This window comes from Panthera leo, chromosome B4 (assembly GCF_018350215.1).
Source record: "Panthera leo isolate Ple1 chromosome B4, P.leo_Ple1_pat1.1, whole genome shotgun sequence".
NCBI lineage: Eukaryota > Metazoa > Chordata > Mammalia > Carnivora > Felidae > Panthera > Panthera leo.
The window spans coordinates 26,761,353-26,905,531 of NC_056685.1; the positions used below are offsets into that span (position 1 = coordinate 26,761,353).

Genomic DNA, 144,179 nt, shown 5'->3' on the forward strand with positions numbered 1-144,179 from the left:
GGTTCCAGGCAAAGGGGAGGTGACAGAAAGAAAGGCCAAATTTCATTGAGGTGTACCTTTCTACAAGCTGGTTCTCAGTGGACTCAGTCCTTCCAATCAAAAGCTGGGGATCAGCTGCCAGATGAGGTCCCTCATCGTTGGGGCGTGTAGCTGGTGGGTGATGGCACCATCACTGGAAGGCAAGGGGGGGCGCTGTCCCAGTGGTTACAACTCCAGCGACTGCTATGCAGCTTGTACTACTGCCTACGAGGAACAGACTCACCAAGACGGGAATAGACGTCCCGTTTCTTCCTGAGATTGTTGCATGGTTCAACAGCACTGCTGACCAGGAATATTCTGGCCACAGTAGGAGCAAGTGTCTCAAGACCTTTGGAGAGCTAATCAGATCAGGGAAAAGTACTCTCGTCAAGGCCAAACGCTCTCAAATAGCTGGTCCAACCTCTTGGCTTTTGCGGTTTAAAAGTCCCTCAAGTGACAGACGCCACTGCTGTCACTCTGGTGTCAATGACATAACGGTCCCTCCCACTCCAAGTGTGAGAGTTTGAGAACAAAGTCCTAATATCTAATCTCAAAACAATTTCACCAAAACAAGTGACTCAAAACAAGTTCAAACCACAAACAACTTTGTCCATAAAGAGCTTTCAAAACATGGAGTTGAAATCATAACACGTCTGTACACAGCAAATTGCTTTCATGTTAAGTTACACCGTGGAGATTTGCTCTCGATAAAAGATGGATTGGCTTCAGTCTGTCAGATAGTAGGCATGCACTAGGGAGGAACACGGGAGCTGACAGAAGTCAGTGTCACTGATTTCAAGTCCTACCATGGTGCTTAGCGCCATGATGGATATCTGGTGATGACTTAGCTCCAGAGGTATCGATGTAGTCACTGGCTGACCCCCGATGGGAACGATCTGTTCAAGGATGGGCAAATCCCCATGAGGTCCAGCAAATTCCTGGTAGGCAGTCTTCATCATCATGTTTCAGGTCATTTTACAGACCTCGAGGCAAGTACAAGGTGGGGGGGGGGGGGGCGGGGTTGGTGATAATCAGAAGACATGGCTTTAGCTTTTGCCATGTGATGACGAGCAAGTGTAGCTATATACTAACCTATCCAACAGGGGGCTGAGGCAAGGTGATCTCCAGGACCCGAACTGGAGAGGCCCCCATCTGTCTTCCATGAAGCATTCCAATGACCCCGCACAATCAGAAAGCTTTGCTGCCTGAAACAGGAATTCTTGGGGGCGGGGGGGGGGGGGGAGGGGAGGGAAGGACAGAAGCTTTCAGGATATGATCATTCTGTCCCCGCTACATCCAAGCCCGAAAGCCCCACTGCTTGCCTTCTCAGGAAGCAAATGGTGGATTTCCTCAGAACCAACTCAGGGCCTCCTTCTCTCAAGCTGACTCTGGTGGCCCATCCCAGGCTGCAACTCTTTGCTTCCTAGGTCAACATCTCTTTGGGTGCTTAGCGCACAGGTCTCAGCCCTGAACCTGCCCTGCTAGCCCTCATGACCACTTTTTCGGCCACCACTGCCTATGGCCATCTTTTGGCAAACATTCCCAGATCTTTCCATGAGAGCTCCAATTTACTTAGAGAGCCTGTTTTCCCTCCGAGTGGAATTTGTTAACTGGAACTCAATTCATACGGACTGTTTTAGTTTTTCATGCAAATCATCCAAAATTACACACCTTGCCCCAGGGATGGGTCCAGGTTTTGTTGGACGTGATCTAGGTAGTATAAAAGCAGGCGCAGGGCCATGGGGCGGCATGCAAGTGACGGGCCCCGAGGCTGAAGCTTCATTAGCTTGGTGGTGAGTCCACTTTTGCCCTTATTTGGAGAACTGAATTCCAGTGAGAGCATCGTGCTTTCTCTGCAGCAAGATGATCTATCTCTTGTGATGGTCTATCACTTGTGAGCAGCACAGTATGAGGAAGAAAATACACACTGGGGACAGAAAGGCCTGGGTTCTGGCTCTTAACTCGCTCTGGGATCTTAAGCATAAAGTTGTCTAACCTCACAGTGTTTCGGGTCCCCCAAAATGGAGGTAACGGTGCATCTTTCATCCACGAGCTTGTGAGGGTTACGGAGATGGCTTTAGTAAAAACCTAACACACATAACACACGTAAAAGTATGTCACGCGGGTCACTCGGTGAATGACAAATCAGACTCCTGACACTTGTCGTTAGAATTTGTGTCCTCGACTGAAATCTACCTCACACGGTAAGGTTAGTTAATAACTAACACAAGGCAAGTTAGTTATTTACCCGACAAACGACAGACATAGAACATGCAAGCATATATTCAAAGGTAGTATAAATGTATAAAAACAAGATGCAAAATAGAACCAGGCTTGGCCTGCACCGGGGGCTAACAAGTGTTTTTCTGCACCACTGTGCCGAAGGCATGCGGTGTAACCCAGGTGACAACAATGGCTTAACGCAGCAGTGATAGACGAGGAGCATACGAACTGTTTGCAAAACGCTCAGGTGTTCTTTGCTTCCTCGTGATACATGTTCTCCTCCCACCTCTATCCCAACCCCCATAACCCACCTCCAGTCCCAGCTGAGAATCGCACTCTCCACAAGAATTAAGGCAAAATACTGAGTTTATTCAGTTGATTTGACCAATCACGCTGGATAAAAGTGCCGGTTTCATTTGCCTGGTGTAAAAACGTACTTTAGGTAGGAATACTGACGTAATTACAATGTTAAAAATATGTGTATGTGTAAGAAAGATTCATGAAGGCATTTGATATAAAACATACACAGTATGCTATTTTAATATACAAATGCTTACGAGGAAGTGTTCAGGAGAGTTACAAAAGTAGCATCATTAAGAATTTAGAAAAGTTCATTTTCCTTAAAGGTCACGTTCTCATCCTTTGGGATGTACAGAAATTATGTGGTTTAACACAGTTTTATCCACATTCAAAACACCATGTTTTAAATGTTTTAAGCATAGCATATACAGTACAAAATGTTTCCATAGGAACATAACAGAACCTGTCACTAGTGGCTTCTGTCAGATGGCTCCTGAACAAGGAGCCATTTTTGAGACACCAGTTCAGCTTATTGCTAGAAGATTCAAGTTGTTCTATTCACCCAAAATATGACGACTTTAATTTATACTAGAATCTACCCACAAAGGCTCGAGGAGTTATAATATACACCCATATATACAAGCCAACTATTCTGAGTTAAATGAAGTTCCCGTACTTAAATCAGAACCAAGAATGGTAATTTCAGGCTAACACATTATCCTTGTGGTTGGTATTTTGTAAATGGTGAGCAAAGTGCACAGTGAATGGAATCAGTCACTAGAAACGATCCTGCCATGAACCCTCAGCTCCCTTTGAGTCATACCATCTGAGAAATGAGAACTTTTAGACCTGGCAGCTACCAGGGCGGCTTCACACATCAAACCCATGGGAGCCATGTGGAGTCACATTCATGAGTCATGGGAGCCCACAGGGCCAAGCTAACAAATGGCACAGTTCGTTATCCAGAGCCCCAGTGTAGACTCAGCAGGACCAGCTTCCAGGAGACCAACGCTGAGTCTTGATTATTTAGAGAAAATGATAACATCAGTCAGCCATATTCTAGTGTTGGCGGACCCCGTACAAAGTTGAAATAGCCAGCCAGGGCCCCAAGGTCTATGTAGAGGGAACGCTGTCTCTTTAGCATCTCTGATTCCTCAGTGCTTCCTGTGCATGAAGAATCTGAAAAGGAAAACATTGAAAAAAATAAAATAAATGATCAGGTGACATGTTCAATAATAAATACCTGTTCCTTCCGGCTGGGGAGGGGGGGAGTGCAGGGCTGGGGGGGGGGGGGGGTACGAGGAAACTTTGGTCTTAGTGAAATAAGTGTTTGAGCTATGGTTTTATTAAAAAATGACAGACTTAGAGTTGAACATTATGGGCTAGTTTCTGTAATATGACACAGACAAAAGGGTTCGAAAAAAAGTCACCGATGACAAGAAATTAGATAGAAATTCTGGCGTATTTTCCAATGCCCCAGATGGTTCTCTTTAAATACAGTAAAGTCAGACAAGAAGACAATGAAATGCAAATAAACATTCCAGGCTTGATATCTGGGTTTGGACCTAAATGGATTAAGAATGCCACAGATTTTAATAATAAAAATAGAAACACTCTCCGTGCATGTTCAGTGTTCCTGGAATGCATACTGACTTTCCTAAGTGGGAAAGATTCATAGCTGGCAAAGAGGTTTTAGGCAGAGGAAGACAAAAATGCAAGTTGACTTCAGACTCAGTATTTTATCTTGATGTTTCCAACCAAGGACTGATGTGGCTTTACTGTAACCGAATTAAATAAAAGTCTGTTCAGAACCAACAGCAAAACTGCCCTGCTCGATCCGTTTTTAAAGGCACATGATACTCCCTATTGCAAAAAAAGCAAGTCAGAGGCAGTTCTCAAGGACTGCGGCTACCTGCATTTGCACTGAACCATGCCCTGATTTGCTGGTCGATTAGCCAATTTTTGTTTTTTTAAATGCTTTTGCTAAACTTCTTGCTTAAATTTCTCAAACAACTCTATGGCACTCGAGAAGTCACTCCAGTTTTTTGTTTCTGAGTGCTTTCGTGCACTCCATCAGAAGTCTGATGCAGACAGAAAAAGAAGGGAAGCAGGGGGGCATCGGGCACAGGAGGGTGTCCCTACCAGCAATGTTCTCTGGAAGTTCCAACTCCTTCCTGCTCAGCAGCCTCTTCCGCTCAAGGAGGGCGGAGTCCAGACTCTGACAGCGCGGCTGGTCCTCTCTGGGGGGGTTCAGGGCGTCGTGTTTTAACAGGTCTGCTGCCCTCGGGCGGTGATTGGGGTTCCTCTCCAAGGCGGCCTCTATCAACTCTCTCATGCTGGGACTGCAATCATCTGCAATATCTTCCAGCGGAGGCGCCTGCTTGTGGATCTAGCAACAAACAAGCTCTCTTAAGCACCAGTAGTACGAAAATACACCCTCAACAGGAAAAGCGTTCCAGTTACCAGGACCTGGAAAGTCGTTTTGCCTCCCACCGCACGCCCCGCACCATTACGGTCCTGTCTTAACCACGTTTGCCCGGCATGTCTTAAGAGCCCCCAAATTAAACGAATTCTGTGGGTTAACGATGTTCAAGGGTCACCGTGCCATAACGGGGACGTATCTGCTCTCTCTCGATGGTAAAATGGAAGTTGCAGGGTTCGCTATGTGCCAGGCTGCCTTGGGGATCTATAATCTAACATGTCTTTTCTGAAAGTGGACAAAGAACAGACACAGCTTCTTTGGCTCGGAGATGTATGCTACTCGGACGGTGCTAAGTGGCATTGTAGGATGACACGTATAACAGAATAGCATGCAACTGACGCCCAGTGCAGATTTTATTAAATTCCCAGCAATGCATTCTCTGCAGGAATGGGATTCTGCTCCACACGGGAAGAACTTTCCAGTTCCGTCTCATGGGTCACCAGTTCACAACTTCCCCTAGGGTGGGCTACAGGAGGGACGGCGGCTCTCCCGAGCGGGCAAAACTCCCCTGCGCCCCCAGCCCTGGTTGACCCTCTACTTACTATGTACAGGTAGGAGGGATAGGCAGAGCGAGGGTAGCGCTTCACCCAGGGCGGGGTGCCTGTCTGCATGTGGATGAGTGTGGCCCCCAGGCTGTAGATGTCTGCTTTGGTTGAATGACCTCTGCATAGGATCACCTCTGGGCTCATATAAATCTAAAAAAGAAGCAGAAAACATCAGTCTGACTCCCTCCATTTGTCTGGGGGTCCATTTCCCTTAGCCAGTTCTGGAAGCTAGCTCCCCCAGCTTTACCGTATTTATTGCACGCTTCAGTCCTTCAAAAGACTGTGTCACTGCTGTGTTCCCTGACGCTAGGGAGAGTGACACAGACACCCTCGGGGAGCCAGCAAATTTGGCCCGAGATGTCTCTGCAGCATAATGAAAAGCACCGCTTTTGAACATACTGAACACGCGGCAGCCAAGGACCCACCTGGGACACCCACTCGCCAAGGTTCTGGAAGGCACCCACCTTGGTTTAATTGTTCTATTAAAACACCAATTCCTTGCATATTTAAATGGATACTACAGATCCACTTTTTCACTTCATGTTTGTCATTAAACTGCCGACCCTCTAATGATCTGCAGTAATAAAAGGTAGCAGAAATACCTAGGGTATTAACACCCATCACACGGGAGAGAGAAACTTAAAATAGCATGTAATGTTGTAAAAGTGGTCCTGTCATTGATATGAACTACTTTTTCTTCTTCTTTTTTTAATGTTTATTTATTTTTAAGAGAGAGAGAGAGAGAGAGAGAGCACAAGCAGGAGAGGGGCAGAGAAAGAGAGAGAGAGAGAGAGAGAGAGAGATTGACACACAGAATCCGAAACAGGTTCCAGGCTCTGAGCTGTCAGCACAGAGCCCGACGCGGGGCTCAAACCCACGAACTGTGAGATCATGACCTAAGTCAAAGTTGGACATTTAACCGACTGAGCCACCCAGGTGCCCCTACGTGAACTACTTCTTATTTCTACCTACGAGGTAGCCGGTGACTAAATATTAAAGGTGTGACATTTTATCACTCTGTAAGTTCTATTTGGTTTCATGCTGGAAAAGTGGGGCTAGTTTCAGAAACAGTTTCTCTAAGAAGCTTTGCTTCTCAACTTAAAAAAGAAAGAAAGAGAGCAAACACTCGTAGCCAATGATCCATATTTATGGCTGGTACAGACATAAATATAGAGTAAATATCCATATTTAGCATTAAGAAATTTTCATGCTGTCCATCATTTGAATATGGAGAAAGGGGTAAGTGTTCCTGGAATATACTTCAGAGTTAATAAGTAAAACAACTGGCTTACAAAAACTGGGGAAATTTCCCAGTTTCCCCATCCTAACCATCCTGAACAGTATCCTACAACACACTTCCTGGCCTCCCTTGCTCATTCTGTCTGTCTCACCAAACAGGCTACACTGAGCTCCCTGTTCTCAAGCATTTCCTAAAGTAAAGGCACCACCTTTGCATCCCAACAGACTTTCTTACTAAATATCATCACAAAGCGAAACGACAGATGCAGCGGGAAGGCTTAGCTGTCAATGGAGGATGATCGTCTCCTCCCTGCTGGCTTGCTCTCCTAGGCAAAGATCAGGCCACCTATGGCCCCTTGGCGTGGGCAACGTCAGCTCTGGAGGCTGTCAGTGGTGGATTTGGGGATGCAGCGTCCCACCCACCTGGCGACCTGACCGCTGCCCGCGCCGGGCAGGTCCCCCAGAGTTCCGTGGCTCAGAGCTCCTGCTTCCTCAAGCTCTAGGAGAGTGAGAGCGGCAGGGCATGGCGTTCGAGAACTCTTCAGGCTGGCCGACGGCAAGCATGAAACAGGCCCAGTGGGAACCACGGAAGGCTCTCGGAGACCTGCACCCCCTCAGGCCTGGGGCACTAGAGCAAGGGAACCTGTCGGTTGGGGGTCAAGGCTTCACCTCTCAACACGTGTATCAGAAACAGAAAGAGACTGTGCAAAGTGTGTGTGTGTGTGTGCGTGCGCGTGATGATTAATGTGTTAACCTCTATCAAGTAAGACCAAACACAGACTCAGAAGGAAATAAGAACTTTTAAAAAAGAACCATGCTATAAAAGTTGTTCCAATTAGCTATTTGCATTCATTATTTATTCTTTCTCTCTGCCATGTAATTAAAAAACAATAGATTGAACATATGCCAGATTAGCCCTGTTCCGAATCTGAATGCTGGGAGAGAGATCAAAGACAGGTGACCAGTGTTTGCACTCGTGAGTTACACAGCAGGGATCAGAAATCACCTCTGGCTATGCAGTAGCCAAGTAATCCAAGTTCCTTTTTTTTTTTGTTTTTTTTTTTAAATTTTTAATGTTTATTTTTGAGAGACAGAGCATGAGTGGGGGAGGGGCAGAGAGAGAGGGAGACACAGAATCCAAAGCACAGGCCCCAGGCTCTGAGCTGTCAGCACAGAGCCCAATGTGGGGCTCGAACCCACAAACCATGAGATCATCACCTGAGTTGAAGTCAGATGTTTAATCAACTGAGGCACCCAGGCACCCCGCCCCCCCACCCCCAAGTGATCAAGTTCTAATGGAAAGTAACTCTGCTCAGTTGACTTTGGCAAATGACATCTTATTGACTCTTTAAAGATGAAGAGTCTTGCTAAAAGCTTTTAATGGTGACTTTACCACCTTACTCATCAAATTTTGACTTGTGAGTACCATACACAGATAGTAAATGCAGATAGGCTGATTTGAAGAAAGTTGATAACTCTGGACATTAAAGTCAGTTGAGCACTCTGTAAAAAGCAATTTACATTTGCTGAAAATAACTCAATCCAAATACTATTTAAGAGCAAACGCTATGCCATTATCTCACATCCAAGCACACACACTCTGTCTGCTAGAGAATCCCAGAGAAGACATATCTTCCTCCAGCCATTGCAAAATGTTCAATTTGATCACACTGCCGGGAAGAGAAAGGTATTTTCTATCTATAATACCATAAATAGTTTGTTTCTCAAACCGACTCCAGGAAAAAGGGTAGAATGTCACGTATCTGAACTTCTGACTAATGCCAAAATATGCTGAAACATTTCCCAAAAAAAACATGTCGTAAGCATTAAGTCTTAATTAAATTTTGTGCTCTGGTGAAGTGTTCTTAAGATCTGGGGACTAAAATATTCTTTTAAAGAAGTTTACAGTTTTCTCTTCTAAATATTACTCTGCTCACAGACAACTTATCAAGGATCGTTTCTCAAGTATTTTCCGGAATAACTTCAGTACTATCAGCAATTTCTGCTGCTGCCCAGGAGAAGTCTTTGCTTTGAGAGAGTTACGAAAAAGCTCCCACAATCTTGGTTTAAGATGAAGTCTGCCTGCTTGTTTTTATACCGCGGTTGGGTTCAGTGCGCTGCGCCTACCAGCTGGACTAACGGTTGTCATCTGATTGAACACCAAGACTGACCCGGTGATCTTAAGGTAAAGGTGCAGCCAAGGGCCCTCTCCCCATTTGCTGGGGACATTTTCAGCAGGGAGAGAACCTGGGGCTGGGAGGCTCTACTAGTTAAGCACCCTACCGTGGTGGACACGAACCAGAGAGGAGGCTTCCATACCCATTTACCTTACCATTTGCATCCAACCCCACGCCCATCATAGTCTACTATGAACTAAACTGTTGCTTTTTGAAGAATTCGGGTAACTTTAAAACAGGTCCCTTCACCAAAGAGTGGGGGCTGCTGAAATACCACCAAAGGCATGGTCCCTGCTGGCCTTGTCCAGTGGTCCATCCCTGATACCTACAACAGCCTGACACATAGCTATGCTCAACAGACGCTTGTTATACGAATCAACTGTTCAGCCTAATCATGCGTACGTTAAATTAAATACGTTAGCTGAAAGCTCATGCATGCATCTCATTTACATCCAGAAATGGCTGTGGTTTGGTTTTGCTTTTGCTTGACCACTGACTTAATTATAGCTAGTTTGGATCTTCGAATACAATTTATTTGCGCTATAATAAATTTGAGATTCATTACAGGTTCTCTAGAATGAAAGGTAAGCCTAAAATGTGGTTGGTCCTCAATATATACTATTAGTAACTACGTCAGTTATGGCTATACTTGAACCAAGACGGTAATACAAGTTACACTGAGACTGTATATATATATATATTAGTTATCGTAAAAAGTGACGATATTTAGGCTCCGAAAAAAATTGGTTTAAGTACCGGATCTGTCACTTGCTGAGTAACTTTGGGCCCTTTATTTTAACCCCTCCAAGCATATTCCCTTATTGTAAAATGGGAATCCTAATAGTGTTTGCCTACGAGAACAATATTTACCAATAACGAGGTAATTTGTTATAAGGATTAAATAATATAATTCATTTAAAATGCTAAAATTAGTACTTGGCACAGAGCAAGTGCTCACTAAATATGCTCCAGTGATAATCCTATTTGATGCAATGGTTTTTCACTCCCTTTTCCGTCCTTTCTGCAAGAACGCTAGAACATTTTTTATTTTTACTCTTAAAAAGACATCGACCATCCCTGGGGGAATAGAATTACCTCTGTTCCACGGAGGTCCTTAGGAAAATAGATATCTTCAGTCATTTGAACACTTAGGCCAAAATCCACCAAAACGGCTTTTGTGGACATGAAAACAATGTTGCTAGCTATAAGAAGAAGACAATTTTTTAGTATCAAATTGTCTATATACCCATAAATAAAATAAAAACATCATCCAAAACAGTGAGTCCCAAATCAGAATAGACTAAAATGCGCTCCCCTACCAGGATGATCATATTATACTCAAAAGAGCAGGATAAATCTGGGTGAGAATTTAAGTGAAAATCGCTTCAGATATGCCAAGAACGCAGTCGATGTGGGTGTAAATGGTTGCACACACTAATAATGCTCAAGATACAATGGCCAAGTCATGGAAACGATTTAAGGGTACATGATGGATGAGTGGATAAAGAAAATATGATATGTGTGTATATGCAATATAATAGAACGTTACTCGGCCATAAAAAAGAATGAAATCCTGCCTTTCACAACAACATGGAAGAACCTTGAAGATCCAAGTGCAATGACTGAAATAAGTCAGACAGAGAAAGATGAAAGCTGTATGAATCCCACTAGTATGTGCAATCTCAAAACAACTAAACTCATAGAAATAGACAACAGATCGTGATGGCCAGGGGCTGGGGGTTCGGGGAAATGGGTGAAGGTGGTCAAAGTGCACAAAACTGCAGTGGTAAAATGAACCAGTTTGGGGGGTAAAATATACACCGTGGGTGACTATAGTTAATAATACTGTATTATATATTTAAATGTTGCTGAGTCGATCAAAAAAATTTTTTTTAGTTTTATTTTTTGAGAGAGAGAGAGCGTGCGCAAGTAGGGGAGGGGCAGAGAGAAAGGGAGACACAGAATCTGAAACAGATTCCAGGCTCAGAACTGTCAGCACAGAGCCCGATGCAGGCCTCAAACCCACAAATGCGAGATCATGACCTGAGTCAAAGCGGGATGCTTAACCAGCTGAGCCACCCAGGCACCCCAAGTCAATTTTAAAAGTTCTCACCACACGCACACACACAAATTATAACTCTGTGAGGTGATGGATGTATTAACTAATCTCATTGTGTTAATCATTTTGCAATATACACATACATCAAATCATTACATCACATACCTTAAACTTACACAATGTTATATGTTAATTAGATCTCAATAAAGCTGGAAAAATATAATGCTTACGAGCTTGGCTTTCAAATTCTAAGATATAAGCATATGATTATCATGCCACTTTCCTAAAATGAAGAAGTAAAATACCCATTTTTTGTTAAAGTAATAGTTTCACTAGTGCAATTTAGCATTAAATATTAAGGATTTACAGTGGGTCTCTGTGTTATATTTCCCACCATCTCTTACCCCTAGAAAGCAGTCAGCGAAGGCCTGTTTAATGAATTATTGGCAAAACGGTGTTCAAAATTAAAAAGCCATTTGTTTCCCAAAAACGACTGGACTCTGTGTGTGTTTAAAGTAAATTACTATTTTTGAAAGCCTTATTAACAAGGGCATAGCCAGGACTCAACAGATGTGTGGCTCTAATCTTCCACAACTGGATAATCCTCCTTCCTTATGACTTTGAAAGCTTTAGTGACCCTATTGGGTTCTAAAACGTTTCAGGAGTGCAGGGGAGGACAGTGAAAAGTGCTCCAGGGCAGCTGTCCTCCCCTCCACTGAGGATCTTTGGATTAAAGACAGGAGGAGTCCATTTGCCTCCTATCTAAGAGGCTAAAAGGTTCACATGCAAAGGTTACTCACGTTTAATATCATGATGAATCACTTTCTTTGAGTGCAGAAAATCAAGTCCCTTGAGAACATGCTTTGTCACCCAAATAATTTCAAATTCTCTCATTGGTCCACAGCTCTCCAGTTTCTCTAGGACAGACCCTCCCTCGCCTGCTTCCATGAAGAGGTGCACGGTTTCACCCCATAGGACTGCGCCATATAACTCGGCGATGTTCTCATGCCGGAAGCAAGCCTGGATTTCCACATCGGATGGCTTAAATTGATCTACTGGGATCTAGGACACAGAAACTCCAATAAGATGCTAACCAACCCAGGACAGTGAAAGAATATCTATAATAGAGGTCAACCCACAAACCAGAAGGCAAATAAATGCCCCCAAGGATCCCTCAAGGATCTGCATGAAATTATACTGCCAAGTTCAAATAATGTTGACTTCAAACATGCATTTACATTATGTCCGCTTTAGGTGATGGCCGGGGCCTGGGGGCTTGGGGAAATAGGTGAAGGTGGTCAAAGCGTACAAACTTGTACAATTCACAAGAAGAAAATAACAACATATAAAGTATTATTTTCATTTAAAATGTAGCAATCCAACCAAAGAATTATCCATGATTGAATCGAAAGGGTGATAATTTCCCATCCATTTTACATACGCTTTCTACGGCACCTAGATTTTTAGGCTCTAGCATCAATATTTCAACTTGTCACGAAATAATATGATGTCTTTGGATCCACAGCTCATGCTCTAGCACTGGCCATCTATTCTATGGAAAATAAAGTTACTAATAAAGAAAAAAGTAGATCTTTCAGTGCAGATGGAAATGGAATGTCTCCAAAATCTAGCGTTAGACAAAGAAAGCTAAATGCAAAAGTACATATTTTATGCTCCCACTTGTAAAAAACTTTTAAGCTATACATACACATGTCCACAGACATTTGGAAAGACACAGAACTCATTAACAGTAGCTGCCTCAACCAAAGGGGTCTCATTCTTCAATCTACATTCTTTTGAATCTGCTAGGGGTTGTTAATCACCCTGTATGTTCTTAAGACAAAAAAATAGAGTTTAAAAATTGAATGTTAGTACTCTGAGAACAACAAAGGTATTTTTTCATGCCTTTTCTGACAAAACTGTACAACAGGGCACTTTGGTTCTAAGCTCTTTCTAAAATGTCCCCAGATTCTTTTAAGACAACTGAGACACGTCTCCTCTAAATGCAACCTTCAAATGGCTTGTGATAACACCTCCGTTTTTTCTTTTGATAACAGATACTCTAGCAAATCTCTATGAAGGAATAAATGAGGCCAGTATATTGGTGAGCTTTTAATTACAATAACATAGACTAAGGCCATAGTCAACAAATCAAAAGTGACTTCAATTTACTGCACTTCTAAAAACCTTTTAAAGTAAACCAGACATACAAAAAAGCACAAAACTGGTTAACTAGCAAATTCAACGAATTTTCAGCTGAACACACCCATGTAACCACCACCTGGATCAAGAAGCAAAACTCTACCAGCACCCCAGGAACCCCTTCCTGACCTCCGCCAGTCACTGCCTCCCAAGGGCACCCACTATCCTGACTTCCAGCAGCATGGATCTATTTAGCCTATTTTGGGCCTTTATAGAAGTGGAATCTCACAGAGCAGATTGCTGTCTGGCTGTTTTGGCTTAACATGTGTTTATGAGTTTCGTCTACGTTACTACAGGTGTAAATCATGTGTTCTCTTCACTGTACAGCATCCCATTGTATAAAGAGACCATGCTGCAACATCTAGAAACTTCCCAGTTTGGGACTATTACAAATAGTGCTCTGATGAAAATTCTAGTACACAGCTTTTGGTGACCACGTGTACATGCCTATGGGGTGTGTACCTATAGGAGCAGAATTGCTGGGTCATGGGGTGTGTATACATGCCCAGCTTAGGCAGGTACATGTCCAAAGCAGGGGTACCTCAGCAATGACCGTTTAATAACAAGTGATGGCACCTTTACAAGAATTGACCTATTTAAGTTCATCCCTTTATTATTTTTTATTTTCTTTTAAGTTACTATTTATTTTTGAGAGAGAGAGAAAGAGAGAGAAGGAGGGAGGGAGGGGGAGGGAGAGAGAGAGAGAGAGACAGGGCATTAATGGGAGGTACAGAATGAGAGGGAGACACAGAATCTGAAGCAGGCTCCAGGCTCTGAGCTGTCAGCACAGAGCCCAATGCAGGGCTCGAACTGAGGAACTATGAGATCACGACCTGAGCCCAAGTCAGACACTTAACTGACTGAGCCACCCAGGGGCCCCTAAATTCAGCCCTTTAATCTACAGTCTTGAGAAGCCTGGCAGCTTGCCCAGCTTCTGCTTCCCTACCTGGCCCCTTCCCCAGTGGGTGGGATTAAAGGAGCAGCACACAGATTTGCTCCTGCAGGATAGCTCCCCTCCACTCCACCCTACCACAAGAGGGATGATGATATCCAAGCCGGGTACAGAAGCCAGCGGCATTTTCTTTTTTATCAAGGCAAACTAGAGTAAAACCAACTATGCACTTAAGCAGAGTTAGGGGCTGAACAGCCACAGGCAGCAAGCAAATCCAAAAGGGAAAAAAAAAAAAAAGAGACAGCAAAAGGAAAAGAGGATGAAAAAGAAAGAGAAAGACGAAGAGAAAAAGAGAAAAGGTGACTTTGGACAGGGCACCCGTACATTAAATCCAGTCAAATGGTAACAACTTCTGAGTAATGCAAACGAGTAAGAGCCACAATGCCGAACATAGGAACATACGAATAGTAAGTACTATTTTTATCTCCATTTTACAGGATGTCTGGTTATGAAGTACATACCAATTTACAGGCCATTCTTTTCTTAGTCTTTATATCTTGTGCTAAGTATACTTTTCCAAACGCCCCCCGAGGTATGAAATCAGAGCCAATATTCCTGTAGGTCAGCTTCCAAGGGATGAGGAGAACATCAGAGTCTATTTGATAGCGTCCATTTTGCGGAGTGATTACCTACAACAACAACAAAAAAAGGTGGGAGGGTGAGACCTTCAGCAAACTCCTTTTCTAAGACACACCCTTCAGACTGGTTACTTTAGATTGCATTCCTCCACGCAGTGTTTGAAATTAATGTCACTGTTGTGTAATCCTAACAGTGTACAGAGACTATATTTAGAGCTGCAGCAAGACAGAGAAAGCATGTAACAGAAACACATCCCTGGTCAGACCTGATCGTATTTCCACCTACTGGTGAGTAATTCATTGTCAAACAAAACTTTAAAAATTATTTATCGAAGGGAGCATGACTACAGCGACCGAAAGGCTGAAAATAAAGATTGCATAAATATAAGCTGTGACTGCAAGTTGACTTGCTTCCAATTAAAATGTGCTAACCTGTTAGTCCGCATAGCTATTACTCACACATGACGCATACAGAGAGAGCGTGGAAATCAACTGGTGATCGTGGAGGATTCTGGAAAATAATGTGGTATGCCAGAGCTATGAGTTGACAGTGCTGCGTAAATAAAGTAAGGGCAGAATTATCCCTCATCTACTCGCCCACTGAATAATTTACTGAGCGCAGATTATGTGCTGGCTACTGTGTTCGGTGGTGAGGAGGCAGCTATGAGACCCTTAACCTCCAAGAGCTCCCGAGCAGGCAAACACACTGGGAGGTTTCAAAACCAATCGATTCAAATATTAAAAGAGATGAATCCCGGGGCACCTGGGTGGCTCAGCTGGTTAATGGTCCAACTCTTGATTTCAGCTCTGGTCGTGATCTCAGTTCGTGGGTTCGAGCCCCGGGTCAGGCTCTAAGCTGACAGTGCAGAGCTTGCTTGGGATTTTCTCTCTCTCTCTGCCCCTCCCTAACTTGCGCTCTCCCTCTTTCTCAAAATAAATAAATAAACTTAAAAAAATAAATAAAAGAATTGCATCCTGGTAGCAGTGTGGACTGCAAGGGTATGTGCTTTTGTCAAAACTCAACAAACTGGACAATTAAGGTCTCTGTATTTTGCTGCACATCAAGAATATCTCAATTGTAAGAGAGCAAAAAATTACAAGGGGAAATAATTATAAGTATAATGAAAACAAAGTAATAAGATAGTCCACGGGAATTATGACCTGGAGCACATGCCTAAAACAGGTTTCAAATATTCTTTCAAGGGATAAACGGTCTCAAAAATACAAATTTTTCCTCACTGCAATTAGCAGTATTAGGACTTCAGTTTAAGAATTCAGGAACTATGAAACTGTCGTGACATTAAGTTATTTCAAGTGCAGAAGAGGCCAAAGGGGAACGTGGACCACATGGGAAAAGAATGAACACCTGATTCATGTGCAGATGCGTGGGCCTGTCGTAAGGTCACTGCTGCGGGAATAGTTCTAATAATCCCAGGGTTATTCATTCCGTCTCCATTACCGCCTATCTTAGCTGCACCCCCCCCTCCCCCCAACAGATGCGTGTGCTATTAGTCAGGCAGCGAAGCAGAGGACAGCTCCAATACTAAGAAGTGTGAAGTCACTAAATTTAAAATGAAATATTTCCTGAGCACTCCCCGGAGCCAGCTCCTGCACGGAGTCCCAGCAGGAAATCGAATACGAATACTTACGACAGCCCATAGACTTGCCTCGTTTGAAATATGACCTCCTTTCGAGAAGTGTCTCACCTCCAGTGACTGGAGGCCTCTTTTTACAGCACGCTAAGAACGTGATAAATTTAGTCCCTTTCCACATTTAGACAGAACCATACCCACAGCACTCCACTGTACATGCTTATTGCTTCTTTCTTGTTATTAAATATTTACATATCCCACGTCACCTAGACTCCAGTTATCCACTTCAGGGTATCATTCACCTTCGTAGAAGTTTTACTTCTGTCCAACTTTGTTATAACCCAACCTGATCCAAGGGATAAAGGAGAATAACAGCAGCCGTATGTTGGGTGATTAATTAAAAAAAATTTTTTTTAAGTTTATTTTTGAGAGAGAGAGAGAGAGAGAGAGAGAGAGAGAGACAGACAGACACGGAATCCAAAGCAGGCTCCAGGCGCCGAGCTGTCAGCACAGAGCCTGACAGGGGGCTCGAACTCACGGACCGTGAGATCATGACCCGAGCTGAAGTTGGACGCCCAACCGACTGAGCCACCCAGGTGCCCCTGTTGGGTGCTAATTATAAACCAGGCACTGTGCTGCGGCCTTATCAAAGGCTCACAACGATCCTGTGAGGTAAGTACGATTTTTATCCCCATTTTACAGATAAGGAAACCTGTTTCAAGAGGTTAAGTAACTCACTAGGCAATGGCAGAGTCAGCATTCGAACTCAGGTCTGTCTGACCCCAAAGCCACAGCTCTTGCGTGCCTCTGATCTTCTAGAAGACTGGAATTAAAGCTAAGCCATGATCAAAAGCCAGTTATTAAAAGTCTGCACTCACAAGTCACTGAGCACTTAGCCTTCGCCTCTTTAGAGGGAATACCGCCAAGTTCCTCCGGCCCTATTTTGCAATCTTGCATGTTCTGGGGACCCTCCTCCGAGGGCCGGTTCTCCTTTGATGATAAACCCCGAAACACACAGTGTGATACGCAAGCACCAACTAGTCTGTAGTTCTGCAAAGTCCCTGGTTCTTCCCCTGGCCCTAGACCTTCCCTTATTTGGGTTTGCAATGTTTTTTTTTTTCCTTCTTCTTCTTTTAGGGTCCCTGCAAGATAATCTTCTGGAAGTCCACACTGCTCATCTCTTGCCAGTTCTTCAGCTTACCAAAGCCACCATTAAGCGCAGACATATAAGCACGCTTTGGATCTCCTTCTCCAGATCAGTGACGCTCAACAATACTGGACCCAGCAGCAGGACTTGAGAAAAACTCTTAGGTATTTTAAGAAGAATAAACTCCGTAGGGAGCCTGTGTTTATGGCTGCTACAACACGAATACAACTTAGAAGAGGCATATTATGGGGAACACAGGCAAAGCTGGCTCTTTTCCACTCTGCTGATCACACAACAAAGGGACTGCCACATTCAGGTTCTGGGCTGTAAGACAGGCACTGACCCAGGCTGGAGTTCAGAAGGTGCTGCCCAGGTGACAACGACAGTTAATGATCCAGTGAGAGACAAGTAGCACAATGAGAAGTGTTTGGGACGGAGGAGAGAAGATGTGGGGAACATTAAAGTTTCAAAATACTGGAAAGACTGGGGCGCCTGGGTGATTCAGTCGGTTAAGCAACCGACTTTGGCTCAGGTCGTGATCTCACAGTTCGTGAGTTCGAGCCCCATGTCAGGCTCTGCGCCACGGAGCCTGGAGCCTGCTTCGGATTCTGTGTCTTCCTCTCCCTCTCTGCCCCTCCCCGGCTCATGTTCCGTCTCTCTCTCTCTCTCTCAAAAATAAATAAACGTTAAAAAAATAAATAAATAAAATATAGGAAAGACTGTCCTAAGGAAGGAGAGTAATAGCTGTGGACAACAACGGCCATGACAACAGCTGGCATCCTTTCAACACTCACAATACATAAACAGCTCACGTGCCTTCGTTGTTTGTCCCACACGACACCCCCCCAGAGTAAGTGTTACGATGCTGCCCATTTTACAGATGAATCAACTGAGCCATCGAGGGGTGTAATGACTAGCCCCAAATCACAGAGCTAAAGCCAGAGCTGAAATACACACCCAGGCACTTTCATTCATGGGCCTGCACCCTCACACTACCCAACATATACACTTTTTTATGGCTGAAAAGTAGGACTAGGGCTAAGGGGACTCAGAGACGGATTTTAGTTCTCTAGAAGGCAGGAAGGACTTTCCTACAATCGGAATGGGCTAAGTATGAAACTTAATGCCCCAGTATGCGATCAACTCTTCGTCACGGGACATTTTCAGGCACAGACCAGAATGTTCCAACAATTATTGGATAGACCGGGGTGATTCCAGCATCAGACAAAGGGCTTGACTCAAGTATCTTTAAGGGTTTTTTCAGGCCTGAGAAGCCAAGAGCGAGCCCTCTGGGGCCCTGCAGCGCCCATACAATCACCAATGAGTCTGGTGGTGGCAACCCATTTTCGGTTATTCATCCCCCACTCCGGTTACGAATTGTCTGGAGTGTAAACAACTCACAGCACTGTCATACAAAGCAATGCCCAGGTTAGTCTACAAAAGCTTCTTCTCCAGGTCCTGCTGGACGTGGGTGGAATCTTTATGAATATTATTTTTAGAAAAACAGCACGCACTTGCATACGCGTGCAGGCCAATTAGATGCCTAGGCTGGGGGATATTTTTGCAATTCCTGGTCCTCCGCCCAGTCAATAAAGTCCACGGGCTTTATTGTTGTTGGTTGCCAGAAACACACGACGTCTCCATGCCTCTGGGCTTTCGTATGTGCTATTCCCTACACCTGGAACACTCTCCTCCTCTCTCCATCCCCTTTTATCTGGAGGACTCCAACTCGAGAGCTCAGGCACCAATTCCTTGTAGAAGCCTGTCTGGCATTGTCTCTTCCCCCTCCCCACCCTCACGGCTATGCAAAGTCAAGGCGTCCCGTCTGAGCAGCCCCACTGCAATCAAGGTGTAGTTGTACTGGGAAGTAGCACGCTGCATTCATTGTAATTGCCTGTTTACTTTTCTCCCACATTCACCAGACAGTAAGCTACCCGAGAGCACAGATTCTTCCATACTGGATCTATAGCACCTGGAAAAGTACCTGATACGCTGTAGATATTTGACCTACGTCTAGCGAATGAATGGATGAATCCTGGAAAGGAAAGCATTCGGTCCATGTGTAGATGCACTTCATAGATCAATTTGACTTCGGAATCTATCTGGCTGTTAGATAATTAGCTATCGTTTTTTAAAGCAAAGAGACAGCAGCAAATGAAGCCCCGAGTGGAAAAGCTTTGATAAGGGTATTAGGAGGAGGGCCACAGGAAGACAAAGGTCTTACCCAGGGGATGGTTCCCAGGGGAGCACCACATGCGGATGAATGGGAGTCAAAAGCCGGCTGTCCCTCCTTCCTCATCTTGCCTCCGACTGCCAAAGACCAAGCACTGCAAATCACGATTCCTAAGCCATTATTTATAAAGCACGGGCCTGGCATAGGTTACTAGCAGTCATGGGAGGTATCCGATTCTGAAGCTTAGTGACAGAAAAGTCAACCACAGCCCCGAGAGCCACCGACCACTGGGCTGATTTGCCCAGGGAGGCCTGGTCTACATTCCTGTGGATTTTAAGGTTCTTCTGTTATTCTACTCCAGTTTTAAATCTCCTTGCTTTATGTTCTTGATCATTTTTAAATTGAAAAGCTTTCTAAAGTCTTAAAGGTCCCTGCTTTTATCATCTGTCCTATTCTTAAATTTTCTCCTGAATAAGCATCCGTTCATTTATAGAGCACGGGCCCCATGGCAGGGACTGGCAACATACTACTCTCAGCCTTTGCTGATAAAATTGCTACTTCCTTTTAATGTCTTTGTTTCTCCCCTTTTCTGCATTGGCTCCCCCCCCCCCCCCACTCAAACCCTTCCAGAAGCTGTTTCTTTGTATTCTTTATAATTTTCCTGAATTCCTTTCTGTACACCCCCAATGAACTTCTATGGCCCATCTCTCATCAATCTGATGGACCAGAGGAAATGTTCCTAAGTCTCTGCATATTTATAAGCAAAAGAATTTTGTGTATTCTGCATGTGTTCCTTTAAAATACCCATCTTAACATATGCGTAGATTAAAAAAACATACGATTATTTCTCATTATAGGTACTTTTTAACCAGAGCTCTCCACCTATATTTTAGTTAAGAAAACACGTAGGGCTCCTAGCTGAGGATTACCTCCATGTAGAAGAAGAGCTAATATTATCAAGGTAAAGTACTTCGTCAACTGTTACATACAACTTGGAACCAAAACAAGTCACGCAAGGATGCAAAACGTAACCTTGCTCCAAACTGAGCTAGAGCTGAACACGACTGGTTTCTAACAAAACAGTATACTACAAAGCTGACCTAAATTACTGTGTTGTTTTTTAATTGAATGTAGTACACGAAACAAAAAAAAAAAAAAAGAAAGAAAGCAAAACCCAACAACGAAATAATTAAGTACTTTGTCCAGACTCTAATCATTCAACACTGACCTTCCCCCGACATTATCCATTTTGCCACACAGATGCACCAAAGGAAAAGGAGTTACTTTCATTAATATACACATTTTGCACATTATTACCTCCTCCTTTGCCAATTGTCCTTTTTAAAAAACTCAGTGACTTTTACCCAGCACCTATATTCACCTCTGACCCACTAAGACTGCCAGAATCCCAGACCCACCCAAACACATCATCTGATCAACTTCTGTGACAAAGTACTGTCACAACATTTTGGATTATTTGCATACCTGGTATGACTAAGGAGGTATTTCATTTGTCATTCATACTTTGCCAATTAAAGAGAGTGAATCTGTGGATAGCTATTTATGGCCTGTAAACTACATTTCTGCAAGAACTCAAGTTAGCCAGTATTAACATCGGGACATTCCCAAGATGTGACAAGAGACGAGCAAAAAATTCAGCTTTCAAAAATATTAATTAAAGTCTGCATCCCCCTCTCAGATGAAGGATTCTCATTAAGGCTTTTTCTTCTGCCTAACTAACGAATGAACTTGCTAATGAATTGTTAGGTTAAAATATGTTCTTTTTTTTTTTTTAATTTTTTTTTTTTTTTAACATTTATTTATTTTTGAGACAGAGAGAGACAGAGCATGAACAGGGGAGGGGCAGAGAGAGAGGGAGACACAGAATCTGAAACAGGCTCCAGGCTCTGAGCAGTCAGCACAGAGCCCGACGCGGGGCTCGAACTCACGGACCGTGAGATCATGACCTGAGCCGAAGTCGGCCGCTTAACCGACCGAGCCACCCAGGCACCCCTAAAATATGTTCTTCTTAATGGCCTGTTTGTACAACGGACAGATGGAAAAGGTTCTTTAAGTGGAACTCCTCATGAAGACCTTTCCTGCATCTTTAACACAGAGGTGATTCTCACGGACACCACATTTTTAAAAGTCATACCTGGCAGCCAGTCTAACCCTGGTTCAAATGCCCCTCTGCATTAAGTGAAACTGCCGTAGCAAAGCTGAACCCACAGCACTCAACGATCGGGAAAAAACATACCATATTTAATAAAATTCCAGATTCCTGTGGTCGGTGTCCGTAAAAACGCTTTGCCGTGTTGGATATATGGTTTGCAAAGGCAAGCAAATCCTCCACGGTGCCATATCTGACGGAGGACAACCAAGGCACCTCCTGGCCACTGAGCAGCAGAGATTCTGAACGCTCCTCATTTTGATTACTGTCTTGACACATGGTCATCAGACTGGGCTCATAAACCGCTGGCTCTTCACTCGTGTAAAGATTTTCCATAATGTCTATGACATCTGACACGTTCAAGTGTTTAATTAATAAATCGATCTCTTCTTTATCGTCACTTCCAGTGCTCATGTACTCCATCACTGTTACGCTTTTTAGAGAGTCTGCAAAAGAAAACACGAACGCTTAGTGACGGTGTTTGTATTTGCGTTTAAGATCAATGGGAAACGGACATAAAAGGATCCGGAACAGGCTTCCATGCGCCTGTTGGTGAAAGGAGGGCTCTGTGTCAACAGTGTAAATTCAAGTTGACAGTGAAGAAAGGGACCTTAGATAACCTTTAGTCCAGCTGTTCGCTTTACAGAGGGGAAACCTGAGATCCAGAGAGCTTACTCCTTACTTACTCACTCACTCACTGAACTGGTGGCATCAGCTACAGCCACTGGAAACAAACCTTCAGGAAATACCAAGGCCCTTGGCCCTTGACAGCTTCCAACCCTACCGTTCCCCCAAGAGACCAACCCTCCCCGCACAGATCTCTGTGGCTTCCCAGCCTTGGGTGACTTTAAAGGAAAAGAACAATTTTATCAAATTCAGGAGCTCACTTGGCAAATACAATTCAGGCCTTGGAGCCAAAAACATGTAAAACGGATTCTAATGTGAGTAAGCTGATGGTGACAGGTCAAGTTTCAGGAATAATTCTGATGCAAATGAGTTAAACAGCTCCTGTAGACTGGGGACCACAAGCTTCAAATCCTACCAGCCAGGAGTGTGAGAGAGGGGAAGATTTCTTTTAGCCTGTGAAATCAGCCGTCCCCTCTTGAGACCAGAATTCCTTAACGGCACAAAGCGTGTATCTCAATGGCCCAAGAAAGTTAATCTAATACTTAGATTGATCACCCTCTAGAAGTTGTGGTGTTATGGAGAGGCCTGCAAAGCCTAATCAGTCCTAAGCAAGACACGGGTAAGGCCAGCTAACTACATACCTGCTAATATTGTATTTCAGTTCTTATATGCAAATCGAGGGCTACACCTCGGGATCCATAAATGAGAAAAAGAAGGTAAAGCAAGGGTAAAAAAAAAAAAAAAGAGGCTGTTCCTCAGGATTTTAGAACAACTCCGTTCTAGCCAGAGGATTAAAGATAAAAGGATTTACTTAAGACATCTAAGAGAATTCAGAGGCATGAATGTCTCCCTGAACTATTGTGCTCCTGAAGGCACAGCCTCTCTGAAAGATGTTTCTGGCTTTTTTCTTTTTTAATATTTTTTTAGGTTTATTTATTTTGAGAAAGAGAGAGAGAGAGCAAGGAAGAGAGCACAAGTAGGGGAGGTGCAGCCAGAGAAGGAGTAAGAGAGCATCCCAAGCAGGCTCCTGACTGTCAGCGCAGAGCCAGATGCTGGGCTCGAACCCATGAACTATGAGATCACGAGACCATGACCTGGGCCCAAATCAAGAGTCAGACACAACTGACTGAGCCACCCAGGCGCCCCCATGTTTCTGGTTCTTAAAAGCACAACCGTTTAACACCTTCAACACTCCATGCTAAAGCCACGGGCCTCCACCTAACTGGAGCTCAAGTACAAAGCTCCAGGAAATGTTCTACCTCGGGGACCCACCTGCAACACAGGAACCCACCGTGGGCCTCGGAGTGAATTTCATTTGAGAAAAGAACCAGGCAATCCGGTGTCGCTAGTCACTTACTCCATGACCATTTTCTGCTGCGCAAGTTGTGTCGGCAGAGAGCAATCCCACACCCTGCAGTCTGATGCTCCACTTGGCTCAGACTGCTGGGGATGGGCTCCCAGCGCCTCCTTCACTGCCTCCCAACCTTGGGCAAGCACCTGAACCACTCTGCACCTCTACTTCCCCTATCTGCAAAATGGAAGCATAATAGCACCTACCTCATAGGGCGGTTGTGAGGTTTAAAGAAGTTCAGGTGTGCAAGGTATCTGCTGCACGGTTAATAAGCTCTGTCATCTGTGGTTGCTGGTCCCTGCATAAAAGAAGTACTGAGTCAGACTCCTGGCTTTGCAGATACGCTTGGGCCTTTCTTATCTGTAAATGGGATGTGGCTACCAATCCCCGGGGCTTCTTCACTTTTTTTTTTTTTTTTTTTTTTTTTATTTTTATTTTTGGGACAGAGAGAGACAGAGCATGAACGGGGGAGGGGCAGAGAGAGAGGGAGACACAGAATCGGAAACAGGCTCCAGGCTCCGAGCCATCAGCCCAGAGCCTGACGCGGGGCTCGAACTCACAGACCGCGAGATCGTGAGATCGTGACCTGGCTGAAGTCGGACGCTTAACCGACTGCGCCACCCAGGCGCCCCTCACTTTTTTTTTTTTTTAATGCTTATTTATTTTTGAGAGAGAGAGAGCTTGAGACGGAGAGACAAAGTGCGAGTGGGGGAGGTGAAGAGAAGAGAGGGAGACACAGAATGAGAAGCAGGCTCCAGGCTCTGAGCTGTCAGCACAGAGCCCGACGCGGGGCTGGAACCCACGGATCGCGAGATCATGACCCGAGCGGTCACAGTCGGGCGCTCAACCGACTGAGCCACCCAGGCGCCCCCACGGTTAGGTTCTAAAGGCTGTATCTAGAATAAGAGACAAAGTTAAAAAAAAAAAAAAAAAAAGGTAGAAACCTCTGAAATGCTTTGATAGCTGTTACCACCAGTTATATCTAGAGAGCTCCTCTCAGAGACCTCCCTGTGTCTTTGAGAGAGACTGTGATGCAGGCTCTTGGAGTCTTGAGTTACGAAAGGAATTTCTTAGGTTAATGGAGGAACATTCGCCTTTAATTTCGTTGGGCCATTCAGTTGCAGTTTCAGCCCATAGAATTTACTGAGAAAAGGAAGTTAAAGCAAAACCAGCCTGACTGAGGACCCCCGCTGGCTTGAAAAGTTCCAAGGCTCCTGGACTTAGCAAATGGCTGACTGGAGAGAAAATAAAGTTCCTAGTAGCAACGTGACTCAGGAAAGAAAGAGAAAAAAAAGTCCACGCAGTTTACAAGTCAGATGATCCAGAGAGGAAAGACAGGTTTTGATTTTTACACTGTGCAGAAAGTCTCAAGCATTCATACCCGAAGCCTAAGAGGTTTGAGTGCACACACTCCTAAGTTTCCTGATGAGGGAGGGGGGAAGGAAGAGAGGAGGAGCAGAGGAGAGGGAGAGGGGGAAGGAGAGAAGGGAGGGCAGGGGAGGCGGAGGAGTGCAGGACACTGAAGCCAGGCCTAATTCCTTAGCAACACAGCCTCCTGCCAGGCAAATCAGTGCACCCCAGCAACCCCAGGACCCGGCAGCCTGCTAAAGGCCCCTGCTAAAGCCTCAGCACTTTCAGGCCTTAATTAAGCAGACAACACGCTTAATGATTTCGGAGTTCTACAGATGACTACCCATGTAGAAAAAGCGTGGCTTGTGAAGCTATTCTATTTCACCAATAAAGACTCTCCCCCACAGAGGTTACTATAAAAATCCTCATGACGCCCCCACCTGTCAACGGAGTGGACAAATACAACAATCTTAGATATGGAGAAATGGGCAGATACAGCCCAAATTATTTGCTTTGAATTATTTCAGAAATCAGCAAGAGGAAATCCTATGCTAAGCATTAACGTTACCCTCTTGGCTGCTTCTATTTATGTAAACAAAAGTTGAGAAATCCCTAGCAAGTGTGAATGAAAAATGGCCAAGGTTATCAGCATATGCCTCTGCCTAACAAAGGATAATTACACCTTGTGTTACCTCCCACTCGAAAGATTTTTCTGCCAGTTTTCGGTACACTGCCCCTCGGGGCCCACCTTATTATATCTATCTTCTCCAAAAGCCCCAGAATTACACATTCTAGCTGTAGACGAGCACAGCCAATCTGCTTCCAAACCTCTAGATACCTCAACTATCCAGTTTGCCTTATAAGAAAGAAAAAGTCCTAAAGGGCCATCTGCCGGAAGTAAGGCATACAAACCTCAATCCATCAGAGTTGGGATCAGATTATACTCCACTTGGCAAATACGTGAGACTCAGGCTACAGACGCCTAATGCAACTGTAGTAGTGTTTCTTTCCCTGTTTTTATTAGGAGCACTTCTTAATTCTGTGCCAAAATCTCTTCCCGAAAGTGAAATAGACGTTCTCTTAAAGACACCTCCTGGCCTTCCTTGTCAACTTTTGGGACAATTCCTATGCACGCCGTTCTTTCTAAGCGTCGTTTTCCGCCCAGACACAGAAGAATTTCGGAGCTCTGATATCGCATGACCAGCGGGAAACATCCGTGAAATAACTTTTTCCTTAACACTCTCTCTTAGACCAAAAGCCCAGCATTCACGTTCTGCTACAACGACCCTTTAATCGCAGAAGAGCGTCCGGGTTACATAAGCACGAAATTAAGTTTCAGCTATTCAAAAAGTTCTCTGCTCCGCCAACCGCCAACCCCGTCTCCCCTCCTCCTATTCTCCAAAGCCCGGGAAGCCTACCAGGACTTGTAAATGATAAAAGCCCCCACGATTTGGGCGGGCGGCTGCCGGGTCTCCAGCCTCCGAAGCGCACTCGCCGGGGTCGGCGGGGAGAGTGCGGCCGGCCGGGCGGCGTACGCAGCGGGAGGCGCGGTGACAGCGGGTCTCTGCGTCCCAGCGCACTGCTCGGACCTACCCTGCTCGCGCGCTAGGGATCCGGGAAGGAGGAGGAAGGGGGAGGAGTCGGAGTCTGCACCCCGTGAGACCCTTGCGCAAGGTGCTTTCCAGCTGTGCCGGCTGCAGCCGGGACGCGCGAACCGCGGAAGCGCAGCAGCGCGGGCGGCGGCCACGCCCCCACCTCCCAGAGCCCCGCAGTTTGCCCCCCAGTCGGAGGTGGGGGGGGGGGCGCGCCACCAGGAGGGCTGCGACCACAAAGACCCCCCCCCCCCGGAAGCCCCCGAATGCAGGGTTACCTGGCGGACGGAGAGCTGCAGCCGCGGCCCCACGACGGCTCGGTGCGCCGCTGGTGGCCGGCCCCCCGGAGTCGGGCGCGCAGGGGCAGCCAGATCCGGCGGCAGCAGACGCCGGAGCCAGGGCGATCGGCCCCAGAGCGTGGCGCGTCGTCCGGAGCCGAGCGTACCAGTGAGCGCGGGGCCGCCAGCTCAGGCCGCACGTCCTGGCCGCCCTCGTCGGCCCCTGACTCACGGCGTCTGAGCCGGCGGAGGGGCGGTGCAGCGGACGCCAGCCGCCGCCTCCCCGCCTTTTCCATTTCCCCTTTCACTCCGTAAACAGAAAGAGACTGCCGCGTTGCGGGGAAGCCGGAGCCCCCGCTCTGGGAAATTCCGTCCCCCCCCCCTCCCCTCGCCCCGTTTGTCCTCGGGGCGCCCGGGCGGAGCGGAAGGCGGGACTAGGGAGGAGCGGAGCGCCGCGAGGGGAGGGGCGCTGGCGGATTACTGGAGTTGGGACTCGCCACGCCACCTGGGGAGCGCTACCCTCACCCCCCCCCACCCCCGCAATCCCGGACTGTAGCCGCGGCTCCCGATGGTGGCCTGCGACACCTAGGGATTTTCCCTCGGGCTGGGGACCCGACCACCTGGTGGCGTAAGATGCCCCGCGGCCGTGTCACTGCACCCCTTCCTAGTCCCGGAAAGAAGATCGTATTTCCTAGCGTGCTCCAGCCGTCCGCGCTACCCCGGAATCCCAGGCCGCGGCGGGGTGGGCGAGCGGCCCCACCCCTTCCCTGCGCCCATTCCCACGTTCCGGGAGGACTGAGCCGAGGTGGGCTTCTGGATTTCTTTCTCTCAGAACCGGGTCCGTGCACCCCATTGCGGGTAGCGCGGCATTCCCGGCCAGGTTTCGGTTCACGTCCACTTACAATGAGTGCCGTGATCCGTAGTAGTTCGCACGCAAGGCCTCCCGTTTAAAGGTTTGGGAGAGGTTGGCGACAGGTGGGCGAGAACGTGGCGAAGGAGCACCCGGAGAGGGGCAGTGTACCCCGCCAGCAAAACCTGGTCTTGTTCTCGGCAGTCTTGGAACTGGGCATTTGGTGGCACCGTCCCATTAAGAAATATACCTGTACTCCTCTCCACCTCCTAACCCCGGCTGCAAGTCTGGGGTTTTCTGCACAGCTTGGAAAGATCAAAGTTTGTTTGTAGCATTCTTCCTTCTCGAGGGGAAAGCGTTTCCTCCAGGGGAAGCGGGAAGCGAGTTCCAGGGAAAATAGCGCCTCTGTCCACGAAATCCACTTTGCCGGCCTTTCACAGTACCTGAGTTGCAACTCACCACCTTCTCGTCCCTCAATACTTCCCTAGTATCAAGCACCTACTATCAGCTAGATATTCTGCAAGACATACCAGAGAAAGAGAGAGAATGTAAGGTAGGAATTCTCTAGGTCTTACAGACCTGGACGTTGGGGGTCCCGGGCGTAGCCCAGATTCAAACGCCCCACGACTTTGAGTCCACGCCCTGTCCTCTCCAGGCCCCACACTCATTCTACCCCCGCGGTTTCAAAACTGCATCGGACCCGCTCTAGAGTTTTCCATGTTTCTTCTGTGGAAAGTGAGTTGCTGTTCCGATCCAAAGAAGTCGTGTGAAAATTGCTGATGGACCTAGGCCTGCTTAGGTGGGAAGCACGGCCCTCTTTGTAGGGCCTTGACTCCTATAATCTCTTTGTGCTTCCGGTCAGGCAGGGACGAGGCTGATAAAGTGATTGACAAGTAGCTGAGCCCATCAGTAAAAATAAGCCCAGCTAGCAAATAAAACGGGCAGGACTGATTGACTCGTCACTAACCTCCCCCCCCCCCCCCCCCATTATTTTAGCTACTGCAGTGCTGTGACATGAATGATGCGGGATGTATGCGAACCTCTGGAACTGTCCAGGTGGTCCCGGGCAGTGAAGGGGTCCCCGGCGCAGGAAGGAGAAGCCCTTCTGGACGACCGGGCTTTTCTGCTCTTGGAGGGAGGGACCGACTTCGCTGCTGTGACTCTGGGGAGACAACGTGTGCAGAAACCGAAGTAGAAACTGCTCTCTAGCTTTTTCTCTGGGAACGGTTGACGCGATTGTTATCTCCAGTGGGAACGTGAAAGATGTCTCTCCCTCATCTGTTGTCTTTGAGCAGCAAGGGATGATCTTTATAAGCATTTTAAAAATAGAAACATGGAACCACTCCCGCCTCCACCCTTTGAATGAGCTCATTAAAACCACACCTCATCTTCTGGGAACTAAGTATTAGCCTTGTACTTCCTACAAAGAAGACTCCCAAATACAGCTGCATTTTAAGGAGCCCGTGAAATGGCTGCTCCAGAAGGTTCTGATTGGCTGTTAATGACTTCTAGGATGGTACATTTCCTCTGGTGGGGTGAATTGAGAGGAAGTATTCTATTAAAAATAAGAATTTTTTTTTTTTTTTTTTTTTTTTTTTTTTAAGTAGAGCAAAGATTGGATCTGGTGTCCTGGAAGAGACTGAAGAAAGAGAACAATGGAATGGAAAGAAAAAGTTCGCAGACTCTTTGCATTTTACTTGGTCAGGACTTGGTTACACGGTCTTGCAAAAGCAATCCTGCTTTTTTAGGAGCTTGCTAGCCAAGTGAGGTTTAAACTTGACAAGGAGAAACCACCTGACACAACGTGTGCACAACCCATAGGAGAGTTACCCACGAAACCATCATGAAGTTCATTACAAAACAGGTCTCTTGAAGCTGTTCGGCAGCCAACAAAATGCACTTTAAAATTGAGTTGCAACCTGTTACAGTTTACTTGACGCTTTCTCCGCTTACAGGTCGGGACAATAATGGGTTTGTAATCTGCAGTTTGCAAATCAGAACTCATTTACTCATGGAAACAAAATGATTAACTATGGGTAGATCAGCAGTCAGAGCATTGACCTTAGGTAACTCCAATGGGGCTCTCTACTAATAAACAGAATCTAGGACACTGCTTTCCAATGTTTTGCATATTCATAAAGTATAATGATTAGAGAATACTGGAATTAACTGGAATAAGTTGGGGGATATCTATAGATCACTTGGTGAAAAATGTGTTTCATTTTCTTAAATTATAATAACAGTAAAATACAAAGTATTTGAAGATAATTTGTGAATTTGAATAAAGCTTTGAATAATTTTTTTTACATATTTTTAAATTATTGATTTATTTTTGAGAGAGAGACAGACAGAGTGTGAGTGGGGGAGGGGCAGAGACAGAGGAAGACACAGAATTTGAAGCAGGTTCCTGGCTCTGAGCTATCAGCAGAGCCTGACTTGGGGCTTGAACTTATGAACCTCGAGATCATGACCTGAGCCGAAGTCAGATGCCTAACCAACTGAGTCACCCAGATGCCCCTAAATAAGATATTTTTAAAGTTAAGAGGAACTTGAGACTGATTTCATGAGCATAACTTTTTAACTTTTTTCTATATTGTAACAATTACACATATTTACCACTTACGATGTTTGAATAATGATCTGTCCAAACTTCTGATAATAAACTTCGGATGAGACCCTATACAGGCAGACACGTGAGTAAATTTAGAATCGTTATACTCTTCAACAAATTTCTTTAAGTTTACTTATTTATTCTGAGAGAGAGAGAAAAAGAGTGCGAGTAGGGGAGGGGCAGAGAGAGGAGTGAGAGAGAATCCCAAGTAGGCTCGCTGTCAGTGCGTAGCCCGATGTGGGGCTCAAACCCGCCAACTGTGAGATCATGACCTGAACCGAAATCAAGAGTTGGACGCTTAACTGCTTAACCGACTGAGCCGCCCAGGCTCCCTGACCTTTAAAACAATTTTTAAAGTTGAAATGGTGTTTTAAAAATCCAGTAACTCTTTTCCCTTCATGGGCGTATGTAAGTTTCTTACGATAAGTGTGAGAGTTTCAAATTATAATTGGACTTTTTCGTGTTAAGTCTTTCAAAATGACAAAGCTTCAATCTGCAGAACAGCCATGCCCTGTCGAAGCAGTCAGCTTGGACAACACTAAAAAGACACATTAGCCTAAAGGATGAAGTATCCAGTAGAGGAGGAGATTCAGGGCTGACTCCCCCTGCTCAGGGACCTCCAGACCTCAGGCCCTGCCCCCACGGCCAACTGCTCTGGGGCCTTTGGCCAGGCTTCTCTGGTACCTGAAACAAACCGATTCCTCTGTCACAGCCTGGGTCACTGCAGCTGCTGGCTGTGGACCTGCTTGGCCTCACTCACCCTCTGAGGTGGATTAGGGATGCCCCTTAGACCTGTAGAGACTGCGTGGTGAGTCATTAAATTCTGCTCTGCCCCGGCAGCACCCATCCCAGATGAAACTCCATCCCTGGAGCTCTGGGCCGCTCGTGATTACCTTAAGAAGCAAGGGGTGAGCATCTATGATGCATTCAGGACACAACTGTGTGCAAGGCTGTGCCCTCAGCTCCTGCAGCCCTCTCCCCGGCTCCCTAGGACTCTTGGTGGGGGAGTGCAGCCAAGGATGAAAGGGACCGTGTCTCTGTCCTCCTCCTTCTTTTTGCCTTCTCACCTTTTGGAATACTGTACTCATCAACTTTGGTCAGCAGTATGCAAAGTGGGAACAGCAACTGAACAAGGAAAATGGGGCCTCACGTGGGGGGAAGGGGAGGAAAATCCCCCAGTAAGCCATGGGGAGGGAGGGGAAGTTCCGGAATACTCTGAGCTGTGGCCACTGTTTATCTATGAGGGCTGTGTGTAAAACTGGGCCTGTGTGTGAATCAGAGACCTTCTGTTCTCCTGTGCAGAAAGCTAAAACGTAGGTCTTTCAAAGTGCCTGAATTGTGTAATTCTGTGTGACATGTATTATGTTTTTATTAACTGCTTTGTGCTATGACTTCCTCAAATTTGAGGTCCTGGAACCATACTCTGAAAATAGAAACTACCCTATGCTTCTCCCTTCCACCTCCCAAATAGAAAGTCCTGGTACAGCATTTCTTAATCTTGGGCTTCCGAAATTGCCACATGATTCAGGATGCCCCCCAGGAGCTGTGCAAAGCTCTGTCCTTCAGGCTGGTGCAAATGCTTTCATTTTTCACATTTAAAAAAAATGTTTATTTTTGGATTTTTGGGAGAGAGAGAGAGAGAGAGAGAGAGAGAGAGAGAGACTGCAGGGGAGGGGCCGAGAGAGAGGGGCACAGAGAATCCCAACCAGGCTCACGCTGTCAGCTCGGAGCCCAATGCTGGGCTCAAAACCCCTAACCGGAGATCATGACCTGAGCGGAAGTCAGATGCTAAACCGACTGAGCCATCCAGGTGCCCCCATTTTTCAATTTTTTTAAGAGGAGGAGAAAAAGGCTCAGCAGTGCAGCTCCCCCAAACTGCCTGGAGGAATCCCAGGTGGATTTGTGGAGATTACCCACAGGTGCCGCCTGTCACTTGTTTTATTAACCTCAGCCCCCCACCACCCTCCCCTGCCCGGTACTGTGCAATCGCCTGCAAATGCTGCTGCAGAGAAAAGGCCGTCCCGGTGATGTGAGGGAAGTGTGGACAACATACTGTTTGCTGAGGGAAGGCATTGCTTCCAAAAGGTAAGTACAGGGAGGGCACTGAGTAATGGACAGCAATGTTGAATCAATATATTGCACATCTGATGCTAATGTAACATGTACATTAACTATACTGGAATTAAAAAAACCTTTTAAATATACTGGGATTAAAAAATAAAAAATAATAATCGCGAATGGAAATGCATAGTAGAAAAAACATGCTAGAATAGCATACTCCCTACCCAAACACTTTAACACTCCTCCTTGGAAATAGTATTCTTCACACACAGCATGTCAGGAAACAGGTCGTGTTATGTCAACAGCCTGTGAGAGTTATGGCATGCTTATCTTCATGTGATTTTTTAAAAATTATTAATTTTTTCAGAGAGAGAGAGAATCCCAAGCAGACTCTGTGCCGAGGGGCTCAAACTCACAAACCGTGAGATCGTGACCTGAGCCAAAATCAGGAGTCTCTGACACTTAACTGACTGAACCACCCAGGTGGCCCCCATGTGATTTTTTTAAAATCAAGTGACTTAAATGCATTTTGTGTTTTGCCCTTGTGGTTACATTACTGCACTAGAAATAATTGCCAACAGATTCCATTGTTTTAGTGTGTGTGCAGGGGGTAGGGGTATACTTCTCTCTCACTTTTTAATTTTTTTATCTTTATTTAAAAATTTTTTTCTAACGTTTATTTATTTTTGCGAGACATAGGGAGACAGAACGAGCAGCAGAGGAACAGAGAGAGAGGGAGACACAGAATCCGAAGCAGGCTCCAGGCTCTGAGCTATCAGCCCAGAGTCCGACACAGGGCTCGAACCCATGAACCGTGAGATCATGACCTGAGCCGAAGTCAGTTGCTTAACCGACTGAACCACCCAGGCGCCCCTATCTTTATTTTTAAGTAGGCTCCATGCGGGGCTTGAACTCAGGACCATGAGATCAAGACCTGGGCTGAGATCAAGAGTCAAATGCTCCACTGACTGAGCCACCCTTTTTCCCTTAGTTAAAGCCATAGATTACTATTCATCACTTTTTTTCTCTTTCTTAGTATCAAGATGCTTTGGTGGATGGATTTCATAATCCTGAAGTATCACTATATGCTTAGACCATATGAAAATAACGATAATAATAGCTATTGTGTTTCAAGCATTTACCATGACCTAGACACTCCCTTTAGCTAGATTACTTCACAGCAGTCCTGACGTGGGACTACTGTCTCCTTTTGCATGGGGGGGATTTACATGCATTTAAAGAGGTTAAGTATTGTGTCCAAGGAAACTGGATTCTGACCCATGCCTATCTGACCCCCAACCTAAATAATAACTTTCTGCATTAACCAGCACGTGGTTACCTCCCACAGCAAAAGCACTGAGGTGCCAGCGGGAAGAAAACAGGACGGACCATAGGCAAAATTGTGAAATGCCCCAGATTGCTTTCCTATCCTGGCCACTCCTCTCCTTTTCTCCAGCCTCTGGCCCCCTTCCTCAAGATGTGAATGGATTTCAGGCATACCTCAGCCAGGTGTGTGTGTGTGTGTGTGTGTCTGTGTGTTGTTTGTAAAATTTTTTAATATTTATTTTTGGGAGGGGGGAGAGGGACAGAGAGACACAGGGACACTGAATCTGAAGCAGGTTCCAGGCTCGGAGCTGTCAGCACAAAAGCTGGCACGGGGCTCAAACCCACGAACCATGAGATCATCACCTGATTCAAAATCCGAGGTTTAATGGACAGCGCCACCCAGGCCCCCCTAGGTGTTTATATTCTTAATCTTTTATCTCTAATTGTGACAGGAGAAGTTCTAAAGGAATTTTAGCTGTCTTCCAGGGGTAGAGATGTCAGGGATCGCTGAGCTCAGGAAGCCTCAAATATGGGACACCAGTTTTGCTTGTACTTAAAGTAACTCCTCTTGGGGTCTGCAGGAACCCAGAGAGACTTCCTGCCCCACTCACCCCCCTTCTGGGAGTGATGGTAGGCTTGTGGAGGTGTTGCTGGGTCCTAAAATGTTCTCAAGGCCGGCAAGCAGCTGGTTCCACTTACCCGACCATCTCTACCACAGATGTGCAGTCCCTAGGCCAGCACTGTCCCCCACACGCTGAGTAGAGCCCGTTTTTACCAGCTTACAGTGCCGCCAGTATTAAACTTTTCAGGATCTGCGAGAACTGGTTGCTGAACAGTCAGTATTGAAAATAAAATTACATGAAATCAAAAGTGAGTAAGATAGATATTAAAGACAAAGGTAAGAGATCCTAAAACCCTGAAAACTTACCCCTGATTATTTTGTTGCACTTCACTATTTTCCAGGCTCCCGAGGTTACCCATGCCTGTTCCGTGTGTGTGGTGGAAATACTACCGTATGACGGGCTTCAGCACAGTTGTTTGCAACTCTGCATTCGGTGGCCTCACATTGGTGGCTTAAAATAGGCTGAGGTGGGAGTATTCACACCACGGAAACCAGCAAATGCTACAAACCAGGGCAAGCTTTTGAGAAGACTGGTTATTAAATATTTAGTGGCACACCATTGCCTATAGATAAAATTTATGTTTTCGGGCACTTCGGATACATTTCAGGTAATTAATTGTGTGGGTTTTTTTATTTAAAAAAATTTTTTTTTCTTAATGTTTTTATTTGTTTTTGAGACAGAGAGAGACAGAGCATGAGCCGGGAAGGGGCAGAGAGAGAGGGAGACACAGAATCCGAAGCAGGCTCCAGGCTCTGAGCCATTAGCACAGAGCCCGATGCGGGCTTGAACTCATAGACTGTGAGATCATGACCTGAGCCAAAGTCGGACGCTCAACCAACTGAGCCACCCCAGCACCCCATTAATTGTGTTTTTAAAAATTTTTTTACTGTTTATTTATTTTCGAGAGAGACAGAGTGTGAGCAGGGGAGGGCAGAGAGAGAGGGAGACACAGAATCCGAAGCAGGCTCCAGGTTCTGAGCTGTCAGCACAGAGCCTGATGCGGGGCTCAAACTCACAAACCGTGAGATCATGACATGAGCTGAAGTCAGAGGCCTAACGGACTGAGCCACCAAGGCGCCCCAATTAATTGTGTTTTTGTGATCTACTTTTGCTTTTTGAATATTCGGTGATACATCTGAATATCTCATTTCCACCCAAGTAGCAAAATCTCCAATGATGAAGGCTGGCGGTTGGCCTCCACCTTATGCTGGTAGAGGGCTTCCTGTATAGTTCTATCCTATCCTAACAACAGAGCTGGGAAGGGGAAAAGACCACCAGTGGCCATCAGATGGTCCAGGCACAGTGGGCCTGGTCCCCAGCAGTGGGAGAAGGCACTTTCATTCATAATCTGAACCCTCACGCTGTCCCTGGCTGGGCTTGGGATCAGCAGTCCGCATTCGCCTGTACGAATTGCCTGAGGAATTCTCATTTAGTAGATGAAGGCTCAAGGACCTCAGTTTTGGAAAGCTCCAGGAGAATGTTACTGGGAAACACCGGGCTTTTGGGACAGAGCGCTTTTGGGGATTCAGACCTCTGCTTTGTCACTTTCTGTCCATGTGACCCTGTGCTGATCACTTCAAGTCATGGAGCCTTCGGTTTTTGTGTGTGTGTGTGGAAAGGAAAACAAAAGCTACTCTGTTTTCATTTTACTTTTTACAATTTCAAAAGCTGATAACAACCCACAGCTTTGACATTGGGAGAAAACTTAAAGCAATTATTATTGTGAATTTATACCACTTTACAATACTTTAGAAACAAACATAATAATAATTTCATCTACTTATCAGTTTTTAATCACTAAAGTACAGTAACCCTGAAAGCTGCTGTAGTTTGCCCTAAAACCTAGAGATTAGTGACCCAAGTTACTCAGATAATATACTGAGCCCAAATTCTTTTTTTTTTTTTTTTAATTTTTTTTTTAACGTTTATTTATTTTTGAGACAGAGAGAGACAGAGCATGCAGGGGAGGGGCAGAGAGAGAGGGAGACACAGAACCGGAAGCAGGATCCAGGCTCTGAGCCATCAGCCCAGAGCCTGACGCGGGGCTCGAACTCATGGACCGCGAGATCGTGACCTGAGCTGAAGTCGGACGCTTAACCGACTGAGCCACCCAGGCGCCCCCCTTTTTTTTTTTTTTAATTTTTAAAAGTTGGTTTATTTTTGAGAGAGGAAGAAAGAGAGAACGCGTGTACATGAGCAGGGGAGGGGCAGAGAGAGAGAGGGGAGGGAGAAAGAGAGAATCCCGGGCAGGCTCACAGCTGTTAGCGCAGAGTCTGACGTGGGGCTCGAACTCACAAAACCGGGAGATCACGACCTCAACTGAAATCAAAAGTCGGATGCATAGCCGACTGAGCCATCCTGGCACCCCCCAGAGTCCAAATTCTAACCCAGATGTGTTGCTTTCAGAATCAGGTAGGCATTAGATTATGATATTCTTGGAGTTAGCAGATGCTAAATCACTGATTCAAGAGATACTTATGGGGATTGATAGACTCTAGGAACACAACTCACGTTGTCTAGCTGCGGCTATTTATCGTCCACGGAACCGCTGGCCAGTCCGCCCTACTTCTGCTGCAGCCCTGCTCTGAGTCTACACCAGCTTGCCCCCACCTCCTTGCTTGCTCTCAAAACCTCTCACCACAAGGGGTCCTAGTCAAGTGAATTGCTGTCAGGTCAGCTCCCCTACTTCACCCGTCAGATCCAGGATTTCTAAGCAAAGTCTGTGGCACAGACCTCCAAGGGGGGCTGGAATAATGAGATGCATCTTCCTACCCCCAGTGACTCAAAGATGGGGAAGCTCCAAGTGTGCCACACAGTTCCCATGAAGACCCCCATCCCAATGCACAGGTTACAGCGATCCCGCTATGAGAATACCAGATTAGCGCATCAAAAGCTTGTAGTTTTTAAAGACTTAAATCTGATTGCAACACAATTCGTGTTGGGTAAAGACATTTTAGAAAATAGAGACAGTGAAATTTACATGGAACCCCCCCCACCCCTGCCCCATCCCAGATCGGAGATAATGACCATCAGCGTTTGAGTGAACACCATTCTGATTTTCTGTGTCATTCACAGAAATTAAGATTTTGTTGCCTTTATCTCTGGCAACTGCTTCTAAAATTAACTTTACAAGTGAGAAACAAGGAATAACCACCACGTTATTTCAAAGGCAATCTGCTCACTCATTCATTCATTTAACACATCCTTGAGTATGTATTAAATTCATTTCTAACTTCTGGGAAATAGCACTAGACAAACTCAGCGGCTTTCAGGGAGCTTATAGCTAGGGGAGCAAGAGACACATACAAGGGTATAGTTTGTGACCAGCATTTCCTGAAAGAAATGAACAAGGTGGAGGAAGTTAGGGGGTGGAGAGAGGCTTATGGACTAGGCTTTGCTTAGATCAGAGAGGACTTTTCTGAGAATGTGCACCTCACATAAAGATAATGATGTAGATTATGGCAAACTGGTACAGGTCAAAAGTTGCCATGTAGGAATAACTGTTTGTCACTTAAACCCATGCTTCAATTGTGTTATTAGTTGATGTGGCTAGATTCTCAAAGTAAGCAAAGATGTTAGAGGTGATTTAATCCAACACCTTCAATTTGTAAATGATGAAAATGAGGTCAAGGGAATCACTTAGCCAGAGTCGCGTTATTGGCAAATAACAGAACTGTGTTCAGAGGCTAGCTTTTTAGACCCACAAATCCCACGTGTTATTATTGTAACACGTAGCTCCTTTTATTTATTGATTGATTAAAAATTTTTTTTATTGTTTGTTTATTTTTGAGAGAGACAGAGCATGAGTGGGGAGGGGCAGAGAGCTAGGGAGACACAGAATCTGAAGCAGGCTCCAGGCTCTGAGCCCGACATGGGGCTTGAACCCACGAATTGTGAGATCATGACCTGAGCCCGAGTCAGATGCTCAACCGACTGAGCCACCCAGGTGCCCCTGGGGCTCCTTTTAGAGAACAATAATATAAAGAAATGTTGCTTTATCTAGTTCCCATAAATATACTGTAATCAAATATAATCAACTGCACAATCTTTTTTTCCTGATACTAGTCTGGGGTGAAAGAACATGATTTAGTGCTATGTAATGTCCAGATGTGTTTTTTTTTTTCTTTTTTTGCCTTTTATTTGCTGTGTGATTTGGAAAAGCTACTTCATCCTTCTGAGCTGTGGTTTTCTTATTCAGGAAACCAGAATGCTTAGTAAATATGGTTACTATTCCAACGTTTAAATGGAGAAAATAGTAAGAGAGGAAAATGGCATATAGGGTAAAAAAATTTAATATCCTCCACGGGGCGGGTGGGGGGGGGGATAGAATAGAACTTGGTGGTGGTTGGGATTTTCTTTCACCTGAATTGGGCTCTGGTTAGGAACAGAAACCCCGGGTCAGTGCGTGGAGAAACCTGGGGAACCGATTCAGTGGGTCTAAGTAATCTTGCTGTGGCTTTTCTTTTTAAGATACCAAACCTTCCGGTTTTCTTCAGTGCTGCTTTTATTATACTTTATTTCTTGCATCATTAGTTATGTGGTAATGGTTTCATTTTTACCATGTAAACTGGATTATCCCTCTGCAAATCTCCCGAGGGTTCTTGGGAAAATATCTAAAATTGATAAGGAACAGGACATTTTTAAGGAAAAACCCAACTAAGAAATCATTGAATGTTTTACATAGTGTGCAGAGGTTTTAGGAAGGTCTTGCCAGCCTCTTTAGAAAGGTCCATATAAAGGCCTAGTTTATGTCTCAGGGAACTGAATGGAGGGCTTATTTTTTAGAATACTGGGACAGATTGGAATAAGCCTAACTTTTAATGTCTCGGAGCCTGTAGCTACGAGGCTCAACAGGCAGGCTTCTCTTTTCCTAGCCCAGCTGGGTTGCCACAGACCAAGCAGAAGTGGCTTGATGAGGAGGTGGGGGGTGGGGGTGGAAATGCGGGCTCTGTCCCCAGGGGAAGGATCATACTGTTCCCAGACAATGGTCTTCATCCAGCTGGAGGCTGGTTTCCTCTGCCTTGCTGCCCGGTGCAGGCATTTCTGATCACAGGAAGACAGTCTCCCTGTAGCTTGGTGGCTGCAACATTTTCTCAGGGGTGGACAAAGGAGCCAGTGACAGATGGCTCTGAGAGTGAGCAACCCACAGAAGAAAGCAACGCGGCAAAGCAAACTCACTTCCCTCTTCCCTCTTCAAAGGATCTTTTCTTTGTTCTTTCTTCCTTTCCTTTTTCAAAGAAAATACAGTATTAAATGTGGCAAGAAGAGGGGCGCCTGGGTGGCTCAGTTGGGTAAGCGTCCGACTTCAGCTCAGTTCGTGAGTTCGAGCCCCGCGTCGGGCTCCGTGCTGACAGCTCAGAACCTGGAGCCTGCTTCACATTCTGTATCTCCCTCTCTCTCTGCCCCTCCTCAACTTGTGCTCTGTCACTCTCTCTCTCGAAAATAAATAAATACTAAAATTTTTTTAAAATGTGGCAACAAGAGGGGCGCCTGGGCGGCACAGTCGGTGTAGTCGGTCTCTTTGGTTCAGGTCATGATCTCATGCTTTGTGAGTTCAAGCCCCCACATGGGGCTCCGTGTCGACAGCGTAGAGTCTGCTTGAGATTCTCAGTCTCCTTCTCTCTGGCCCCACCCCTTCACTCTCTCTTTCTCTGTCTCTCAAAAATAAATACAAACTTAAAGAAAATGTGGCAAGAAGAGAAATGCGTATTTCTGCCCTGATGACTGTGTGTCTGAGTGCGTGGGCTGGTTAGGATTTAAGTTCATAGAACTCCGTATTAAAGTTGGCTTCACAATCAAAATTGACATACAGTATCTACGAATCTGTAGAACTCTTTGTAATCCGAGCAAAAAATTAGTATAAGCGAATTCAGCAGCTGTAACAGTTATTATTAGTATTGTTACTGTTGTTGTTGTTGTTGTTATTCTGCATATGGCAAGAAAGCATTAACCTGTTCTCCAGGGAGAAAAGCAACAGTAATCTAGCGATAACTCGACTATGTGAGGTGTTTTTCACGTGGTAAAACAACCTCTTCAGAAAAGCTAGACTTCCATGGGATCACATACACATGCAGTGATGGCCTTCAGCGGTGCCTCTCAAGTTTTAGCACACCTAACAGCTTCCAAAAAATGCAGATTCCTGAATCCCACCCCTAGACAGTCAGATTAATAAGCCTGCAGGTAACGCCCAGAACTCTTGTATTTTAATAAGCTTACCAGATACTTCTGAAGCGAGAATCAGGTCCCTGGACCAACTTTAGAAAGCCTATCCTCCCAAAAAGAGAAAAAACACTTAGTCTAGAATATGCAAACTCAAACTGCAGCCACATTAGGGTGACATCCCAAAAGCTGACGTTCACATTTTCAAAACATTTATTTATAAGCACTTGTACATGAGGCTAAATCCAATCGACCATTCATAGTCTCAAAATAGCAGCAATTGCTTAGGAAAAAAAAAAAAATCATACAGGAGGGGCACCTGGGTGGCTCGGTCAGTGAACATCTGACTCTTGGTTTTGGTTCAGGTCATGATCTCATGGCTCATGAGTTCGAGCCCCATCCTCAGGCAGCTAAGAGGCTGCTCGGGATTCTCTGTCTCCCTTTCTCTCTACCCCTCCCCTGCTAGAGCTCTCCTCTCTCTCTCTCTCTCTCAAAATAAATAAATAAAAATTTTTTAAGAGAAAAAAATCATACAGGAAAGAGAAAAGTTGTCAATGCTACTTATTTGCATAAAGCATTTCAGAGGGTAGTGAAGAAGATACAGAACTCTCTTTTTTAAATTTTTTTAATATTTATTTATTTTTGAGAGAGAAAGAATGAATGAATCAATGAATGAATGAGTGGGAGAAGGGCAGAGAGAGCGGGAGAAAGAAAATCCCAAGTAGGCTCTGTGCTCTCAACCCAGGGCTCAAACCCACGAGCCGTGAGATCATGACCTGAGCTGAAGTCGGTCGCTCAACCGACTGAGCCATTCAGGTGGCCCAGAACTCTTTCTTTGTAGCTCAGAGTTCTATGCAATTCATTGAATTAAAGACATTCTTATAGTCCGGATGGAAATGTTTCCTATGATTTCAGGCCTGTCCAAAAGTCCTCCATGTATTCTGAGGTGCCCAAATCACTTTGAGGATCTTAGGTAGTTTTTATTTTTTTAATATTGTTAAAATATTATACTTTTCCTTCAGAGAGAGGTAGAGAGAGACACACAGAGATCTATCAAGATGGGACTGTTGAACACTGATCACTGTTCTGTCTTTGCTTACAGTCTTTTGTTTTGTTTTTAAACATGGAGCAAATTATTTAATCTCGCTGTGCCTCAGTTTCCTTACCCATAGAACAAGAGGTAATAGCTTATTTTAGCAAGTCTAAGATAAACACTTTCCCCATATTTTAAAATCTCCGAAACCAAAGTGTGCTTACCCATATTTTAAAATCTCCGAAACCATCGACAGTGAAAAAGCATTGTGTCCCAGGTTAATTGGCAGCATTTTTCTCAGTGGTACCTAAAATAATGGAGTGTTTTATAATAATGGAATACCTATATCCTAGGGTCTTGTGGGGGTTACCTGAGTCAAGAAACGAGATACTTAGAGCTGTGACTGGCTGGTATTATTCACTTAATAAATTAATGTATTAGATTCTAAATGAATTAGTCACTCCTTGTTGAACCTCTAGATTGTCTCTAATAACCCTACATCATATACTGCGTTGAAAGCCTTGTGTGTAAACCTTGAAGTGTATCTCTAATCCAGAAGTAGAATTACTAGGTCACAAGCACAAACATATTGAAGGGATGGACTTATAATTGTGGTGACTAGAAAGTCAGTCAGACCTGAGAGTGACAACTTTGCGATCTTGGTCATTTTACCTCATCTTTCCACCTGTGTTTTTGCATCTATAAAGTAGGAATAATAATAACATTCACAGGCATATTGTGAGGTTTAAGTAAGACGATGCAGTTAGACACAATATAGCATAGGTCCATAGTGAGTTACAAATCGGTGTAAGCTATTTTTTTAAACATGTATTTATTTTTGAGAGAGAAAGAGAGACAGAGCGTGAGCGAGGGACTAGCAGAGAGAGGGGGAGACACAGAATCCGAAGCAGGCTCCAGGCTCTGAACTGTCAGCCCAGAGCTGGATGCGGGGCTCGAACTCATGGACTGTGAGATCATGACCTGAGCCGAAGTTGGACACTCAACCGACTGAGCCACCCAGGTGCCCCAGAATAAGCTATTTTCATTAGGACATTGGGACACAGGTATGACTGCATAACCTCATGCTAGCTTTGGATGATTCTGATCTCCAGTTTTCAACAGTGTCCCCATGTGGCCATAACTGGAACAGCAGCAGCAGAGAACGGGCGAGCGTAGTCAGAAATGGTCAGATTAGTCTGTTCTGGTGGTGCTGACAGAACATTTGGAAGGCAGAAGCCTGTGCAGAGGATTCGTGCATATCTGAGGTAGACAGACTCGGGAAACAATGAATGCTGCCAATCTGAATATGAGAGCCTGAGCGATTGCTCTAAATATTGAAAGACGATCTCATTTATATCTCATAGATATATGAGAACTGGTGAAAGATTACAACATCCTTTCTATGGATACACCATAGGAACAGTTTATTTCTCTGCATAATATAACCATGAGAAATCACTTAGACAATTTTATTTGGAGCCTATAAATTCTGGAAAATTCTAAGAAGACTGAATTTTAGTGAGTGGTCGGGATAAGCATGCTGATATCCAAGCTGCAATTCATGATAGGCCTCCTGGCTTGAACTTCTGGAAAAAATGGGATGCCTAGAGCTCAGAAAGACAACCAGAGGACTTCAACGTATCTTTTTTGGAGGACACAATTCAGTCCTTAATAGTAGATACACTTAGTAAACAAAAAAATTAAGGCCACTATCTGTAACAAATATTCAGTACTACCTGGAAGTTTGGTTCTTTCTTCCTGTATTTGAGAGAATCTATGCAGACAGTTATTGATAGACATAGAGAAACCCGAATGAACTGACCTCAGCTAACTAGAACCCCCAACTTTTGAACAAAGATTTATTTGCACTAGCCTTTTCTTTTTTTTTTAAGTTTATTTTACTTATTTTGGGAGAGAGAGAGCAAGCACAGGAGGGGCAAAGAGAGAAGGAGAGAGAGAATCCCAAGCAGGCTCCACACTGTCTGCACAGAGCCCGATGTGGGGCTCGAACTCATGAGTTCATGACCTGAGCCAAAATACAGAGTCGGTTGCTTAACCAACTGAGCCATACAGGTACCCCAGTATTAGCCTATTTAAAGAGAAGTCATTAGGGGCTCCTGGGTGGCTCATTCAGTTGAGCGTCTGGCTTCAGCTCAGGTCATGATCTCGCAGACTGTGAGTTCGAGCCCCATGTCGGGCTCTGTGCTGACAGCTCAGAGCCTGGGGCCTGCTTCGGATTCTGTGTCCCTCTCTCTCTCTGCCCCTCCCCCACTCATGCTCTGTCTCTCTTTGTCTCAGAAATAAATAAACATTAAAAAAAATTAAAGAGAAGTCATTAACAATAAAAGAATCAGGTATCATGGATATAACTTTTATTAAATATTAAGTAGATACAAAATAATATTTACAAATATGTGTATAGTAAGAAGAATTCTAATGTAGTGAACACACGTGGCCCTGCCACACAGTTTAAAAAATAAAACATTACCATATCTTTGAAATGTCCTATATGGAATTTTTTAATGGTAAAGTTAATATATTGAGACATGCTTACTGTAAAATATTGTATATAGTTAGAATTCTATGATGTAAAAATTTGAAGTCTTCTCATGACAAAAGTACTCTCTAGGCAAAGTAACTCATTCTTTGTAATAAAGGAAGAGAGTTTCATGGTATGTCTGTACCCTAGCAGATATAACCAACAACTGATACTGAAGTTATTTCCATTTTTCTGCTTTTACATTTAATGCTGCGGTGAACCTGATTGTATACATAATATTGCTCACTTGTGTAAGTCTATCTATAGGGTAAACTCCCAGAAATGGAAATGGTGGGTAAAAGTCATGAGTGTGTATTTTAAATTTACATAATTTGAGTTGGTTTTCTGATATATCACATTAAAGTGCTTCCACGTAAAAGAATTGTTGCAACAGTCTCTAGAAAATGATAACAAGTCAGCCCTTGAACCCAAATTTAATATGGTAGACTATAACCTAGTTGACTATACTACATACAAAGATGACTTCAGTTCACAAAGGAGATCAGGGAAAGCCCCATGATGCAAGGCCACTCGTTGGAATTTTCTGGGGCAAGGACTTTACTATTTGGATCAACCGTGAGTCACTCGTTTAACAAACATACTGTCTACTTACATCGTTTCCACAGGGTACAGATTTCTAGGTCCAGTCCCTCCACTTGGGAACTAGATTCCATCCTCTCACAAGAACTACTAGAGGACGTAGCTCAGCAATTTTCTCTTCTGTCTACCATAGCGCCTATGTTCTAGCTCTGCTGGATTGCTTTGATCAGTGAACAAACATGCTATTTCTTCATAACCCACTTCTCTACTCACCTACTCACTCACCTTAGTAGTAAAATCCCTAAAACAGTTTTCTGTGTTATCAGTTTTGTCTCCTCTCATTTGCATTTGAACCCATTTCAATTGGGTTTTCATTATCCATCTTCCATTAAAACTGCTTTTATCAACAATATTAGTGGCCTCCATATTTTTTGCAAAATCTTTCTCTATTCTACTTATCACCACTGACATACTCTCTATTTTAATTATATTTGTTTATTGAATGTCTCTCCCTACTAAAAGATAAGCTTCATAAGAGCAAGGATTTTATCTGTTTTTGTTTTTGTTTTCATTTTATCTCCAGCATCTAGAACATTGCCCATAGTATTAAATCAATAATGTTTGTCCAATAAATATGTAAACATATTTAATTGAGCTTATGCTGTACTTGAAGAAAAACAGGTAATAAGTAAAACAAGCATATAAATATATATAGAATGTCAGGTGGCAAAATATGCTATCAAAAAAGAGCAGGTTAGGAGGATGGGGAATACCAAGCCATATTTGGGGGGGTAAAAGCATTGTTATTGTATAAGGTGATCAAAAAAATTCTTCCCTCATGAGGCAATATTTGAAGAGACATGAAGGAAGTAAAGCAGTAAGGCATATGGGAGAAAAACAACCAAGGAAGAGAATACAGCAAATGCTAATGTCCTGAGGTGCAAACTTTCTTGGAATTTTGAGAAATATCAAGGAGACTAGTATTAGAAAGAGCAGAGTAGATGGGGCAGAGAGTGACAGGAAATGTGCTCTAGAAGAAGTGGAAGGCTGGCTTATAACAGATCTTGTAAGTTTTTAGCTTTTACTCTGGAGTAGGAAGAAGTCCCTGGAGGGTTTTGAAAATATCTACACATTCAATGCAATCCCAGTCAAAATTGCACCAGCATTCTTCTTGAAGCTAGAACAAGCAATCCTAAAATTCATATCGAACCACAAAAGGCCCCGAATAGCCAAAGTAATTTTGAAGAAGAAGACCAAAGCAGGAGGCATCACAATCCCAGACTTTAGCCTCTACTACAAAGCTGTAATCATCAAGACAGCATGGTATTGGCACAAAAACAGACACATACACCAATGGAATAGAATAGAAACCCCAGAACTAGACCCATAAAAGTACGGCCAACTCATCTTTGACAAAGCAGGAAAGAACATCCAATGGGAAAAAGACAGTCTCTTTAACAAATGGTGCTGGGAGAACTGGACAGCAACATGCAGAAGGTTGAAACTAGACCACTTTCTACACCATTCACAAAAATAAACTCAAAGTGGATAAAGGGCCTGAATGTGAGACAGGAAACCATCAAAACCCTAGAGGAGAAAACAGGAAAAGACCTCTCTGACCTCAGCCGTAGCAATTTCTTACTTGACATATCCCCAAAGGCAAGGGAATTAAAAGCAAAAATGAACTATCGGGACCTCACGAAGGTAAAAAGCTTCTGCACAGCAAAGGAAACAATGAACAAAACTAAAAGGCAACCAACGGAATGGGAAAAGATATTTGCAAATGACATATCAGACAAAGGGCTAGTATCCAAAATCTATAAAGAGCTCACCAAACTCCACACCGGAAAAACAAATAATCCAGTGAAGAAATGGGCAGAAAACATGAATACACACTTCTCTAAAGAAGATCTCCGGATGGCCAACAGGCACATGAAAAGATGCTCAGCGTCGCTCCTCATCAGGGAAATACAAATCAAAACCACACTCAGATATCACCTCACGCCAGTCAGAGTGGCCAAAATGAACAAATCAGGAGACTATAGATGCTGGAGAGGATGTGGAGAAACGGGAACCCTCTTGCACTGTTGGTGGGAATGCAAACTGGTGCAGCCGCTCTGGAAAACAGTGTGGAGGTTCCTCAGAAAATTAAAAATAGACCTACCCTTTGACCCAGCAGTAGCACTGCTAGGAATTTACCCAAGGGACACTTGTACCCCAATGTTTATAGCAGCACTCTCAACAATAGCCAAATTATGGAAAGAGCCTAAATGTCCATCAACTGATGAATGGATAAAGAAATTGTGGTTTATACACAAAATGGAGTACTACGTGGCAATGAGAAAGAATGAAATATGGCCCTTTGTAGCAATGTGGATGGAACTGGAGAGTGTTATGTTAAGTGAAATAAGCCATACAGAGAAAGACAGATGCCATATGTTTTCACTCTTATGTGGATCCTGAGAAACTTAACAGGAACCCATGGGGGAGGGGAAGGAAAAAAAAAAAAAAGAGAGAGGTTAGAGTGGGAGAGAGCCAAAGCATAAGAGACTCTTAAAAACTGAGAACAAACTGAGGGCTGATGGGGGGTGGGAGGGAGGGGAGGGTGAGTGATGGGTATTGAAGAGGGCAACTCTTGGGATGAGCACTGGGTGTTGTATGGATACCAATTTGACAATAAATTTCATATATTTAAATAAATAGATAAATAAATAAAGTGGAAAAAAATGAAAAGAAGAATGGAATGATCACTACACTGTAGCCAATGGGATGAGAACAGACTGTATGGAGCATGAGAGAGAGGCAAACTGGTTAAGAGGTTAGAGCAAAACTACAGGTAAGCTGAATGCAGCAACATGTAAAAAGAATTACACACCATGACCAGTGGGATTATTAGAGAAATGCAAGATTGGTTTAAAGGCTGAATATTAATTAATGTTATATGCCACATTAAAAGAATGCACTTATCATCTCGATAGATGTAGGAAAAAAACAAAACAATCCAATGTCCTTTCATGATAAAAATGCTTAACAAACAGAAAGGGAAGAGAACTTCTTCAACCTGGTAAAGGGTATTTACAAAACACCCACAACTAACATCATAAACTATACAGGAAGACTGGATGCTTTTCCATTAAGAACAGGAACAATACAGGATGGTCATTCTCACCACTTCAATTCAACATTTCGCTGGAGGTTCTAGCCAGAGTGATTAAGTAAGAAAATTAAATAAAAGCTTCCAAACCATAAAGGAAGAAATAAAACTGTCTCTCTTTGCAGATTATCTTGTATATAGAAAAATCTAACACAGCTACAAACAAAACAAAACAAAAACAAAAAACAAAAATTATTAAAGCTGAAACTGAGTCATCAATGCTACTGGATACAATATAAACATACAAAAACCAATTGTGTTTCTACACCCTTGCAATGAACAATCTAAAGAAAAATAAGAAAATAATTCCATCTATAGTAGCATCACAAAGAATAAAATACTTAGAAATAAGTACATTTAATAAGTACAAGACTTATACACTGAACACTGGAAAACATTGTTGAAAGAAATTAAAGAAGACCTAAGCAAATGGAAGGCCCTCCCATGTTCACATTTTAGATCTAATGTTGTTAAAGATGACGATACTCCTGAAGTTGATCTACAGATTCAGCACAATTACTCTCAAAATCTCAGCTGCCTTTTTGGAAGCAACTGAGAAGCTGATAATAAAATTTATATGGAAATACAGGGGCTCATAACAGTTTCTAAAGTAATTTTGGAAAAAATGAACAAGGTTGGAAAACTCACTTCTCAATTTTAAAAAACTTTCTGCAAAGCAACATTGATCAAGACAGGGTGGTACTGATGTAAGGATAAACATATAGATCAATGAAATAGAATTGAGAATCCAGAAATAAGCACAGGTATCTGTGATCATCTGACTTCAACAAATATGCCAATGCCATTTAATGGGCAAAGTAGAGTCTTTTAAACAAATAGTACTGGGACAAATTGAATATCCACATCCAAAACCATGAAATCAGATGCCTAACTCATACTATATACAAAAATTTACTCAAAATTAATCAAAGACCTAAATGTATGAGCTAAAAATGTTAAAATCTTAGAAGCAAACATAGGGATAAATCTTCACAACCTTGGGGTAGGCAATGTTTCTTAGATATAACACTAAAACCCAAGCAACAAAAGAAAAAAATTAGATTTCATCAAAATCAACTTTTATGTTTCAAAGGACACTATCAAGTAAATGAAGTTAAACCCACAGAATAGGATCAAGTGTTTGCAAATCATACATCTGATAAAGACATATCCAGAGTATGTAAAGAACTCTTAAAACAGTAGTAAAATAATTCAGTTAAAAATGGGCAAAGGATCTCAATAAACATTTTTCCAAAGAAAATACACAAATGACCAATAATCCTATGAAGAGAGCTCAACATTCATCAAATGCAAATCAAAAGTGGGATACCACTCATACCCATTAGCAAGGCTATTAAAACACACACACAAAAAACCCCAGAAGGGCTACCTGGGTGGCTCAGTCAGCTAAGCATCTGACTTTGGCTCAGGTCATGATCTCATGGGTTCATGGGTTTGAGCCCCACATCAGGCTCTGTGCAGACAGCTCAGAGCCTGGAGCCTGCTTCAGATTCTGTGTCTCCCTTGCTCTCTGCCCCTCCCCTGCTCATGCTCTGTCTCTGTCTCTCAAAATGAATAAACGTTAAAAAAAAAAAAAGAAAATAACAAGTATTGGTAAGAATGCGCAGAAATTGGAAACTTCTTACACTACTAGTGGGAATGAAAATCATGCAGCTGCTTTGGAAAATAGCCTGACATTTCCTCGAAAGATTAAACACAGAATTACCATACAGCCCAGCACTTCTACTCATAGGTATATGGCCAAGAGAAGTGAAAACATATGTTCATATAAAAACTGATAATGGATGTTCATAGCAGCATTATTTATAATATCCAAAAGACAGAAACAATAGAAATGGGCAACCATATGTGGCATATCCATTGTTAAAAATAGGACAACAGGCCCCAGATAGAGTCACTTGTGTAAGCCTATTGTAACCAAAACAAAACCTAATTACAGTTTCAACTCTCCCAGAAATAGAATCTTAAGCCCATCAATCAGAAATCACCTGATTAGAACCAGTTTATTTGCCTGATAAACTGGGACATCCCCTAAAGGAAAGTAACTTTATGCAAACCAGTGTGTTTTTTGCTCACTATTACTTCCTTGTTCCTGCTCTCTTCTGCCTGTGAAAATCTTTCATTTATATTTTCAAGTCTTCCCTTCTGCCTATAAACGCCCTTTCTGTCTGCTAGATTGGATGTTGCCTGATTTGAATTTATTTTTGTTCAAACAATCTCTTAAAATTTTTAATATGCCCCAACTTATCTTCTAACACCATGTGATGGAATATTATTTGGCCATAGAAAGGAATGAAGTGGTGACAGATGCTACAGCATAGAAGAACCTTGAAAGTATTATGCCAAGTGAAGGAGGCCAGTCACAAAAAAACACATATTGCATGATTCTATTTCTATGAAATGTCTAGAAAAGGCAAAAGCATGGAGACAAAAAGTAGATAAGTGGTTATTTAGGGCTGGGGGGAATGTGGGGACTGGGGGAGTGATAGCTAATGGGCACAAGGTTTCTTTTGGAGCTGATGAAAGTGTTCTAAAAATGATTATGCCTATTGTTGCACAACTTTGTGGTATACTCACAACCACTGAATGGGACACCTAAAGTGGTGAATTGTGTAGAATATGAACTAAATCTCAGTAAACTTGTTATAAGAAAAAAGGAAAACTTTGCATTAGGTAATCTAGGTTTAACTCCCATCTCTGTCCCGGACTGGCTGTGTAACTTTACAAATGTTACTTAACTTGCATACGCCTCAGTCTCCCCGTAAATAAACGGCGATAATAATAGTTCCCATCTCACAGGGTTGTTGTAAGGGTTGAGAGCCAGTACGTGTAAAGGTCTGATAAAGAAAAAGTGTTATCACTTACTCTACTCTTAAGTATAGATTTCCAAATAAGTGCTCCTTCCCTGTGACCTTGAGGTCCGGTTCTATTTTCATGACTCTATTTGAAAGAGTAGGTGGTGGGCTCGTTCTACGGGGGGCTCTTCTTTTTAGAGAACCGTGGGAGAACAAAACCGAAACGAATCTGAAAGCAAAGGCATCTTCAGTCCGGCAACTTTCGCCTAGTTTGACCCTCTAGGCTTCCCGTTCCTTACTCCTCAGCACGCACGCGCAGGAGCCAGATGCCCTTTTCGTCTTCCTGCCTCTGTTACTTTGACAATGGCGGCTCGCGCTGTGGGGTTGTTGGCCAGTTTACCCCTATGTGCTCAGAGAAGTCAAGTGCTGCGTCCTATCCACAGGCTTCTCAGTTGCCCAAGAACTGTGGCCGCAGAAATTAAAAGAGAAGAGCAGTCGTCGGGGAGCGTGGAGACAGGTGATGGCGCCGTGTCCTTGGTTTGCTCTGTAGCCGCGACCCACCGCGGGCGAGGGAAGGGGAAAGAGACTGGGATCGCGGGCGAGCGCGTGGCCTGTGGACACGGCCGAGGAGCCTTTGGCAATAGGGTGAGGTTGTGTCCCATCCTCCTCTAATCTCACTAGGGGAACTTAGAGCCACCCGTTGCTCATGGTAGTAGTGGGGTGTGATGTTAATTCGGGGAGGCCTGCGCACAGTAATGAAGTTGTTTAAATCTTTGTGAAGTTCAGGCCACGAGCACAGTTTGCTTATATTTTATACTTTGATAAAATACAGTGATAACAGTGATGCCACATATCGGTCAGTTGCTTCATTCATAAATGTATCTGATTTACAAGCTGTTGGAGGACGGGTGTATTGAAGCATTAATGAGTAACAGTATTCCCCGCTTCCGAATGTAGCATTCTGCCTGTGAAAATTATTGCCTTTTGCTTTATTCTTTTGGCCGTTTTAGTAACCTGGTAACGGGTTTGCATTCACTGGCAGGCTGTCGACCCGGAGACGTTCTAAATTTATATGCTTCTTTGCGTATTATTGAAGCCCTGTTGTGACCCCCAAGAGCTGTATCTTCTTTACAATTTTTAAAACAATCTAGCAAAAAATGTTTCATTGTCTCCACTTAACAGGTGTAGAAAGAAGCTAAAAGAACCGAGCAACTTGTGTAAGGTTACATATCGAGTTAATTTAGATCTCGAGTGAATAGGCAAAATGTTTATTTCTACCATTTCTTGGAGCTGTAGTTTTAAGAGATAAAATTACTTCTGGTAGTAGTTTTATAGTAGACTGAACAAGTAAAATGTTCCCCCCTAAAATAAATGGTAGGATTTTTCTTCTCAGATTGTAAATAAAGGGTCTTGTTGACAGGGAGTGGAAGTGTTACTTAATATGACTTTTCATGGAAATACTGATTGGATTGTCTTTGGTATAAGCTGCTTCTGTTAAAAATTCTTAAGTAACTCTGAAAATTTGAGTAAGAATTCTGCCAAAGAAGCTGTTTTAATTTAGCATCTGAATAGTGGTTTAAATTTGGGAGTATTTTCATATGCTCTTTGAGAAAATAGAACTCTGTAAAGTTGGTATGGAAGGAGTTATTACTCGTTTATAGATGAGAAAACAGGCTAGTCCAAGTGGCTAGCTCAAACTTATCCATCTATTAAGTAGCAGTGATAAGGAAAAAACCTGATTCCAAGGCTGTACTCTTCATTTAGTACAGCTTTGTTGTTTTTGTTAGAAAATGTGTTTCATTTTGTATCATATAACCGGCTAAATGTACAGGGACTCTTGTGTGCAACAAAATCATCATTTGAATTTCTTTTCCATTTTTAAAAAGAGAAGGAAGTAACTGCACCTTCCTATTTGACATAGCTTTCATTTGAGTAGTGGAAAAGAACCCCGATTTTAAGAGTAAGAATATATAGTGTATATAGTGTATTATACTCTTTGGGATGCAGGTGACAGAAGCTAAGTCAAATTAGCTTAAGTAGAAAGGGGAGAATGTACCAACCCATGTAACCAAACTCCAGAAAGAGCCAACTTCTTTAAGGTCAACAGGGTGGATATGGTCAATGTGCGGTAGTGTTTTCTTCAGCTGTTTTTTGGTGGCCTCCTTATCTCAGATTCTTCTGCATGGAGGCATGACCCCCAGCAGCTTCAAGTTTACATGCGTATAGCCTTTTCCAAAGGGAAGAATAAGATAATCTTATACCTAAATTTGAAGAATTCTGAGAAGGAGCTTTTGATTGATCACACCCCCACCTCTTGGACCAAGAGGAGCTTTCCAAAATAGTCTGATAATGTTAGTCTCTCCGAGGGGATGAGGGTCAGTATCCTAGGTAGGATAACAATATTGACAGCCCCCTACAACCTCATAGAGTGGTTTCCTGCCAGCTGGGGTGTGCTATCACTTAAACAAGGGGGACAGAGGCTAGGCAATCAGATAACAGATAGCATTCTAGAAGATGCTATCCAGCTTATTAGATATTTGATTTTGTGCAAGGTTTTTTTTCTTTTTTACCGGTAATGATACCTGCTCCATCACAAAGCTTATTCTGAGATTTGAAATAGAGCGTATTTGTAGAGGCTTGGAAAACTGAAGTGCTGCACGAACAGAGGGTTTGCTGTTAAGAGTTGAAGACAGCATTCAGGTTCTCATTAGTTTTCCTTCAGGCTGCAAATCCCGCTTAATCTACAGTAATTCTCTGTCAGCTTCTAGACCTTTTACCACTCCTCGCCAGGTGGTCTCTGTTTCATCAGTATCCTTCATATCCATTATGGCCACAGTAGAACATATACTCCGTACGTGGCCCGACCAGTAAATAGTAAAGAAATGCTGTTATCCCTTGAATTTGGGTTTTTAAGAACATTTGTTTCCATGAAGTTTGGAATTTTATAGATGTATATGTATCTGTTCATTCCCTGTGCACATCCCAGAGGTGAAGACGTCGCTTTGACTCATTTTGAGCTTTCATCAAATCAAACTTTTGGACCTCTTTTATGTAACTGCTACTAGGTTAATTTTCTTCCCCATTATGTCATTGTGTCTTTATTTATTTATTTATTTTTTAATGTGTATTTATTTTGAGAGAGAGCGAGCAAGCGAGCAGGGGAGGGGCAGAGAGAGAGGGAAACAGAGAATCCTGAGCAGGCTCCGCACTGTCTGCACGGAGCCCGGTGTGGGGCTGGAACTCATGAACCTGTGAGATCATGGCCTGAGCCGAAGTCAGGAGCCAGGCACTTAACCGACTGAACCACCCAGGTGCCCCGATGTTGTTTTCGATTTTAAGTGCAGGACAGTATTTAGTCTTAGTTTTTTTTTATTAAGTTTATGCTTACCAGATTATGTCATCAAGACCACTGAAATTGAGTCTGTCATAAAATATTGGCACTTACTACTTTTCAGTCTCAACTTTGTGTTATTCGTAGGTTTGGTAAACCTTTTATGAGGGAATGCATTTAAACTTCCTGAACTTTTTGTTCCCCCTTCACAACTTTGTCCTCATCATTTTTACCTACTGTTGTTCAGGCCAGAGCTGTAAATACTTTAGATTGTACCTCTCCCAGCTTTTTAAGCAGATTTCTTCATCTTTTATCAGACTTCTCTATCAATCTTAAATTCAGTCTCTCAGTGATCAGCTGCAGGGATATACTTGCATAAAAATCAAAGACATCGTATGCAGATGATATTGCGGTATTGTTTGTAATAGTGACAGGAGGTAAACCATCTGAATATCAGTAGAGAATTGGCTAAACTGTGATAAATTAACAAGAATACTTACACAGTTACTTTTATTTTTTTTTTACACAGTTACTTTTAAAATGAGGTAGACATATACTGATACAGATATCCCCAGTGTATTAAATTTTTAAAGGCATATTATAAAACAATGTGAAATATGATTTTGGTAATTTTGTGTAAAAAATGTTTATCTGTGGAGAAATGCAAATATTTGTATATGCCTTAAAAATGTATGAAAACATAAGTACCAAACTTAATGGTTGAGTGTTATTAGGGGCAGAGAACTAGGGAAGGATTTATACTTAAACTTCATAAAATGTGATAATTTGACTTTATTTTTACAATAAGCATTTAGACAACAGTCTAGACTCCGTAAAAATCAGAGACAAGAATGTGTAAGTGGTAGTTACAAAGGGAAAAGTGGGTGAGGTGGTCTAGGCAGAGCCTATATCAAAAAAAAAAAAAAAAAAGAAGAAGAAGAAGAAGAAGGAAATAGGGACTAATTGGAAGGACTGTCAGTGGACTTGAGATCACAGTGAATAGTAATAGTCCCTGTCCTCAATATCTGGAAGACAGATATTCTTCCATATTGTTAAGTTATTACAACACCGTGAATTACGTTCTTTCACAGATGTTGAAGTAAGGTAATACGGAGGTGGAGGAGATACCTACCATGGAAAGTCAGAAGTCTTCGCAGACCTATGGGAGGATGAATGGGAGTGTTCGGGGCAGAAAATGAGAAGGTGGGCATTCCAGTCAGAGACAAGAAGATAGTCAAAGTTAACAGTGTGTGGGGTACCTTCAGTGAACACTGCAGAAGGAGGAAATGGTAGAAGGAAATGGTAGACATTGAAGAGGAGAGATGGGGCAAAATGCCAATAACTATCCCCATGCTGTTGGGTTTAGGCTTGATCTTGAATGCAGTAGGGAAGCTATTGAAAGGTTTGAAGCAGGGAAGTCAAAGAATGCGACTTTTTTTAAAAGATTGATTTATAAAGATCACTTTGGCACCAGAGAATGGCTTGAAAAGGAAAAGACCAGCGTGAATAAGACCATTTGAGGAATCCGGCTGTTGTGATACAGGCCTTGAAATAAGAGATTGATGTTAAAGAATTGGCATCCGGAATGGAGATGTGGACCCCTATTTAAGAGATGTATTTTCAGCATCTCGTACAGTGAAGGCAGGAATCAAACTCAGCATGTGTTTGATCAGTTAGAAACGTGGGGTATGTCAGGGCTAAGAGTTCTGTGGTGTGCCACTGGAGACTGCCTCCAGGCCTTTGCTAACGAACAGGGTTTAGGGTACAGCGAGCTCTTACTGCATTAACACACATTTCTCTGTCTTGTCCATGAGAATGTCTTGGAGTTTGCTGAGATCAAGGTACAGTGTGTTTGCAGTATTCCTTGATCTATCAGTTTTATAACCTTTTGAAAGGAGTCGAAAAGCATCTGCTGATTTCCATGTTATCAGTTATATTTTCTGTACTATTTAATCTCTTTGGAATTTTTTGTGGGTATTGTTACCAGACTTGGTGGTTTATAATCTCTAGAATCTACCATTCCAGATATTTAAAAGAAACACTTTTAGGCCACCCAACTAGAAGTTAAGTATCTTGGAGGAAAAAATATGTTGCTAAAATTCAGCATTTGGCCTTAATACACTCTTAGAACTCGAATGATTTTCTTTTTCCTTATGCTTGGTTGTTGATTCTTCGTTTGTGGTCAGTTGATTATTAATATCTAATTCTTGACTGTTACAGCTCTTGTCTTCATTTCCTGTGATGGTAAAGCCCCCAGCCCTAGTTTGGTTTTGAATGAAAAAAGAAATTACCCCCTATTTCTTTAGTAAAATTACCATGAATTCTTAAGGACAGCAGCTGAGTTTGAAATTGGTTGATGTACCTGTGATACACAGCACAAGATAGTTGGTAACGCACTGTTAATTGTTTGAGCTAGATCAAGACCCATGACAAAGAAAAACAACAGTAACTTACTTTAATCCATTAAAGTTATTTTTTAAGTTTATTTATTTATTTTGAGAGAGAGAGTGGGGGAGGGGCAGAGAAGAAGAGAGAGGGAATCCCAAGCAGGTTCCACAATGTCTATGCAGAGCCTGACACGGGGCTCGAACCCATGAACCCTGAGATCATGACCTGGGCCGAAATCAAGAGTCTGACTAAGCCACCCAGGTGCCCCAATACGTTAAAGTTCTAAACTTCATTCCCATTTACACTCAGGTTTATAATAATTTCTTTTAGGCTTTGGTATGTTATAACCTTGTACAGGTTTTATATGTGTGTATTTGGGGTAGTGTTAAACGGGTGATTTTACGTTCCTGATTTGGCTTTTAAAACTTTGTGGATATTTCTCTTTTCAGTGCTCTGCATTGAATATAGTAAATCAAAACTGGGAAAGTGGACAGTATTAGTGATAATTACAGGAGAATGGTAAATGAAAATCGAAAGTAGTATAGCTTCATTCTTTTACAGGTGAAGAAGAGAGAAGATGAGATTTGGATAAAGTGGTTTTAGTCAGCTATAAAATCTGTATATACCTTATCAAAATATGCTTTACATTTTATATTTGTGTGTTTGTGTTTTTGTGTTGGAAATATTTTGTCTCATTCATAGGCTCTGAAGGCAGGACTCCCAAAAAGACATTCTCTGAGGTGCAGAAAGAAAGACGAGAACAGGCACAGCGAACCGTTTTGATACATTGTCCAAATAAAATCAGTGTAAAAAAGTTTCTAAAATATTTATCCCAACATGGACCTATTAATAATCATTTCTTCTATGAGAGCTTTGTAAGTATTTGAAAAACAGTCTGACATTCATGCTTTTGAAAGTTAAACGTTCCATTCATTATTTGCAGTATGGTAAAGTTAGATTCTCTTTTGATATCTTACCATTCCTCTTTAAATTTCTTTAATGATCTTTTTATAGGAGAATAAAAATCCTTATGGCATTATTACTATGGGATTATAAGTAATTTATAACTGACTGATTCCATTATTTGAATCCTTTAAGTAGTCTCTTATCTTATTGATAAAGTCCAAGGGGAGGGGATTTTTGTTTTGCCTTTTAATTTTCTCTTTCATCATTGTTTTCAGCTTCTGTTGACTCTTACCAGTTTATAGTGTTCCTTTTCTTAATCTGCTTGTAATGATTAAAACCAGTGCTTGTGTTAGAAGTGTATCATTTGTAAATTTAAAAAATCAATATTTTTTTAGTATTACAATAATTGTTTGGAAATTTGAGCAAAAATGCTATTTAAAATATATCAGTCTGAGATGTGTTCTGTTTTTTCTTACGTTTTTGGCATAGGGTCTTTATGCTGTTGTAGAATTTTGTCAAAAGGAAAGTGTAACTTCACTGCAGAATGGAACTCGTACTCCAAGTATGGGCACAGAGGCTGCAATTCCATTCAGATCACGTGTCTTCAATTTAAAGACGAAGAATCCGTCAAACCCGACTTCAGAACAGTCACGTGTACAATGTAGTATTCATGCACCTCCTTCTAGCAAGAAGCTTCTTGAGTTACTTTGTTATGCAGAAAGTGTAAGTTTGTAGGTATACTTCTCCAATATCTAAAAATATGTGTGTGTGTGTTTGACATTATTTTCTTTATTATAGGTTCTTATAAAATATTCAGACTACAGAATATGTTGAGTGAAAAGTGAAAGCAGTCCTTCCCCACTCTCCTCCCCCACACTCTGCTTGTATGCCTGGCAAGTAACCACAGTCTTACAGAGTTTTCAGCCTTTGGACTATTCAGGTTTTCTTTCTTCAGTCAACATAATGGCATATAGTTGTACCCGGCATTTTTCTATAAATGTAAAAGTATCTTGGGGCACCTGGGTGGCTCGGTCAGTTGAGTTTCCAACTTCGGCTCAGGTCATGATCTCACAGTTCTTGAGTTCGAGCCCATATTGGGCTCACTGTGTCAGCTTGTTGGATCTTCTGTCCACATGCCCCCCCTGCCCCTGTCCCACTTGTGCTCTCTCAAAAATAAGAAGTATCTCAAAAAAAAAAAAAACAAACCCAAAAAAACCTCATTTCTGACTTAATCTATTTTTGCTGCCCTAACATTGTTTATATTAGTTTTGGCTTTATCAGTTCATGTTTTTGATCAAAGTGCTATTTTTTGTTTTGATTTTCTAATTTTAAAAATTTTATTTCTAACCTTACACATTTTCTTTACTCTCTGTTACTTGTTTTTCTTGATTTAAACACATAGTTCAGTTATTTTCAATATTTTTTCCGAATATGGGCATTTAAAGCTATGATTTTTATTTTAAATACTCCAGGGGCGCCTGGGTGGCTCTGTCGGTTAAGCATCCGACTTCAGCTCAGGTCACGATCTCACGGTCCGTGAGTTCGAGCCCCGTGTCGGGCTCTGGGCTGATGGCTCGGAGCCTGGAGCCTGCTTCCGATTTTGTGTCTCCCTCTCTCTCTGCCCCTCCCCCGTTCACGCTCTGTCTCTCTCTATCTCAAAAATAAAAAATAAAAACGTTAAAAAAAAAAAAATTAAAAAAAAATACTCCAGTGCACAGTTTCAAAAGGTGATGTTTTTACCACCAGTTTTCTGGTGAAGATACAGGATTACTATTCTGAGGAGTTGAGGGATCTTGGGCCTTGGTTACCTGAAGCATTGCTTATTTCTTGTGTTTCCTGCCTTTAACATTGGTTCTTCTTCCTTCCCAACTTTGTTTAAATTTTTTTTTTTTTTAACGTTTATTTATTTTTGAGACAGAGGGAGACAGAGCATGAACGGAGGAGGGGCAGAGAGAGAGGGAGACACAGAATCGGAAGCAGGCTTCAGGCTCTGAGCCATTAGCCCAGAGCCCGACCCGGGGCTCGAACTCCCGGATCATGAGATCGTGACCTGAGCTGAAGTCGGACGCTCAACCAACTGAGCCACCCAGGCGCCCCCCCAACTTTGTTTAAAATGTCTAGCTTTGTGGTTGTTTTGACCTCTTTCTGGAGCATTTTAACTACTTTCATTTTCCTGAAACAATACTTTATACATATTGCATAAGAAATGTAGTGGTTTTGATTTTTGCCGATGTCATCATTCCTCAGTCCTTTTTTTTTTTTGAAATTAATTTAACTATTTAACCCAATAAATCTAAAATATGCATTTCAGCATATAATCACTATACAGTTATTAATGAGATATTTTAGGTTTTTGTTTCAAAAAAATCATCAGATCTGGTGTGTATTTTGCACATACAGCACAACTCAGATCACACCAGCTACCTTGTCTCCATAATCCTCAAAGACATTGTGAGGGATATTTTCTCAGGGTGCGTAAGCTGTGGGCTTGAGTGTATTCTATTTAAATATTAAATACCCAGATTCCTTGAGTAGGTTAGAGACTTGGGCAGATGATCCCCACGTTATATGCAGACTGGTTGACTAACCATACTCCGGTTGACCATTAGCCGTAGAGACTTAGTAACCATTTGCCGAATAAATGGATCATGGTCTGGACTAGCAATTGACTCCTAAACTTGTTTCATCAGAATTACCTATACAACATACCAAAATTTTGCTTACTGGCCCCAACCACAGAGATGCTGACAATTTAGTTGTGGATTGAAGTGCCAACATTTGTATTTTTATTTTCATTTACTGATTTTTTTTATTTTTCTATGGTTTTATACTTTATTATTATCATCATCACTCCTCAGTCCTTTTTAAAGGATATTTTTAAAACATCTGCTTTTAGGGGAAGGAAAAAAGTACATGTTTTTCAGCTCGGTCTCCAAAGCCATCGAATCTCTAGAAGTAAAATGCCAACTATCTTATGTGACCTGTACATTTTCTATATGTTGCTGCTTTTGTTTTGGCCAGCTAGATAGATGATCAGCTGAACACTCTGCTGAAGGAATTGCAGTTAACAGAGGAGAACACTAAGCTCCGATACCTCACCTGTTCTCTTATTGAAGATATAGCGGCTGCGTATTTCCTGGACTGTACTGTCAGACCCTTTGGCTCTTCGGTGAACAGTTTTGGGAAATTGGGATGTGACTTGGACATGTTTTTGGATCTGGATGAAATTGGAAAATTCAGCACCAACAAGGTAATTGTATTGCTTTAGGTCACTAAAAGTAATCTTTGGACTTAATAAAATTATAACTTGATTTCTAAACTTTAATAAACATTGTGGGTAAAGAATATGGTCTATTTGATATTAACTCTTTGGAATTGTAAAGTCTTTCTTCGTATCAGTGTAACGTAGAATAATTTTTTGTGACTATTCTACACATAATAAAATGATTATTTTTTCCATGGGTTCTGAAGTTTTTCCATTAGGCCAAGGTTATTCATTGTCTTACTCAAATGATCTGTATCTTAACTAATTTTTTTTAATCTGTGTGATCTAGTTATTGAAATATTTTGAAATCTCATGATGTTTGTTTGGTTTTGTTAATTTCTCCTAGGAATTCTTTTGATTTTTGTTTTGTTCAAAGGCTGTGTTAGCAACGTGTAGGTATATAGGTGTATGATTATTATATCTTCTGACTGGGTTCATTTATCATTAAATTATGTCTTTTATCTCTATACATGCTTTTTCCTTAAATTCTTTTTTGGTAAGATGACCACTTGTTACTTCCTTCATGTATCTTCTGTATCTTCATTTTCAGCCTTTATACATGCTCTTGTATTTTGAATATCTCTGATGAATAGCAGATCACTGAATTTTGTGCTTTTACTCTGATCTTGAGTCTTTGAAGTCAATGTGTTTATTCATTATTACTGATAATTTTTGAGTTCATTTTTACTGTGTTATTTTTTATTTATGTTTTTCAGTGCTTTATCTTTGCTTTTCATTTCCTTTTCCTTCCTCCTATTGGAGTCCTGCTTTTTTTAAAAAAAATAAAGCTGAAGTACAGTTGACACAATGTTACATAAGTCTTAGGTGTACAGTACTTAAAAAGATCATATGTTATGCTGTCCTCACCACAAGTGTCTGTCCTGTCACATCTGTCACCATACAATGCTCTTGCAGTACCAGTGACTGTATTCTCTGTCCTCTACCTTTTATTCCTGTGGATTACTGCTTTATTCCTGCCTCATCCCACTTTCTCCTCTTCGAGTTTGGAAATTATATATTCCATTCAGTTCTTATTAACATGCATATGTAACAGGTAAAGTGAACCAGTGTCTCTGCCATTCTCCCACACAATATAAGGGATGCTTTCATTTAGTTACAACTTGGAAAAGGCTTCTGTGTGTTTATAAAATGTAGGTTTTTATAAACCTCTGTCTTCTCTTACGTATTTCAAACTAGGAATCTTCTCTACGTGGGTGTCCAGTTGACACTTGAACCTACCATTTTGAAAATAAAACTTTTTTCATTCTTTGTAGATACTCTTGGTGAGTTTTTATGAAAGTTCTTAGGTATGTTTCACATGTTAATTAGTGGCATTTTCGTTTTCCTGATATTTGCCATCTTCTTTGATTCTAAGTTATCTCTCGTATCTCCCCCTTTATGTACATCCTCAAAGCTATAGTGACACAGTTCCTTATAAACTCTCACTTAGATTAATGTCACAGTATGCTGTTTTCTACCTCTTATTTCTTGTATCGTGTCTTGGTTTTCCATCTTCGGGCCGTACTGGAGTTATCCTAAAAGACTGATTGGATCTTCTCACAGACATAGAATGGGTCTTCTCGTTAGCATAGTATTGAAATGATCTGTCTCTTAATTAATTTTAGTAACGATTTCTCATTAAATGTCTTTGTATACCCAGTGTTCCAATCACATCATTTAATTACCAAATTATAAGGCACTTTTAGAACATGAATACTGGCCAATCTGTCTCTTCAGTGGGGAGTGCTCTTTCCCACTATTCCCTGACTGCCGTTTCCTGGTAGTTTTCAAAGGCCAGTTCTTACTCTGCGTTCTTGACACCATCTTGATTTTTTTTCTTCTCAGAATTAATTACTCTTTTTTTTGTAGTATCTTGCTCATATTTCTGTTTGCAGATTCCTCCTATGTTATGTTTAGTTAGTGGCTGATATATTCCTCCCACTATATCATAAGCTAGGGCAGGGCAGCAACCATGTCTGTTCATTTTCTTATCCCACACAGTGCCTGGCATAACTCAATGTGTTCTGCTCAGTATATACTTACTGAATTAAAGTAATACAAAACACATAAAAATGAAATGGATCATTCTTAGTAAGACTAACATGTACTTGAAATTGTATTAAATTCCTGGCAGGGATACTTAAGTTGTGCTAGGTTATTTTTATTTTAAGTAAAAGACTTTGCTAAATAATCAAGGAGTGTAATAATATATTGTAATGGCTAAAGCCCAGGCTCTAGAGCCAAATTGCAGAAGAGTAATTCTTCTACTTACTGGCTGTGTGATCCTCAATAAGTTATTTTGGTCTTCTCTGTGCCTAGATTTTTCTAGCTGTGAGATTGGGTTGGTGCTATAGCACCTGGCTCGTGGAGTGCCGGAGGGCTTCATCGAGCTAATACATGTGAAGCACGTAGGACGGTGCTCAGCGTGTAATAAGTGTTCCAATGTTGATCACCATCAGCAGCCATATTACTGGTTATTTCATTATTATGCAAGTAGGAAACACACAGTTTTTTCCGTTGGAGGCAGAGGTGAGCGTTGGAAACTTTTAGTTGGGTCTTAGATCTCTGAAATACAGAGGTATTCCAGAAAGATGTTTTCAAAGACAGTGCTCCAATCTCACTAAGCAATCTGATGTTTTTTGGTATGTAGGTTTAACTAATGAGATGTATTATACATGTGTACCTTGAAATATGTGCGTGTTTAAGATTATAATAGCTTTGCTACTAGAAATATTAAGAATGAAATGTAATGAAAACCAAAAGCACTTTTAAATTCATCTACTTCATGAAAGAGTCTCTTGGACAGCTTTGTGCAATTGTGCACTCTCCTTCCTCTCCTCTTGGTTTGTGTCTCCTTTGGCACACCACCTTGCTTTATAATTCTGGGTGCTTATTTTATTCAGTCCGAGTTGAGGGAAGTTAGGAAGAGTGTGTTAGACTCTTGTATGTCTTTTAGCACTATGTAGAATATTTTGTGCATCACAGGCACTAGAAAGAGATGATTTGCTAATGAGTAAAGGAAAGTTATTTAGCAACTAAATTGTAAACTTTCATGTTTCTTAATGTGTGAACGATGCTCACAAGTGAAATGTGCTGCCTAAGGTATCACAAAGATCATTTTAGTACAAAATTTAAAAAAAAAATTTTTAATGTTTATTTATTTTTGAGAGAGAGACAGGGTGCGAGTAGGGGAGGGGAAGAGAGAGAGGGAGACACAGAATCCGAAGCACGCTCCAGGCTCTGCCCTGACACCCCCCAGAGCCCGAAGTGGGGCTCAAACTCGCAAACCACGAGATCGTAACCTGAGCCGAAGTCCGATGCTTAACCGACTGAGCCAGCCAGGCACCTCAGTACAAAATTTTAAGCTAAAATCTTGCTCTTTTTCTAATAGGGTTTTTCTTTTTCTGATAGGGTTTTATGTATTACAGGATTTAGGTAACAGAAGTAAAAATTGGTGGCCAAGTCCTATCCTGTTCTCTAAATTATTGCTGTGGGCAAGGTGCTGACTTTGTGTTTTATTTTTATGAGATATTGGCATAATACCAGAGTAATTAGGAAGAACATAAAATTTTTTTAAAAATTTATCTGAAACAAAGAGGTGGCAGAGGAATAGCAAAATTAGTAAGAAATGTTTATTGATTTGGCCGTCTGAGAAATTTATCTTATTTTTATTTGTTTGTTAGAGGAGAGTAATTTGGGGAGGGGGTCTTATTTCTGCTCATTATAGATGTGCTTTTCATCATCTGCATCTTCCATAATTGCAGTGTTTTATTCCATAATTGCAGTGTTTTATTTCTCTGTGGAGTGCATTTATCTAAGTAGAATTACCCCATGTGGTTATTGATCTCTTGCTTCTTATATCAGCCAGATTAGGCCAGGTTATGCTTTGGTGATAAACACCTCCCCAAACTCTGCACCTCGCTGTTTATCTCTTGCTAAGGCTGTGTGGCCAAAGCAGGTCAGCAGGGGCACTCTGCACGGGTCTCTCAAGCACCCAGGCTGAGCAGCTTTCACCGCTCGTGCCCGTGCTTCTAGCACCCAAGCAGTGGAAAGGCACAGTGGAGAATGGACCACTAGCTTTTAAAGCTCTGCCTGGAAGTGACTTGTGAAGCCTCTGTTCGTATTTCATTGGCGACAGCAAGTCGCCACAAAGTGACTGTGCTTCACTTTAGAGGGGCAGGAGTGGGACGCCCTCCTAAATGTCAGAAAGGCGATGCAGAGTATTTGGTGAATACCTTCTGTAACTTCACATTCTTGCCTATAGTTCACAGCTAGTTCTAGTTTCTAGACTGGAACTCAATTACTGCATTACTCAAATCTATTTTTCTCTGGTGTCATTTTCACTTGTTGCCTCAGCGATTTTATTTTTGTCTCATTTGTGGTGAAAATCTCATTATCTCTTTTCTTCTGAGTACTTCTAACCCTTCCTTGGCATCTGAGTCCAACATAGCTGATACTAGTCTGATACTAATCTCCCAATTCCCCTTTTTTTTCTATCCTGAGATTATTTCACCTCAAATCTGTCTCTTTCTTCTAGTACGGCTTTATCCTGATAGAAGATGTTTCTTTTTCTTTACTTTTCTGTTGAGTAGCTCTGTGCTCTATTTGTTGGTTATTCTTGTTTGGGTTCCTTCCCATATAAATTGGTATGTGTTTGAATTTTAAAATCGAATAGACCAGGGAACCAGAAGTTATTAAGATCTTTTAACAAAAGGACTAAGCTAGATTTTTGAAATTTTGATGCTCTTAAAGGAAATCCATTTTTTTCTTCAATATAAAAGTTTCCTAGTTTAAAAAAAAGCTTGTCTCGATGACAGAAATAAATAGAGAAAATACAACATGTTTATTTCTGGGGATTGTTTGTATACATGTCACACCTGTATATTTTTTAATGTCTTTTTTTCTGATTATAAAGTAATAGTTCCAGAAATGTATAATGTAAATATCTCTGATGGTCTCACCACTTACAGAGGTAACTACTATGAATAATGTAATGAATTTTGTTCTGAATTTTTTTCTTCTGCAGGTAGAAATCCTTCTTTTTTATAACAAAACCCTTTATCTTTGCAGATTATAACCTGATTTTTTTTTCCAGTTAATAGTGTCTTGGCAGTTCAGTCTACTGCATCTTTTTCAGTATTCCACTGAATGAATGTACTGTAATTTGCTTAACGAGTCCTTTATTTGTTAAGACAGTTAGGGTGCTGTCTTTTATTCCCCTCTTAATTGCCAACCGTATCAGTTAATATTCTTTGCTTATTCACAGATACCAGCTCAGACTAGCTTAAACCAAATTTTTAAAAAAGTAGAGGAAGTGTCATAGAACCCAAGGCAAGGAATGTGAATGAGTCTTAGGAAAGAATCAGAACTAGGAAGTGTAAATTATCAAGAGTACATGAGGTACTCAGTTTCTTTCCACATACTTGCTTTATTTTTCTTTCTTCCTTTCCCTTCCCCCTCTCTACGCCCCCATTGATTTTTTTTTTAAAACACTTATTCATTTTTGAGACAGAGTGTGAGCGGGAGACACAGAATCACGGAGAGAGAGGGAGACACAGAATCTGAAGCAGGCTCCAGGCTCTGAGCTGTCAGCGCAGAGCCCAACGTGGGTCTTGAACTCATGGACTGAGAGATCATGACCTGCGCCGAAGTCGGACACTTAACTGACTGAGCCACCCAGCCTCCCTTCTTCTTTTTTATTTTTATTTATTTTGAGAGATACAGAATGCAAGCAGGGGAGGGGCAGAGAGAGAGAGGGAGAGAGAGAATCCTGAGCAGGCTCCACACGGTCAGTGCAGAGTCCGACATGGGGCTCGATCTCCCGAACCGTGAGATGATGATCTGAGTGGAAGTCAAGAGTCAGATGCTTCACCAACTGAGCCACCCCGGTGCCCCTTGAATGTGTGTTTTTTGTGTTTTGTTTTGTTGAAAATGACTTAGAGCTTTCTTCTAGAGAGTTGATTTAAGAAATTCCTTCTTATTAAAAGCTCCCATTTACAAATGTTTTTATTGTTCAGACCTCAGGAAATTTTCTGATGGAATTTCAAGTGAAAAATGTACCTTCAGAAAGAATGGCAACTCAGAAGATCCTGTCTGTGATAGGAGAATGCCTTGACCACTTTGGCCCTGGTTGTGTGGGTGTACAAAAAATCTTAAATGCTCGGTGTCCTCTCGTGAGGTTCTCACACCAGGCCTCTGGATTTCAATGTGATTTGACTACTAACAATAGGTACTATATCTTTGTTTTGTCATCTTAAATGTGAATATCATAAGGTGTTAGCATAGTTTTTCTTGTACAGAAACAGTGGCTTTGGACTTTTACACCTGCTTTAATAATAACTTCAAAATTTTTTGAATACTTGGATTTAAAAATTGGAAATATTTTCTCTTAGATATATCTGTTGGCTTTTTGAGATTCATAAATAAAATGTTAGGACGCTGTGTTTGAAGTGTTAACATACCTAACGTCATCTGAGGAGAACTGTTTCATTGTTCTTACCTTACATAGCGTGATACCATGAAAACACCTGTAACAGATCTTCTGTATGTAGTCATCTAAGTATACTTAGAAAATAAAGTAGCACATTGGGTTTGACCCTGAACCTCTGGGTATAGACAACTCAGGGTCCTAAACCCAGATGGTGTTTGCTTCGGACGGAAAGTGGGTCGGAGCAGCTTCAGTCTGTATAAGTGTTTTCCTTAGCATATTTTCATTTTATTATCCTAGCAGCCTGTTTCCTTAAAAAAATGGGGTGCGAGTGACAAGTTCTTTCCTACTCTGACTCCTTATCGTTTTTGTTCTTAGCAGGGAAAACTTCTCAGTGCAGGAGTTGAAGTCAGAACTGTAGTGTTCTCACTGCATGCATTAGATTTCACTACATTATCTGTTAGATAATCTGTACTAACAATAGACTCAGAAAATCCATTCAAGAGCAGTTTTGCTTAAACTCCTATTCACTAACAAGTCAGTGCTAAGTACTTCTGAATTTCTCTCAAGTAGCCCAAGGGAGTAAAAATAAGTATACATACTGCATTTTCTATCATTATTATATTTTCTGTATAGCATGTGTGATAGAACAAAATGGCATCTGTGTCTGTAGCAGTGTTATTTTTATTGTCTTGTTGGGACAGGTTTTTAAAAATTTGTTCTAAAATCTTTCAGGTTTTTATATTCCTGCATTGTTTCTTTATTTCGAATACCTGGCACTATATGACATTTATTTGCAACTTAATTCAGATTCATTTACATAAAACATGTAATCACCTTGAATTTCTAATTTGCAATTTCTTCTGTTCTCTGTAAACTCAGGAAGGAAATGTTTTGATACTTCACAGTTGATACCGTTAATGGTTTTGTGCCCTCTGTCGGTTCTTTGGGACATTACAAGACATGTTTTGATCAGTAGGAGCTTAACTTTAAAATATTTCTGATTAATAATTTTTTGCATTGTAACTTATGACTAGGAAGCTTCTTGAAAATTGGCTCTAAAGGTCGGTTTCTTTAAAAGACATTTTATCTTCGTAGGTTTTGGTTTTTATCAATGTTAGATGTCTGTAATTTTGCCTGAATTTTAAGACATTTATACTCTTGATAAAATTAGTACAGTGTTTTCCTTGATTGCCAAGAACTAGATAACCAAAGTGTGAAAGGCAGGTGTAGAGCCTCTCACTTACTAATGTGTCTGTCTTTATCGATAGTTACTAAAGAGCACATCTTTAGCGTTTCTCTTAATTAAGTCATGTTTAGGAAATTTGATTTAAAAATTCTAAGTTTTACAACTACATCATGATTGTCAACATTTAAAGAATATTTTAGTGGTAATGAATATGTTTGATAATCAACCATTCACATTCAGTTTTATGTTGCAAATACATAATGCTTCTGATTATCTGATCATGGTGTTCTGAATACACTCAGAAATGGTAAGATATTTACATATGTCCCCAGGTATGTGTTTTATTCTAGTCTGGAGCGATAATTTGGTGGTTTGAAAATTCTTTTTTTTTTTTTTTTTTTTCTTTTGAAGGATTGCCTTGAAAAGTTCTGAACTCCTTTATATATATGGTGCTCTTGATTCACGAGTGAGAGCCTTGGTGTTCAGTATTCGATGTTGGGCTCGAGCACACTCATTAACGAGCAGTATTCCTGGTTCTTGGATTACAAATTTCTCTCTTACAATGATGGTCATCTTTTTTCTCCAGAGGAGATCACCCCCTATTCTTCCAACACTGGACTCCCTGAAAACCCTAGCAGGTAAGACTAGAAGCAATCTATTTTCTCTTTCTGATGTTTTAAATAATATAATTACCATGTGTTATCAAAGACATGTGTGTTTGTTTATTAGTCATATAATTTGTCTTCTGTATTTTTAAAACATTGTGAATCTAAAATTTAAGTGCTTTTTATTTTTTTAATGCCCACCAGGGGTCATGAGAGCAGAGGATTTGCAAAGCTGAGGTCTTTATAGAGTTCTGCCTTATTTGTGTCAGTTGGCAAGGTTGTTTACAATTATCATGAGACAGTTGGAGCTTCTCTCTTAGTTGACCAAGCCTGGAATGACCTTGGGAAAAAAAAAAAAAAAACCTATGCCAGATACAGCTTCTGAGTGGATCATAGTTCCAGGATGGCTTTCCAAATCTGAACTTCCAGATTTATTTATTTATTTATTTATATATTAAATATATATATGTATATAATTATATTTATATTTTATATATATAATATACATAATATATATATATTTTTGAGAGAGAGAGAGAGAGAGACAGAGCATGAGCAGGGGAGGGGCAGAGAGAGAGGGAGACACAGAATCTGAAGCAGGCTCCAGGCTCTGAGCCATCGGCACAGAGCCCGACGCAGGGCTGGAACTCACAAACTGTGAAAACATGACCCGAGCCGAAGTTGGATGCCTAAGTGACTGAGCCACCCAGGTGCCCCCAGATTTATTTTTAAAGAAGCTAAAAACTGTTCCATGATGTTTTAAAGATCCTAAATGTGGTTTTTAGTTAAAAGTTTACAAGCAGTCTTAGGTGGATTATTTTAAAATTATTATGTTATTTATGTCACAAATTATTTGACATTTTGGTAGACTGCCAGAAGAGATATTAAAGTATTAGAGTTCTAAATTCTAAATGGAAGGTGGGCGCCTGGGTGGCTCAGTCGGTTAAGTGTCCTACTTCAGCTCAGGTCATGATCTTGCTGTTTGTGAGTTTGAGCCCCACGTCGGGCTCTGTGCTGACAGCTTGGAGCCTGGAGCTTACTTCTGATACTGTGTCTCCCCCTCTCTCTGCCTCTCCCATGCTCATGCTCTGTCTCTCTGTCTCTCAATAATAAATTAACGTTAAAAAAAATTAAAAATTCTAAAAGGAAGGTAAACAAGGGATACACTGAAAATGTATGGATGCTCTATCTTCTGCCCGTCCTGTGTATTGCTGCAGGATAATACTTCTAAAGTATATCCCTGAATCTTCCGTGTTTAAAATAACCTTAAAAGAGATTTTATTCCCTATGGAATAAACCTGTTTACTCAGCTTCGTATTTGAGATCTCCACTTATGGAGCCGTCCCTAATTTCCCAGCCCCTTCTCTCATTCCTCCTCTTCATGTGCTCCCACATTCCACTCGCTATGGGGATGACTCCTTGTATTCTGTCTTAGCACTTTGGTTCATGCTGTTTGTTTTTCTGCCTGGATTGTGACTTCTCTAAATTCTCTCATCTATGCCACTTTCTCTTATCCAAATTAGAAGTAATTCCTTCCTGTGAATGCTGTTAAGTACTGCATGGCTTAAAGTTGAGCTTTAAAAAAGCTCGGTATGATGGGTTAATGGAAACTGGGAAGTTTTCAGAAGGTAGGGTAATAGTCACATATTTCACTGTTGAGGTTGAAATAAATGGGCAGCATCCATGGCTGTGCTCATCTCATTGTTTGGTGTCATTCATTCACTAAATATTTATTGGTGACTTATACTACATCAGGTGTTATTTTTTGGTGCAGTGACGATATGGACGTTGTTCTAAGGTAACTCAGTCTGGTAGACTTAAGACATACGTACATACACGCATTAAATATTAAATGTGGGGAGATCCTCACCAGTAAGCAACCTGTAAATAGTGCTTCCTCTTTAACCTTTGCTGTGTGCATTGATGCTTAAAACTGTCCTCATAGAGACCATTTTGGGAAAAAAAATGGAACTTTTGGAGTTCAGCAGCTAAGGAAAGAGTAGGATCTGTAGAAAGTAGGAAGAACTAAGGCAAGTTTATGCTGGGAGCAAACTATCCCTCACATCTTGATGGCTCTAGTCCAGTCTTACTCGTACTGCTACTCTTCCCAGAGTTGGGCCCTTGACATTCCCTTCCTGGGAACATTTTACTGCCTTTTCTCCTCAGCCCCATTTGTTTCCCACCAATGTAGTTGTAACTAGCAGAGTGATATTCACAAATTCATCTCTGATTGTATTCTCTCTTGAACTCCTTCAGTAACTTTCTAGTAACTTTTTAAAAACTTTCTGCTAATTATTTTAGAAAAAGAATATGATCTATGGACACATTTACAGTATGTTGAGTTTTTATTTCAAATCTATTTTTTAAAACAATTTAAATTTATTCACATCTAATGGCATCAAAACAGACAAAACTGATTTTGGAATTGTTTAATTTTCTGTTTTAAAATACCACATTGGTGGTTTAAAATTTTTCTGTGTTAGCTTTTAAACACTAAGTTTGAATTTGTTGTTGCAGTTACTACTCTGAAATTGCCAATAAATGAAATGAATTGTCAATAAATGAAAAAGCAAATTTGACAGAATTATTGCTACTTTTTTATCTTTGGTTTTGAAGTTCTAACGATACCTTGAATTTGCTATCAAAGAATTTTTCATAAGTGGATGTATATTAAGGATGTGGTGAAGAGTATTTTAAGAAGAAGTTATCAAAGTTTCTTCTTCTGTTCATTTAAGTATTTTTCAAATTCCATGTTTTTTTACCCTTCCTGATTTTAACCAGTGGTTCCACATTGATATGTATTCACCAGTCTCTGGCCAAGAATGAAAACAGTGTTAGACCATGAAATAATCAAAATCGCCTTGGGTATTCTATGATTGATTGGCTGAGTGAGTTAAGTCTTGTGTACAGTCATTTTGTTTCTTCTGAGTCGTGCCTCTCACTTGATATCCAGATAGAGGCTCTCAATTCGTATTTCTTAAAAAAGAAAAAATACGTTTGCTTGCCTGTTTATTAATTAAAGGCGCATAAATTTGTGGAACACCTATGAGCACTTCTAGGACTTGATAAACCACTGTTTGGAGCTTAGAATAAGTCCAAACGTTGTAGAGTTGTATTTAGGGGTCTCTTTGATCGTCCTTTTCCTCCTCTCGTCTCACATTCACTTCTTTGTGCAAATCGGGAGCGGCAGCACTCTAAACTCCTTGCTGATCCTCAGATGTTTGGGTCTTTTTTACATCTCTGTCTTTGCCTGAAATCGCTACCTCCTCAGTTTATGTGGAGAACCTCCTCAAGATTAGGCCAGCGAAAAAAGAAGACAAACTGAGTCCCAGATCTCTCGTGTTAGGTCATCCCTGTCTGGCTCCCTCCCGCCTTCCTCGCAGGAGGTGGTGCTCGGGTGGCCTCCAAGTCCTTGGTGTACACCTGCTCGTTGACAGCTGTAACGTAGCCGATTTATCTACCCAAGGTGGCCAGGCCTTTCTAGGGCACGCAGTCTCTGATTCATTTCTGCATCTTCTGTTCCTGGCATAGGATTGGGTCCATAGTGGAAGTTCAGTAAATAGATTTCAGATGCTGGGTGAACATTATAAAATTGAAAACTTTTTGTACTGAGCATGATGGCAACTTTCATGTTTTGGTTATTCTTGAATTTCTGTTTCTCTGTGTTTTTGTATAATCTCCACTTCTCCTCATCCCCCCCATGTCTCTTATCGTGCGTTCTCTCCTTTTTTGGTTTTACTGTCTTTATTTCTGTGCTTAGTGCTTCGTGTGGCATTTTCCTTTTATAAACAGTTGTTTGATTACAGTTTTTTGTTTAGGACTTCTTTCCTGTGATGAATTAAAGGTTTGAGGAAGAAATGACTGGGTACGGTATTGTTGGCAGTGTTGATGCAGAAACCCCCGAATGGAAGAAAGTTTTCATCGGTAGCTCTGTGACTGACTGCGTAACAATTTCTTGAGTGCTAACTCTGTGCCAGGCATTTAGCTAAAAAATCTTACACACCATCTCATTCAGTCCTCCCAACAAGTCTTATGAGGCAGAATTATATTTTCATTTTATAGTTGAAGAGACTGAGGCTTTGAGAGGTTTTCTAAATTTCTTAAGGTAACTGAAATATAATACTTACAGAAGTATGTACGCGCACACACACACACACACACCAGTTTTGACCAACTGAATACACCCAAGTGAACATCACTCAGACTGAATAAATACTGCAGAAGTACTGTTGTGTTCCCTCCAAGTCCCTACACATCCCCACACCCCTTCCCAACAGCATGGACTTGCTTTTACCTGTTTATGTCTCTTAGCTAAAGGGCATCATGTCGTGTGTATTGCTTTGTGTCTGGTTTCTTCCCGCTCAGCATTGTGTTGAGGAGATTCGTTCCTACTGTTGGTATATTTGTGGACCATTCATGCTCATTGCTGTACAGTATTCTTTTACGTGAAGATAACAAAAGATATTTTTAATTCTATTTTTGATGGGTATTTGAATAATTTGTAGTTTGGGACTATTACAAGTAATTGCTCATATCATTCTAGCACATATCTTTTGGTGAGCATAGGTACTCCTGTCTTTCAAGTATAAACTAGGAATAGAATTTCTGAGTCTTAGGATTTGGGTATATTCAGCTTTAATAGACACTGCCAAACAGTTCTCCAGAGTGTAAACTCCCACAGCCGTTATGTACAGGTTCGAATTGCTCTCTGCCTTTGCCAACACGTGATACTATCTTGTTTTATGGTAGCTATTCCAAATGCACGTGTAGTGGCATCATGGTGTGTTTTGATTTTCTTTTCCCTAATGACATTGACCCCCTTTTCATACACATATATGTATCTGTCAGCTATTTGGGTATCTCTTGTGATGTTTCTTTCAGTCTTTTGCCTGTTTTTCTCTTGCACTTTCTCTCTTTTTATTTATTTAAAAACATTTTTTTAAGTGTTTATTTGAGAGAGAGAGAGCGAGAGAGCGAGAGAGAGAGCACGAGTAGGGGGAGGGGCAGAGAAAGAGGAGAGAGAGAATCCCAAGCAGGTTCCATGCCGTCAGCACAGAGCCCGATTCAGGGCTCATCAGTCCCAGGAACCCTGAGATTACGATCTGAGCTGAAATCAAGAGTAGGATGCTTAGCTGACGTAGCCACCCAGGCACCCCTATCTGTCCTTTTTATTTATTTAAAACATTTTTTTTAAATATTTATTTATTTTTGAGAGACAGAGACAGAGCGTGAGTGGGGGAGGGGTAGAGAGAGAGGGAGACACAGAATCCGAAGCAGGCTCCAGGCTCTGAGCTGTCAGCACAGAGCCCAACACGGGGCGCTTGGACTCAACGAACTGCAAGATTATGACCTGAGCCACCCAGGCGTCCCACCTATCTGTCCTTTTTAAGGGATTCATTTGCAGGAATCCTTTATATGTTCTGCATACGAGTCCTTTGTCACATGTTATGGATACATGTGTATGTCTTTATGTGTCAAATAAATACATAACCGTGGTTCTCTTTTCACTGTCTTAATGATTGATGTTTGGTGAAAAGAACTATGATTTTTTTTTTTTTAATGTTTATTTATTTTTGAGAGAGCGAGAGAGCATGAGCAGAGAAGGGGCAAAGAGAGAAGGAGACACAGAATCTGAAGCAGGCTCCAGGCTCAAAGCTGTCAGCACAGAGTCCGACACAGGGCTCGAACTCACAAACTGTGAGATCATGACCTGATCCGAAGTCGGATGCCCAGCCGACTGAACCACCCAGGAGTCCCAAAAGGACTATGATTTTTAAAGTTCAGTTTTATCAAAGTTACAGATACACATAGTTAAATAGTTAAAGAGTAAAAGATTCTACAAATTTCATAACAATAACTTCCACTCTGAGCCTCTGCCTTCGAGTCATTTTGCCCTTTGTGGGCACCACTTTTAACTCTTAGATGATCTGTTTGCTGTTTTAAACCATATTCTCAAAATAAAATGCTTTAATTTCTTTATTTAGTTGGGGAGTATAATTGACCTATACAACATTATATTGGTTTTAGGTATACAGTGTGATGATTCAATATTTGTATATATTGCAAAACGATGACCATGTTTCTTGAGTTTTAGTTTTAAGCATCATACATGACTTCCCTTTATGAAAAAAGAGGAATTGTCTTCTTTCCCCCTGTAGCCCTCACCATACACACGTCTCTTTCACCCCTCATATTCTGAATATGGCTGTAGCATAATTTTACTATGCACTTTTTTTTTAATGCTTATTTATTTTTTTTGAGAGAAAGAATGTGAGTAAGGGACAGGCAGAGAGAGAGAGAGAAAGAGAATCCCAAGCAGGCTCCATGCTGTCAGCACAGAGCCCAAAGCAGGGCTTAATCTCACACTGCAAGGTCATGACCTGAACTGAAATCAAGAGTTGGATGCTTAACTAACTGAACCACCCAGGCCCCCCTGCTTTGCATTCTATATATTATGACTATTAAATGCTATTCCTGTTTAATCCATGGAGTAAACTAAAATTAATTTCCTTTCCTACCCAACTTTTTCTGTTGTTTGGGGTTTATAGTTTGTTTGCTTAGTTTTTTATGTGCTTAACATTACTTGAATCTCCAACTTGCTACCGGTTGTCTAAATCTTTTCTCAGAATAGTCAGAATCATCAATTATTCTGTGAATTAAGTCTTTCTTATGTAGCCTCTTTTGTTTCTAAGTAGCTTTTTTCATTTTATTTCATTTTTTAAGTTTCGTGTCCTCTTAGAGGCCTTCTTCAGGTGTCTGATAATCTTTGATTTTCTGCTCATGTTTGAGTTGGAAACTAAAAAGTTAATTTGATTCTCTGAGCTTAGGTGGGGCTTGTTGACTCTGAGCTTCATTGTAGGGTAGTGTAGCTGGACTATTGCATTGGTGGGCACTTTTTATGTCACTTTCCCCAGGTCATTCCTCTTGAGCTATTCAGATTCCCCAGAAATGACTTAAAAAAAATTTTTTTTTTTGCTTTGTTTTTGTTTTGGTCTGGAACAGAAGACCCAGTTACTAGCATGCTGTAACTTTGATATTTACTGTGCTTTTCTTCTTGCTTTTAGAACAATTTTCCCAACCACAGCCATGTCTTGTAGCTCCGTGTGTAGATACCCTCTCTTTTACCCTCTCCAAGTACTCCAAAGTACTCTAAAGGTTTTCTGTCAGGGAAGAAGAGATCTGGGGGAGTCTAACTGCTTCTTTAACCAGGAAGCTTTCAGTCATGGTGCTTCCAGTTAGACCTGGTGTTTCTATTTCCTGAGTTGTTGGGAGAGAGCTCTGCCTTGTAGATCTGGGTTTTTCTTTGCTTTTTTTTTTTTTTTTTTAAGTTTATTTATTTTCAGACAGAGAGAGTGGGGAAGGGACAGAGAGAGAGAGAGAGAGAGAGAGAGAAAATCCTAAGCAGGCTGTGCACTGTCAGCACAGAGCCTGACAGGAGGCTTGATCCCACAAACCATGAGATCATGACCTGAACTGAAATCAGGAGTCAGACGCTTAACGGACTGAGCCACCCAAGCGTCCCTTTTTTTGGCTTTCTTTACTAGTAGTTTAGGATTTAGTCTTTTCAGAGTTCCTAAGTCTTTGCTACTTGTCCATCTGTTCTTCCACTGAAAATATTTTGGTTATTTCTTCTGTCCTCGGTCTTTAAGATTTTATGTCATTTTACTGTCAGTTCATAGGTGTTTTGGGAGGGGGTGAAGATAGATGCTTGTGTTCGTTTCATCACGTTCACCCCATAGCATGTGCTCATAACTGGCATATAGGCTCCCTCCGAGGGAGGCTGAGTGTCACTGGAGCATATGGCATGGTGGGAGGAGCAGGTAGAACTTCACCTGTCTGTTGATTAGCATAAGTGATTAATAGGGAACAGTCTATATTATAGATGTACGTATGTGAAGAATAGTGTCTAAGTATGAGTTGCATTCTGGAGTTGAGTGAGCTACAAGACAATCAGTAAAGCTACTTTGAAACACGGATATAACCATAACACTTACACTCTTCTCAAGGTTACATCCAGGTACTTGAGAGGCAGTTGCTTGGATGTGCATTCTCAAAAAGGGTTCTGGGTGGGTGGGTTAGAAGGAAGCAAACTGCCAGTGTGTCTAATGTCTAAGTGTATAGGACTCCCTGCCCCGTATTCAGCAGCCTGCGTTAATTAGTACAGCAGGGATCACCTTTTTGCTTATCCCATTTAATTACTACTGACCTCTGGAAGGTTTGGACCTGTTAATAGTTATAATAGAAGCTGAATATAGTTATGCGATTTTTAGGTATTCAAGTTTTGCTCCAGCTCCTCGTAAAAAACCAGGACATCATAAAAGATTTGTTATCAAAGAAAAAAAATAGTAAGCCTTCATATGAACTTTATGCCTGTTATGTCCCTAATATTCGTGCCTCTCAACTTCAGGTTACTTATTAGAAATGCATGTAGCTGGCACAATGTAGATTTTGCTCATTTGACCAGAAAGATTAACATAAACAATCACACAGCCCGTAGACAGGATTATCTGTACTGCAGCCCCTGGATAAGTGCCAGTAGTGATCTCTGTGACTAATTATGAGTTACTATAGTGTGGATATTAGTACCCTGAAAAAATGTGGGTAAGTTTATCGATCTGGCTGTGGCTGCGAGAACATTATTCAGTGAATTTCATTCGTCATGTGTACTCTGCTGAAAGGGTAATTGACGTACCAATCGGTGAGGCTCTAAGGTTTCCCAAGGAAGCCAGAAAATCAAATTTAGTAAATGCATAACCTTACTTTTTCATAGTTTTTAAGTTCACTTAAGGTGAAGTTGAAGGAATGTGTCATCAAGCTCCTAATATGAGTTAAGTTGCTTATTACATGGCTATTTTCCTTACAACTGAGAGAGTTTGTATTTACTTATTAATTTTTGCCAGTGTTTCATATAATACTTTTAAGAAGAAAGTGCCACAGGTTTAAACTAATAGTGATAGGGCTTCCTGTGTCAGAATAGGTTGAGAATAATTTTTTCCTTTTTTTTAATGTTTATTTTTGAGAGCCAGAGTGCATAAGTGGGGGAAGGGCTGAGAGAAGGAGACAGAGGCTCTGAAGCGGGCTCTGCACTGACAACAGAGAGCGCGATGTGGGGCTCGAACTTGCAACCCGTGAGGTCATGATCTAAGTTGAAGTCGGATGCTTAACTGAATGAGCCACCCAGGCACCCTGAGAATCATTTTTCTAAGGCAGCACTATCCAATAGAACTTTCTATGATGATAGAAGTGTTCTGTATCCATGTTGTACATAGGGTAGGTGCTGGTCACTTGTGGCTCTTAGGCCTTTGGAATATGGTTAGTGTGGTCCAGGGACTGAATATTTTATTTTAATAGCCACCCGTGGCTGGTGACTGTTATATTGGACTGCGTAGATGTTGTCTGGGTGTTACAGTAAACAATGGGGGACAGACAAAGGAGGGGAGAGCCTTGGCCGCCAGGCTGCTAGGTTCAAATGCCTTAGGGATTTTGAAAAAACAAAGATGGTCCTATCTTAAATCAGAAGATACTTTTTTTTCCTTCAAGTTTTAATGCTTTCTGTTAAAAAACCCTTTTAGTGAAGAGCAGTGGTCACAGAGACAGCTTAGCCCTAGAAATATTTTGACATGGAGCTCATTTTTCTATGGTAGGAATGCTTTAATTGGACATACATTCCTGAGAAACTAAAAGAACATCGACATATGTGACTGGCACTCTTGTCACAAGAAATATAACCTATTGATAGTGTAAAAGAATAAAACATGTGTCTGGGTCCCATAAAAAACCTAAGTGTAACTGTGTACAAGTTCTTCAGGGTACTATAAATTATTAAAATTAACATGTTAGGATCTAGAATAATTTTTGAGAAATTACATTCATAACCCAGGTCTACCCAAAAAATGCCAACACCACACACACACAAAAAGACAAAAATTTGAAGGACCCTTATTTATCTCTTTCTAATTTCTATATTTAATCCCCCTGCTGGGGATCATAGGCATTCATTGATCATTCACATTACTGGTTATGTGCCTGCTGTATGCTAGACACTTGTTGTAGCTGGACTAGGTGTGGGGAGGGGGAATAATGAATAGAACCATGACATTTGTCATCCCAGAGTGGGGTAGGGGAGTGGAAAGTGTGCCTGCAGTCACAGTGCAGTCAGACAAGTGCTCATGGGGCACAGGACAAGGACGGCCCACTTGGAATTAGGAAATGCTTTCAGACGAGGCGGCTGTTAATTAGATTTTTGAAGAGTGGGCATTTGCCTGCTGATTGTACAGTGGAATGTAGATTAGAATGGCTGAGGGATTTCATGGTGGCTGTATATTTATCATGAGGGAAGGGATTACTTCTGAAGGTACAAATACTATTAGAAAAGGTGAATGCTAACGTCCAGTATGCCATTTACTATGTGGTGGTTCTGGTTGCTAGATCACTGCATTTTAGAACTTGCCAGAGGTTGTTCAAAACTCTCAGAGCGTTCAGTTTGTGTCACCGATGAATTGTTGAAAATAATATGCATGAAAGGGTGGTAAGGACGGAAATGGAGAGGAGATTAAATATTATTGATAAAAAAATGGAGCCAAGATTAGAGTTGGTGAAAGATGGGAACTATCTGCATTTTCATGTATAACTGAGAAGCTGTTTCCTGAAAAGATAGATTAAGAGTCATTGGGTTGTTGATAGACAGTTCTAGTGTGATAAAAAAAAAAAAAAAAATGTAATGCTAATTTTGTTGTACTATAATTAGTCTCAAATCTTTTTTTAATGGAGTTTTAAGACCTATTAACTGTAAACATACATAGCATTGACTAATGATAGGACACATTGATCTGTAACTTTGATTTAGTTAATTCTGAATTTCTCTTCTGAAGTAGGCCAATATGTTTGAAATAGAGTGTGAAATATTTTCCATTTCTGTTTATTTAAGATGCAGAAGATAAATGTGTAATAGAAGGCCACAACTGTACCTTTGTTCGTGACTTGAATAAAATTAAACCTTCGGGAAACACAGAAACACTAGGTAGGTGTTTTCTTTCTCTGTTTGCGGTTTTTTTGAATTGAAATAGACCTTCCTCTTATTCTCCTTGTTTTATTTTCTTGCAGAATTACTACTGAAAGAATTTTTTGAATATTTTGGAAATTTCGCTTTCAATAAAAATTCCATAAATATCCGACAGGTAAATAATATTTTAATATTTGGTGATTCAGTATCTGGTCTTCTGCTGTACTAATACTGAATTAATTTAGTTTACAAAGTACTCTAATGTGTTACTGTATTTCAACTCTGCAGTAATAGATACTAATAAGGAAATTGAAGCCTGTAGGAGCTGCCTAACTTGAATAAGATCAGTCACCTAATTATTTGGAAGAGCAAAAGCCAGCTCTTTCAGCATCTAATACTACATCCTTCAAAATACAGAATATATTCTAAAAATGTTTCTGGAAAACATAATTTTATATACAGTTCTTTTTTTTTTTTTTTTTTTTTTTCTGAGAGAGAGAGAGCAAGCACAAGCAGGGGAGGGGCAGAGAGCAGGAGAGACAGAATCTCGAGGAGGCTCCACACAATCAACGCAGAGCCCGAGGTGGGGCTCGAACTCCAGAACTGTGCGCGGTCATAACCTGAACCAAGATCGAGAGTCTGACTGAGCCACCCAGCACCCCTATAGTTTTGTGTTTTTTTTTTTTTAATTTTTATTTGAGAGAGAGAGAACGAGAGAGAGAACGAGAACAAGTGGGGGAGGGGCAGAGCAAGAAGGAGAGAGAACCTTAAGCAGGCTCCAGACTCAGCTCAGAATCCGATATGCAGCTTGATCCCAGGATCCTGGGATCATGACCTGAGCAGAAATTGAGAGTCAGACCCTCAACCAACCGAGCCACCCAGGTGTCCTTATACAGTTCTTTCTAAACTGCTTTTGTGTTCGTGGAAGAAGTAGGATAACACAGCCATGGAGGTTTTAGTGATTCTGTCAGTTTGAGCCCTAAATTTATTTAGGGAAATGAATTTATGATTTTGGTTCATCTGAGTAGCTGGAATGATAGACATTTTTCTAAAACAAGAAAATCTAGAGCAGAACCCTAGGCAAAATTTGTTCATGGTGCGGGATACTTGAGGTAGCTCTCTGGGTTTGTGTTTAGCATTTGGGTACTTAATTATAACCATTGTAAGACTGGCTACATAAAACACATCCTCAGGTATTTTTTTCTGTTGTTTCTTTAGCTCGCCTTTGTTCATTCTCGCCTAACTCTTATCCTGCTCATGGAGATTTTGTTTAACAGCAACAAAAAAAGTGTGAGGAAGGGCAGGGGAGGGGACACAGAGCTCTGAAATGCAAGCTAATATGGAGTTAGATTCCATATGAGAAAAAGGTCGCTGATCATACGAAGTTCTTTATCCTTTTTGCACTTTACCCCCAGGGCTCAAAGATGATGGATAGGCCGGACCACTGCTGGCTAGGGCATGAGAGAAGTTAGGGAATCACTAGGTGCTGCTCACATTGGGGAATCTTGGCCATTTGCTTTGGAATAGTTGAGTAATACACGTGATAGCCTTTGAAAGAGGAAAAGATTGTAGAGACTACTGCATCTGCTGGTCGTGTGATCACAGCTGTAGCATTTCTTTTACTTCTGTGAGATGTTGTCGTACCTGTTAGAGCCTCACAGAATAGAAGTTGGATCTTTAGGAATATAATAAGAAACTTCCAGTGTTTTAAAATGAATAATGAATAATCCTTTGTTCCTTCTCTTCCTTCCTTTCTGATTTTATACTTGGGAAACATCAATTACCGTATTTAATTTAAGGATTCTAATTTTGTGTGCTTCTATTATGTTTTTAGCAAGTCTTAAAAGTAAGTGTCTTCATCTTATTTTCTGCTATTTTTCTTTGTCATTTTTTTTTACCCTTCCTAGCTTTATCCTGTTAGGTAAAAATTATGTTATTTTAAGAATACTTCTATTGGTTGACTTAGTTGAGGTGCCTCTCATCTGAGCATCATCATCCACAGCTCATAAACCTAATTTATTTTTCTCTAAAGAATAATCACAGAACTACAGTGGTAAAAAAAAAATCAGAAGTACATGTTCACATGACATGCACACATACCTGGTTCCCTTAGGAAAGAAATCCTTTACTCTGTAAAGTTCGTGCTGGGATTTTACATGTTTTTTAACATTTTATTAAACCAAATGGTTGTTCTGTCTGAGCTTTTCGTGTATTTATGCATTTCTCTTCCTTATAACAATCTATAGGGAAGGGAACAAAACAAACCTGAATCTTCTCCATTACACATTCAGAATCCTTTTGAAACTTCTCTCAACATCAGCAAAAATGTAAGTCAAAGCCAGCTACAAAAATTTGTTGAACTGGCCAGAGAAAGTGCCTGGATTTTAAATCAGGAAGATAAAGATCGGCCTTCCTCATCGAGGAGTCAGCCCTGGGGGCTGGCGGCCCTGCTGTTGCCGTCTGTCGTGAACAGCGCGTCTCTCGCCAAGAGGGTAAGGAAGAAGCCCGCAAGTGAAAGAATTAAAAGCCTGCTGGAATCCATAAAAAGTAGCGGTCCAGAAAATGCCACCAGCACCAACGGGAAAAGAACAGTTAGTACTCAGGCATGATGGCTCCTCCTCCAAGAACTGGTTTTCCCTGGTAACATGCTCCTTGGACCACCTGGAACCACTTTCCCTTGATCTTCTCATGGGGCCCCTTTCCGGTCTGAAGTTCTGGGATGGTTTCAGTCTGATAAGCCTCCTTTCCACCGGCACTTTGAGCTGTCAGCCACGAGGAACAGGTGGAAGGAGATCGGAATGTTCTTTAAATAAACTATACAAAGAAAGCGGTAAAAATCCGGTTTCAGATCAAACCATTGTTGATCTCTACATCCGTCTCTGGGTGGAAATCATTTAAAAGGACTTCTAGATATGTATGTATGTAGTCAGTGGATACAATAAAACTTCCGAATTTGCTAGTACTCTTTAGTATGTATTTTTTATTTTTTATTCGTCAAGCAAAGTACTGTATTCTTATTCACATATACATTAAAACAGGTCGGTAGTGATTTCCAAAAATGGTCATGTTTTTAAGATATGAATGCGGACACTTCATTCACTGTATTCGAGCTATTCCAAGCCAGATCTGTAAAAATATTGGTACATTGTATTTTAAAATATTAGTCACTTTTGTTTTCAAAAATAAAACCCTGTTTCTACTATATATTTCCAATATTCTTTTAGTTTTGAAACCTCCTTTCTTCCTGTTTGAAATAGAGACATATTGAAATAGAACTTCCATGACATTTCCTGTGGAATAATTTTCAGTTTTAGAAGCAAATAGTGCGGTGCTAGAAAACAGGGGACTGGAGCCAGCCTGGCTTCCTGGTAGACTGCTCAGCCTGTCCGGGGCCCCGTTGTTTCATCTGTCACGGGGGGGGATGACAGTAGTGCCTACTTCACACATTGTTTTGAGTGAAGTACGTAGGAAAGTGCTAGGTCAAGAGCCTGGCACATCATACCTGTCACTTTTCTTTAGCTATTACTTTTTCGTGTTTGCGGTGTGTAATTCTTGCTATTCAGAAATCAGATTTACAGTTTGTGGTGCTTTTCAAAATGGTTGCCCATCTAAATTTTAGGTCAGAAACTCTAACCTGTTTGGGGAACTCACTAATAGAATTGTTACGGAGCAAGTAAGTTCTGCACCTTCATGGCTCTGCTGTTTTGATTTCACATCTGAAACCAACAAACAGGTGTCAGTGTTCTTGTATACATATGCAGTGTTCTTGTATACAGTTCTTTTAAAAGCTAGTTTTCATTTGTTCTTCAGTTAGGTTTACTCTGTTGGGCAAGAAATCTGTACTAAGAATTAAAAAGAGGTTTAAAAAGCATATTTGGTTTAGAGTTTCCAAATGAAGTGATTTTCTGTTCACAGATATTTGGACATTTTCTTTGTAAGGTTGGGCATTGGACATTTTTTTTTTAAAGTCTAAAATGATCATTGAGGCACATAAAATACATGTTAACATTTTTCTTTTTTTTTTTTTTTTGTAATCTATAGAACAACTCTGACACTGTAAGTTTGTATTACTTTTCAGGAGCAGATTTAATTATGTGGGAAATTTTAATCTACAAAGATCTTCTAATACAAAGTTTTAATTATAGTTACCTGAATATACTACAAACAAATTTAATGTTTTCTCATAACTTCTCTGTATCGCCTCCCAAATTTTTAAAAAATAGTTTTATTAGATTGTAGAGATAATCTTCAGTTGCTTACCATTGCCATTGCTTAATTAAAACTGATTGCAGCAATAAGGTAAGGAAAAAGTTTTGTTCAGTATGTGAAAGACTTGATATGAGCCCACCTAGACCAGATTAATTTCAGTTCTACATTTTTCTGGATTTTATGGCCCACTGGTATCCATCTGTAATCTTAGAGGCACAAAGCCTCTAAGTGATCATAGAAGAGAAGAGAAAATACAGTTGAAGTCAGTAGGACTTCCTTCCTGCTGTCAGTTACTCCTTGCCTCTCTCTTCTTTGGCTCAAGGACTGTTGTCAGGTGAGAACAGAATTAGATGGTTTCAAGCTATGTCGTGTTCCTGGCAATTCCTCAGCCTTTAAAATACAGCTCTATTCAATTCCTTGCAGCCTGTTGGTGCCACAGTAGGGAAAGGCTACATTTGCATGTGTAGTTTAATCCAACACGGTGAACATCTGCAGCAAAGCCAGCAGAAGGAGCAGTCAAGCGGTCACAGCTTGTCCAGGTAGCAACTTTCCACTCTCCAAAGTTTGGCATTCAGTTGGTGAGTAGCTGTCATTGCGTCTCCGTCCAGTCCCTTCAGGAAACGGGGGAGGAGTGGAACATTCAAAATGCCATAGAAACGAATAAATCGTTTTTGCCTGAGGCGATCAGAAAAGGCTTTATTGATGAATAGTGTAGGTAGACCTTGAAAGAAAGATAGGTAGACTGAGAGAGGGACATAGAGCTTATTGTCCTGAAGAAAGATGACAGCTAAATAAGAGTCAGAAAGTGGGAAGTGTATTGGAGAACCGGTTTGGACCGGCTGGGTTACAGTTTTTACCATGATACTCAGAAGAGTTAAGGTTGCGTGAGATTGTGAAGGACTGTGAAAGGCAAAGTTATGGAAGTTCGGTGTATTTTCAGTGGTAAGCTGTTGAAGGTTTCTGTGTAAGAGAATAATAGAAAGGCAGTGCATTTCGACAATCTGGTGATAAGTGGTTTTGGATCACCACTCCTTTTTGCAAATTTGAGTTTCCGTGGGTCTCATCCTTAAGTTAGATAAAATTTGGCTGTTAAATTTTCCACAAAGGTCCAGAAGCTGACTCCCCTATACCTCAGAGGAGTTTTTCTTCTTAATAGTCAATAAGGAAGTAAGGTTTAAGTAGTTTAAAGTTATCATCAGGAAATAATCAGGTCATGACACCCAATTTCACGTAAAGCCCTATTAATGAGAAATACTTTACAATACATACTTGGAATGACAGCATGACCAAAAATCACTTTTCAGCTTGGGGTGATGTTGGAAAATTTATTTTAGATACTTGAAAAGCTTATTTTGGTTTCATGCAGAATTCAATTATGTGTGGATACGTATTCCAAAGAATATAAACATTACAATGTTCTTCTGGAATTCCCATGGAGCAACTCCCAGAAAATGTCTATTTTAGATAGACTCTTGAATCTGTAATATGTATAATACAGGATATATAAAGTCACCACAAATTATTTAAAAATATACTGTTCATATTTTAAATATGATTCTTACATTATCTGTAGCATGTGGATCCCACCCGCCTTTAAGAACTCTGTGGAGTCAAAGCTAGATTAAAGGTGTTATTCACTTTTTCTGTCTACTCTTAGATATACGCATTTAAACTTTTTCCCCCCTGTGGTAGAGTTTCTTACTAAGCTGTTAGAATGTAGTGCTGAAACATCTTAAAAGAGAGTATCGGAAAGATTCAACTTGAACAGTGAATATTCTATGAAGACAATAGAGTATGGTAAAATACCTAATTTAGAATAGGTATAAATATAAGTTACAGATGGTTATTTTTTCTGGTTTATTTTACATTATGGCACATTGAAAACTTCAATGGATGCTGTCAAATAAAATGGCTCAAATTAACAGAAAGATTACAGATCAGGTCTGTATTATGTTCTGTGTTACCAAAATTCTTTCATTTGTTAAATTGTGAGGTACAATGAACGTCTTATGTTTTTGAAGCTTTTCCTGTTACAAAGTTACTGGTACTCGGCTTAGATTAGTGCAGCCTAATGATTAGGGTTTTAAATAATCCTTGCTGAGGTTACACATGGACTTGGAGCGTGGTGTAAAGTAGCATATTGACATATTCTCTTCCCCAAAACTAACAGTAAAAAAGGTGCGTTATGAAGCTGGCTGATGTCGTGAGATAGAATTTGAAACTCAAAGCCTGTTTTATTTATTTGTTTTGTTCCATCTAAAATGTGTATTTGTGATTCTGTAAATACACCTATGAATATAAAACTAGAACAAGCTTCTCCTTGTTATTCTTCATTATTAACAATTAATTTTGGTGATGTAGAGGGGCTGTTTGTTAATGATTTACGTGGTAAAGTCCCTTCATGCTCCCGTCTTTCCCATTTTCTAATAGTCCCAACAGTAAATGTCTTTGGAGTTTCCCTGCTTGATTTCTTGGTGTTAGTGGTTATAAAATTCACTTGTCAGTATTGACTGGTTTCCTTCAACTTTATGTAATTGAGTTTTTTAAAAAGAGAACGAAAGCACTTTTTGCATATTTTTATATTTGATTGATCAACCTTTTTTTTTTTCTTTTTTTAAGAAGTAACTACACTTAGAATAATGGTGAGCAGTGGCACTTAGTTTTATCTTTCGTGGACTAGTAAGATGGATTCAAATAAACAGTTTTCAGATAACATGGATTTCCATAGCTTTGTCCTCACTTCTGGGCATATGACCCTCAAATCATTTCTCTTTTAACACTTTGTCCCACCCTCTAGAACCTCATCTTTATTGTGCACTGGACTTTGTGCCCTAACTATCATTCTTCACCTCCAAGTCAGCCTGCGTTGTTAAAGTATATTCTTCCTTAAAATTGGCTTACCTCATAATTTGCCCATTTCTGTTGTTGGTGTCATTATTTTGTCTGCCACTGAAGCTCAAACTTTGGGACCCTTGTAGACTCGTTCTTTTCCCCCTTCCCCTTTGTTTGACTGATCTTTTTCTGTTTCCATTGCCATTAGTTTAGTTCATGTCTGTATTTCTTCTCTCCTAATTTAATGCGATAATCTATTAGCTTGTTTTTTAACCTAATGAATTCCTTCTTCTGTGTACCCACTGAAACCATTAATTTTCAAATGATTAGGATTTAAAACCATACATGTTATGGTAAATTAATATTAAATTATATGTGTGTGTTTATTTTGACTCTACAGATATTTTGGAATAGTACAGAGGTGGTTTTTTGTTTGTTTGTTTTTTAGTTATTTATTTTGAGAGAGAGAGAGAGCAGCATCACTTAATGACCTAAAAGTGTACCAGTTTTAGAAAACAGAAAACTTTCAGCCATATTTTCTTTTCTCTATTTTTTTATCCTTTTTCCCCCTCTTCATTTGTTTTTTTATTTGTTTTCTGGTTCTAGAATTTCTTCTTGGTACTTAAAAAATTGTTTTTGTTAACTTTTGGACAAAATTCTCAAGTTTGTCTGATTTTCTTGTATTAAACAGTTGCTTTAAAGTCTGTGTGTGAAAACTGGATTATCTGCTCCCCTGTGGGCCTGTTTTTCATGATGTTGATCTCTCTCCTAGTACATGGAGTTGTTATTTTGTGTGTTGACACGGTATGTGAAAGAGAGCAGAGATTATCTCTGGGAGGATGATGTTAATCTTCCTTCAGAACTGATTTAGTGTTGCTTTCAGAAGGCAGGTAGGGGTACTTCGGATCCTGAATCCCCTTAATCAAGAAAGGGCTTGAGATTTTGAAGTCGGATTCAGTTCCTGATTCTAGTTACTCTTTACTCTCAGAGTGTGTCTCCGTCCAAAGCCACAAACCTTTAGGAGAGTCCTTTCTCCTTGGAAAACCCTGAACTTCAGTTTTTGTCCCCTTTCCTGTGAGATTTTTGAAAGCTCTGCTGAGCTCTGAGTTACCTCATCAGCAGCTGTCCCTGTGGGAACGGCAGCCCCAAATGCTAGGCTTCCCTTGTGAAAGTTTACTTCTCCACTGACCTGTGATTTTTCATTGCCATGTTGACATTTGGATGCTTTCAAGTAACTGCTGTTGGTTTTGCCCACCTTTTCTAGTGTTCAGAGAGTTGGTGTTTATTACCTAGTCTGCCATTACTGGAACCCATTGAGTTCTTTGTGATTCCAGCTTCTCATTCCCATATAGTGTGTGTGTGTGTGTGTGTGTGTGTGTGTGTGTGTGTCTATTTTTAACCTTATACAAATGATGTATACTATTCATTTCATTTGCTTCCTTATAAGGAGCTTTCAGATGCAGTCTCTCACCAACATCTGTTGAGTGGGTCTTTAGGTAACTGAATACCTGGCTGGAATGAATGCCTAATTCACTACTGAGGAAACAGGGCCCTGCCAATGTTGTTTCGTGTTCTGTCTCAAAAATCAGAAATTGCTTTTATTTCTAGACTGTGATTTCCTCATAGAGGGTTTTGTGCATGCCAGTTCAAAGTTTAAATTTATGCCATGTGTGAATGCGTGCAAAATGCCCAAATAAGAGTGGGGAAAATATCTTCTTTTTCCAACCATATTGAGACACCTCAAACAACTATGAAATACAATTTTTCTTCCAGTTTTCCAAAATATTTCTCTGGGTTGAGACCAAGAATGAAGTATTTTTGGCCAAAATGCTTCTTAAAATTTTTATGATTTTATAAGAAATTTTCTTTTGAACTTTAAGCATATGTTATTATCATGATCTCTTATTCATGAACACAAAAACTTCAGTGCATTTTTACATCAGTGAAATAATTTAGGTTTTCTGTATTATGAGTCAGTTATTTCTCTGATGTTTGGCCATTTCATATTTGTAGTATTTCAGCTATGTTATCAGCCTGGATTTGTTTAGGTGACAGAGAAATAGTTAAAAATAACTGTCATTGGGACGCCTGGGTGGCTCAGTCGGTTGAGCATCCAACTTTGGCTCAGGTCATGATCTCTCACTTCAAGGGTTTGAGCCCTGTGTCCGGGTCTGTGCTGACAGCTCCGAGCCTGGAGCCTGCTTCGGATTCCGTGTCTCCCTCTCTCTCTCTGTCTCTCTCTCTCTCTCAAAAATAAATAAAACATTAAAAGAAATTTTTTAAAATTTGAGTTCGTTTTCAACTTTGTTATAATTTGCTCCATATATTCTAACATTGCTATATTGCCAGAAACTTTCAGGTCTTTAAATATATAATAAAACTGTTTTGAAAAGTGAAATTATTTGATGTTTTTACCTTGATTGCTCTGAACAAAGACAGTACTTCAGACTTCTCCTTGATGCTTCAGGATGAAAGTTGTGTTTAGCAATATTTGAATTTAAATGTGGTTTCAAATGTTTCTTAATTCTAAAGTCCTTTGTAGTTTTTATTTTCTAAGCAATATTAGCTGTATTTGATCTTCTAGATGAAGAAAGATTTGACTATGATTAAATATGTACAGTGCCATCCTGGAATAAATTCTGTTCACAGATTAATAAAATATGTCCAGCATGATTTAGGAGAAAATATTTTAGGCCATTAAACTTAGTTACATAAGCTGCCGTCTGTTTTAAATTCTATGCAACTAAAATCTGTTTTGCTTTGTAAAAAAAGTCCATTACACTGGGAAATGTAGAGTATTTGTTTTCCAAAACCATTAAAAGCATTCTCATTCACTCGTTTAGGAAAATTAGGAAATACTAGTTTAGCCTTTCAACTCAATGACAGTTACGATCATTGTCCAGTTTTCTTATCTGTACTTAAGCCTAAAGAACACACTGATAATTGATTTGGCTACATGCTTTTTTTAGTACCTCTGTGGTTCAAATGCTATTCTTTTCTCTGATATGGGGTAACTATAAAGTAAAGGAATCTTTACTTACAAGTAAAGGCACGGTACCTGGCATATATTGGGTAATCAGTTAATTAATTTCTCCCCCAAGTGCCACCACACACACATCTTAGCCCATGATTTTAAATGTATTAAGATACACAAATAGTATCAAGAAAAATATGAGCTCAGCTTCCATTTAAATCTTTAAACCTCTTTCTCTAAAAGCTTCAAATTAGACAAGGTAGGCAGAATTCTGTTACAGTTCCAGGATTCCCACCCCTGGAGTACACACCCCGTGTAACCTCCTGCCCTTGAGTGTAATCGGACCAATAGTCACTCTCTTGATGGGGTTCCATTAAATGGCAAAGGTGATGGTTGAACCATTCCTGTGATTGTAGTATGTGATCTGAGTTTCCTCGGCCTACCGGAGATATAGACACCTGCTGGCTTTGAAGGAGTAGGCTGCTGTGTTCTGGGGGACCACGTGGCTGGCACCTAAGAGTGACTTCATAGAGCTGAAAGCTATCGCTGCCAACAGCCAGCAAGAAATCAGGACCTCCGTTCAGCTGAAAAGAATAAGCTTTTAAGAGGATCCGAAGGCTCAGGTAAGATTGCATCCTGGCCAAGGCCTTAATTTTATTGAACCTTCTGAGACCCTGAGCAGAAGACCCGTTAAATCTGCCTCCGACCCCCTAGCCACAGAAACCGTGAAAATAAATATATGGTTTTAAACCATTCAATTGGTGCTTGTTTGTTATGCAGTAACAGAAGATGAATATATTTGGGAAAACCTCTTTCTTTGTGCAAGTTTAGGCACTATCTTAATACTGTAAGTATCTAAGTTCAGGACTGGCTGTGAAAGGGTGAAGGTTACCAGATGTGGCAGGCTGAGTAATGGCCCCAACTGTGTCTGCATTCTAGCCTCCAGAGACTGATAATGTTCCTTTACGTGCCAAAGGGACTTTGCAGATGCGGTTAAAGGTCTTGAGATGGGAAGATTACCCTGGATTATCTGGGTAGGCCCATTATAATCACAAGGGTGCTTGCTTGAGGGAGACAGAAGGGTCAGATGGAGGGAAGAAGATGCGTTGATGGAATCAGAGCTATTGAAGATAATACTCTGCTGGCTTTGAAGATGGAGGAAGGGGCCATGAGCCATGGGCTGTGAGTAGCCTCTAGAAGCTGGAAAGGACAAGGAAACGGATTGTCTTTCAGAGCCTCCACAAGGAATGCAGCACTGCTGACACCCCGATGTTAGGATTTCTGACCTCCAGAATGGCACTGTTTTAAGCCAGTAAGTTTGCAGTAATCTGAGCAGCAATAGAAAAATATTACACAAGATATGTGAGAAGCACTTAACAGGGAGAAACCAAAACAGTGATTACAGAACACACTATCCAGGAGAAGGAAGAAATACCTTAAAGATAGAAACTCTCCCTAATATGCTTGGAGAAGCAAGTGAATGAAAGAACAGAATGATACATATACATACAAACACTCAAAAAAATCTTAAAAATTGACATATAATAGAAATTTAAAACTCAATATAAGGGTTGGTAGATAAAGGTAAGGAAATTGCTCAGAAAGATAAAAATAGGATAGATATAATAGAAAGATATAATAGGAGGTAGAAAGCAAGAAAGAAAGAAAGAAAAAATTAAAGGAACAAAGCAGTAGGTTTGAAATGTGAACATTAGGACTTCCATTGAGAGAAAAGAAAAGAAAAGAGGGAAAAAGTCATTACGAAAATTTGCCAGAGTTGAAGGATATGAGTTTTCAGGTTGAAGTGAGTGACCAGAACAGGGGATAAATAAACTCATACTAAAGCACATTATAAACTTTGCTGGAAACGATTAGAAAATCCCACAGCCCCCCAGAGACATGGAGGGAGTGAATAAAAAGAAAGATCATGTACAAAAAACAACGTCAACATACAAAGGAATATTAATAACTTTGATCTTTTTAACAGCAACAAGGAAAACAAGGTAATGGCCAGTGCCTTCCAAGTTCTGATGGAAAAGGAATTCTGACCTGAAATTCTATGCCTAGCCAAACTGTCATAGGAATACTCCTCAGGTAATTTTACAGAAATTCCCCCTTTTTAAAAAAAAATGTTTATTATTTTTGAGAGACAGAGACAGCATGAGCAGGGGAGGGGCAGAGAGAGAGGGAGACATAGAACATGAAGCAGGCTCCAGGCTCTAAGCTGTCAGCACAGAGCCCAATGTGGGGGTCGAACTCACGGGCCGTCAGATCATGACTTGAACCGAAGTCGGACACTTAACCGACTGAGCCACCCAGGCGCGCCCCCAGAAATGCCCTTTTTTGGGGGTGGGGAGAGGGGAAGAGGGAGAGAGAATCTTATGCAGGCCCCATGCCTCAATACAGAGCCCAACTTGGGGCTCGGTCTCACAACCTTGAGATCATGACCTGAAGCAAACTCAAGACTGAAGACTCAAGATGCTTAACTGATGGAGCCACTCAGGTGCCCCAGAAATGCCCTTTCTCACAGTATCACTGAAGGGTGTCTTCTGTAACATGAGGGGGCAAACCAAAAAAGAGGAACACAGGACTCAAGAAAAGAACAAAAACAGAAAATCGAAGAGCATACCCAGAATGATGGTTAGGAGGAGATCTGAGAAATGCCCCAAGCACAATCCTTAGGGCCCTTTTCTGTCAACAAGTACTCAAGGTGAAATTTTCCAGTCTTTAAAAAAAAAAACCCTAAACACCAAGTTCAATTTCCATATAAAGTCACTGCACATACCTAGGTGTAAAACTTGATAAGTTTTGACTTAGTTGTGCACTCATCACCGAAATCAACATACTGGATATATTTGTCATCTCTGAAAGTTCCATGTTGCATCCTTGTAATCCCTTCCTCCTGTGTCTCCACCCCCCCGCCCCCCCCCCCCCCAGCACCTTTGTTCCGTTTCCAACCTGGGCTCCCCGGCAACTACTTACTGCTTTCTATCACTGTTGATACTTGCAAATAGAAATTATATAAATGGGACAATACAGTTTGTCTTCTTTTAATCTGCATAATTATTTTGAGATTCAGCCATATTATTACATTTATTACCAGTTCAGTTTTTTTTAAATTACTGAATAGTATTTTATGAACTATTTGGGCCATTTCTAGCTTTTGGCTGTTATAAATAAAGTTGCTATGAACATTCCATGTATTAATCTTTATTAGAGCATATGCTTTCTTTTCTCTTGGACAAATACCTAAGAGTAGAATTGCTGGGTCATATGGTCAATGTCTGTTTGGCTTTTTAAGAAACTGACAAATTATTTTCCAAAGCAGTTGTATATTACTTTCTCATATGTGTATTGTTTCCACTTCCTCCTCATCCTCACCAACATTGAATATAGTCAGGCTTTCTAATTTTAGCCATTCTAATGGTGTGTTGGTCACCTGGTATAGGTAGGATGGAACCTCCCCACCCCCGTTAAAATTTGGCTTGGATTTCAAGACTGATGCCACACACAGACACACCAAGGTGGCATGAAAAGGTTTATCATATAATAAGACCTTCTGAGGAGACCAAGGCAGGCTTCCCAAACTGCTCTGAAATTGGCTTGAGAGAGCAAGGAAAGGAGGGTGGCTTGGGGTTTTAGTGGAGATTAAGGCGTGGGATTGGGTTGAAGGTTCCTTTGCATGGGCTGTGGTTGTGTGGTTTAAACTTCCTGCTGGCATTAAAGCTAGGAGCACCCGTGTGTGTGTGTGTGTGTGTGTGTGTGTGTGTGTGTGTGTGTGTGTGTATTTTTAAGTCCACTTTCCCAGTTGGGGGGCAGAAAGGGAAGAGGAAAAGATGGACTTGAAAGCTGTTAGCAATCAAACATCAAAACTGGAGTCAGGTATTTTATTACAAATGATCAGATCCTATTTTTATGTTAGTTTGTATTTTCTTATTAACTAATTTTAACATCTTTCCATGAGTTTACATGCCATACTTATATCTAAAAAAAAATTTAGTGAGGAATTTGAATGTACAATCCGGTTTTATGCTTGAAGTTGCACCCATAATTCCTGGTGAAGTCCCTTTAGTATAACCTTTTCATTTTCTTCTTTTCTTTTTAAACAGTTTTTTTCTTTACAACTCAGCTTCATTGAGATATAATTGATAAACAGAAGTCATATATATAATTAAGGTGTACAATTTGATGTTTTGATATGCATATACATTGTGAAATAATTACCAAAATCAAGGTAATCAACATATCACCTCACTAAATTACCCTTCCTCCCTCCCTCCCTCTCTCCCTCTCTCCCTCTCTCCCTCTCTTCCTTCCTTCCTTCCTTCCTTCCTTCCTTCCTTCCTTCCTTCTTTTTCTGTGGTGAGGACATTTAAGATCTACTCTTCCAGCAAATTTCAAGTATATAGCTCAGTATTAATTATAGTCACATCAATATACACTGTATCTTCATAATTTATTGATCCTGTATAACTGAAATTTTGTACCCTTTGAACATCTCCCCATTTTCCACTCCATCCAGCTCTTGAGAACTACCATTCTATTCTCTGCTTCTATGAGGTGGAATATTTTAGATTTCATATATACATGAGATCGTGCAGTATTTGTCTTTCTCTCTGGCTTATTTCACTTAGTGAAGTGTCCTCCACATTAATCTATGCTATCACAAATGGCAGGATTTCCTTTTATTAAGGTTGAATAATATCACTTTGTGTGTGTGTGTGTGTGTGTGTGTGTGTGTGTGTATGTGTATGTGTTGTACTTTATCCATTCATCTGTCGATGGACATTTAGGTTGTTTCTGTATCTAGGCTATTGTGAATAGTGCTGCAGTGAATGTGAGAGCACAGTTATCTCTCTGAGATACTGATTTCATTTCCTTTAGATATATACCCAGAAGTGGGATTGCTGGATCATATGGTAGTTTTACTTAATTTTTGAGGAGCCTCCATACTGTTTTACATAATGGCTGTACCAGTTTATATTCCCATCAGTGTACAAGGGATCCCCTTTCTCCACATCATCTCCAACACTGATTATGTTTTGTTTTTGCTAAAAGCCATTCTAACAGGTGTGAGATGATATTTCATTGTGGTTTTGAGCTGCATTTGTCTGATGGTTAGTGATGAGCATCTTTTCATATACGTGTTGACTCTGTATGTCTTCTTTTGAGAAGTGCCTATTCAGGTCCTTTGCCCATTTTTAATTTTGCTATTGAATTTTATGAGTTCCCATAAACTTTGGATATTAACTCTGTATTGGATATGGTTTGCAAATTTTGTCTTCCATTCCATAGGCTGCTGTTCCATTTCACTGATTGTTTCCTTTTCTGTGCAGACATATTTAGTTTGATGTAATCCCACTTGTCTCTTTTTGCTCTTGTTGCCTGTGGAACATTTCCAAAAAACCATTGCCCAGATCAATGTCAAGAAGATTTTTCCCTGTTTTTTCTAGTTTCATGGTTTCAGGACTTACATTTAAATCTTTAATCCACTTTGAGTTGATTTTTGTGTATGGTGTGATATAAGGATCCACTTTCATCCTTCTGGATGTGGATATCCAGTTTTCCCAGCGCTGTTTATTAAAGAAGCTATCCTTTCCACATTGTATGTTCTTGGCACACGTATTTTTATTGTTTACTTATTTATTTTGAGAGAGAGAGAGCGTGAATAGGGAAGGGATGGGGGGGAGCGGAGAGAATCCCAAGCAGGCTCTGTGCATTCTGTGCAGATCCTGACATGGGGCTCAATCCCACAAACTTTGAGGTCATGACCTGAGCTGAAATCAAGAGTCAGACACTTAACGAACTGAGCTCCCCAACTGTCCCTTCTTAGCACATTTATTTATTGAAGATCAGTTGACCATATGTGTGTATTTATTTCTAGGCTCTGTATTCTGTTACATTGGTCTGTTTTTTTGTTTTCATGACAGTGCAATACTGTTTTGATTACCATAGCTTCATAATGTAACTGTGCCCCCCTCTTTGTGTTGTCGTTGTTGTTGTTATTGTTTTGTTTTCCTCAAAGATTGCATTGGCTATACAGGGTCTTTTGTGGTTTAATATGAATTGGATTTTTTTTTTTTCTATTTCTGGAAAGAATGGAACTGGCATTTCGATAGGAATTGCATTGATTCTTTAGAGCACATTGGGTACTATGGACATTTTAATAATATTAATTTTTTCAATCCATGAATATAGGATGTCTTTCCATTTATCTGTGTCTTCTTTAATTTCCTTCATTAATGTTTTATAATTTTCAGTGTACAAGTCTTCATCTCTTTGTTAAGTTTACTTGTAAGTATTTTATTTTTTTTTGTTGTTATTGTAATGATATTGTTTTCTTGATTTTCTTGTCAGACAGTTCATTGTTTATATAGAGAAATGTGACTGAATTTGGTATGTTGATTTTGTAGCCCACAACTTTACTGAATTGCTTTATTCATTCTCACAGTTTTTGTTGTTGTTATTATTGAGTCTTTGGGGTTTCCTACATCTATGATCATGTCATCTGCAAACAATTTTACTTCTTTACAGATTCAGATACCTTTCCTTCTTTTTCTTGTCTAATTGGTCTAATTAGCACTGCTAGGACTTGCAGTGCTATGAAGTAGTGAGAGGGGGCATCCTTGCCTTGTATGAGGTCTTAGAGGAAGAACTTCCAGCTTTTCCACATTGATTATGATGTTCGCTGCAAGATTTTCATATATGACTTTATTGTGTTGAGGTAAATTTCTCTATACCTATTATGGTGAGAGTTTTTATCATGAATGGATATTGACTTTTGTCAAATGATTTTTCTTTGTCTGTTGGATGATCATGTGGCCTTTTTCTTTTATTCTATTAATATGGTATATCTCATTGATTGATTTTCATATGTTGAATCAATCTTGAATGTGAGGCATAAGTCCCACTTGGTCATTGTATATGATCCATTTAATATACTATTGAATTTGGTTTGCTATTATTTTATTAAGGAGTTTTGCATCTGTGTTCATCAGGGATATTGGCCCATAGTTTTCTTGTGATTTTTTGGTTTGGTTTGACTTTAGTGTCAGGATGATGCTGGCTTTATAAAATAAGTTAGGTATTCCCTCCTTCTATATTTCGGAAGAATTTAACAAGGATTGGTATTAATCTTCTTTGAATATTTGGTAGAATTCACATATGAAACCATCTGGTCCTAGGCTTTTCTTTCTTGGGAGGCTTTTTGATTACTGATTCAATCTCCTTGGTTTGTTTTTTTTTTTTTTTTTTTTTAATGATTATTTATTTACTTAGAGAGAGAGAGAGAGAGAGCACATGCAAGCAGGGAAGGGGCAGAGAGAGAGGGAGAGAGAGAATCCCAAGCAGGCTCCATGCTGTCAGCATAGAGCCGGACTCAGGGTTTGATCTCACCAACGTTGAGATCATGACTTGAACTGAAATCAAGAGTTGGACACTTAACCAACTGAGCCACCTGGGTGCTCCTCAAGTCTCCTTAATTTTTATCGGTCTTTTCAGGCTTTCTTGTTTCTTCTTGGCTCAGTTTTGATAGGCCTTATGTTTCTAGGAATTTACCCATTTCTTATAGATTATCTAATTGGTTGGCATATAATTGTTTATAATAGTTTTCTATGATCATATTTTTTCCTGAGGCATCCATTGTAATGTCTCCTCTTTCATTTGTGATTTTATTTGAGTCTTCTCTCTTTTTTTACTTACCTAGCTAAAGGATCATTGATTTCATTCTTTTCAAAAAATAAAATCTTATTTTTGGTAATTTTTTTCTATTGTCTTTCCATTCTCTTTTGATTTAATTCTGCTTTCATGTTTATTATTCCTTCTTGTAATTTTGGGTTTAGTATGTTGTTCTTTTTCTAGTTCCTTGAGGTGTAGAATTAGATTGTTTATTTGAGACCTTTCTTTTTTAATGTGGGCATTTATTGCTATACAATTTCTTCTTAGTACTTTTTGGTGTACACCCTATACTTTCATATGTTATGCTTTAATTTTCTTTGGTCTTGAGATACAGTTTAAATTCCTTTTTTATTTCCTCTCTGACCTAATGGTTGTTCAAGAGCATATTATTTAGTTTCCATGTATTTTCAACTTTTCCTATTTTCTTATTTCTAGTTTTATTAAATTGTGGTGAGAAAATATACTTGGAATGATTTTGATGTTCTTAAATTTGTTAAAACTTGTTTTGTGACCTAACCTGTGATCTATCCTCGAGAATGTTCTGTGTGCACTTGAGAAGAATGTGTGTTCTGTTGCTTTTAGGTAGGAAGTTCTGTCCCTTGGGTCTATTTGGTCTATAATGTTATTCAAGTCAACTGTCTTATAATTGATTTTCTGTATGGAAGTTTGCTTCATTGTTCAAAGTAAGGGATTGGAGTTTCCTATTGTTAACTGTATGGCTGTTCATTTCTCTCTTAAGATCTGTCAATATTTGCTGTATGCATTTAGGAGCTCTGATGTTGGGTGTGTATATATTATATTTAGGAGCTCTGATGTTGGGTGTGTATATATTTATAATTGTTATACCTTCTTGTTGAATGGACCCTTTTTGTCCCTAGAGACAGTTTTTGACCAAGTCTGATGTAAATATAGCAACTTCTGCTTTCTTTTGATTACCATTTGCATAGGATATCTTAAACCTCTTCATTTTTAGCTTCTATGTGTCCTTAAATCTGAAGTCAGTCTCTGATAGACTGCATAGCACTGGATCTTTTTTGTTTGTTTTTTTATCCATTCAGCTACTCTAAATGCCTTTTTGTTGAGGAGTTTTATCCATTTACATTTAAAGTGATTCTTGATAAGTGGAAACTTACTGTTGCCATTTTATTAATTGTTTTCTGTTTTAGAGATATTTTGTTCCTCTCTTCCTCTCTTGGTAGCTTCCTGTGTTGTTTGATGATGATGATGATGATGATGATGATGATGGGTGTGGTGACTTGCTTTGATTCTTTTCTCTTTATCTTTTGTGTATATATTATAGGTAATTTTTTTCTTAGTGGCTACCTCAAGGCTTGCATAAAATATCTTGTCATTATAATCATCTGTTTTAAGTTTTATACAAAAACTCTATACTCTCCTCTCACCACATTCTGTGTTCTACTCAGAGGTTGCTTCTTCTTATATTCCATATTTGTTAACATATTATTATCTTTAAACTTTTATATTTGGGTCAAATGTAATTTATATACTATCATTTCAGAGTTACAATACTCTGTATTTGTTCACATGATTACCTTTACCAGTGAGATTTATGCTTTCATATGTTTTCACATTGCTGTTTAGTGTGTTTTCACTTCAATTTGAAGAACTCTCTTAAGCATTTCTTGTAAGGCAGGTCTATTGGTGACAGACTTCCTCAGTTTTGTTGGCTTGGGAAGAACATCTCTTCTTTATTTCTTTATCTTTTTTAAACAATGTTTCTTTTTTTTTTAATGTTTATTTTTGAGAGAGAGAGACAGAACATGAGCAGGGGAGGGGCAGAGAGAGAGTGAGACACAGAATCTGAAGCAGAAACGGGGCTTGAACCCACAGACCATGAGATCATGACCTGAGCCAAAGTCGGCCACTTAACTGACTGAGCCTCTCTCTTCTTTATTTTTATTTAAAAAAAAATATTTTTTAACATTTATTTATTATTGAGAGACAAAGAGAGACAGAGCATGAGCATGGGAGGGGCAGAGAGAGGGGGAGACACAGAACCCAAAGCAGGCTTCAGGCTCTGAGCTGTCAGCACAGAGCCTGACATGAGGCTTGAATTCACAAACTGCAAAATCATGACCTGAGCCGAAGTCGAATGCGTAACCAACTCTTCCACCTAGGTGCCCCTCTCTTTTTTATTTTTAAAAGATAGCTTTGCTGGGAGACTTGGGTGACTCAGTCAGTTAAGCGTCCAACTTTTGCTTTCAGCTCAGGTCATGATCTTACAGCCGTGGGATCGAGGCCTGTATTGGGCTCTGCACTGAGAGTATGGAGCCTGCTTGGGACTCTCTCTCTCCCTCTTTGTCTGTCCCTCCGCCACTCATGCTCTCTCATTCTCTCTTTCAAAATAAATAAACTTAAAAAAATCTTTAGTAAAAGATAGCTTTGCCAAGTACTCTGAATATCTTCATCCTCTCTCCCGGCCTACAAGATTTCTATTGATAGACCTGCTGATAGTCTCATGGAGACAGGGTTCCCTTGTATGTGATGAGCCATTTCTTCTCTTGCTGCTTTTAACATTTTCTCTTTGTCTTTGACTTTTGACAATTTAATTATGATGTGTTTCAATGTAGAGCTCTTTGTGTCCTACCTGTTTGGCAGCTTTTGGACCTATTGAATCTAGATGTCTGTTTTCTTCCCCAGATTGGGGCTTTTTTTTTTTTTTTTTTGTCATTATTTCTATAATAAGCTGCTGCCCTTTTTCTCTCTTCTCATTGTGGGACTCCTATAATTTGTATGTTGATTTTCTTACTAATAAATCCTATAGTCTTTCTTCCCCCTTTTAATTTTTTTTTTTTCTTCTCCTCTGACTGGATAATTTCAAATATGTCCTTGAGTTCTTGAGTTCACTGATTCTCTCTTCTGTTTGCTTCACTCTGCTGTTGAAGAGCTGTACTGCATTTTTGTTTCATTCATCTCTAGAATTTTTGCTTAGTTCTTTTTTAGGACTTCTCTCTCTTTGATGAACTTATTTTGTTCATGTATTGTTTTCCTGATTTCATTCAGTTGTCTTTCCCTGCACCCTTGTATCCATGGACCCTTGTAGCTTACTGAGCTTCTTTAAATCAATTATTTTGAATTCGTTCTCAGGCAATCTATTTCTTTGGGATCAGTTATTGGAAATTAGATGTTCTTGGCTCCCTTATCAATATTAGTTGGCTGTATATGTAGAGGTTTCATTATGGTCCCTCTGTTTGGTTCCATTGGTCTAAGTGTCTGTTTTTATGCCAGGACCATGCTGTTTCAATTATTATAGCTTTGTAGTACAGTTTGAAATCAGGAAGTGTGATGTTTGCAGTTTTTTTTTTTTCTTATGATTCTTTGGGGTCTTTTGGGGTTCCGTATGAATTTTAGGATTTTTTTTTTCTGTGGAAATTACCATTGAGATTTTTATAGGGATTGTATTGAATCTATAGATGTTTTTGGCTGGCATGGACATTTTAACAGTATTAACTTTTCCAGCATGAACACAGGATGTCCTTGCATTTGTTTTACTTTCTTCAGTTTCTTTCAGTAAAGTGTTACTGTTTTCATTGTATAGATCTTTCACTTCTTTGGTTAAATTTATTACTAGGTATTTTCTTGTTTTTGTTCTATTGTTCATGGAGTATCTGTTTCCATTTTTTCACTTGAGTCTAAATGCCTCTTTAATTCTGAAGTGGGTCCCTTATAGTTGGGTCTTCATATTTTTAAATCCATCCAGCCACTTTGTGCCTTTTGATAAATGAATTCAATCTATTTACTCTTAGAGTAATTATTGATGTGTAAGGACTGATAATGTCATTTTATTAACTGCTTTCTGGGTATTTCATATTTCCATTGTTTCTTTTTCTCTGTTTCTGCCCACATTTGTTAATTGGTTTTCCATGGTGGTATGTATGCTCTTTCCCCTTTCTATGTCTATTGTGGATCTCCTCTAAGTTTTTGCTTTGTGATTACCATGGAATTTACATAAAACATTGTATAGATAAGACAGTCCATTTTAGGTCGATAGGAACTTATCTTCAATTGCCTATAAAGGCTTCAACTTTTTACTCCTCCCTTTTGTATTAATAATGTCACGATTTACCTCTTTTCATGTTGTGTTTTGTTAACAATTTATAGTAGCTATATTTAATTTCACTACTATTTTCCTTTAGCATTTGTAACTACAGTTCAGTGGTAATACACTATCTAATATAGAGTTACATTTTTCTCAGTCTTACTGTATGTTTTTCACTTTTACCAGTGTGTTGAGTACTTTCATATGTTTTCATGTCACTGAAAAATGTTGAAGGGAACTCTTTGAGTGGAAAGGAAAGACCATAAGTAGGAGCAAGCAAAGTAGAAAGCACAAAAGCAGTAAAAATAAGTGTATCTATAAAAATCAGTCAAATTCACAAAATAAAAGGATGTAAATTATGAAACCATATACCTAAAATGTGGGGGGAGAGGAGTAAAGAATGGGCCCAAACTTAAGCAACCATCAACTTAACATAGATTGTTAAATGTATAAGATGTCATACATAAACCTAATGATAACCACAAATAAAAAACCAGTGATAGATATGCAAAAAATCAATAAAAAGTAATCCAAGTATATCACTGAAGAGAGCCAGCAAACACTGACAAGAGAGAGCAAGAGAATAAAGTAATAGAGAAGAAATACAAAAACAACTATAAAACAAGTAAAAAATTGCAATAAGTACATACCTATATGTATTTTGAATGTAAATGGACTCAGTGTTCCCATCAAGAGATATAAGGTGACTGGGAGTGCCTGGGTGGCTCAATCAGTTAAGTATCCGACGCTTGATTTCAGCTCAGGTTGTGATCTCAAGGGTTGTGAGATCAAGCCCTGCATCAGGCTCCACACTGAGCATGGAGCCTGCTTAAGATTCTCTCTCCCTCTCCCTGTGCCCTCCCCAACTTGCACGTTCTCTCTCACTTTCTAAAAAAAAAAAAAAAAGATATAAAGTGATTGAATGGATATGAAAGCAAGACCCATCTATATGCTGCCTACAAGAGACTCATTTCAGATCTAAAGACACATGCAGATTGAAAGTGAAAGGATAGAAAAGCATTTACCATGCAAATGGAAGTGAAAAGAAAGCCAGGGTAGCAATACTTATATCAGACAAAATAGACATTCATTTAAACAAAGACTGTAACAAGAGACAAAGAAGGACAGTATGTATTCATAAAGGGAGCAACCCAACAAGAAGATACAAAAACTGTAAATATTTATGCACCTGACATGGAAGCACCCAAATACATAAAGCAGCTAATAACAAACATAAAGGAAGTGATCAGTAGTAATATAATAAGTAGCAGGGGACTGTAACACCCTACTTACATCAATAGATAGATCATCCAAACAAGATCAACAAAGAAACTGTGGCTTTGAACAACCCATTACACCAGATGGATTGAATAGACATGTTCAGAACATTCCATCCTAAAACAGCAGAATACAAACTCTTTTCAAGGACACATGGAACATTCTCCAGAATAGATCACATATTAGGCCACCAAACAAGTCTCAACAAATTCAAAAAGTTCTTAGTCATACCGCGTATCTTTTCTGACCACAACACTATGAAACTAGAAATCAACCACAAGAGAAAAATCTGGAAAGAATACGAATATATGAAGGTGAAATAACATGCTATTAACCAATGAGTCAGCCAAAAATCAAACAGAAAGTACAAAAATACACGAAGAAAATGTAAAAAGGAAACACAACAGTCCAAAATCTTTGGGATGCAACAAAAGCTGTTCTAAGTGGGAATTTTATAGTAATACAGGCCCACCTCAAGAAGCAAGAAAAATCTCAGAAAAACAACCTAAACTTACACCCAAGGGAGCTGGAAAAAGAAAAACAAACAAAACCCAGAACGAGTAGAAGGAAGAAAATGATAAAGATCAGCATAGAAATAGACGAAATAAGAACTAAAGAAACAATAGATCAATGGAACCAGGAGCTGGTTCTTTAAAAAGATCAACAAAATAGATAAACTCATAAAAAAGAAGCAGTGGCGTTATGGAGAAGAGTTCCTGTAGTGCCTATAGTGTAATGTCCCCTTCACCAGAACCTGGTGCTTCAGGGGCGTCTCCTGTGTGTGTCCTGTGTGCCCAGTGTTGTGACTGAGCTGCATTTGCCTTCAGTTCAGTTAGCTGCAATGTCTCTCTTTGCCTGTTGTGGGCAGTGTTTGGTCCCTCTGTCATTAGTGGACCAGTCTGGGGCCACTTCAGGCTTTTGTTGAGTTAGACCAGGTGTTTGCCAATGATTCAGTAGCACTGAACTGCACAGTGCTTTCCCTGTGCTGTCCCTCGAGAAGCTTTTGTTGGTGGGCAGGTCCTGCAGTCAGACCTGATGTCTGCCCCCAAGCCCACTGCTGGGGCCAAAGTTGGACTGATGTGTATGGTTATCTTCTCCTCTCCCCGGGGTAGGAGTCACTTTGGAGTCGTGCTGGCCCCTATTTAGGGCTGCTTGCACACTGCCAGTCTTGTGGCATTGCTTTGGACGGGCTCCGGCCAAAGGCATATTGGAGGGGGTAGGTCTGCAAGAGAATGCAGGGGTGGGATGTGCTGTGCCGGCAAGGTGAGCCCTGGTGCCTTGTGAGACTGGACCTGTAGCCACCTGGAAAACTCCTGCTGAGACAGTCAGAGTTGGAGGGGGAAGATATGCAGAAACAAGTGGGGGTGGGCTACACTGTTGGCAAGCTAGGTGGAAAGTGTTCCATGTATCTAGGCCAGGGTTGGGTAGGGGAGGAAAATGGCACCCACCAACTCTTTTGTTCTCAAAGAGGTCTCCCAAAGATCCTTGCCCCTCCAGCACACACTCTGAGATTAGTAAATAAATCTCCTTCCCATATACCCCAGGTGCTTTTCAAACTGCTGGTTCTACTGCTGTATCTTAGTGAAGTTGTTTGTTACGCTGTCTCTTCAAGGGCAGGGACTCTGACTTCCCAGTTTTCCTGGAGCTAAGCCTGCTGATTTTTAAAGTTCCAGGTGTGGAGCCCCACTGCTGATTAGGACCCTCTGGTTTTCAAAGGCAAATGTTATGGGGATTCACCTTCCCCGAGCGGGTCCCCTGTGCCTGAGGTGCCTGGTGTGGGGTTGCTCCTCTCCCCTTTCTGAGCCTGCAGCATCCCTCCCTCCTGCGGACACTCTCACAGGACCATTTAGCTACTCACTACATCTCCACCCTTCCTGCCCTGTGAGATGTGGCCTCTTCCCTACATTTAGCTGTGGAGAATCTGTTCTGTGAATCTTCAGGTTGTTTTCTGGGTTATTTACACTGATGTGGGTGTTATATAGTTGTATTTGTGGGAGGAGGTGAGCTTAGAATCCTCCTCGTCTGCTATCTTCCCCGGAAGTCCCCTCAGCTGTTATTTCTTTAAATAGGCTCTCTGCCCACCTCCTTCCTCTTCTCCTTCTGGAATCCATATTATTATTATATTTGTCTTTCTGATGTAATCCCATAACATTTGTAGGCTTTCTTTACTCTTTTAAAATCTTAGTTCCTTTTTTCCCCTTCTATCTGTGTTATTTCAAAATTCCTATTCTCCAAGTCATTTCTTCTTTCTTCTTTCTGGTCTGCCCTGCTACAGGCACTCTATATTATGTTCTTCATCCCATTCATGGAATTCTTCAGCTCCAGAATTGTTATTTGGTTCTTTTCAATAATTTTACTATCTTTGTTAAAGAAATCACTTTGTTAATATACTTTATTCCTTATTTCATAGAATTGTTTTTCTGAGTTTCCTTGTAGCTTGCTGAGATTCTTCATAACAACCTTCAAAAATAATTCAGATTATTTAATATTTTCTTTTCTAATTTATTTTTTATTCTAATTCAAGCATAGATAACACACAGTGTTATACTAGTTTCAGGTGTAGAATATAGTGATTCGGCACTTCCATACATCATCCTTTGCTCATCACAAGTGTACTCCTTAATCCCCATCACTTATTTTACTCGTCCCCCCCATCTACTTCCCCTTAATATTTTCTAATAGCCACATTAAAAAGCTAAGAGAAAAAGGAAATTAGTTTTAATTATATATCCATATATATTAAAGATAATTTCAGTTTTTTATTTCATTTTTACATAGCTATGCATCACATACTGTTGTAGCTACTGGGGATATAATGGTGACAAAAGCAACACGACTCCTGCTGTCATAGAACTTAACATGTTTTGGGTGGGGTGGGGGGTGGGGGGAAGATAGACATTATTTGAAGGTTTACAACAGAAAAAAGTCCAAATACCTAAGAGGGGGTGTTTGTTTGCTTGAGAATTCTCCTTTTCTTTTTGTAATGCCATGTTACCTTGATTTTTCATATTCTTTGCAGGTATGTGCTTACGCTTCTGAATTTGAAGTCATAGACACCTTTAACTCCTTTCCTTCAGCAGATGGAGTGTTATGTTCTATGGTGTTGTTATTAAATGAGGATTTTTTTCTTCTTTCTTCTTCTCGGTCTTCATGAAAGTGTCTCTGCTTCATTTTTCTTGTTCCCTCTTGTGGATGAATTTTTAAGCTCTTATATCTACTCTGGTTCTTTTAATTCTACCTTGCTAAATATTGGAAACCTGCCTTCTTTTCCATCAGGTGGCAGTATAGTTCAAGTTTGTGGTCTGTCCCTAGTCCACCAATCTTGGCCTGTTTTCTTAGCCAGTTCCCTATTTACTGGATCTTGTTCTCCCAAGCACACTCCTGATCATTCATAAAGAGCTTGTAGCAGAGTGGGGAGAGGTGTGGGTTTAGCACTTCGTGCATTGGGGCACCCCTGGGCTAGGAGGGAGATCTTCAGGGGTGGTACTCCCAGAGGCTTATGGGTGGACTTTCTGCTAAGTATAGTCTAACCCTTTGAAATTCATATCTGCCTCTTTCTCAGTATGCTCCCTCCCCCTGCTATAGAGCTCCCACCTTAGTACTGTGGGTGTTGATGGGGAGAAATGGGTGTCTTCAGCTGAGTCTCATTCAACTGCATAGTTTGGCTGTCACTCACCACTTCCCTATCCCCCTGTGGGAGATCGTTCTATTCTTAAAGTGTTACTTTTAAACTCCAGGATAACCACTGAGAAAATAACTAAAAGGTATACGGAAAAGTAAGTAAGAATTCAGTAAAAATTGTATCCTAGAACAAAAAAAAACCAAAAGAAGGCAGTAATGGAAGAATTGAACAAAAGATATGACATATAAATGCACAGACACACACAGACACACACACACACACACACACACACACACACACGTCAAAATGGCAGAAGTAAGTACTTTATCAGTAATTGCTTTAAATGAACATTAAAAGGCAGAGATGGCAGAATCGATTAAGAAACAAGATCTAACTGTATTTATTTATCTATGTACCACCATCCTAAGTATTCTGCATTGCAAACTGTAATGCTTTGATTCATGAAGTCCTCTTGTTTCTGCCTGGCTTCCTCTTCCTAGAACTTTCACTGGTAACTCTCAAGGCAGTAAGCTGGGAAAAATTTAGGGATCATTTCATTTCTTTCCTGTCTCTCAGGGCTCACTTCTTTTTGCCTTTAGATTCAAAGTCATGAAAACTGGTTTTCTGTTGTTGTTTGTCTGATATTTTAGTTATTTTAAGTGGCACTACAAGTCCAATCCCTGCTATTCCATCTTGGCTGGAGGCAGATGCCATTACTAATTAAGATTTATTCATTTATAAAAGTCACATAATAGGTTAGGGTTATAATTTTTTCACCCATTAAATTTGGATTTTATTAGTAAACTTCACCGTATAAGCTGGCCTAATATTGATAACCTTACAATTGTTCAAGACAAAAGTATTTCTTTGGCCCTAAAAAAAAAAAAAAATCACTTTAATGATGAGAAATATGTTAGTGGAAAAGGCATTCCAGTTTTTTTTTTTTTTAGTATAGTATAAAATAATAGTGCTTTGACTGATCTTAATGAATAAAGTAATCGTCTTTTTTTATTTAAGAGTAAGAGGAAAAAAATTAATTTTGAATGTCTTGATGAGTATTCATTGCCAGTAGGCTATTTTTCTTGTCTCAAGAAAACACCTGTTGTGTATACTAGGCCACCACACATGTTATAACTTCATCACATGAACTTATATTAACTTATAACATTTTAACTTATAACATATTAAAACTTATAACATATTAACCACAGCAGTTACAGTGGGAAGGAAAGAAAGCTTCATCAGGCATCTACTTACTGACCTGGAAACAGAACAGCTGGAAATGCGGTTCTAAGTTTACTTTAAAAAATAAGACACTTTGATCTAAAAGCGTTAATTTAAGTAGCAGGAGACCCCCAAATTTGGACATTTTATATATATTTTTGGTTTAATCAAAATAATTTTGTGCATCTATGTCTATGCTTGATCTCTTCCTCTAAAAGTTGCTTTTGATTAGAATAGTCTACTCATTTAAATGTCAGGAGGCTTTAGCCTTCAGTGATGGAAAAGTAGAAATTTGATGGCTCACTAACATTTATATGAAAAAAGAATACAAGAACAATACTGGATATTGTTTTAATTTTGCCCATGTAAGTTGCCATTAGGATGAAAAGCAAGATTACATATACTCTAGATGTGACACCAGAAAAAAATAATGCTTCACACCTCATGAAGTAATATTAGGTTCTGTATCAATAGGCCATAATACATTTTTGACATAATATTTATTAATGTCTATTTCTTAGAATACATATTAACCAATATAGAGTTTATGGGTGTGATTAAGAAAAAATATTACAGAATTAGTCTTGGATAGGAAAACATTAGAAATGAATTTAATAGAATATTTGCTAATAAGAGTTGTAATGTAGTATATCCCTACAGAATGGTATTTTGTGCTTTTTGACAGCTTAACTTTGTGGCAGAGAGTAAGGCTGGATATTGGTCAATAGGTCAGAATCCATGACAGTATATGGATAAATGGAAGCTATTATTCCAATTTTCATTGGGTGATTTTAGAATGGTGTATGGATGGATGGGTGAATGAATTCTGAGCCAAATCAGACATATAACCGAAGAATGGCAGATTGCTTCATTTAAGAGTATCCTAGTACATCTCTTCCCCCAGCCTCGATACTCTTCTGTTGTAGCTTTATTCCTCCTAGCCAGGAGGAAAGAGAATTATACTTAAAAGAACACATATTCTTATTCTGGGCAGAGAAGGCCAGTCAGTTACAGAATGCATAAATGCATATGGAGGGTTAATTGTGTAGTGTCACATTACAAAAGTTATTAAACATGCCCAAAACAAAAGCAAACTTTTGATAATAAGAAAAAAATTTTTCTGTATAAAAACTAAGCACTTCTGTTTTCCTCTGCCATTAAAGCAGGCTGTGCTGCTTTGGTGAACTAGAAATTTTATTCTTTTTTTTTTTTTTAATTTTTCTTAACGTTTATTTATTTTTGAGACAGAGAGAGACAGAGCATGAATGGGGGAGGGTCAGAGAGAGAGGGAGACACAGAATTTGAAACAGGCTCCAGGCTCTGAGCGGTCAGGACAGAGCCTGACACGGGGCTCGAACTCTTAGACCGTGAGATCATGACCTGAGCTGAAGTCAGACGCTTAACCAACTGAGCCACCCAGGCGCCCCAGAAATTTTATTCTTAAAAGGGCTGGCATTCTCTGAAAATTTATGGCAAAATTAAGGCTGTCATTTAGGCTCCCAAGTAACAGCTTCACAGAGATTTCTGGAAGTTCTTTGAAATGATAATCATTCTCGTATGTGCCCAAATGACTTAAGAGCAATATAGACCTGTGTCAGAATGTGCATTCTAAGGGAATAAGTCACTGGTGACTGTGTGGAGGAAACGTAGGTGAGGACTTGTTTGGGAGTTAGGGGGAGATGGCTTCTATCTCTTTCAGGTGCTGTTGCCTTAATGTACTCTGAGATTGTAGGATCCTGTTATATCGTAAAAACATACATTAGAAAATATCACAAAATGATAAACTAATATATAACATCTCTGTCCTTTATCTCTGAAAGTATCTTCTAATTCCTCTTCAAGCTATTTCTGTTTTTCAGTCAAGTGATTTTGCTTCAAGTCCAGACTAAAAATGGAAAGTTGGCCTGAGTTATTTACCTGCATATATATATATACACAGAATTTGATTCCTTTATTTTTCTCATCCTCCACCTTCAATCCATTGGCATGCCCTGTGGGCTGCTCTACGGAGGAGACTTCAGATGTGTGTGCTTCCCATTGTCCCTACTGCTTATGCCCTAGCTCAAGCTGCGCTCATCTTCTTTTATTTCTTAAGTTTATTCATTTTTGAGAGAGAAAGCATGACCAGGGAGGGGCAGAGAGAGGGGGACAGAAGATCTGAAGCAGGCTCTAAGCTGACAGCAATGAGCCCGATGCAGGGCTCAAACTCACAAACTATGACATCATGACTGAGGTGAAGTCAGACACTCAACTGACTGAGCCACCCAGGTACCCAACTGCCATCATCTTCTTACCCCTCTCCTCACTTCCAATATTGATTTCCCCCTTTCTGCTTACCACAATAGTTTGTTAGTATATTAGTCTGCTAGGACTGCTATAACAAAATATCACAGCCTGGAAAGCTTCAACAACAGAAATTTAATTCTAATTTAATACTAATTATGTAAAGGTCATATCTCCAAATACGGTCACCTTGAGGGGTAGGGCTTCAATATGAATTTGGGGTGGTGGGGAGGACACAACCTAGTCCATAGCAGTTAGATGGATCTTTAAAAAGTTAAAAATCAGATCAGGTTTCTTCCCTGTGTAAAACTCTCCAATGGTGGGGTATGTGAGTGGCTCAGTTGGTTGAGCGTCCAACTCTTGATTTCGACTTGGGTCGTGATCCCAGGTCATGGGATTGAGCCCTGTGTTGGGCTCTATGCTGAGTGTGGAGCCTGCTTAAGATTCTCTCTCTCCCTCTGCTCCTCTGCCCCCCACTCATGCGTGCTCTCTCTCTCTCAAAATAAAATAATAATAATAATAATAATAATAATAATAATAATAAACCCCTCCCAAATGGTTTCTCATTACTCTGAAGATAAAATCCAAACTCCTTACCTTGACTTTCAAAACTCTATGTAATCAGGTCCCTGTCTACCCATATTACCCAGGGCCACATCACACAACTCCAGGAGTCATAGTTCCCACACAACAGAATCATTTATGCAGAAACACTTATCTGTGCTACTTTCAGTACATCTTGATATATCATCAGGCATCCTTGCTGTTTGGTCACCTGCAGAGGCAGATGGACTCCGCTCACCCAAAGTTAGGTTCAGATGTCCAGCCACATGATGTCACCCACACATCCTCAGAAGCTAGAACAAGATTTATTACTTACCTTATATGAGATCTTTGAGGAGAGGAGGGCAGCGCCCCCCCCCCCCCGCCCCCGCCCCAAGCAGGTCTGCAGTGGCTTTCATAGACCAAGGAAATCAGATTGGCCTGGGTTTTTTTTTTTTATTGTGGATTGGGGGTAGGGCTGCGGTGGCTAGGAAAGGGGCATGCCTTGTTTGAGTCTCCTTCCAGCATTAAAGGAGGAAGTGCTGAACTTTTCTCATCAACTTGTCCAGATATGGAACCCAAAGTGAAGAAGAGGGCATGAGGCTTAACAGCAATCAAATATCAAATATCAAATATCAAAAATCCATCAGAACTATACTCTTCCAGCTTTTTGTTCCTCAAGAGGTCTTGACTCTTTTTGGCCTTTTGCTCGTGCATATAATTTTAAGGATCATCTCAAATCCCATAATAAGCCCTGTGAAGATTTTTATCAGAATTGCACTGAATCTGTATATAAGTTGGGGGAATCACTGACATCTTTAGGATATTGAGCCCTTGCATCAAAGAACAGTGTGTATCTATTTAAGTGTTCTTTAATATTTCAATAAAAATAAATGATTTTCTCTGTTCAAGGTTTTTATAATATTTAGTCATATATATGTTACATTTTTTGCTGCTTTTATAAAACTGTTTTATATGAGGGGCACCTAGGTGGCTCAGTTGGTTAAGTGTCTGACTTTGGCTCTGGTCATGATCTCGCTGTTTGTAGGTTCGAGCCCCATGTTGGGTTCTGTGCTGACAGCTCAGAGCCTAAAGCCTGCTTCAGATTCTGTCTCTCTCTCTGTCCTTCTCCTGCTCATACTGTCTCTCTCTGCCTCTCAAAAAAATGAATAAATGTTAAAAAAATTTAAAAACATTGTTTTATATGAAATTGTATTCCCAACTGATTGGGAATCAGTTGGAATCTTACTTGATTACCTTATCAAGTAAGATAATGCTCCTTATCAGGTGAAGGAAGTTCCATTGTATTCCTAGTTTGCCAAGAATTTTTATCAAGGATAGGTATGAACTTAATCAAAACTGTTTTTTAAGTTTGTTTATTTTGAGGGAGGAGTAGGGGCGGGAAGAGAGATAGGGAGAGAAAGAATCCCAAGCAGGCTCTATGCTGACAGCATAGACGCAAGGGAGCACCGATGTAAGGCTCAGCCTCAAGAACCATGAGATCATGACCTGAGCCAAGATCAAGACTTGGATGTTTAACCAACTGAGCCACGCAGGTGCCCCTCAAAACAGTTTTTTGGCTGTTAGTATGCCTTGTACTTTTTTGTCAAAAGCCAGACATAATGTACTGAGTGAAAGGAACTCTGGTAAATAGTCCTTTAGTAATGTAGTGATAAAGTACAGAAGGAGGGAAAGTGTTGGAGAGTGTTATGATTAAGTCTCTTTTAGTAAACCTGTGGCCCTGGACTGTGAACTTCACAAGTGCTTCTCAGATTTCCCTTCCCACTTTAGATGACACAAGATGGCTTGGGAAGGCTAGAGTTGTGTATTTCCCATCTTTACATGGAATGCTATAGGAGGGCTCAATTTGGATATTTCTCTTGTCTCACATAGAAGGTTAGGGCCAGGTGGAGTTGGATATTTCCCTTCCCTCAGGTCGGTTATGTTCAGATAAAATCTCCAACAGGTTAGCCTTTGTTAAAATGGTTTCTTTTGGGGGCAGGGCTTATTATGAACAACAGAATGCTCTGGTGTATTTCAAAATACACCAGAAAAATGGGATTCTTTCTCTCCCTATCTCCCTTCCCTTATCCCTGTCAGAAACAGGAGGGTTTTTTCCTTTGATATTCCCTACAAGAACCTGTAGAGTTTCCTGGAGGTTAAAAAATCACCAAGATGTGAGGGGCTTCTTCGATGACTGGATTCCTATGGAGTTTTAAATTCTCAGTTTTGTCCACATTGAGGCTCCAGCAATTTGTCAATTATAGTTTAGATTTTTAATTCAGAATGGATCATAGACCTAAATGTAAAACATGAAAGTATAAAACTTCTAGACGAAAGCATATAAGAAAATCTTTGTGACCTTGAATAAGGAAAAGAGTTCTTAGACATGACAACAAAAACATTATCCATAGGAAAATAGGATAAGTCAGACTTTATCAAAATTGAAAACTATGCCATTAAGAGGAAGAAAAGACAAGCCACGGACTGGGAGAAAATATTTGTAAATCACATATCTGACAGATAAATAGTATCCAGAATATGTATACTCTCAAAACTCAGCAATAAGAAAACAACTCAAAAAACAAGTTGGCAAAAGATTTGAATGGATATTTCATCAAAGAAAGTATACAGTTAGCAAATAAGATGTTCAGCATCCTTAGTCTTTAGGAAAATGCAAAGTTAAAAACACATTGGATATCACTACTCATTAATTAGAATGGTTTATTTTTTAGGCTGACGTGTGGGCAGTTCTTTGGTGGTTGGGTAAGTAGGGAAAGGACACCTGTGGTGGTTGGCAGCTGACTTCCAGTGGGCACAGCTCACCACAGTTATGCAGAGGTTGTCAGAGTGGAACTGCATTGAGATTGTAAATAAATTGATTGCTCAGAAAGAGCTGGAAGTAGTTTGCACACTCGATGGAAAGGAATATATTATTCCAGCTCAAATTAGCAAAGAAATGAGAGATGAGCTATGTGTCTGAGGCTGTTGAGTAAGCGTTGATCTGCAACAGGTAATCAATGTGGATCTGATTCTTGCTGAAAATAGAATTGGTGACATTGTTAAATCAGAAAAGCACGTTCAGCTCGTATTGGGATAACTGATAGATGAGAACTATTTGTATCTGTTATAGGAGGTAAATGACAAATTGCAAGAAAGTGATCAAGTCACCATATCCCAACTGTGTAAAACCTATGATCTTTTGGAAACTTTCTGACACAGGCAGTAACTCAAAGACTAGATAGACTTATTAATGGCCACATGGCTCTCTTAATAACAGAGGAGCAATATTTACTGAAGCTTTTATAGCTTGACATAAAGCACGCATCGTGGACTGTTCACTGCTATTACCCAGCCTACAGCAGTGAATTCTCTGATTTTAAAATCCGGATGTCAAGAGCAACTACTTTACTCTGTGTTTGAGGAACTTGTTAACAATGGGTGTTTATGGGGCTCTGTGGTTGGTGGAAGACAGGACAACGCAGTGTTCATTCCTGACATTCACTCCAGAACACATCAGGCAGAATGGCTATCTAGAATTTGATGCTTTGTCCAGACTTGGAATCCCAGATGCTGTGACCTACATAAAGAAAAGATAGAAGACCTACACAAGTCTTGTCTTCGAAAGCAGCTGTGTGGCCAATGATTTGCAGATCACGTGGAAGCATCAGTAGAGGAAGCCATTAGCTCTGGAACATGGTTGATATTGTACCCCTGTTTCTCAGTTCTTTATCAGTTGAGGATGCTGTGCTATTGCTTCAACAGGGTGATGAGAGCATTCTGCAAGCAGGTTTCAGCTGTAGTCTTTAGTGACACCATTGTAGTCAGTGGAAAATTTCTGAATAACTGCATAGAACTATTCAGTGAGCTGATGCACCAGGAAGCTGAAAAGGAACTGAAAAATAATCTGTTCACTTAATCACTGAAGAAGATCTGAAACAAGTCTCCATTTTAGAATGCATTAATACAAGTACAAAGGATAAAAAAAGATGAAGGAAAGAGAAAAGCAACAGAGGGGAATGGAAGTGTGAGAGGAGGTAGCAGCAATGCCAGAAAGTACACAATTTTAAAAATCAAGAAGAAAGCAAGAAAAGATGATAGTGATGATGAGTCATCTCACACTGGCAAGAAGAAACCAGAGATCACTTTTATGTTCCAACATGAGATTGAAGATTAAAAAAAAATTTTTTTTTAATCTTTATTTTTGAGAGAGAAAGAGACAGAGGGCAAGCAGGGGAGGGACAGAGAGAGAGGGAGACACAGAATCCAAAGCAGGCTCCAGGCTCTGAGCTGTCAGCACAGAGCCTGATGTGGGTCTTGAGACCACAGACCATGAGATCATGACCTGAGCTGAAGTCGGAAGCTTAACTGACGGAGCCACCCAGGCGCCCCTCTTCCTGTTCTCTTTTTTTTGGGAGTGAATTCCTTCATCTTGTCATTTTGGAAGAAGAAGAAAATTAATAAAATTAAAAATTAAAATTAAAAAAATTAAAAATAAAACAAAATCAAATAAAGGAAGCTAGATCCAAGGTGTGTTTCGGTTTGCTTATTGAAAGAAGCTTGATAAAATAGAGAAAAAAGGGAAAGGAAAAAAAAAGGTAAGAAAGAATTTTATAAATTAAAAAATTTATATAAGGAAACAGGATAAAGCAAAATAAAATATAAAATTAAAAATAAAGTAAAAAAATAAAAATAAAATTTTCTTTCTCTATCCAAGAAAGAGAAAGAAAAAATAAAACAATTTAAGCAAAAACAGAAGCAAAGAAAACGAACTGATAAATAAACCAGAAAACAGAATGAAACCCGAATGAAGTTACATCCAGTTTCCGCTAGAACTGAAACTATGAAGCACTCTATACTCCCTATATTAAGCAGGTGGAAGTATTTGTGTTGGTCTTCTTGGGGGTGTACTTGGAGGGTGCAGTTGGGCAGGATGTAATGGCTCCGTTATCCACTAGGTGGCGCTGATTAGCTTACTGGGGTGGATCCGTGTGCGTGCGCACATGCACCCGTACGGGAGAGGTGAGAATAGCTTCATCCAGCTCCCTAGTCTTTGGTGCAAGAATTTCGCACTCTTACCCACCGTTGGTCAAGCACCCTTCCTTTGTCTCAGGCCTCTGTCCACTACCCACCTCTCCCCTGTGTGTGGCCCAAGTTGTCTGCCAGACGAGCAGCACCTCCCTCCAGAGTTTTATCTCACATAGGGTTGTGTTTCAAAAACCCCACACTTCAGAGACCCCTGTGGCTTGGACCTGTGCCAGCTCTCTGGGGGAGGGTCTCGCTGAGCAATGGCCAGGTGCTGGCTTGCCCCAGAAAACGTTTGTGCAATTGTGCAGCGGCAGAGGTTCAGACATTATGGCAAATCACAACACACAGAAGGTGCCAGGTTTTGCTGCACTTTGACATCTTTGTCCCAATACCTGCAAATAGCTGCTCTCTGGGGTCTGCTGGGACCTTTGTCTGTGGAGAGGCCATATGGCCTCTATGAAATGCACTCCAAGCAGGGGAACCACTTCTCCCCATGTGGCACATGGACCCCTCATACCCGCTGCCTGCTTCTAGGGATTCATCCTACTTCCTCACCAGAGCACCACCAGGCAATGAGCTCTGGAACTTTAGACTCTGCGCTCCACCGTTTATAGAATCTTGATGGTATTGAAACCCTCTCCTTTCTCCCCATCAATGGTATTGGGGAGCAGATTTCTTGTCCAATCCCCTGCTAGTGTTTTCACTCTTTCTCTTTCTCTCCAGCTACTTTCAGGGGAGTGCTTTTCTTGCACAATCCCGATGCACCACACTCTCCCCCGTCCTTTTTCTCTCTCTGCCCTCTCGCTGCAAAAACGACTCGCTACCCTTCATGGCTTTTCTCTCTCCAGATTCACCTCTCGGCACTGCACACCTGCTGAGTTCTGTGGCTCGTATTATGCAGATTGTTGCGTTAATCCTCAGATCAATTTCCTCGGTGTTCAAAATGGCCTGATGCTGATCTAGCTGTGTTTTAGGGATGAGACAAGCTCAGGGTCTCCAGACTGCCTCTGCCAACTTTACTCTCTCCTCAAAAATCGTGTATTTTGAAATTAGTAGAGGATGTTTTAATCCTAAAATTGAGAAATTTGCAAAACAAATTTATAACTAAGCTCTTGTTCTTATTTCTGGTATAAAAGTGAACTTTTATGTGGTTGAGGGATTTCAGGGAAGCCTTCATAGGTGCAGAAGAATACCAGAGGAGCCCATACATTGCTGTGCTCTATTCTAAAACAACATGCTAACAAGAGTGAGACAAAAACAATAAAAGCTACTTCTTAATAGGTATAAGTTGCATTATAACATTAGAATAACTAAAAAATATAATACAAGTATTTCTCTTTAACCCAATTTGCATTTCTAAATGTTATTTTTTATAAAAGTGGTCACTCTGGCAATTAATTCTTTGTTGTAGGAGGATTTTTAAACGCGTTGCAACTTTTTTTTTTTTAAAAGAAAATTCCTATAAGAAAATAGGTATTCTTGTTTTCTAAAGACTATTTATAGTAAAAAGTAACTGAAATAATTCCTTGGAGTAATAATTTCAACCAAATGAGTTTTAAGCAACAATTTATTATATATCAAAAAGAAATTTATTTTGAAAATAATAGTAAGTTAAATCTCAAATATCAAAAAATTACAGGGTGACATTCAACTCTTGATTACGGCTCAGGTTATGATCTCACAATTTGAGGGATCAAGTCCCACATTAAGTACTGACAATGCAGAGGCTGCTTGGGATTCTCTCGCTCCCTCTCTCTCCCTGCGCTCCCCCCTCCAACCCCAGCTTGTGTGGGCGTTCATGCACCCATACTCTGTCTCTATCAAAAAATAAGTAAATAAACATTTTTAATATATTTTTTTAATGTTTATTTATTTTTGGGAGAGACAGAGACAGAATGTGAGTGGGTTAGGGGCATAAAGAGAGGGAGACACAGAATCTGAAGCAGGCCCCAGGCTCTGAGTTGTCAACACACAGCCCGATACGGGGCTCGAACTCACAAGCTGTGAGATCATGACCTGAGCCAAAGTCGGACACTCAACTAACTGAGCCACCCAGGCGCCCTGTAAGTAAACAGTTTTTAAAATTTATTTAAAAAAATTTTGTTAATGTTTTTATTTATTTTTGAGACAGAGAGAGACAGAGCATGGGCAGGGGAGGGGCAGAGAAAGAGGGAGACACAGAATCCAAAGCAGGCTCCAGGCTCCGAGCTGTCAGCACAGAGCCCAACGTGGGGCTTGAACTCATGGACGGTGAGACCATGACCTGAGCCAAAGTCAGACGCTCAACTGACTGAGCCACCCACGTGCCCCTAAATAAACATTTTTAAAAGTACTATCTTATAGTACATAATTTTTATGTGGCATTTAAAACTCTGTGTTTCAAAATGTTTGAATGTAAATTATCAGTCGGCCTCTAATTCTATACAAAGTATTAATACTGAGTGAAAGAAATTAATGTGATTGCTGATTAAGCATTATTGTTAAAGTTGATAGGAATGTAACATAAATTTAAAAATGTTTTTCCATTGGTAATTTTCTGTTAATGTATTTTCATATGGGCAAAAGAAGAAAAATGACAAACTCTCTGTTACCACAAACTCCAATTAGTTTTGTTTATTCAGCTTTCAAAATATTGAACACCCAGCTTAATGTTCTATTCCATCTTTAAGAATCTTATCATTTATGTTTCAGCAGATACCAATTTATCCACATTTGTTTCAATAGACACAATATTAGACAATGAAGCAAATAAAATCAGTCTGACTTTCTTAACTTGTAAGAATAAAAATAGAGACAACCAAGCAAATAAAAAGGAAATCATTCTGTCTTGTTCACATTAATTTTTTCATTTATCAAAATGGTTCTTATTTTTCCACAGTAAATAAAACCAGTTTTTAATTGCTTATTTGTGTGTGTGTGTGTGTGTGTGTGTGTGTGTGTGTGTGTGTTTTAAAGATTTTATTTTTAAGTAATCTCTACACTCAACGTGGGGCTCGAACTCACAACTCCGAGATTAAGAGTTGCATGCTCCACCAACTGAGCCAGTCAGGTACCCCTAGTTTTTATTGAAAATAAAATTATATATTTGACTTTTTATGTAAAAATCTAATTTCACTAATAAACGTTTTTAAATGTTTATCTACTATGATCATGATCTATAGATTTAAGAATGTTATTAAAAATAAAGTTGCCTGTTTATTAAATTTTGTGGCACTTTGAAAAAAAGAATGTTTTTTTATTTTAAATGTTAATTTGTTTTGAGAGAGAGAGAGAGAGAGCAGGCAGGGGAGGGGCAGAGAGAGAGGGAGAGAGAGAATCCTAAGCAAGCTCTGTGTTGTCAGCACAGAGCCCGAGTTGGGGCTCCAACTCATTAACCCTGAGATTATGACCTGAGCCAAAATCAAGAGTCAGAAACTTAACTGACTGAGCCACCCAGGTACCCCAAGAATGGTTTATTTTTTAAAAAATCAAAGAATATCCAGTGCGGGCAAAGATTCCTCATCTTTGAGGAATTAGAGAACTAGAACTAGAACTAGCTTTGTTCATAATCACCAAAACCTGAAAACCCGATTACCCTTTAGCTGGTGAGTGGGTAAACAAGTGTATGTACATTCATACAGTGGAATAATACTAAACAATGAGCAACTGATAGATGTAACAACATGTATGAATCTCAAATACATTTTAATATTTAAAATATTTTGAGAATCTTTAGAATGAATTGCCTAACTGGAATGAATGATAGTAATCATCAAAGATGATGGATTATCAAAAAGATTCCATACTCTATTATTATTCAGTTTGTATGATATTCCAGAGAAGGCAAAGCTATCTCAATGGAGAATAAATCAGTGGTTGTAAGTATTTGGTGGCTGGGGGAAGTGTTTCACTACAAAGGAATTTTTTTTGGAGGGGGGGATAGAACTTCTTAGTATCATGGTTATAGTTGTGGATAACACTATACCTGTAGGCCTATATATCACAAAGACTGAATTTTACTGTATTGACATTTATGAGAAACTTTAAAAATTACTCATGAAAAAAAATCTGCCCTTAAAGGTTTCTTTGGATCATATGAGTGATATGAATTTGGATTGCAAACCCATACAAGAAGTGATTTATGATTGTGATTTCTCTGGTTACTTTTTTTTTCACCACTACCACCTGGTGTCAAAGTTGAATTAATTTTTTATAGTGAGTTTGTTTCTTGATTGTCTGCATATTGAGGTTATAAGCCCTCTCTGAGATTTCAGGTTTATGTAATGGGTTTCCTACTAGACTCTCCATTTAGGTTTTACCTTTGGTATTAGTTGGGGTTCTCCAGGAAAACAGAACCAACAGGATGTGTGTGTGTGTGTGTGTGTGTGTGTGTGTGTGTGTGTGTGAAGGCTTGATGAGTCCAAAATCTGATGTGCTAACCCAGCAGATTGGAGACTCAGGAAAAGATTACCATTCAATTCCAAAGGCAGTCTTCTGAAAAAATCAGAAAGAGTTGATGTGGCAGATGAAGTCTAAAGGCAGTCTAATGGCAGAATTACCTTCTACTTGAGGGAGGTCAACCTCTTGTTTTATTCAGGCCTTCAACTGATTGGATGAGGCCCACCCACATTGTAGAGGCCAATCTGGTTTACCCATAGTCCACTGATGTAAATGTAAATCTCATCCAAAAACATCCTAACAGAAACATCCATAATAATGATTGACCAAATATCTGGGCAATGTGGTTCAGCCACATTGACATGTAAAATTAACCATTATATCTCCTGTCCCCCAGGCCCATATGGTCATTGAAGCAGAAATTCAAGTCTCTAAGGCTCAGGAAAAACATTCAGGTTAAATGCCTGTTTCATTATAGATTTTTTTACTTTTGATGAATACTTTCACTCATTTAAAAGAATCCTTAATTTTACTGAGAGTTAAATTTTTCAGTTGAAAGGGCTGTTCAGGCTCTCTACCATATTGCTTGAAACAGAAATTCTTCTTCAATTCCTCTTCTTATTGCTGCCATTTTCCTTACTTCAAAATACCAAACTTGTTTCTATTTAGGAAACTTGCATGAACTGTTTTCTCTGCCTAATATATTCATCTGGAGTTTTGTGGATCTCACGCCTTCTGGTCATCTTTCAGCTTAAATATCACCTCAGAAAGGCCATTCCTGACCACCAAATCTAAGTTATCCACTCAACTGTTTTCACTGTTAGCACATCACCATATATGTATGTATGTATCTATAGATGAGGGTCTGTACTAAGCACTATATGTGCACAGTGGAAGAGGCGGGTGTGTTGGGAGCTTTTTTATGGCTCATGAAAGGCTTTACCGGAGGGGTTCATTCGAGCTGACTACGTAATGATAAGATGGGACACCACAAAACTGGTTCGAAGATAGCAGGAGGAGGAAAGTCTAAAGCAACACTCAGCACTTACCCGATAGAAGTACGGAAATCTGTGAATCACAAGCACAAGCCACATGTATTTACCTTTACATTTTCTAGTAGTCACATTAAAAATTAAAAAGAAACATGGGGCGCCTGGGTGGCTCAGTCGGTTAAGCGTCCGACTTCTGCTCAGGTCACGATCTCATGGTCTGTGAGTTCGAGCCCCGCGTCGGGCTCTGGGCTGATGGCTCAGAGCCTGGAGCCTGCTTCTGATTCTGTGTCTCCCTCTCTCTCTGCCCCTCCCCCATTCATGCTCTGTCTCCCTCTGTCTCAAAAAAAAAAAAAAAAAAAAAAAAAACTTAAAAAAAAATTAAAAAGAAACATATCAAATTCATTTTCATAATATATTTTTAGCCCAATAGGTCCAAAATATTATCATTTCAACACCTTTTTAAAACATTGAGATATTGTACACTTTTTTTTTTTTTTTACTAGGACCTGAAATCCCGTGTGTGTCTTATCCTTACAGTACATCCCCATTTAGACCGGCCACGTTTCCAGTGCTTCATAACCGTATGTGGTTAGTGGCTGTCCTATTGGACACGTGGATCCAGTGGCACTTCATACCCTCCCGCTAGAAGAAAATACAGACGAGAACAGTGCTTCTCAAACTTCACCTAGTGTAGGACCAATGTTTCTGTTTTTAAAATCTCCAATCTATTTTGGATGGACGCGCTTGTAAAGTAAAATAAAGCACTACCGGAAGGGAAGGGTAAAAATAAAATAAAAACGGAAATGTAAAGTGCAAGCTTAATTTTTAAGTGTCATATTCAGTAGACATAATATCGCATACTCTCACTTTCCATTTCTGTACTTCCTTGCCATGGGCCACAAATACGTAGTTCATAGACTGGCCCGTCTGTGGGGACCCTGGTCTAGAGTGCAGTGGGGCTCGCTTGGCCTCTAACCAATTGTGTTACCTCCTGCATAAAGTGTCTCTCGAGTCTGGGTTGATGTGTTTGGTTTTCGTTTTTTAAGTCTTATAGACACTCTCTCAAAGGCATTTCCCCCCTCTCAATTTTCTTAGCGTGAACTCCATGAGAGAAGGGTTTCAATTTTCTTTTATTTAAACAAATTTTTTTTAATGTTTATTTATTTTTGAGAGACAGAGACAGAGCAGGAGCGGGGGAGGGGCAGAGAGAGAGAGACACACACACAGAATCCAAAGCAGGCCCCGGGCTCTGAGCTGTCAGCACAGAGCCCAACATGGGGCTTGAACTCATGAGCTGTGAGATCATGATCTGAGCCAAAGTCTGACACTTAACTGACTGAGCCATCCAGGCGCCCCTCAGTTTTCTGAATATACAGGTCATCATTTGAGTTTGATCCAAAGTCATGTTTAATGTAGGATTCAGATGTATTGAAAGAATAGTGAGGAAGGCCAGACCGAGGCCTTGCTGAGTTTTTGAAGGATGTCTTCTAGGGAGAGAAGGGGCCAGAGGTGTTGAGGCCAGCCACTGTGACCAGAGACAGAGTTCCCATCCCAGACGGCAATGCTTACTCAACAACTATTTGTTGAGTACCTTCTGTGTGTTATGTACCTTATATAAATTATCACCTCTAATGCTTCTGCTGAAATGAGCTTGAAGATATACCCCTTTTAATATAATTCAGTTCTTTAGTATACCTTGGGATACCTTATTGCTATCATGGGTTTGGTTTTCTCTGTTAGTGCTTAGTGGAATCTCAAGATATGACCTAGCACAACTGTCATTTTATTGGAGGAGAGTGATGCCACGCTCTCAAAGAGCTGACTAAAATTTACAGGTGAAAGAAGGAGAAAAGGATTCCACATGATTCGGCTACTTCTGTCTTACCGATTCCTTTTCTGCGAAGCGGCTTGAGAGCATGACGGAGGCCTTTGTCCGTAGGAGGTGGAAAGGTTTTCTTGCAGGCCTGATTCTGGCTTTCTAATTGGTAATTCTATTTAAATCACCCCCTACTGAATTTTTTTCATGGAACTGAAATGACAAGAGCTGGCCCTATTTCCTATACGTGTTTAAATGCTGTTTTGCTCTGTTGCCATAGAATGCACAAGAGAAAGATTTTTTATATTTTTGTCTTCGTTGTTGTTTGGCATCAGTCTATTTCATTTCATTCTAAAATAACCACAGCTTTGGGGTGCCTGGGTGGCTCAGCTGGTTAGGCGACCGACTTCGGCTCAGGTCATGATCTCACAGTTTGTGAGTTCGAGCCCCACGTCGGGCTCTGTGCTGACAGCTCAGAGCCTGGAGCCTACTTCAGATTCTGTGTCTTCCCCTCTCTCTACCCCTGCCCTGCTCACGCTCTGTGTCTCTCTATATATCAAAAATAAATAAACATTAATTAATTAATTAATTAATTAATAAGAAATAAGATAACCACAGCTTTGTTGACCAGAGTCTCAGATTCTTTCAAGGAGGCCAAGAATGGAAAGCTGGAGAGTTAATGCTATCATTGACCTGCAGAGGGAGCTCACTGTTTTTTGTTGTTTTTTTTTTTTTTTTTGTCCATTGTATTGGTTAACGAAGAAGATTCGAGAGCTGTATATCTATCACACAGTGTCTTATGAACTATATATTTTTAGAGAGTGAAGGTAGTCTTTCCTTTACCTACTGCTTCCCTAGGTAACGGATTACCACCCTGGGAGTGGGGGTCGGTACAAAAGGGTTTTAGACAAATGCGCTCCAGAGGCTTTTGGAGTTTCTGAAAGGCTCTAGAAAATCTTTCGAGGAATAGGCCACAAGAAGTCTGGCTTCTCGAGACCTGGGCATTTTGAGGGTCTGTAGGAAGAGCCGTTGCCTTTTTCTTATAGTTTGCCATGTGCCCTTTAAGTTAGTTTTTAAAAATTATACATGTAATACATGCTCACTGTAGACAATTTTGAAAATTGAAAACACATTACAGAAGTAGGAGAAAAAAAGTCACTCATAAGATCCAACCCAGAGCTACCCCCTTGTTAATGTATTTCCTTCCAGTCTCTTTATAGAGAGCCCTGCTGCCTAAAACATTTTTGGCTGAGCAATTTTTACTTGAAAATTCATGAGCATTTTCCCCCTGACATTCATGTCAGGACAACTTCCTGAGCTGGGGAGGGTCAGGGTAGGAATGGCTCGACATCCGCAGAAGGTTCTGCAATTGGAACCCACCCTAACTGAAAATAAAAACCTCTCTCAGTGTCCTGAATTCAGCTGATGATCTGAGGTAAGTGATTTGCTCTCAGGGTGCTGTGGCTCAGTTTCCCAGACTGTCCTACCCAGATGTTAAAAGTCCAGTTCTCGATCTTAACGCTGCCTCTGTGATGACAAAGAACAGTTCTGGTCACGATCCTGAGATCCCATGTGCCATGGCAGGCCACACCTCACTTTTGACGCAAGGGATGTTGCGTTGGGAACTGCACATGGGACCCAACCCACCGCGCCTGCTCACGGTACCATGCAACCCGTCTACCCTTGTGTATCTGGAGGACGTAAACAGGGTGGAGACTAGCGCTGGCGCTTGCTAACGTCTCCGGGGAGAACAATGTGAACTTTCAAAAAACAAACTTGTTACCCACTTTTCTCAGGGAGGAGAGATCTCTTTGCCTCGGACACTAGAGGTCAGAAAATAATTGAGCACCATGGTCCCCTCGTGAGAACTGAAATACATGCATAAGCCCCCCAGTCCCGTTACATTTGTGACCTGATGCTTACTAGGCTTCTAGCTGTGAGGGAACGGACCCTTAGCCCACAGCGAGCAGGATGGCTGTTTCTTTATATGACGGATTAATGTAGACAGGGAGACAGACGTCAGCAGTGATCAAGCTCCTTGATCCTTTAGCCCAGTTAAATGCTGTAGGGGACTTGACTTTATGGGGCTTCATTCAGTATTTGCTGTGTAAGAAAAAACAAACAAACAAACAAACAACAAAAAATATATATATATATATATTTAGTTAAAACCACTTTATATGAATCTTTAATCACTATAGGGAACCCCATTCTTCCCCCCCCCAAAAAAAAATCCCAGAAAAGCAATAATCTACTCAGTTATGTTAGTTTAGTTTAGACCAGTGTTTGGGGTTCTCACAAAGTAAAGTTTACGATGACTTAGATGCTTTCTAAATTAATTAAATGAAATCAGCCAATAAATATAAACAAATAGTATTTAAAAATTAGTGTGGGACACAGGCCAAAGGAAAAGGGGAAAAATTTAATAGATTTGTTTGCATCTTCTCGGATTGGTTTCTTGTCAAAATGCTTCCCTGCTTTACTAAATGAGGTCTGCCTAGCATCTCAGCAATTAAGAGTGATAGAATTCATACCAGCCGAAAAGCTAAACTCCATTTTAAGAGAAGCATTTTAATTCCAGGAGAAGAACCCCGATTGTAAAGAGTTGTGGATGCTCTTGATCCATCCACTGCTTTTGTAAGAACTGCTATGAGGTCCTGGATGAGCCAGAAAAGGTTTAAAAAAAAAAAAGTGTGATGCTCTGAAGAACGTCCTCAGGTTTGCATCCAAACAGGCTGAGGGTGTGTGTGGTTGAAGCCGAAAGGTCTGTCAGCCTCCTTCAGGCTGCCAGTTCAGACTCGGGTGAGTGGGAGATGAAAAATGTGCTTTCAGCAGGAAGCATTTTCTAAACTTCCATTATACAGGGTATTTCCATCCAAACGACACTAACAGTTCACTGCTGAAAAAGTGAGACTAGACATCCTACGGTTTCACTCATATGTGGAATTTGAGAAACTCAACAGATGAACACAGGGGAAGGGAAGGGAAAATAAGACAAAAACAGAGAAGGAGGCAAACCATAAGAGACTCTTAAATACAGAGAACACACTGAGGGTTGCTGGAGGGGGAGGCGGCTAGGGGGTGGGTTAAATGGGTGAAGGACATTAAAGAGGGCACTTTTTGGGATAGGTACAGGGTGTCATATGTAGGAGATGAATCACTAGGTTCTACTCCTGAAGCCAAGACTGCGCTGAATGTTAACTAACTTGAATTTACATTAAAAAACAAAAACAAAACTAAGACTAGAAAATAAAACTGTAGGTGAACAGTTTCTATGTGCCCCAGCCTTTATTCCATTTTAGTGATAGGAATAGGTGCTGTAGACCTTAATTAAAGACGGAGGAACTTAATTAAGAATCGAAATGAGTTGCAGTCAAATAATTACTTGGCCATTTGTTAGCATGCGCGAGCTTATCTATGGATCAGAGATGTCTTACTCTCAGACATAGAACTTTTATACTCTTGCCAAAGAAGGAGATAATGGTATTTATCTATGTCAAAGGCAACTTTATTGTTGTGATCTTTATTTAAAAAAAAAAAAGCATCAGAGGAGTGCATTAGAAGAGGCTGATGTAGGGTACTTCCTTGAATTCAAGGTTGCTCAACCTGAAAGGTGGTGTCAGTCACGTGGTAGGAGTTCAACACACGTTTGTTGACTGTATTTAATGAATTGCTATTGTCTCCCACTGTGGACTGTTTACACCTGGGCCCATTTCCTCTGACGACATAAAGGAAATACCCCTGTGACTCCCCAAGTAATTTCGTGTCTTCTTGGATTGGACCTACGAGAGGCTCGGCAGCTGACCCAGGATGACAGCTGCCAAGTCACACAGCTGGAGATGCTGGGGTGGGGGTGATAGGAAAGAACGAGGCTGGCTTGGGTGCTGGGGAAGTGTGGCAACAGGTTAGGCGGGACCAGGAAGCCTCAGAAACAAAGAAGCTTCCTACTGGACAGGCAGATGTCTTCTCTCTCCGACCCCCACCCACCCCATCAGCTGCATCGATATCTTTATCTTCGGAATTACTCTTCCTTTGTTTCAAATTGCATGAGAAATATATGTTCCTTGTAGAAATATGAAGAGTAAGCAAAAACAGTTTTCTATAATCCTGAGATTATAGATCGCTAATATTTCACTGTATAATGCATCCCTGCTTGTTCCTGCAGCTAAATACGCCTGTGTATGAATGATTTTTGTATTAACATACATACGTGTGTGTGTTCACAATATTAGGATATATGCTGTTTCGTATGGTTAGCGTTATTAAAATAAAATATTCCCTAGAACACGTGTTTTACTGACCACATAATGTAACAAACATGTGCCATGGTGGCTCTGGAGAACCCACCCAAATTCATGAAGAGAGGACATGGATTTCTCCTCTTAATAGGGAAATTGGCAAGGTTCTGGAAGAACGATTGAGGTAGAAAAACATGGTGGTGGCCATTTATGGAAAATCTGCCCCAGGCAATGTTCACTCCTTAGATGCACTGTCACACCTGATGCATAATCTTACCTGTTTTCCAATTTCCTTTTGTCTTCTATAAAAAGTTAATCAGCAGAACGATGTAAGATTAAACACAGGAGATGAAAATAGAGCAGCCAGGTTTAGACTAAGGAACGGAACCCAGGGAGCTTCCATGCATGCCGTGGCGGTGATTACCAAATTTTCACCGCTGTCATCTCTGCCCATGGCCTTTGGCTTCAACTGTGATGAGTGTCCCAAAAAGTCATTTTTCAAGTTGGAAGGGACAAACCACTAAAATTAAAATCTTTTTCTAAAAAAAAAAAAGAAAGAAAAAGAAATTTAAAAAGAGGGAGGCTCTTTGATTGCTGAGTGACTTTAGGCAAGTCGCTAAATTAATTTTCTGTGCCTGGGTTTCCGTATCTATAAAATGAGGATGATAAAAAGACCTAGCCCATGTAGTTACAATGAAGATTAAAAAGTGCTGGTAAGGCATTTAGAACAATGCCTGGCACACAGTAAACTCTTTCTCTCTTTTTTTTCTTTTAGAGAGAGAGAGAGAGAGATGTGCTCAGGCGGGGGAGGGGCAGAGGGAAAATCGTTAGCAGGCTCCTCGCTCAGCACAGAGCCCTATGTGGGACTCAATCTCATGACCCTGGGACTGTGACCTGAGCCAGAATCAAGAGTCGGGCGCTCAACTGACTGAGCCATTCAGGCACCCCCATAGTAAACTCTTAATAAGTATGATCTTTTATTACTAGTAGTAGTAGCTGCCAAAGGGGTAGTAATGTAACAATTCTTAATTGTTGGATATTTAGATTTCACTTTTTGGATATTATACATAATTCATGAGAACATCCTTGTAGATAATTTTTGCACACATTGTCTGATTATTTCCTCAAAGTGTGATTGGTAGGTGTGTGTACTTGTAAGCCTTTTGGTATATGTCGCAAACTGTACTCCAGAAAATTTGTTCCAATTCATTTACAGTCAACAGTTTAAAAGAATGTCAATTTACCCACTCCCTTCAGCACTAAGGATTGTCATTTTAAAATCCATATGTGAATGCATTTTTTCTTTACTAGCGAAGCTGAGAATTCTTTCCATATGTTTATAGTAAGTTGTATTGACTCTTTTGTGGGTTGCATCTTTTTCCATGGATTGAATTAAATCTAAGTTTAATCCATTCATATTTACTTATTGTTATATTTTAATTCGTATTTTATATATCCCATATTTACTGTGACTTGAAATCTTTATTCCCACCATATTATTTTGTGTTTTCGGCTTACGATATATGTACATGTTACATGTAAATTTGTTTTTACGAGTTTTTCCTGCTTTCTGCTGGAATGATTGAGTTTTCTTAATTCCCTTTCCTATTTTGTTGCTATTGCTTTAGAAGTAACACAATCTATTTCTATTCTTTTAGTGATTACCTTTCAATTTTGAACGTGTACCTCAGTTAACAAAGTCTGTGCTCATTCTTCCTGCCTTCTTGCATCATTCATGGTCCTTGGAATGTTTCGCTTTCTCACTCCCCTGACTCTCCTCAATCCAACGTCATTGTTGTCTAGTACTTTGTTCCACTCTCTATGCCTCTTTCCTAAAATCTGTCTTTGTTTTTTATACAGCTGATTCTTGTTTAGGTTTACCTGCATGCTTACCAATATCATTGCTTATCGTTATATCTTACATCATATTCGTTTCTTCTGGGGTTGATTACTTCTTGAAGAAAATCCTTTAGTGATCTGTTCAGTGAGAGTTAATGAAATCACTGCTCTCTGTCTTGGTTTGCCTGAAAATATTTTGAATTCATTCTCACTCTTGAACAGTTTCAATCGATGTAAAAAATTGGGAGTTACATTTTATCAGCATTTTGAAGCTATTATTCCATTGCCTTGTTTTTTATTGTACTATTATAGTGTATCTGCTCTTAGTCTAAAGGATGATCTCACTGGTTGTGTTAAGATTTTCTCTTTGCCTTCTGATTTGTAGTTTTACCATGATGTGTTCAAGTGTGGACTTGTTTTATTTCGCTTAGAATATTTGCACTTATATCTACAGATTCATGGTTTTTTTTTATGAATTCTGGAAAATATTCAGCCTTTCTCTCAATGAATATGGTTCTTCTCAGTCTCTTGCTTCTTTCTGAAACTTCTATTAGATATATTTGGTTGTTTTAATTTTATTTGATTCTCTTAACTTCTCTTTGATTTTTTCATCATTAAAAAATATTTTTAATGTTTATTTATGTTTGAAAGAGAGAGAGAGGGACAGAGACAGAGAGAGACAGAGTGTGAGCAGGGGAGGGGCAGAGAGTGAGGGAGACAGAGAATCTGAAGCAGGTTCGAGGCTCCAAGATGCAGCACAGAGCCGAGCACAGTGTTCCAACTCATGAACTGGGAGATCATGACCTGAGCAGAAGTCGCATGCTTAACCGACTGAGCCACCCAGGCACCCCTGATATTTTTCATCTCTCAATCTGTGTATTTGCATAATTTCCTTATATTTGCTTTCCAGTTCACAGATTCTCTGATCGGCTGTGTTTAATCAGATGAAACCTAGCCTCTGAGTTAATTTCAATTACTAGATTTTTATTTCTAAAATTTTTATTTGGTTATTTTTCAGTTTGATAATGTTTTATTCTTTTCTTATGTTTTGTTTATGTCAAATATTCTTATTTTTTAATGTATAAGATTATCCAATTACCTGAAGTTCTTGGTTTCTAATACTTTTGCTCATTATGTCTGCTGGCTCTTAACCACGGAAGATTATTTCCTCAAGCATTTTACAAGTTCTGATTGTGAGCTCATCCTCTGAAATATTCTGTAGCCAAGGGGGAGCCTGAGTGGCTCAGTCAGTTAAGTGTCCCGTTAAGTGTCCGACTTCAGCTCAGGTCATTATCTCATGTGAGTTTGAGACCCATGTCAGGCTCTGCGCTGACAGCTCAGAGCCTGGAGCCTGCTTCAGATTCTGTGTCTCCTTCTCTCCCTCTGCCCCTCCCCCACTCATGCTCTGTCTCTCTCTCTCTCTCTCAAAAATAAATAAACATTAAAAACTTTTTTTTAAATGAAAATATTGTGCAGCCTGAATTCAGTTCCCTGGGGGGTTATTGGCTAGAACAATTTTCGTATTTTTTTTCTTCAGTTGGGTTTTCCTGAACCATGCTGTTAGTGTGAAATAGAATCCAAAAAATCTGCCTGAAGAATAAGTAATGAATTCCCAGGAAGGATTTTGTTTTTCTGATTGCCAGGGCAGTAAGGGACACACAAGCTTTACACGCTCCCCCCAAGCCTCCCTCCTTCTCCTTCCCTCCTCCCCCCCACACCCCTGTCTCTGTGATCTTGTGTGGATATTTATCTAGTTTAATCTTTTATTGAGGGTGTTGTTCTTTAAGGGCCCCCACTTGCTATAAGAGTCTTGATCTTCCTTACTCTTATGGGACCAAAACTCTGCCTCCTGTTTTGGCAGGAGTATTGAAATTCAAGCCTCGAGTTTATGGAGATTGACAACTCTTCCTCTGGGGAAGTCACAGCGTCAGCTCACATGCTCACTGCTTTGGTTCTATTTATTTACTCTTCATTTCTGACTTCTGGGATTTCCTTTACTTTTTTTTCAAGCTGCATTTAAAATCATATTTGTCCTATTTTATCTTGCATTACCAAATATTTTAAATGGCTTAGTTTCTAAACCATTTCATTAAAAATGGAAGTCCCCTCATTTACTGTTCAGTTGCAGCTGATAGAACTTTACCTGTTGGATGTAACTGGAGCTTGAAGAACCACCTGTTCATGCCCTCCAAAGACCAGAAAGCCTGAATTCACATGCCGTCTTTTGGAATTTTTATGATGAAGAGGGCCCTTAACACGGCACGGAGAGCAAATCACGTACTCTGGAGTTGTACAACGTGGTAGCCTTGAATGAAGATCAAAAGGTGCCACTCAGGACTTTCTGTGGTGCTAAGTTGCTAGGAGGAAGGAAAAAGCAGTGACAAGACAGACTCTTCTGAGCTCCAGCTCTTTGAAAGGAGTGCTATCCTTCTGGAAACCAATTCCTGTGAGGAAACTGTGCAAATCCAAGGTGTCCCTAGGCCTTGGACAGGGGAGCTTATATAATCTGCCTGGTGAAGGACACTGCTTGATAAATGCAGGTACAGGACACTCACCTGGTCAGGAGTTGCTCTAACAGGTCTCATTAGTCCTGGCTCTGACTCTGAGTACAAAGGGTTCCATTGCAGAGAAAGATCTGTCATTAATCTGTCATGCTGTTGTTATACATTTGACCCACATATTTGTTATATACGTTTGAACAACATGGAGGTTAGGGACACTGACCACAGTCACTGTCGAAAATCCGTGTGTAACTTTTGACTCCCCCCAAACTTAAGTACCAGTAGCCTACTGTCGACCAGAAGTCTTTCTGAGAACATAAACAGCTGATTAACACATATATTTATGTTATCCGTATTATATACGGTTTTCTTATAACAAAGCGATCTAGAGAAGTAAAACGTTATTAAGAAAATTACAAGGAAGAGAAAATATATTTTCAGTACTGCACTGCATTTATTGAAATCCATGTATGAGCAGACCCACACAGCTCAAAACTGTATTGTTCAAGGGGTAACTGTACTTTGGAAAAAGAAAAAAGGTTTTTGCAAATGGTTATTTTAACTTGCATAGCCACAAACCACACAAGCCATACTCCAACCAATGAGGTGAGGAAGGCAAACTTAGTGTGAGAAAAGATCATAAGTAAAGGAATATGGGATTATTTGCTATTTTGAATTGGTCTCATAGGTACTTCCTGAGCTCCAGAGAAATGCTTATTGGGAGTTGACCTTAAAAGGTTAAAATGAATACACTTTTAGGGAAAAAAATTAGGTCTTAATGTGACAAGTATTTTTATTAATTGCATTGCAGAATTAACTGGAATTAACTGATCAGATCAAAGCTTTGGAAAAACTAATATTCTGAAAAAGTGCCAGTAAACTTTCTTATAGCTCATTGATTCGGGGCAGAATCTCTTTAGCATAACTAGAATATTGAAGAGGGTCTAGAATCACCCAGAAATGTGCTGGTGCCCCATGTAGCAACTATCTCATTACATAATCTATCTGAAATTAATGGACACAGCTTCGCGGGTGTTGTGGCAAAACGTGCTATTCTAGGGGCACCTGGGTGATTCAGTTAGCTAAGCATCCGACTGGCTGGTGTCATGATCTCATGTTTCGTGAGTTCGAGCCCCATATCTGGCTCTGGTCACTGACAGCGTGGAGCCTGCTTCGGATCCTCTGTCCCCCTTCTCTCTCTCTGCCCCTCCCCTGCTCTCTCTCTCTTTCAAAAATAAATAAACATTTTTTTTAAGTGCTATTCTACAAAATCTGTTCCCCTTTTCTTCCTGAACATACATAGATTCCCTTTCCCAGGCTCCCGGCAATTCACTCTGATCATATGACTGAGGGACAATGAGTGGAATATGAGCAGGAGTATGTGGGTGTCCTTTCAGGCCTCGCCTATAAAAACTTTGCATTCCTTTCTCCAACGGACGACGTGCTCTTTTCCTCTTCTGGGTCACTGAGGTGGCAACCCCCAGGTGGCCTTGGAAGTCACATGTTAAAGATGGCAGAGCCACGCTCAGCCTGGATTCTTGTATGTCTCCATGGAGCAGAACCCCCTACCCGAACCTTCAGGAATGTTCTATTTCTATTGTGTAGAGCCATTGCACGTTTGTGTCTGTTTTGGTAGCGCAAGCTCACCTACCTAAACTAATGCGGACCATAACAAGGACCCCAAGGATATTAGCACCCCAGGAGACTCCTGTGTGTGTACTCCCAGATACAATGCTTTTTCCCTATTGTGACTTATGAAAGGTGCTCTGCAGTGTCTCTACCATACGCTTTTGGAGAGAGGTTCTCTGCTGTCCCTTTGCCACCCAGAGCCTGAGATCTGCACTTCCTGCCTTTGTCACACAGGGCAGCAAGATCATCAGCCAATGGTTGCTCTAAATGTACACAGATTTTGGATACCTGATTATTTATACCCCTGGACATATGAAACTGGGCTATGTGTTCCCTGCCACACCTTTCTGGAACACTGGGTTTTATTTGAAATTTTGGAGGAGAAAGAATATTATTTTCATATTAAAATAAACATTAATGGGAAGAATGCCCATTGGATGCATTTGGATGAATTTCAAAGACGAAGCATAAAACTTCAAAGAGATTTCAAGCTTGCATTTGCAGTTCTGGATCAAGTGTTCAGGCCTCCCCTGGGATACTCATTCGCTGTGCTTTGGGTTGTCAGGATTGTACTTTATTTATTATTGTTCTAAGGGTTTTTAGGTTTTAATCCAATAGCCAAATATTTTCTTCCAATACAGTGCAGACACCTAATTCAAGTGTTGTCAAATATTATCAGGACATCAGATTATTTATTACTGGCCTCCCTTCTCTTCCCACTTCTCCCACCCTGAAAAAAAAAAAAAAACAACAAAAAAAGAAGGAAAGAGATAAATTTACTATCCAAGCATATAAATGATGTAGTAGATTTTAAATGTGAGCCTCCCAGCCAGTCCTGGAAAGCGCCAGACTCCCTTTCAGCCTGTGGCCTCAGAGGCCTCCTCCCTTCCCCTCCCCTCCCCTCCCCTCCTCTCCCCTCCCCTCCCAGGTCTCCCGCTCTTGCCCCCAACTTTTCAGGAAGGTAGGAGTAGTTCTTAAGCCCAGGACCCACTGCATTTTCATCACCCTCAGCCCAGGCAAATCTTGAGTTTGTGAGTTGGAGTTGTGTGCGTTCTGGCCATCTGACATAGACTGGCCAGCTCCTGCCTCTAGGGTCTAACACCCATGCTGGGCATTTGTTTTGCTTTGTTTTTCCTGTCCCTTCTGATAGCCAGTATATTTTCAGTTAGCATCCACTTGGGGAGGAGACAGGCTCTGAATCTGGCAGCAGTTTAGCAAAGTCCTTGTTTTCTGGGAGTGGACCCCCATCAGCAGCTCATTTCAAACTCATGATCCACATTCCTCTTTCTGCTTTCCCAGTCCTGCCTTGCGGCGCCCTCTTGAATTGCTCAATGTGTGGCTTACTTGACTCTAGTGAGGAAAGTACTCCGGGGTCAGATTTGCTTTCAGAAAGGGCTAAATGAAGCCAATGGAGAGGGGCCGGTGGTAGGGAGGGGACTGGGGGGCGGTGCAGCTCCTTCCCTCAAGCTCCCTGAGAGGTCTGAGAGGAGAGCCAGGCCAGTATCAGAGCTGGGACGTCTCCTGTGCTAGATCCCAAGGTATGAGCACTCTGCTGAGACAGGAGACAGAAACTAGAAGGCAAGAGAGAGGGGCATCAGGATCAGGTGTAGAAATAGAGGCCATGTGGAAGGGCTGGAAGGGGGAGCACTGGGGGACAAATGGAGAAGCCAGCATCTTGCCCTGGGGTTGGCCAGCCAGAAGGTGAAGTTGAGATCATAAGACCTTTTTTTTTGAGTTTTTAATAAGACTTAGGTAAAGTGCCTAGTATACCATTAAGGCCAAATAGATGTTAGTTATCTAAAAGAAAAATTATAGGGAGACACGAGTGTGGAATTGCTACCACTTACGGAGCAAAAATATACTCATAAGAATGAGTATTTAAAAGATTTTAAAAAAAGCCTTCTATAAGAAACACACATTTTACAGGGTTATAAAAATAATGTATGCAAAGGCACTTTTTTTTAAAAAAGGCTATTTTTAGAGCAGTTTTAGGTTCACAGCAAAACTGAGAAAATATAAAGAGTTCCCATATATTCCCTGCCCCCACACATGTATAGCCTTCCCCATTATCCACATCCCACATCAGAGTGATCTATTTATTACAAATCATGAACCTACACTGACACATCATTATTGCCTAAAGTTCATGGTTCACATTAGGGTTCATTCTTGGTGTTGTACTTTCTATGGATTTGGAAAGTGTATAACAACATGGAACTGTCACTATAGTATCAAATATAAGGGCGCCTGGGTGGCTCAGTGGGTTAAGCGTCTGACTTCCGCTCAGGTCACGATCTTGCTCGGTTTGCGAGTTCCAGCCCCGCGTCGGGCTCTGTGCTGACAGCTCAGAGCCTGGAGCCTGCTTCAGATTCTGTGTCTCCTCCTCTCTCTGCCCCTCCCCTGCTCATGCTCTGTCTCTCTCTGTCTCTCAGTAATAAATAAACGTTAAAAAAATTTATAGTATCGAACACAATATTTTCACTGTCCTAAAAATTCAGTGCACTCTGTCAGTTCATCTCTCCCCATTTCAATCCCTGGCAACCACTGATCATCGTACTGTGTCCGTAGCTTTGCCTTTTCCAGAATGTCATATAACTGAAATAATACGGTATGTAGCCTTTTAAGCTTAGCTTCTTTCACTTAGTAATATGCATTTGAGTGTCCTCCATGTGTCTTTTAGTGGCTTGATAGATCAATTTTGTTTTTCTACTGCTGAATAATGCTGCATTGTCTGGATGTACCACGATTCGTTTATGCATTCACCTACTGAAGGACATTTTGATTGCTTCCAGGTTTGGGCAATTATGAATAAAACTGCTATAAACATCCACGTGAAGGTTTTTATGTGGAAACAAGTTTTCAGCTCCTAAGAGCATAATTGCTGGATCATATGGTAAGAATATGTTTCACTTTGTAAGAAACTGCCATGGTGCCTTCCCAAGTGTGCCAGGTTTCATTTCTACAAGGAGTGAATGAGAGCTCCTGTTGTTCTGCATCCTTGTCAACACTTAGTGTTCTCAGTGGTTTTGCTGTTGGGCCATTCTAATAGGCGTGTAGTGGTATCTCATTGTTATTGTTTTTTATTGTTTTTTAACGTTTATTCATTTTTGAGAGACAGAGAGAGACAGAGCATGAGCGGGGAAGGGGTAGAGAGCGAGGGAGACACAGAATCCGAAGCAGGCTCCAGGCTCTGAGCTGTCAGCACAGAGCCCGACGCGGGGCTCGAACCCACGAGCTGTGAGATCATGACATGAGCCGAAGTCAGATGCTCAACTGAGGGAGCCACCCGGGCACCCCTCTCATTGTTATTTTAGTTTACATTTCCCTGATGACATATGATGTGGAGCATCTTTCCATATGTTTGTCTACCACCTGTATATGTTATTTGATGAGGGGTCTGTTAAGACCTTTTGCCCATTTTTAATTGGGTTGTTTGCTTTCTTATTGCTGAGTTTTAAGAGTTCTTTGTATATTTTGGATACCAGTCCAAATGTGTCTTATCAGATGTGTGTCTGGCAAATATTTCTCCTCTTTTGTAGCTTGTCTTTTCATTTTCTTGACATTGTCTTTTGCAGAGCAGAAGTTTTTAATTTCAATGAAGTTCAGCTTATAAATTCTTTGTATCATGGATTGCGCCTTTGGTGTTATATCAAAAAAGTCATTGCCATAACAAGTTCATCTAGGGTTTCTACTATGTTATCTTCTAGGAATTTTATAGTTTTGTATTTTACATTGGGGTTTATAAGCCACTTTGAGTTAATTTTTGTGAAGGGTGTAAGGTCTGTGCTTAGATTCACTTTTTTTTGCATGTGAATGTCCAGTTGTTCCGGCACCATTTTTTTGGGGGAAAAAAAAGTATTTGTGTTTGCTATTTTGTACTGCCTTTGTTCTTTTGTCAAAGATCATTTGACTGTATTTAGGTGGGCCTATTTCTGGGCTCTCTATTCTGTTCCACCGATTTATTTGGCTATTCTTTTGCCAATATCACACCGAATTGATTATTGTAGCTTTATAGTAAGTAGTGAAGTTGTGCAGTATTAGTCTTCCAACGTTCCTCTTTTCCTTCAGTATTGTTTTGGCTATTCCTCTTCTTTCCCTTTTCTGTATAAACTTTAGGATTGGTTTTTTGATATCCACAAAACAACTGGCTGGGATTTTGATTGAGATTGCATTGAATTTGTAGATCAAGTTGAAAAGAACTGCCATCTTAACAATACTGATTCTTCCTATTCGTGAACATGGAATATCTCTCCATTTATCTTGTTCTTTGATTTTTTTTAGCAAAGTTTTGTAGTTTTCCTCATATAAATCTCAGACATATTTTGTATAAAAACTTTGGGAGTGTGTATGAATGTGAATGGTATTGTGTTTTAATATAAAATCCCACTTGTTCATTGCTGGTGTATAGGAAAACAATACATTTTTATATGAAATTTATATCCTGCAACTTATTATATTTGCTTTTTAGTTCCAAGAGTTTTTTGTTGATTCTTTTACATTTTCCGATAAATGATAATGTCATGTGAAAACAAAGATAGTTTTACTTCTATTCTTTCTACTTATTTCTTTATGCCTTTTACTTTCTTTTCTTGTCTTCTTGCATTAGCTAGGACTTCCACTATGATACTGCGACAATGTGGTGAGGGAATACATCCTTGCCTTGTTCCTGATCTTAGCAAAAAAGCTTCTTTTTGTTTATGACCATTAATTATGATGTAAGGATTGTTTTTTTGTAGATAGTCTTTATCAAGTTGAGGAAGTTACCCCTGTTCCTAGTTTACTGAGAGTTTTTTTTTAAATCTTAAATGGGCGTTGGATTTTTTGAAATGATTTTTCTGCATGTAGTGATACAATTATGAAAATTCTCTTTTTTATCCCGTTGATGTGCTGAATTACGTTAATTTATTTTTGGTTGTTGAACCAGCCTTGCATAGCTAGGATAAATCCCACTTGGTAATGGTGTGTTACAATTCCTCTTATACACTGGTGGACTTGATTTGCTAATATTTTGTTTGTTATGTTCATGAGAGATATTGGTCTGTGATTTTTTTTTCTCTTATGATGTCTTTGTCTGGTTTTGGTATTAGAGTAATGCTGATATCATAGAATGCGTTAGGGAGCATCCCATTGGTTTCTATCCTCTGAAGAGATTATAGAGAATTGGTATTATTTCTTCCTCATGTTTTGTGGAATTCAGCAGTGAACCCACCTGGGCCTGGTGCTTTCTGTTTTGGGAGGTTATGAATTATTGACTCACTATCTTTAATAGATAGTTAGATTGTCTATCTAGATTAGATTAGATTAGTTAGATTGTCTACTTCTTCTTGTATTACTTTTGGCAAATTGTGTCTTTAAAGGAATTGACTCATTTGATCTAGATTATTAGATTTGTTCTCATAAAGCTGTTGGAAACACTTTTTAAACTCTGCAGAGCTCCATAAATCTGAGGATATTTTATTGTTATCATTGGGATGGCATTAGTCTGAGTTAGGTCTTCATTCTTTAGGAGAGATTCACTCATTTGTTCATCAGACGCTTACTGAGCATCTGCTCTGTGCCAAGCATTGTTTAGAGTTTAAGCAGCAACCAGTGAAGATGTGGTACCTGCCCTTATGAGTCTAAAGGAAGAGACAGACAATAAATAATCATATAGTCATGTAAGTTAAAGAACCATACAGAGCTATAGCAGAGCTCCATAACAGAGGCCCAACTCCCTAAGGAAGTCAAAAGGCCTTCTCTGAAGTGACTTAACTAAACTAGAAAAACTGCCTGGAAGTCAAAGCCAAGGAGAGGACCTGGGGGCAGGCAGGTATTCCCAGTGTTCCAGGCAGAGCAAACAGCTTGTGCAAAGGCTTGGTGATGGGGGAGACAGAGCACGGCATAGGTAAGAAATTAAAGAGACCAGCATTAATAATATCAGTATAGAAGGGGAATAGGAAACCAAAAGAAGGGGGAAGAATTGGAGCTTTATTAGAAAAAGAGGAGCATAAAAATTCTCTTTGAAGGGGTGGTAAATGTTTTAATATTTTTTTAATGTTTACTTATTTTTGAGAGAGAGAGAGAGAGAGCACAAATGGGGGAGGGACAGAGAGAGAGAGGGAGACACAGAATCCAAAGCAGGCTCCAGGCTCTGAGCTGTCAGCACAGAGCCTGACGCAGGGTTTGGACTCACGCACCGTGAGATCATGACCTGAGCTTAAAAGTCAGACGCTTAACCGACTGAGCCACCCAGGCGCCCCTTGGGGCAATAAAGGTTTTAGGACACAACTCCTGGAACTGCTCTGAGGGATCTGAGAAATGGAAGGTATAAGTTCTAAAGCAGTTCATTGAGGGTTCCCCTAGGAGCTCCAAGTGTTACATTCACTGGTCAGTGCAGTGCTCACAGTGTGCTGTGCTTGGAACTGTGGATCCTAGGATAGGAGGAGAGGGCTTTCCATGCCCCACTCCCGCCTGTGCTCAGAGCTCCTTTATGGGCACTGGCGTTAGCACTGTAACCACCACAATGGCGGGCCCCACTGTAGCACTTAAATGCTGTGGTTACAAAAACCGGGGATTTATCTAGCGTTTCCACAATTTTTATGACACCCATGGGTGCCAGAGAGAAAGGTCTGTTCTTTGACATTCATTCCTCAGTTCTCATGGGATCCCAGATCAAACCAGGTGGTCATCCTTTGGTTCTTTGGCCTCATTCCACATGGCTTTATGTTTTTAACGTTCTTTTCCTCTGAAGGATTTAAGATGCTTCATAGGCTTCATATAGCAGCCTCATCAAGGATCAAAGGAGAAGTGGCATTTTTGCACATGGCATTTGGGGAAACAGAGGCAGGGGCAGGCAATGGGCCCTACAGTGAGCCAAGACTTTGAATCAGATCAGACCAACCAGGGTTGGAACTCATGGTTTGCCATTTCTTGCAGCTTAATGACCTGTTTTATGAGCCTCGGTTTTTTTGTGTGTAAGAACGGAGTAATCATGTGCTATTACCGAGCTGTTACAGAAGGTGTGCGGCTAATAGCAAGCGTCCAGCACAATTAGTTCCTATGTCTCTCAGGTTCCTAAGCACAGTTTGCACATCACAAAAAGGCACACAGGTATATGTTTGGTGGGGTATGTGTTGCAACACTGCATTGTTCCTTGATGCAGTTTGTGTGCATTAGAAAAGCCAGAATGGTGGCTTCATTTATTGGGGTCGCCATCTGAGAGCCACTCTCCAGGCATTTGCTGTTCTTAGAGACCAATACTGAATCTGGGTTCAGGCCTGGTGGTCTTTGGCAAATTACCTTTTTTTTTTTTTTAATTTTTTTTAACATTTATTTATTTTTGAGACAGAGAGAGACAGAGCATGAACGGGGGAGGGGCAGAGAGAGAGGGAGACACAGAATCGGAAGCAGGCTCCAGGCTCTGAGCCATCAGCCCAGAGCCTGATGCGGGGCTCGAACTCACGGACCGCGAGATCTTGACCTGAGCCGAAGTCAGACGCTCAACTGACTGAGCCACCCAGGCGCCCCAACCTTTGATTATTAGAAAGACATCGTGGGATCCACTACAAATTGAGATCATCCTGGAGCCTGAGGAGCCTCTGCTATGTTTTAGGCTCAGCCAGTGCTCCCTTCATCCCCAATATACCTCCTCACTCTAAGAAGGTTTCAAGACAACTTACAGAACTACAACCCATGTAAAGTAACAAGTCACAAGGGTGCAAAACTGGTGCCCCGCATGCAGAATACAAGCTTTTGATCACACCAGTAGAGGTAGAGGTAGGTTTCAAATTTGGCTTTGAACCTTAGCAATCAGTGTGAAAAGCAAAGTGGATTTAGCCAACTTGTGATACCATTCAATAAGTACTTATCTGGCAAAGCCATGGCCCCAGGACAAAATGGTGTGTGAGGTCTTTTCGGTTGTGTGAAATGTGCATTATATTGAGTACCCACTGGGCACTTGAAACTTTTAGGGAAATAGGTACTTGTTGGGTTATACAGGAACTATCTCATGCTCGAGCTCACTACATTTTAATCTGATTTTTTTTTCTAGCAATTTTTTTTTTAAGTTTATTTATTTTGAGAGAGAGAGAGAGCAAGCAGGGAAGGAGCAGAGAGAGAGGGAGAGAGAGAGAATCCCAAGCAGGCTCTACACTATCAGCACAGAGCCCGACGAGGGGCTTGATCCTACGAACTGTGAGATGATGACCTGAGCTGAAACCAAGAGTCGGATGCTTAACTGACCGAGCCACCCAGGTGCCCCTATAATCTGATTTTTCAAGGAAATGTGCAACCGATTTCATGGGAAAAAATGAAGTGTCAGGGTACCCCGGCCAGATGTTTTGCTTCTGACCCATTTTCCTCTCTGAAGGGATTTTCAACCAGTATCAGCCAGTCTTATCTACCCTTCACTGCACAGCTGAGCACAGGAATACAAATGCAGGATCTACTGCCCAAAAGGTGAATGCTGTATCTGTATATATGTTAGAGCTGCTGGCTTCGACCTCACCCTTTCACAGATATAAGGCTTTTTCCTGTAGCAAATTCAAAACAGTCAATCTAGCAAGGAACTTGAAAAACAATTGATTACAGTTCATGCTGCAAAACCATGAGTCTTTGCGCCTAGTTGGGAATCTCTAAGGGTTACATGAGGTTCTTTAAAATCCCCGGTAACAGAAGAGGCTCCTCTGGGAGAGGCTGGGCCTGAAAACCTGAGTGAGCACTGGGGAAAATAGCAACCAAGTATTTCTTTTGAGTGCACGGGAAGGAGGAAGAGGAGGAACAGAGGTTTTGAAGATAATCAAGTATTAGCGGGATGGTGAGGTTAGAGACAGACGAGAGAATCAAAACACACTGAGAAGATATAGAAAATCTTCCATCATCAACAATAGCCAAAGCCCTCTCCCAGAAACTGAGAAACATCACGCTTATGCCCTGAATTATATCAAGCTTCATCTCAGAGCCCATATTTCTTCTTCCTGCAGCCACATATTTACCTTTTCTGCCCCCACGCCCTTTCGGTTGCCACTTTCTTATCGTGGTTGTGCGTGGACATATGCCCTGCTCCCTCTTTCCAAGGTAAGCCCTGATCTATTTCCCTGTCTGCTCTTTATTCTGAAAAAAGGCCCTCTCATCCTGCAAGATTTGCCTCCCTGGAACCTTGGCTGCCCTGGAAAAGTCCTCCTTCCTTTTATAGTGACTGCTTGGGAGGACACAGATCAAGTTTGCCCTTTTCAATTAATGAGGTGCGCTCAGAATCACAGAGTGAACCTTGACAGCGACAGTGACGGGCATCCCTCCCCAGCTGCGGGGGATGTTACTATTCTTATCTAAGAACACGGATCAATCATTTTTCTTTCCTGCAGCAATTTAACTTGATTTTTCAAAGGTATTTTCATCAATACTCCCCCCACCTCCAAGTTCTTATTTTGAAAATTTTCAAACATGCAAAAAAAAAAAAAAAAAAAGGAAAAAACTGTAAAATAAACCCATATATACTCTTGGCCTAGATTCACCAATTCTGCCCCCCATTTGCTTGTTCTCTCTCCCTTGCAGTCTGGCTTTCTCCCCCTGGCCCCTGCTCTTGTTTTCTCTGCGTATGTGTGTATATGCATCTGCTTTTTCTGCTGCACTGTTTGAAAGTAGGTTGTAGCCATCACAGAAGTTCACCTTAGATATTCTCCTACATAACTAATAATATCATTATCATACCTAATAAAATGAACATCTCATATATAGTCTGTATTCCTTTGTTCGATTCGGGATCCTAATAAGGCTCAAACTCTGCACGTGGCTGTTACTGTTCTTAAGTTTCTTTATGATAGAACAATCCACTTCCTTTTATGTCTTTCATGCCCTTGTATTTTTTGATGAGTTCAGGCCAATATTCTTGTATAATGTCCTACCTTCTAGATCGATATGATCGCCTCCTCAGGACGTTACTTATGTGGTAACTTCTGGTTTTTTTGTTTGTTTGTTTTTTGTTTTTCTGTTCTTCAGTGTAAAATCTAAATGTATGATTATATTCAGGTTAAATAATTTTGGGAAGAATATTACATAGGTGATGTTGAAGACTTGTTATTTCATCGTATCAAGAGGCTGTGATGTTAGATTGTCCTCATTTTTGTGATACAAGTTTGATTTTTTGGCTCAGGTTGTGGGCAAAACTTGGAAACCAGATCTCTCCGCTGTACAGGTACAGATTTCTTTTTGAAATTGGTAAATAATTGGGGAGAGAGGTGGTATTGATACTTTGAGATTGTGCGAAGACCTTGTTACTAGCCGTATTTTACCCAACAGTTTGAGAATCCATGATGATTCCGCCTGAATAAATTATCATATTGGGGGGTGCAAAATGATGATTTTTAAAATTCTATAATCTTTTCTACATCCATCAGCTGGCATCCTGTAAAAGGAGAGCTTTATCAACCCCCCCCCCCTCCATTTCTGTCTCTCCATTTCTCTCTCTCTCTCATACACACACACACACACACACAAACACACACACACACACACACACACACACACACACACAACTTATAAATTCAGTTTTTATAATCTAATTTTTCTGATACTCAAATTCTTTGAAATTTCACTAGCAACAGCTCCTTCAACTGCTTCTTGTACACTTTTAGTGTGATCTCATGAGTCTTTGAACACTGCTTTGTTTCCTGGCACAAGTTGTCCCAGGCTCATCATGTGCTTTCTCTGACCCAGACCTGAAATCAAAGGCTTCTCCAGGGGGCGCTGGTTTCTTCTGTTCTCATCAGAATGGCATTTAGAAACCAAAATCTGGGTGCTACGTGTGCTCATGACTACTAGCCATTTCATTGAACAAAACTGGGAGATATATTTTCAAAATAATCATGAATTTTAATGATATTTCCTATATAAGTGTTATACTATAAGGCTTTTCCTTACTTTATTTTATTTTCTATTTTCTAACAGAAAAATGCTTGTTCCTCAGAAGATTAATATATTTAATTATTTGCTTTATCCAAAATAAAAATAGAATCATCTTAGAATTATAATACTGTAGGGGTGGCTGGGCGGTTCAGTTGGTTAAGCATCTAACTTCAGTTCAGGTCATGATCTCACAGTTTGTGAGTTCGAGTCCTGCATCATCGGGTGAGCCTTGCTTCTCTCTCTGTCTCTGTCTCTATGTCTCTCTGTCTCTCTCCCTCTGCCCCTCATGGGATTCT

The 144,179-nt window shown here is 40.6% G+C and overlaps 2 protein-coding genes and 1 pseudogene across 5 annotated transcripts; 2 read left to right on the forward strand and 1 right to left on the reverse strand.

Moving 5' to 3' along the window:
• Nucleotides 1-2,589: 2,589 nt before the first annotated feature.
• MAP3K8 (mitogen-activated protein kinase kinase kinase 8) lies at nt 2,590-27,398 on the reverse strand. 4 transcript variants are annotated; one of them, XM_042945223.1, is made up of 10 exons: nt 26,604-26,778; nt 26,098-26,472; nt 24,042-24,133; nt 21,945-22,303; nt 14,659-14,826; nt 11,844-12,105; nt 10,080-10,186; nt 5,566-5,718; nt 4,684-4,930; nt 2,590-3,720 (listed from the first exon to the last, which is right to left on the reverse strand). In XM_042945223.1, exons 4-10 carry the CDS (start codon nt 22,278-22,280, stop codon nt 3,590-3,592), a joined length of 1,404 nt encoding a protein of 467 aa, XP_042801157.1. In that variant the 5' UTR covers nt 22,281-22,303; nt 24,042-24,133; nt 26,098-26,472; nt 26,604-26,778; the 3' UTR covers nt 2,590-3,589. The 4 variants fall into 4 exon arrangements, with proteins under 4 accessions (XP_042801157.1, XP_042801155.1, XP_042801156.1 ...); XM_042945221.1 differs by lacking the exons at nt 26,098-26,472; nt 26,604-26,778 and adding an exon at nt 27,056-27,398; XM_042945222.1 differs by lacking the exon at nt 26,098-26,472.
• A 23,717-nt stretch (nt 27,399-51,115) lies between these two features.
• LOC122224014 (mitochondrial poly(A) polymerase) lies at nt 51,116-82,842 on the forward strand. The gene is made up of 9 exons (XM_042945225.1): nt 51,116-51,284; nt 57,189-57,361; nt 57,882-58,115; nt 60,418-60,642; nt 66,675-66,886; nt 68,685-68,911; nt 79,806-79,898; nt 79,982-80,055; nt 82,127-82,842. The coding sequence occupies exons 1-9, from the start codon at nt 51,131-51,133 to the stop codon at nt 82,487-82,489; spliced, it is 1,755 nt and encodes a 584-aa protein (XP_042801159.1). The 5' UTR covers nt 51,116-51,130; the 3' UTR covers nt 82,490-82,842.
• Nucleotides 82,843-86,274: 3,432 nt separating this feature from the next.
• On the forward strand, nt 86,275-114,801 carry LOC122225318 (annotated as a pseudogene).
• Nucleotides 114,802-144,179: the final 29,378 nt, after the last annotated feature.

Coding starts and splice junctions, on each gene's coding strand:
- LOC122224014 (XM_042945225.1), top strand. CDS start 51,131: ATGGCGGCTCGCGCTGTGGGGTTGTTGGCCAGTTTACCCCTATGTGCT. Junction 60,643..66,674: donor GAAAATTCAGCACCAACAAG/GTAATTGTATTG, acceptor TTTATTGTTCAG/ACCTCAGGAAATTTTCTGAT. Junction 80,056..82,126: donor ATTCCATAAATATCCGACAG/GTAAATAATATT, acceptor AACAATCTATAG/GGAAGGGAACAAAACAAACC.
- MAP3K8 (XM_042945224.1), bottom strand. CDS start 22,280: ATGGAGTACATGAGCACTGGAAGTGACGATAAAGAAGAGATCGATTTA. Junction 12,106..14,658: donor AAAGAATGGCCTGTAAATTG/GTATGTACTTCA, acceptor TCTGTGTCCTAG/ATCCCAGTAGATCAATTTAA. Junction 5,719..10,079: donor AGGACCTCCGTGGAACAGAG/GTAATTCTATTC, acceptor CTTCTTTTTTAG/ATTTATATGAGCCCAGAGGT.